Source organism: Aulonocara sp. 'chitande type north' Nkhata Bay, linkage group LG19, assembly GCF_057382095.1.
Source record: "Aulonocara sp. 'chitande type north' Nkhata Bay isolate Kocher_YH1m ecotype deep benthic linkage group LG19, A_spYH_male_GT1.1, whole genome shotgun sequence".
NCBI classification, from domain to species: domain Eukaryota; kingdom Metazoa; phylum Chordata; class Actinopteri; order Cichliformes; family Cichlidae; genus Aulonocara; species Aulonocara sp. 'chitande type north' Nkhata Bay.
The window spans coordinates 17,977,093-18,121,271 of record NC_141362.1 but is presented as its reverse complement, the minus strand read 5'-3'; the positions used below and the strand labels follow the sequence as shown (position 1 = coordinate 18,121,271).

At 40.1% G+C, this 144,179-nt stretch overlaps 7 protein-coding genes, 1 long non-coding RNA gene and 1 pseudogene across 14 annotated transcripts in view; 1 reads left to right on the top strand and 8 right to left on the bottom strand.

Annotated features, from left to right (window-relative positions):
* Positions 1 to 14,026: 14,026 nt before the first annotated feature.
* On the bottom strand, positions 14,027 to 15,436 carry LOC147306783 (uncharacterized). The gene is made up of 6 exons (XM_086275900.1): positions 15,110 to 15,436; positions 14,900 to 14,988; positions 14,717 to 14,825; positions 14,532 to 14,640; positions 14,247 to 14,317; positions 14,027 to 14,128 (listed from the first exon to the last, which is right to left on the bottom strand). Exons 1-6 carry the CDS (start codon positions 15,434 to 15,436, stop codon positions 14,027 to 14,029), a joined length of 807 nt encoding a protein of 268 aa, XP_086132026.1.
* Positions 15,437 to 26,108: 10,672 nt separating this feature from the next.
* Positions 26,109 to 34,129, bottom strand: LOC147306782 (G protein-coupled receptor family C group 6 member A-like). 2 transcript variants are annotated; one of them, XM_086275416.1, is made up of 7 exons: positions 33,793 to 34,129; positions 33,180 to 33,757; positions 32,803 to 33,097; positions 31,869 to 32,630; positions 29,843 to 30,055; positions 29,649 to 29,763; positions 26,109 to 28,582 (listed from the first exon to the last, which is right to left on the bottom strand). In XM_086275416.1, the coding sequence occupies exons 2-7, from the start codon at positions 33,365 to 33,367 to the stop codon at positions 27,645 to 27,647; spliced, it is 2,511 nt and encodes an 836-aa protein (XP_086131542.1). In that variant the 5' UTR covers positions 33,368 to 33,757; positions 33,793 to 34,129; the 3' UTR covers positions 26,109 to 27,644. The 2 variants fall into 2 exon arrangements, with proteins under 2 accessions (XP_086131542.1, XP_086131541.1); XM_086275415.1 differs by having other exon boundaries at positions 33,180 to 34,129.
* A 10,255-nt stretch (positions 34,130 to 44,384) lies between these two features.
* On the bottom strand, positions 44,385 to 48,839 carry kcns3a (potassium voltage-gated channel, delayed-rectifier, subfamily S, member 3a). Its single transcript, XM_086273997.1, has 2 exons — positions 48,799 to 48,839; positions 44,385 to 45,871 (listed from the first exon to the last, which is right to left on the bottom strand). The coding sequence occupies exon 2, from the start codon at positions 45,819 to 45,821 to the stop codon at positions 44,508 to 44,510; it is 1,314 nt and encodes a 437-aa protein (XP_086130123.1). The 5' UTR covers positions 45,822 to 45,871; positions 48,799 to 48,839; the 3' UTR covers positions 44,385 to 44,507.
* A 3,162-nt stretch (positions 48,840 to 52,001) lies between these two features.
* Positions 52,002 to 76,093, bottom strand: wdr35 (WD repeat domain 35). Of its 2 annotated transcripts, XM_086273995.1 has the most exons (28): positions 75,743 to 76,093; positions 75,534 to 75,651; positions 74,273 to 74,344; positions 74,061 to 74,153; positions 72,308 to 72,436; positions 72,078 to 72,211; positions 71,526 to 71,691; positions 71,283 to 71,425; positions 70,015 to 70,140; positions 69,640 to 69,825; positions 68,070 to 68,105; positions 67,900 to 67,960; positions 67,235 to 67,379; positions 66,791 to 66,860; positions 66,461 to 66,514; positions 65,927 to 66,036; positions 65,586 to 65,805; positions 65,405 to 65,485; positions 64,761 to 64,897; positions 64,350 to 64,553; positions 64,049 to 64,195; positions 62,944 to 63,076; positions 59,712 to 59,822; positions 56,820 to 56,984; positions 55,824 to 55,964; positions 55,472 to 55,628; positions 52,965 to 53,205; positions 52,002 to 52,392 (listed from the first exon to the last, which is right to left on the bottom strand). In XM_086273995.1, the coding sequence occupies exons 1-28, from the start codon at positions 75,764 to 75,766 to the stop codon at positions 52,242 to 52,244; spliced, it is 3,555 nt and encodes a 1,184-aa protein (XP_086130121.1). In that variant the 5' UTR covers positions 75,767 to 76,093; the 3' UTR covers positions 52,002 to 52,241. The 2 variants fall into 2 exon arrangements, with proteins under 2 accessions (XP_086130121.1, XP_086130122.1); XM_086273996.1 differs by lacking the exon at positions 68,070 to 68,105.
* A 290-nt stretch (positions 76,094 to 76,383) lies between these two features.
* LOC147306779 (uncharacterized) lies at positions 76,384 to 88,321 on the bottom strand. 4 transcript variants are annotated; one of them, XM_086274859.1, is made up of 12 exons: positions 87,974 to 88,319; positions 86,909 to 87,043; positions 86,102 to 86,809; positions 85,002 to 85,121; positions 83,415 to 83,534; positions 82,245 to 82,364; positions 82,016 to 82,135; positions 81,773 to 81,892; positions 80,665 to 80,790; positions 79,548 to 79,667; positions 77,889 to 77,989; positions 76,384 to 77,330 (listed from the first exon to the last, which is right to left on the bottom strand). In XM_086274859.1, exons 1-12 carry the CDS (start codon positions 88,242 to 88,244, stop codon positions 77,277 to 77,279), a joined length of 2,115 nt encoding a protein of 704 aa, XP_086130985.1. In that variant the 5' UTR covers positions 88,245 to 88,319; the 3' UTR covers positions 76,384 to 77,276. The 4 variants fall into 4 exon arrangements, with proteins under 4 accessions (XP_086130985.1, XP_086130986.1, XP_086130987.1 ...); XM_086274860.1 differs by having other exon boundaries at positions 86,234 to 86,809; positions 87,974 to 88,315; XM_086274861.1 differs by lacking the exon at positions 79,548 to 79,667 and having other exon boundaries at positions 86,234 to 86,809; positions 87,974 to 88,317.
* Positions 88,322 to 89,245: 924 nt separating this feature from the next.
* Positions 89,246 to 93,309, top strand: LOC147306778 (G protein-coupled receptor family C group 6 member A-like; annotated as a pseudogene).
* A 4,363-nt stretch (positions 93,310 to 97,672) lies between these two features.
* On the bottom strand, positions 97,673 to 105,451 carry fosl2 (FOS like 2, AP-1 transcription factor subunit). 2 transcript variants are annotated; one of them, XM_086275878.1, is made up of 5 exons: positions 105,343 to 105,451; positions 104,657 to 104,776; positions 102,039 to 102,293; positions 101,759 to 101,866; positions 97,673 to 100,340 (listed from the first exon to the last, which is right to left on the bottom strand). In XM_086275878.1, exons 3-5 carry the CDS (start codon positions 102,276 to 102,278, stop codon positions 99,798 to 99,800), a joined length of 891 nt encoding a protein of 296 aa, XP_086132004.1. In that variant the 5' UTR covers positions 102,279 to 102,293; positions 104,657 to 104,776; positions 105,343 to 105,451; the 3' UTR covers positions 97,673 to 99,797. The 2 variants fall into 2 exon arrangements, with proteins under 2 accessions (XP_086132004.1, XP_086132003.1); XM_086275877.1 differs by lacking the exon at positions 105,343 to 105,451 and having other exon boundaries at positions 104,657 to 105,336.
* A 3,323-nt stretch (positions 105,452 to 108,774) lies between these two features.
* LOC147306776 (uncharacterized) lies at positions 108,775 to 122,403 on the bottom strand. Its single transcript, XR_015126508.1, has 3 exons — positions 118,334 to 122,403; positions 115,933 to 116,053; positions 108,775 to 115,851 (listed from the first exon to the last, which is right to left on the bottom strand). It is a non-coding gene; the product is annotated as an uncharacterized LOC147306776 (long non-coding RNA).
* A 7,153-nt stretch (positions 122,404 to 129,556) lies between these two features.
* Positions 129,557 to 144,179, bottom strand: part of babam2 (BRISC and BRCA1 A complex member 2) — a 123,071-nt gene continuing 108,448 nt past the window's right edge. The window contains exons 8-12 of the mRNA XM_086275533.1: positions 142,760 to 142,859; positions 133,271 to 133,341; positions 133,100 to 133,182; positions 132,801 to 132,954; positions 129,557 to 130,099 (exon numbers count right to left, since the gene is read on the bottom strand). Coding sequence (XP_086131659.1) covers positions 130,036 to 130,099; positions 132,801 to 132,954; positions 133,100 to 133,182; positions 133,271 to 133,341; positions 142,760 to 142,859 — 472 coding nt within the window. The 3' untranslated portion in view covers positions 129,557 to 130,035. The remainder of the gene's footprint in view (positions 130,100 to 132,800; positions 132,955 to 133,099; positions 133,183 to 133,270; positions 133,342 to 142,759; positions 142,860 to 144,179) is intronic.

Here is a 144,179-nt window from a genome sequence, read left to right as displayed (position 1 = left end):
GAATTCACTCTTACTTTTACTGTTTTGCTTCCATCGTGATGCGCAGCTCTCTCTCTCTCTCTCTCTCTCTCCCTCTCTCTCTCTCTCTCTCTCTGTACTTCAAGAACAGTTTCCCTTTCTTCATTATTCGCTTGCTTGTTACGCACTACAACAGTCTACTGTTGCTTACAGCGCTGTCGGCCGCTGTTTTTTTCCCTTTTTACATTCTTCCGAAAAGAAAACCTCATTTCTGCTGTTCAATACTGAACAAATTTAAACTTTTTAAAATTATTCAAAATGCAAAATGCTTAGCCGTGTCTCTAATAAAACCGCTGTAACGTCAGAGGTAATGTTCATTAATTAATGGTTTTCTTTCGTTTTTGATGTACTGCTGAATATTTTTATAAAATCCCAGGCCAGGAAAATCACCTTCATGTTTTTATGTGTTTTATCCTCAGCTACTTTGACACAAAGGCATCTGCTGTGACGCTCACACCTGTGATAAAGTCTTGCGTGTGTCAGCTTCCTTTTTATTGATACAAAAATATGTAAATATACTGAATTATAATATTTCTGACTGTCAAAATTTCCCAGATTTAAATCGAATCGAATCGAATCGAATTAAATCGAATTGTGGATCGAATCGATTCGGGACCTTGTGAATCGGAATTGAATCGATTCTAGAAATCAGTGACGATACCCAGCCCTACCTACTACACCCCCACCATTTGTCTTCAGTATGGGTGTCAGACATGTTAAAATCCAGTGGCACCAAGGCATTATACAATAAAATAATGTGATTAATACATAAATAAAAGAAATTCCTATACAATCGCATATTCACCTATTAACATTTTCCTTTTGTTTGCTTTGTTCATTTGTCTCTTTTAATTCTATTTTTTTTTATACTTTTTCAACATGTTCAAAATAAAGATTCAATCAATCAATCAAACATTCCAATGTAGCACTTAATCTTTGATGCCAGTAACTCTAATGTGTTAAAAGATGACACGCCTAAAAAGCAAAACAGTTAAACCTGTTTTTTCAGGTGCAATTACTGTTGTGTCATTACTAAATTATTGACAGTGTTACTGTTCTTCACCCCTGTGACACCCACGCAGCAGGATTCCCATTCAAACACATTTTCACATATTGTCTAAAAAGAAGTAGGGAAAAGGGATAGTATAATCTTTGGAACCCAGAATTGTAAACGTCTTATTGTGACGTTGTTGTTGATCAATGGTCATGACAATTTGCATATTAATGATCAAGAATCTGACCTCACTGCCCATGTTTCATTCAGTGGTGCTAGTTTCAGTCATTTTGCAAAGGTACTGTTTATAAGGTTGGGGAAACCTCCAGTCAGCTGAGACTCAAGAAGTCACTTGGAGGAGTGACAAACCGTTTCTCCTGCTGAAAACGTTACGTCTAGATGAACAGAATTAATGTTTTTGGGATTTCCTCACCTGGATGATTGAGCATGCATCAAGACGTTGAAAATTTGGTACATTCTAGAAAAACTAATTTTCACTTTCTTATGTGCATTGCCATCACTTATTAATATCGTATAGTTATCAGATGTTCAGTGATAACGTTTGTTGCCCAGGAGATGCAAAGAGTTGTGAAAATTTTGAGAGGGTTTTGATGTTTATGTTATATCTATTGTGCAAAACCTTCAGGAATAGCGTTACAAAAGACTACATTTTTCAAATGCTCACTGAAATGCACATTGAAAGACTGCACAAAGCTAAGGAGAAGCTATCACAATCTTCAAAGCACAAGCCGGTCATTGGTAAGGTAAGATAAGATAATATCTATGGCCAATGTTGGGAAATTACTGTTTTGTGTGTTGTGTATATATTATGTGTTGTGAAAAATATGAAAAACAAAATTGCTCAGTAAAAGAAATACAATATAGTATGGAACATTACAAAATACACTTAAGAAAAAGTGAAGAGCTCAGTAAACCAAAGTCAAAATATGATACAATAAGGAGCTTAAATCGAAAGTTACTGCTGGTGCTATGAGAGGTTAAAGATTTCCTGTATTTTTCCATCTTTCTGGCAGTGGCACTCAACTGTGTTCAAGTGCTCAGCTACATGAGCATGCATCAGAGTAGGTCAAGGATTTAGATGAATTTTCAATTAAATTCAATTCAATTTTATTTATATAGCGCCAAATCACAACAAAAGTTGCCTCAAGGCGCTTTATATTGTACAGTAGATACAGAGAAAAACCCAACAATCAACAATGACCCCCTATGCGCAAGCACTTTGGTGACAGTGGGAAGGAAAAACTCCCTTTTAACAGGAAGAAACCTCCGACAGAACCAGGCTCAGGGAGGGGCGGCCAGAGATTAATAACAGATATGATTCAATGCAGAGAGGTCTATTAACACATAGTGAGTGAGAAAGGTGACTGGAAAGGAAAATTTTAAAAAACATCTATTTAAAACAATCTATTTAAAATAAGAGCAAGCCTTTCACTATAGATACCTAAATAATATCCTGCGTGAACTCTACCCAGATTTCATATAATAACTTCTATAAGTTCTAGAAAAAGGTACGTCTTTACCAGTTAGTTGTAATCTGCAGTGGACTGTTTTAGTCAGTAAACTCTCGATGGATAATAACTGACACCTATTCATACTTACAGCATGAAGGTGCAAGCATCTTCCATCTTTTGCTTTCTTGAAAGCATGTCATATAAACTCCAAATGGGATTATGTGCATGCTCATATGACTGACTGATGTGAGTATTTGCTACATATGTGAGATATTTTTTTCATCACTGATTCATTAGTTTGGGAAAACAAAGCAGCTCCATGAAACTAATCATTGGCTTTAATGCTGGGTGAGGGAATGAGGTTTGCGGCTAAAACGTAAGAAAGTCATGAACTGATTAAAGCAGAACTACAGCTTTATTAAGGCTAGAGATCTCATTGGCCACTGCACACTGTTCTGTATTCAGTGTTAAGCAACAATGATGCATTGTGGGTAATGTGACAAAACCAGTTGTGTCATGCAGAAAAGTGAGACGGCTGCAAGGAGTTTTTGTAATACTGCCTACTGGAGCAGTGTTATACTCTAGCTACAGTCATATGAATAAATTGAATGGATATCATTGACTTTCCCAGCATACTTGTACAAGTAAAAACTTGTTTGTCTTTGAAATACTTTATATATATAACCCAACAAGAATAATTTCATCAAGAGTGGACTAAGCTATCCTGCAACTGTCTACCATCTACAAATAGACAGTTGCAGGATAGCTTAGTCCACTCTTACATCATATCAGTCACACAATTCTAGAGAATAGTCAACAACTTCCTGTTAAAGTTTTTGGTTTTCAGAGAAACAGCCCATGCAGCTTTGTGAACAGTTTCCCACCTGTGAATGCCAGCAACCTCCTGCAACCATTTACCAACCAGTCAGGAAATATATTCTATAGACTAATAAAGGATAGAGGGTCGCTGACTGGTCTCTAGGCCTGTGTAACTGAGGCCTGCCATGACTGGACCAAAGAGTATGAATATTTTCTCTCTCACCTGCCGGGGCGGTGCTCATTATGGGCTCCCACCCCTGGCCCACGCACCTGCTGCCTATCGGGATGATCACTAGGCCGATTTAAGACAGCAGCACTGTGTCACTCGTCGCTGGATCGTTGAGCTATCAGCGTCAGTCGCTCAGTAGTTTGAGAATCAGAATCTGTGAGTTCTTTCCGTCTGTTCGCCTCTAACTAAAGTTTCTGTGTACAGATCTTTCCCGGACCTTTCCCTGCCTGCCTGTCATCCCGTGGATGAGTGAGTGGATTTCTGTTTCCCCAGTGTGGTGAGTGAAGAGAGAGAGCCTTTGGAAGGCGTTTGATTCGCGTCTTTCCCCTCACATACCCCGGAACCCTGGACCCCCCTCCCCTCCCTCCAGCACGTTGTAAATAGCATCACCTGGTGTCGTTGTGTAAATAAACTGATTGTTAACTCTGTAAAGATTCCCGGTCTGCGCCTGAGTCCGTTAACTAAAACGTGACATTAACTAGCTGGTCATTTACTTTTTCACACAGTGCCTGGTAGGTTTGGACAGCCTTTTTTCTCCCCATCAGTGAAGTCAACATTTAAATCATTTTGTATTTACTCGCATTAGCATTGTCTGATATAAAAATTTATTTGATGATCTGAAACATTTAAATGCGACATATACAAAAGAAAACTAATAAATGAGAAACAGGAAAAGTACTTTTATTTAGTGTTAGGAGAGAAACTGTACGCTTAAAACATAGTCTTGTAAAAATTAGCAGATAGCAACTGGTTAACTTAACACAAGTACAGGGTTCACAGTGTGAAATTGAAACAGCCAATCTATTAATGATTGACACAGCCATTGGGATGTTCTCCATTACTTTGTGGAGTCCTGTTTTAAAGGTTCAAGTTTAGCACTAAGTCATTATAGCCACCAATTTAGTTTGGTTTTGTTTGTAATCTGAAGTCACCTTATTTGAATTAGAGAACCGAAATGTAGCCCAACATATTGTGAAAAACGTTGTTGGGCTACATTAATGAGCTGCTGACCTCGGATTCACTAAATATAAAAATGAGAAGTATAAGTTTAAATCACAAAAACCCTGTTTGCGTTTTGGGTTCTGTCACTTATCCTACAGTTTTCCTTTAACTCAGATTTTCCTAATCAGTCTGACTTTATGTAAATGAGAATGTTTTATGCTGTTTACATGCATAATAATAAGTATGTATATTTTTAATGGTCTATATTGATATACTTATAAGGGATCAGGCAAAATTCTACTATTATACATCTGTTCACAGGTTGGTTTTATTTGAAAGAGTCATTGGAGCCAAGTTTATTTGATATCAGCTGTTGCCAACTTAAGAGGAAACCAACCTGAAACCATTCATCATTTTTTATGTCTATAATAACAGCTTAATAAGAATGAGCTAAGCGAGAACAACCTGAATGTTTAAGATTGCTGACATAACAGTGAGAGACCCACCTACATTTTGACACTGACAATCTATCAGTGTAAACCTCCAATCAAATTAATCCTTTTGATCATTAAGGTTTAATGTTGACGGAGTTCTCGTAATGGTATCTTATTGCGTATTTTATAGTAAGAACATCTTCTGAGAAACACAAACATTTTCCCAGCATTAAACGAATGTGTTCATAGAAAAAACATACAAATATTTTAATTGTCTTCCTAGAATTACGAACTGCACAGACAAGATTTCAGAACAGAAAAATGCTTTAGTGAGTGCAACGTGATTGCCAAGTTTTGATTAGTGGTGAGTATTCCCACAAATACCTGAAAACATGAAGGCGTGTAAGACTGCAACTCTGCTTCCTAGTCCCAACTCTGGATAGTCATATTTTGGGGGGTTTAATAAATTTGTCCATATTTCTAGAAATGAGAGCTGCTCCATCCAAAGTCAATCAAAACGCACACACCCCTGCTAGCATAACTTTAAGACAGACAAGTGTTGTTTTACTGTGCACACCCAACTTACCAGAGTAAACTGAAACTCTTGACAGTTATGAAAAATGTGACAGGCAATATTTCTTTCAGTAGATCGACAGACTCTCAAGTACCGACAAACACAATATGAAATTTTGTCCAGGAACTTGTGCATTAAGACGCTCACTATTACTGCTTTGGAGAAGTTCTGTACTTTATTATTTTGCATCTTGTGTTTTAAATCTCGTCATGTTAATCAATTTAATCATATCAAATCAAATTCACATTGCCTTGATTAGAGTAAAGCTAGCTTAAGATTAAATTGAGATGATGTTTATTGTACTTGACCTAAGCCCACCCGTAACCACTTTAGTTAAAGCATTTGTTTAACATGAAAGGCAATACAGCGCAGTGACAAAGTATCCTTCTGTACTGATTTCTTACTTTATATTTGTTTGGAAGTTTTTAATATTAGATAAAAGTAACTCAAATAAAAATAAAATGCAGCTTTTAAATGAAGATGTAATTTATTAAGTGAAAAATGTTTCCAAATGTACCTGGTCATATGTGAAAAAGTAATTGCCCCCTAAACTTATTACCTGGTTCTGCTCATGGATGCCATTTTTGACAAGTCTCTTTTTTATTTTGTTGTATCAGGAACACTGAAATTAACTAAGATAAGTGAGCCTGCAGTTCTTTAGATGTTTTTCTGGGTTCTTTTGGGACCTTATGGATAAGTTATCAATGCACTCTTGGAGTAATAAGTCTTGTAACTTAAATACACATGTCTGAAGTCATAGTTAATGATTCTTGATCATGTGAAGGATAAACTAAAGCTAAATTCTTAAATTCTTAAATGTTTATCAATCTCCCCTCAGCAGGCTTTTTGATACATAAAAAAAAAAAATTATATATATATATATATAGTAAATGTGTATATATATATAGTAAATGTGTATATATATATAGTAAATGTATATAGAGTCGTACGTAGTAAGGAGGTAAAATTATTAACAAAATAATCGACCTCTGTTGGAGTAGCGTTCAGATAGCTGCTCTGCTCTATGTTGGTACAGGGCATTGAAGATGATAACAGTGGGTGGATTATATTCTTAAACTTAGTTACAGCACTTTCAGAAAGACATCTACTGTGATAAAGTCTGCTCTCCACTGCTGTGTAATCAATTATTGTAAATGTAAATGTTATCAGGAAATGATCAGACAGGAGAGGGTTTTCAGGAAACACTGTTAAATGTTCAGTTTCTATGCCATATGTTAAAACAAGATCTAGAGTGTGATTAAAGTGGTGGGTGGGTTCTTTTACATTTTGAGAGAAGCCAATTGAGTCTAATAACAGATTAAATGCCATGTTGAGGCTGTCATTTTTAGCATCTACATGGATGTTAAAATCACCCACAATAATTATTTTATCTGAGCTCAGAACTAAATCAGATATAAAGTCTGAGAAATCAGACAGAAACTCTGTGTAAGGCCCAGGTGGACGATAGATGATAACAAGCAAGACTGGTTTCTGAGTTTGAAAGCTGAGGTGAACAAGGCTAAGCATCAGGCTTTCAAATGAATTAAAAGTCTGTCTTGGTCTTTCATTAATTAATAGGCTGGTGTGAAAAATTGCTGCCACACCGCCCCCTCGGCCTGTGCTTCAAGATTTCTGGTAGTTAGAATGACTCGGAGGTGTTGATTCATTTAAACTAACATAATCATCCTGCTGCAACCAGGTTTCTGTAAGGCAGAGTAAATCAATTTGTTGATCAATTATTAAGTCATGTACTAACAGAGACTTGGAGGAGAGAGACCTAATATTTAATAATCCACATTTCACTGTTTTACTCTTTGGTTCAGATGTGGATACTGTATTGTTCTTTCTTTGTAATTGGTTATGTTTAAGTTGTTTGTTGCTGGTTTTTAGTTTGTTCTTTGTCTTTTTGGGAGCTGACACAGTCTCTATGGAGATGGTTTTTTTTTTGGGGGGGGGGGGGGGGGGGGTAGCAGGAGGAGAGAAGCTGCAGAGAGGCGTGTAAGACTGCAACTTTGCTTCCTAGTCCCAACTCTGGATAGTCATATTTTGGGGGGTTTAATAAATTTGTCCATATTTCTAGAAATGAGAGCTGCTCCATCCAAAGTCAATCAAAACGCACACACCCCTGCTAGCATAACTTTAAGACAGACAAGTGTTGTTTTACTGTGCACACCCAACTTACCAGAGTAAACTGAAACTCTTGACAGTTATGAAAAATGTGACAGGCAATCTTTCTTTCAGTAGATCGACAGACTCTCAAGTACCGACAAACACAATATGAAATTTTGTCCAGGAACTTGTGCATTAAGACGCTCACTATTACTGCTTTGGAGAAGTTCTGTACTTTATTATTTTGCATCTTGTGTTTTAAATCTCGTCATGTTAATCAATTTAATCATATCAAATCAAATTCACATTGCCTTGATTAGAGTAAAGCTAGCTTAAGATTAAATTGAGATGATGTTTATTGTACTTGACCTAAGCCCACCCGTAACCACTTTAGTTAAAGCATTTGTTTAACATGAAAGGCAATACAGCGCAGTGACAAAGTATCCTTCTGTACTGATTTCTTACTTTATATTTGTTTGGAAGTTTTTAATATTAGATAAAAGTAACTCAAATAAAAATAAAATGCAGCTTTTAAATGAAGATGTAATTTATTAAGTGAAAAATGTTTCCAAATGTACCTGGTCATATGTGAAAAAGTAATTGCCCCCTAAACTTATTACCTGGTTCTGCTCATGGATGCCATTTTTGACAAGTCTCTTTTTTATTTTGTTGTATCAGGAACACTGAAATTAACTAAGATAAGTGAGCCTGCAGTTCTTTAGATGTTTTTCTGGGTTCTTTTGGGACCTTATGGATAAGTTATCAATGCACTCTTGGAGTAATAAGTCTTGTAACACCCAGGGGGCGATCGTGGCTCAAGAGTTGGGAGTTCGCCTTGTAATCGGAAGGTTGCCGGTTCGAGCCCCGGCTCGGACAGTCTCGGTCGTTGTGTCCTTGGGCAAGACACTTCACCCGTTGCCTACTGGTGGTGGTCAGAGGGCCCGGTGGCGCCAGTGTCCAGCAGCCTCGCCTCTGTCAGTGCGCCCCAGGGCGGCTGTGGCTACAATGTAGCTTGCCATCACCAGTGTGTGAATGGGTGGATGACTGGATATGTAAAGCGCTTTGGGGTCCTTAGGGACTAGTAAAGCGCTATATAAATACAGGCCATTTACCATTTACCATTCCAGACTGATAGATGTCAGTGGTTTTATTTCTCACCTGTTTTTAAGTTTCTTCAAATCATGGAATGATGTATTGCATTTTGTTCTATTTAAAAGATTTCTTGGTTTACCAGGTCTGGCAGTTGTCAGGTGTAGGTGTGGCAAGTGAAACTTAATGCAGCTTTATAAAAAAACATTGTTAATCACAGTTGATTCGTGATTTAACTGTCATGGTCCCTGTGCCTCACCAGCTGATCCTGTATTAGGCAACATGTTTTTTCTCTCTCTCTCTCTCACCTGCCGGGGCGGTGCTCATTATGGGCTCCCGCCCCTGGCCCACGCACCTGCTGCCTATCGGGATGATCACTAGGCCGATTTAAGACAGCAGCACTGTGTCACTCGTCGCTGGATCGTTGAGCTATCAGCGTCAGTCGCTCAGTAGTTTGAGAATCAGAATCTGTGAGTTCTTTCCGTCTGTTCGCCTCTAACTAAAGTTTCTGTGTACAGATCTTTCCCGGACCTTTCCCTGCCTGCCTGTCATCCCGTGGATGAGTGAGTGGATTTCTGTTTCCCCAGTGTGGGGAGTGAAGAGAGAGAGCCTTTGGAAGGCGTCTGATTCGCGTCTTTCCCCTCACATACCCCGGAACCCTGGACCCCCCTCCCCTCCCTCCAGCACGTTGTAAATAGCATCACCTGGTGTCGTTGTGTAAATAAACTGATTGTTAACTCTGTAAAGATTCCCGGTCTGCGCCTGAGTCCGTTAACTAAAACATGACATTAACTAGCTGGTCATTTACTTTTTCACACAGTGCCTGGTAGGTTTGGACAGCCTTTTTTCTCCCCATCAGTGAAGTCAACATTTAAATCATTTTGTATTTACTCGCATTAGCATTGTCTGATATAAAAATTTATTTGATGATCTGAAACATTTAAATGCGACATATACAAAAGAAAACTAATAAATGAGAAACAGGAAAAGTACTTTTATTTAGTGTTAGGAGAGAAACTGTACGCTTAAAACATAGTCTTGTAAAAATTAGCAGATAGCAACTGGTTAACTTAACACAAGTACAGGGTTCACAGTGTGAAATTGAAACAGCCAATCTATTAATGATTGACACAGCCATTGGGATGTTCTCCATTACTTTGTGGAGTCCTGTTTTAAAGGTTCAAGTTTAGCACTAAGTCATTATAGCCACCAATTTAGTTTGGTTTTGTTTGTAATCTGAAGTCACCTTATTTGAATTAGAGAACCGAAATGTAGCCCAACATATTGTGAAAAACGTTGTTGGGCTACATTAATGAGCTGCTGACCTCGGATTCACTAAATATAAAAATGAGAAGTATAAGTTTAAATCACAAAAACCCTGTTTGCGTTTTGGGTTCTGTCACTTATCCTACAGTTTTCCTTTAACTCAGATTTTCCTAATCAGTCTGACTTTATGTAAATGAGAATGTTTTATGCTGTTTACATGCATAATAATAAGTATGTATATTTTTAATGGTCTATATTGATATACTTATAAGGGATCAGGCAAAATTCTACTATTATACATCTGTTCACAGGTTGGTTTTATTTGAAAGAGTCATTGGAGCCAAGTTTATTTGATATCAGCTGTTGCCAACTTAAGAGGAAACCAACCTGAAACCATTCATCATTTTTTATGTCTATAATGACAGCTTAATAAGAATGAGCTAAGCGAGAACAACCTGAATGTTTAAGATTGCTGACATAACAGTGAGAGACCCACCTACATTTTGACACTGACAATCTATCAGTGTAAACCTCCAATCAAATTAATCCTTTTGATCATTAAGGTTTAATGTTGACGGAGTTCTCGTAATGGTATCTTATTGCGTATTTTATAGTAAGAACATCTTCTGAGAAACACAAACATTTTCCCAGCATTAAACGAATGTGTTCATAGAAAAAACATACAAATATTTTAATTGTCTTCCTAGAATTACGAACTGCACAGACAAGATTTCAGAACAGAAAAATGCTTTAGTGAGTGCAACGTGATTGCCAAGTTTTGATTAGTGGTGAGGAATTCTCTTATAGCCAAATCACACTATTAAAACATGCTTCCTGCATGGTTTTATTTGGGTAGCATGTTCAGATGGCCAAATCACACTATTAAAACATGCTTCCTGCATAGTTTTATTTAGGTAGCATGTTCAGATGGCCAAATCACACTATTAAAACATGCTTCCTGCATAGTTTTATTTGTGTAGCATGTTCAGATGGCCAAATCACACTATTAAAACATGCTTCCTGCATAGTTTTATTTGGGTAGCATGTTCAGATGGCCAAATCACACTATTAAAACATGCTTCCTGCATGGTTTTATTTGGGTAGCATGTTCAGATGGCCAAATCACACTATCAAAACGTGCTTCCTGCATAGTTTTATTTAGGTAGCATGTTCAGATGGCCAAATCACACTATTAAAACATGCTTCCTGCATGGTTTTATTTGGGTAGCATGTTCAGATGGCCAAATCACACTATTAAAACATGCTTCCTGCATAGTTTTATTTGGGTAGCATGTTCAGATGGCCAAATCACACTATTAAAACATGCTTCCTGCATGGTTTTATTTGGGTAGCATGTTCAGATGGCCAAATCACACTATCAAAACATGCTTCCTGCATAGTTTTATTTGGGTAGCATGTTCAGATGGCCAAATCACACTATCAAAACATGCTTCCTGCATAGTTTTATTTGGGTAGCATGTTCAGATGGCCAAATCACACTATCAAAACATGCTTCCTGCATAGTTTTATTTAGGTAGCATGTTCAGATGGCCAAATCACACTATCAAAACATGCTTCCTGCACACAATCATCTAATGTTGACAAAGAATGCAAAGAGACATGGAGGGGGAAAGACAGCTGTTTTTACAGTTTTACTCAAATGCTAAAACACATGTCACAAACGTTACCACCAGGTCCCCCAATGTCCAAACACAACACCCTTCTCTAAAGCTACATAAACACAACCACACCTTCCCACTGCAAAACTCAAACTCCCACACCAAGAGAGCAGCTCGAAGCTGTCAAAACTGTAAACACTATACACAGCATTACACACTACAGCAAAACAATTGAAAACACAATGCTCAATTTGTGAGAAGGTTCTTTGGTTCATAACTGCCAATGCATATTTTCATAAACTGTACAGTAACGGATCGTCATAGAACCCTGCAGAGGATTAGGCATTTAGATTTGTGAGTTTCACATGAAGACTATAAATCTATAAAAACACCCTGCATGTACGTACACTACTGTAACACAACTCAATGCAAAAACAGAATCTATCGCACACAACAGTACTCTCGGAAACATGATCAGGGTGTGAAGTCTTTTTTACTGTCTACACGGTCATTTGACAGTATTACACACAGTCACTGTGCGGCATCATGTCGCCGAGCTGCATTGGGCCACATTACCTCATCCACATCACAGGCTATATTGTCCCTTGCTAGGCACCGCGGGAAAAACGCCCTGGAATGGCGAATCCATCCCTGGAAGGCCTCCACTGGGATGTCAGCACAGGCCAGCTCCATTGCCCGTACGAGGTTCTCTCTTGTGTATGGCTGTCTGTCATACACCTTCCATCTCCATGATGAGAAGAACTCCTCTATAGGGTTCAGGAAAGGGGAGTAGGGTGGCAGACAGACGTTTAAAAAGTGGTCACTGTTGGTGGTGAACCACTCTCTGATTTGGTGTGTCTTGTGGAAGCGGACGTTGTCCCAAATGATCACATACATGTGATGTGCTAGCCTAGGATGGTGTTGTTGACGGTCCAGGAGGATGTCTTTTAGCTCCTCTAGGAAGGTGAGGAGACGTTGGGTGTTGTAAGACCCAAGGACAGCATGCCAGTGGACAAGCCCCTCCGTACCCATAGCTGCACAAAGAGTAATATTACCCCCCCGTTGGCCAGGAACCTCAGTGATGGCTCTCTGGCCAATGATGTTACGGCCCCTTTGCCTTCGTTTCTGGAGGTTGAAGCCAGCCTCATCCAGGAAGAGGTACTCATGGGGTCTGGCCATCGCGTCCAACTGCATTATCCTCTGTGAACATGGAAAAGCGTACAGGTGTTCAGAACGGTCAATCAGGTAGCACAGTATTGTCCAGAAGTAATGTAGGCCACTAAGCAACACAGTATGTCCACTAACTGTACTGTGGACATGGATGTATACGTACTTGCACATACTCGTAACGTTGTCCTATGTGTCGCGCAGAGTTGCGCTCAAAGGGAACCCTGTAGACCTGTTTCATCCTCATCTGTTGGCGCCGGAGAACTCAGTCTATTGTGGACACGTATCAATGTTCTCAAAGTTTACATTATCTGCAATGACTCTGATCTCTCGGAGTCTAATGCAGTTGTTCTCACGGACCATATCTGCAATGAGGGTTTCTTGTGCCGCTGTGAATATGGCAACCCTCCCACCTCTATGTGGCATTCTTTCAGCTCTAAAGAAAGAAACATGTGTTGTCAATTGACTGATTTATATGTAAAACTACATGTAAGGTAACAGACCACTTTCACAGGCCTGTAAAACTGTAGTGTGACAAAGAAAGCAATAGCCTACTATACCTGTTGTGTTGTCTAAATGCCTTGATAATGGTGGCCACGGTGGACCTACTCAGGTTTGGATGTACTCTTCGTCCCGCTTCAGCCATTGTCATGCCATGGACAATGACATGGTCAATTACTGTTGCTCGCATATCATCTGTTATGATGGTGCGAGGTTGTCTTCTTCTCCCACCTGGACCTTCTCCTCTCTCTTGTTGGCCTCCTTGTCTTCCTCCTCTACTCCGAACTCCTCTTCTTCTTAGGCCTTCACCTCTTCCTCCTCTGATCTCAACCCCTCTTCCTCTTTGGCCTGCAGCTCTTCTCCTTCTGCACGCTCGAATGCCTTCATCCATTCTGATTGTTTGGCATCTTCACCAAACTATGCTTTCATAGGTGGGGTCACATCATTAGCAACAGGTGTCTTCAATTTTGAGTCGTTGTGTGTAGTGACTGACGCCAGGTGTGTTCCCTGTGTTCACAGATTGGTGACTGTGGCAAGCATTTTGCATCACATGGGCTTTCATTTGAGAATATGAGCAGAGTTGTTTTGCAACATGTGTTTTGGCAAGGAAAAATGTGTTTAGATTTATGAGTACGGAGGGTTGTGTTTTGTGAATTGTGTCTTCATGTGACATGTGTTTATGGTACTGGAATATGGTGGCTACATTTAGTAAATGTGTTTAGACTACTGGTCATTTGGGTTTCAGGATTGGCTTTTGTGTTTTAACATTTGAGAAAAACTGTATTAGAAGTTGTTATGTGTTTTCCTTACATTTTTTGCATTTATATTCTTGGTTGCTCTCTTTATATTTTGCACATGCAAAATGTGCCCATCTTTGGCAAGATTCACACTGCACCTGGAAAGGAAAAATAAATAGCTCATATTATGTTTGGTGAATACTATTAGTCAACATTTTAAACATGATTAGCAAGTAATGATACTAAGACTTATGTGTTTCTTTTGTTTTGTTTTACCATTTCAATCATGCTGCGGTCAGCGTCAGCATCTAACATAGAGCAAACAATGCAGTAATCCTCAGCGTTCCCTGAAACACATTCATGGTTAGGTTTTAATCAAACATTATTTATTGATTAATTAAAAAATAATAGTAAATTTGTTCCACAAATACTTCATGGCAAATTAGTCCCTTGAATTTTTTTAATTAGACTTAAAGAAGGGTCTTATCTGAAAGTGTTTGAAAAGCAGTATTTAAATTGGAAATACACACTCTAACGTGATAAGGACTTTACTGGACTTACCTCGATGTTCAAGTAGGGTGCAAGCTATCTGCATTCGCTCCAGCACAACTGCTTCTGTAGTGGTTAATACTTCACTGACCTCTCCAAAAGCAAGGTAGTGTTCTGCAAACTGAGATTTCTCATTATTATAATGTAAAGTCCTAATTGTAGCTAACAATAAATGGAATCATTTGAATAAGGGTTACCTTTAACAGCAAAACTCCGCAACTGCTGGAATCCTGTTGCTTGTTGTGTTGCATAGTCTGTAACTGCCACTCCATGGTGTCTTCATGCCCTCTCATCCTCAGAAAATTCCTATTTGAACAAAAATGTTTGTAATGAAACAAGAAATGTTTTATCTAAGAATAATACCTCAGTATCATGCATACCTCCAGTTGCGCAGAATTTTCCTGTCATAAACACCTTCATTCCCCATGGGGTCTATGAGCAGTATTCTCTGTGCAGAAATGTTGACAATCTAAAGAAAAAGTTAATAAATTAAAAATTACTATAGTTTTTGCCACTGAAAACCTATTTAAGAATAACACTTTCAGCAAGAAACTGCTTCACAACAAATTAATAACTAAATGGACACATACCACAAGAATCCAGTGCATACCAAAGTTCACAGGGCACAACCACATGACATTTACATGGTGGCTTCTTCTGTACGGCTTGATATGGTCAATGCTGTAGTGATTTTTTAAAGTTGCTCCTTCCGTGTTTTTTAATCTCACACATTTGCCAGCGATGTCTTGAATGGTGTAGGGTCCTGAAAAATCTGGATCAAACCTTCCTCCCTTCCTTCCACGTTTCCTCATGTTCAAGAGAAGAACTTCATCTCCAACGCTGTACACAAGGTTTCTGTACTTCTTCTGGACTCGTCTGGCATAGGCTTCCTTTTGTAAGTCTTGGGACTTTGCCATATTTTCCTCTACAGTTTTTTTTAACTTGCCCTTGTGTGTCTCTTGTAGAAGATACAAAGTCACCGTAACTCGACTCCTCAGGGAGAATGATGGAGGACAGCTAAAATTTTCACATTTTAAATTACAATTAAAATCATAAAGACAAATAATGCATGTGAAACATGAACTGAAAAATCTAACTATAATAACTCATGTTTAAAAGTAAATATACTATTATAAAGCTTTGAGCACAGAAAGCCACAAAGATAGACTCATATCATTTTTTGTATAGTCATTTTTACTCTTGATACACTTCCATAGGTGAACACATTATACTTAACGGTCTCCTCAAGATGTATTACTTTACATAAAGATACAAATATAAAGAAGTAACTAGTCACTTTCTTTATCTTTTAAATGTATCTTGCATATAGAAGTTAAGCAGAGAAGATTAAAGCTGCAGCCAATATCAATATGCACAATTTCCAATTAAGATTACATTTAATTTATGCATTATCATAGTTGTTGCATAAATAGAATTCCTTAATAACACTTTCTGGGACTTCAACAGGAACTTCAGAAGGATATGTAGCTTCTCTCCCATACATTAAACGGAATGGTGTGTATTTGGTTGTGGTGTGGACCTTGGACCTCAAAGAAAACAGTGTAGCATCCAGATACACATCCCAGTCATTCTGTTGACTGTTGACTAATTTTCTCAGGGCTCTACATGTGGACATAAAAAAAACACAATAGTGACAGTGTCTTAAAAGCAAATGAAATGTTACATACAAATAAAACATACCTTTTTATGTTGTCATTTGTCTTTTCGTCTAGGCCATTTGTCTGAGGGTGATATGCTGCTGTGACACTTCTTTCTATTTTCATTAAGCTGCAAAGTCTTGAGTTGAGCTTCAAAGAAAAAAGAAAATTGTTTTTTAAAAACAACCACACAAAACCTTTGGCCTGGCAGCTACTTGGCACACTGTGACCAAGTATTTACCTAAAGAGGTATGGAAAAGTAAACTTAACACTTACCTCGTTAACAAATTCTCTTCCTTGGTCGGATAAAATTCGTTTTGGGCAGCCATGTCTATATATGAGTGAGCACAACTGATGAGCTACCTCAGCAGCACTTTTGCTTTTTAATGGAAAAGCCTCAACCCATTTTGAAAAATAGTCTGTTGCAGTCATAATGTACTGGAAGCCACTAGACGTTTTTGGAAGAGGTCCAGTTAGATCTATTCCGATTAGCTCCCAGACATGTGACACCTGTCAATGATAAAAGAATCACATTAATATGTAATGTACATTATAACATTACTATTTTCTACTAAAATGCTACTGATATTTACCTTTATACACTGCAGTGGTTGCACAGCAGCCAATGGTTTTCCCATTTTTTGACACTGGTCACAAGCCAGGACCTTAAACATATTGAACGATCTTTATATTACCCAACAATCGCAATTAATTAAACAACAAAATTGCAAATGTTCTATAAAAATACTCGATCAAGTGGTGAAACAGTGTTAATTACTGTACATCATCCTGAAATCTGGTACGTGTCTTCAGGATAACTATGCATTCTGTTGGTGCACTATTAACATACTATATATAAATAACAACTTTAAAAATACATACCCAATTCCCAATGTCAACCGACATGCCATACCAGTAAAATCTGGAACAAATTGCAGTTCGAGTCTTGAGTACACCAGTGTGTCCACCGATGGGACTTGAATGAAACTCTTGGAATAGTCCCATGGCTTCTTCTTTTGTTTTTATCACTCTCCTGTTTCCAAACAAGAGCACTCCGCCTATATTTAAAAAAATGTAAATTAATTATAACATGTATTTAACCAATAATTACATTTAGTTGTTTATTTACATTACAATACTGACCCTTCAGTCTGAATTTTGCGGCGTATCTCCTAAGGGTTTGCCTCTGGGACTTATCGTATTCCGATGGGTGGGACCCAGCAGACAGAAACATGAGCAGTTCCTCGTATTTGTTCTCCATAACTAAGGAGAAAATCGGACAATTTCAACATGGCTTCGGAATCCATACAGTAAAATAAAACGACTACACGACGTTATCACGCAATTAACAAGTATGTGGTGCAGTAGTACTTTCTTCGACATAACAACGGAGCGTTTATTCACCATAACAACGGAGCGTGGTGTCCAGTAACTGCAGGAGGACTAAAATAAATTGAGAAGGTTTGCAGAAGTTGAAAAGCACAAAATAAACACTTGGAATATGACTTCAAGTGAGCAGCTTAAGGTAAACAATTATCATCTGTAATAAAGAAGTAAAACTTATAATACAAACCTTTTTTCGAAAGCAACGAGATCGGCACAAGATCGGGGTAGGATGAAATAATAGGCGTGTACTATTTACACCGGAAACATGGCCGTTTTGAATTGTGCGCATGCGCAGTAACAACAAGTAGGGCAGCTTGATGGGTAGGACGTTTTGTCAGAACACCGGCACTGTCCTACCCCAATATCTTCACGTATCTTGTTTAGAATAGAATAGAATTCAACTTTATTGTCATTGCACATGCACAGGTACAGGGCAACGAAATGCAGTTTGCATCCATCCAGAAGTGCTTTAGTGATATAGATATATTACAATATATATTAGCAATAATATAGATATGTGAGTATATTACAGAAATGGGTCTATTATGGTATGTTATAATGTACACGGTATGAAGTATGTTGTGAATATTCTATAACTATAAGTATGTACAGGCTGTAGTGAGTACAAGCTATGTACAGGATATGAACAGGATATAAATATGAAAAACTATACAGAATATGAAATAAATAACTTTACAGAATCTGGGATATACAGCTATACAGAAATGGGAACTATGCAAGTTGTAAACAGTTGTAGGATTAAAAATTATCGAATGTACAGAATGATTATTTACACAGAGCTATACAGTAGTGCAGTTAAGATAAGTGAGGGTGTAGATAGTTTCTACAGAGGCTATATAAAGTGCTTGTGGTTGTGAGTGGTGGTTCAGTCCATGTTATTATTGTGTTTGAGGGTACAGTTGTCCATTGTGGGTGTGTGTATGTTCAGTCCATGAGTTTAACGTGGGTCAGATGTCAGGAGGCAGAGTTCAGGAGTCTGACAGCTGTGGGGAAGAAGCTGTTCCGGTACCTGGTGGTCTTAGTCCGGAGGCTCCTGTGGCGCCTCCCAGAGGGCAGGAGGGTGAAGAGTCCATGTGATGGGTGACTGGGGTCTTTGATGATTTTCCCAGCCCTTTTCAGACACCGCTTCCTGTAGATGTCTTTTATGGCAGGAAGTGGTGCTCCGGCGATGCGCTGGGCAGTTTTCACGACCCTCTGCAACGCCTTCCGGTCCGAGGCAGAGCAGTTCCCGTACCAGACTGTTATACAGTTGGTCAGGATGCTCTCGATGGAGTAAGCGCTTACACAGCGAACCAGTTTCGTAATTACAAGTCACTGGAGGCGCACATCCAATTTACAAATGGCTGGGTGCAAGATTTGGCTATTTTCAAGCCGCCAAACTCTGAGTACGTCGTCAAAGTAAGTCAGCTGGAGTGCATCGAGTGAAATAGCCATTGTCCACCCCCCACCATAATTAATGTTATACATTTATCATTGACCTGCTAAAATAACGTTATCATATTATATGCCCGTAATTGTAAAGTACATGCAAATTAACACCTTGATAATCGGGCAAATTATTAACGCCAATTTGTGTCCTTCCTGTCTCATTTCATTTATTGTCTTTACATCAACCAATCAAGTCACTCCATTCGATGTTTGATCGCAATTTCTATAACTTCCGAGACCACCAACGATGATATTATTCAGCTATAAAGTGTGATGTGAACATATTTAGAACTTACCGGAATGAAAATGTCTTGAGCACACCAACTGATATCTGGAGACGTAACAGAACTTGATATCAGCTCGTCTCATGGCTGCTATCCAGGCTAGACGCCTTCGTTTGGTAATATCCGATACATGAGCTCCTTCATGTTGCTTCCAGGTTCGGAAAGCATAAAAAGACAATCCAAACTTATTCCCGTGCCGGTCGTAAGATCGAACATTGCAGCCGACAACACAGCAAGTACGAACCATGGCTATGCTTTCGCTCCTTACTTAGACCCCCAAAATGGCGGATCGGGCCAAAATCCTTTCCACGCCCACCCCCGTGACATCACGCTCCAAAGCCCTATTCACAGTTTATAACATGGGGTATTGTTGATTAAATCCCACAGGATGTGGGCTCCAGACCCTGGTGACTAGAACTAGACACCCCCTTGTGGCAATATTCAGCAATTGTGGTTGATTACGGAGATGAAGGTTGTATTAGCAAAAAACAAACAAACAAACAAGAACAAAATAATTAGTACATAATGAGCTTGGATTGGCAACATTATGAATGAAATGTAGCAGGGATTTATGCACCAGGGGGCCAAAGCTGTTTGAGAGTAGTGCCAGTTTGTATGGCGCAGGCCCCAGTTCCCTCTGTGGTTACTTAGTTTAAGGATATCACATGTAAGTAACATAAAAGAAATTTGTACATTAATATTAGCCTGATAACTGACACTAGCTAACTTGCAAACTATGTAAACTTGAAAGATGATGTAAAATGGGTTTCAATCAGGTTTAAATCAAACCACTCCACTGGATTTAGCTACATTTTGGACAGTGTTTCTGGAATGCAGTAGTAGCTAGACCAAAACAACCAATCAGAATTTTTGCATCCAAGTCTGCTTGGTTGTTTTTTGTGGCACATTTTTAATGGTGTATAATAAGAGTTGAGCTTGCAGGGAGCAGAGATGTTTAGAGCGAGAGCGACACACTGAGAGCAGATTCGCAGATGTCTCTCAGCACACAGAGCAGAGATCTGAGCAAGAGCAAATGCCAACAACTGAGCGAGAGGGGCTGCTATTGTGTGCGTGTGTGTGTATATGGATAATCGCAAACTCTGAAATACATTTCTTGCACACGGCAATTAATTTTGTTCACTCAAATTAAGATTTTCTTTGCTCCAAAAAAATTCTCCTCAAAATGCAACATTTGTACTTGCAAAGATTATTTACGTGCGTTCAGAATAGGGCTACAAAAATAACGCCATACGAGTGCCCTTGCGCTTACTTTTCACGTATATGTGTGTGATAGAATTTAGAAAACACATTGATGCAAATTATAAATCTATATCATAATTTCTGGTATTTTTGTTGTTTTGTTTTTATTTTGTTAAATGGTTATTTGCTGCCACTCCAGCCAGCCAGAGGATCCTCCACCGCTCCGCCCCACTCCTCCCTGTGCAGCAAGCAGTCAGCAAAGTCAAGTCAAAGTCAAAATCAGCTTTATTGTCAAAGACCATATGTACTGATCATACACAGGAATTTGAAATAGCAATGCTCCCATGGCCCTCAGTGTATAACGAATAACTTAAAGATAAAAATAAAATAAAAGTCTTATGTAGGGGAGACTGGGGATAGTTGCAATGTGGGTCAGTTGTAACACTTCCAATCTCTCCAATCAGGGCTTAGTTTCAAATGATGTGATTCATCCTGTACATGCCCAACTCAGTTCTTCTATCACATGTGAAAAATTTGCACATTTTGGCAAACACAGACAATTTAAGAAGAAAAAAAGTCATTTGTATGCCAAAAAGTGTTTGTTTGGGGTTTTATTTTAAAATTTATTTTTACTCTATTTCAATTTCTAATAGCATTATCTGCTTTGCAGTTGAACTCATCAAACTTAAATTATGTTATTTGTATGTCTATGGGGATATAATCTGTGTAGGTCTTTAGTGCAAATGTTTTAGCTGTTGTCTGTAATGTTAGCTAGTTCATGGCTATAGGAGTCTGGGTTAGTTGTAACAGCAACAGCCTGAGCTAGTTGTAACATTCACGCAAATATTACAACTTACCACACTATTACTTTAACTTATATTAAAAAAGTTGGGGCAATGACATCAGCAGAGGGAGGTTCACTGGTCACCTTTGTACATGCGGTTAATGCCATTGGCAACACAATTCCTCCAATGTTTGTGTTCCCACGCATACTATATGCAGACCACTTTGTCAGAGATGGGCCAGTAGGAAGTACTGGTAATGGAAATAAATCAGGATGGGTACAAGAAACAGATTTCCTCATCTTTCTGAAGCACTTTGCAAACCACACCAAGGTAAGCCATGAAAAAAAGTAGTTCTTCTTAATGTAATCAACCACATTTTTTCAGCTTCATTGTTATGTTCAAAAGTTGGTGCAAGAGTTGTAGGTTACAATGCCCACTCAGCCAATGAGGCCAAGCTCAAGGAAGACCAACCAAAATTAATGAAATATTCAGTTGGAAATTCCATAATTTGTCTTTTTTGGGGGATTCAAAAGCTAGATTTCTGCTTTCTCTCTCACACACTGTTACGGCCCTGGGCCTTGGAGGGAGTGAGACTGCTTTTTTTTCTTCTCATGCAAATCCAAGTGTGCTATGACTCGTGAGTGATTGGTTACTGGGAGATCCGTGCCAGCCTTCTTTTATGCAGAATGAAGTGTGTCAGACCACACGGACGATTGGCTCCCTGGAGATCCCACAACACTCCCGGACCAACTGACTGGCTGATTGTCTGCACCTGGGAGTATAAATGGCTGAAGAGTGGCTCACCTTAGTTAACCTTTAGCTTTTATTCTTGCCTGTTCTTTTCTTTGTGTATTAATTATTTGCACAGTGGTCTGTTGAACAGCCCCGTCGGTTTTCAGTTTAACGTTTGCAATAAAACCCCTTATTTACTCTGATTTCGTGAGCGGGCTTGTGTATGTTTGCCCCCCCACCTGTCGCCTAGCAGAGGGGGTCGTAACACACACACACACAGCTACATAAATAGTTCTAGGTGCATTCAGGTGTTGAATAAAAAAGATTACATTTTAAGATTTTGTCAGTACCCTTATTTCATTGTGTTACATTTCACCCCAGGATATGTTACAACTAACCCAGACTATGAGGTGAATTGTAATATTTCACTCTTTGTTTTTGAGACCATACCATGCAATGAGTAATTGTGATGCAGAGAAAATAGCTGTACTATTTAGAGACATGTAAATACTATCCATTACATTATGAATCCACTACCTTAAAAGAGCTCCAAGCTACAGACAGAAATGTCAAAAATAATTACAACTGTTCCCGGTCTCCCCTACAACACAATACAAGACAATACAATCTTACATAAACAACAGTGTCCAACAGAGTCAGAGTCCTTGTGGGCAAGAGTTTGTGGTGTGCAAATGGGGGTGGAGCAGTCAGTGAAAGGGCGATGTTCAGATTTTTGTATGTCGGGGGTGTGAGGGGTTTCAGAGGGAAGAGGTGAATGCAGGTCTGGAGTTCATGTGAGAGTTGAGAGGCGGCAGCTTACTCTGCTTTCAATGTTCTGAGAGCACATGTGCTTTGTTATCCACAGAGGCCACAAGATGGCAGTATTCGAAAAGATGGATGCAACAGGCAAGAAGCTTACAACAGGCTAGAGAGATAATTTTCACTTTGGTAGGTTTTAGTTGATTTTCTTGTTTACTTGACAAGCACTGCTGCATTGCTTGCTCTGATGGGATAACATTAATTTACTGCTAGCCTAGCAGCCTAGCACAGGCCAATTTCTCCCTTTTCAGGGATGTGGCCTCATTGAGAGACAGGTGGGGGCTAGCTCAGGTTGCTCTATCTGCTGGCCTTCACTTCATTAGACCTCCAGGCCATGTTTTTGCTGTTTGTGCCCTCTGAAGCATTTAACCCAATTATCTGAATAATAATAGGAGTGGCTGTGCAGTTGATTGTACAAATACATGGCTGAAAAAGTCTGTGCCCCACTTTGCTGAGAGAATTTCTGTTTTAAATGACTCAAGAGGAAGATGATGCTCAGATAAAGATGTACTGACTTTCCAATGAAGGTAAGATGCAGCTGTTGTTTATCTCAGCAAATATTGACCTTTTTATTTGAAAGCTTTCCCAGGCTGGATTTAATTGACATCAAAGGTATCTTTTTCTGGGGGAATTGCACAAAATACACATAATTTTTATTTTATTTTTTAGTTTGAAAGGTGAAGCAATTGTGAAAGTGCCACCTTTATTTTTCTGTTGAGTGAAAATAGTTCATGTTTCCTTTAATTCAAAATCGAAATAAACATTGTTCTTATGAGTCTAAATTGTGAGCTTTATGAATACTCTCTGTGCATCTACATCATCCTGAGGAAAGTATTTGACTCCAGTGATGAAGAAATAAAGTGGCTCCATCCAAGAAATGGTTATTTGTATGTTACTTTATTTATGCACAGGTCACAGCCTGCCTAAATCTTCCTTAACTGGAGCCAGGCTATGAGAGCCTATTGGACTGCAACTAAACTACAACCAAAACATTTTCCAAAGCACTCTACAAACCCCAGTTTGTGCCTCTCATTATGAAAAAGTGAAATTATTCAAGGTAACAAATGGTCCATGTTTAACCGCTGATGCTGATGAATGTTTGGTTTTTACCCTGATTGATCTCCGTTCTTAGTTTCAGCTTTGGTTACTGGTGCTGGATTTAAATTGTAAAAACATTCTGCATAATCTGCGTGTTTGAACCAATATTCAACCCATTTCTTGAGTTATTTCAGAGCAGAGCAGAACGTGTTGTATAAAATGACGGCATGGTGAATTACATTTCAGAAAGACTGATGATCACCTCTCACTGAAACAGATGACACATTTTGGGGGGCAAAGTGTGAGGTTTGCTCTTATATTAATCATTCTGATATGGTTGTTTTTGACGAGTTATTTAATGCTAAAGAAAGGGCGTGTGTTACCAAGACTTACAGAAACATAAAGTCATCACAGAGGTATCTGGAGTCCTCGTTGCATACACACACTTATGGATGAAAATTCCATCATCCTATTCACGTAGCAGCTCGGTATTTTCGTCTCTGGTTCCGCAACACCTGACGTGGACCTTGTTAGAGTTCTCTCTCTGCGTTAAGCTTGGTTAGCGAGGACCTTTACTGGATACAAACACTGTAGGTGAGAATCAAACCTGCAACTCCTATTTCAAAGGCATGTAGTCTCACCACTACACTGTCCAGCTGCTTTTATTCCTGCTTTTATTTCTGTTTATTCATATATACATATATATATATATTGGGAAAACAGGGAGAGTGTATGAAATAAGATCTGCCTAAATAAAATGACATATGTTACATTAAAAATAGAAAAGATGTGTGATAAAGGTACGCCTAGCCTGCCTCCAAACAGCTGAGAAAGAGGGAAGGCAAAATTGACACAACACACAGACAAGAGAGTTTCGTAGTGTAGAGACTAGAGTAGTGGTTAGACCACACGTCTTTGGAGCAGAGGATCGCAAGTTTGATTCCCACCCGGAGAGTCTGTATCTTAGGCTATACTAGACTCGACTCCCCACCCCCCTGCTAATGCAGCACTGTGTACAATATCTATCAAGACTAACTAGATCACTACAATAGGGCAGCAGTAATCAGTGAGATGCTTGGCTGAAAGGGCAGGAGGCTAAGATCAGGGTAGCACAGAGGGAGGTTGCAGAAGTACAGGAACCATACCTGAGATATGCCAAGCAACAACTACGCCAGAGAGATTGATGGAACAATATGGCCAGTAACCATCACACTGGCCTTCTTTTTCCAGGGCACGGGCTAAAAGTCATGTTGGCTGTCTGCCACTGTGATGGTTACTGGATCCACTGGCCACATCGTTCTCCACAGAATACCTTGGTTCTGTGGAGAACAGCTGGTTTATTCTCCTGCCTTTGATCTCTCTGGTGTAGTTGTTGCTTGGCAGGTATGGACAGGTTCCTGTACTTCTGCAACCTCCCTCTGTGCTACCCTGATCTTAGCCTCCTGCCCTTTCAGCCAAGAATCTCACTGATTACTGCTGCCCTATTGTAGTTAGTCTCGATAATGGTGGGTGCAGATATTGTACACAGTGCTGCATTAACATCTAGCAGACCTAACATGGGGGTGGGGGTGATGATAACTCCCCCTGACCTGGCGTCCTGGCTCCCCCTTGCCATAGCACTTAATTTGTACCTTCCTTCTTGTCAAGGTGCCCTGGTTCCACAACACCTGACACAGACCTTGTTGATTGCTTAGCAGCGGGGTAGGGAGTCTAGTCTAGCCTAAGGACCCTTATTGGATACAGACACTCCGGGTGGGAATCAAACTTGTGATCCTCTGCTCCAAAGATGTGTAGTCTACCCACTACTCTAGTCTCTACACTACTATACTAGCTTGTCTGTGTGTTGTGTCAATTTTGCCTTCCCTCTTTCTCAGCTGTTTGGAGGCAGGCTAGGCGTACCTTTATCACACATCTTTTCTATTTTTAATGTAACATATGCCATTTTATTTAGGCAGATCTTATTTCATACATTCTCCCTGTTTTCCCGAGATTGGGCACCAAGCCCTGTACAAGATGAGCTTTGATATATACGCTGATTTGATATAAACCAAGATTCCTTCATTTTAGTTAGGGCAGGGGTCAGCAACCTTTAACACCCAAAGAGCCACTTGGACCCAGTTTCCACGCAAAAGAAAACACTGGGAGCCGCAAATACTTTTTGAAATCTAAAATGAAGATAACACTGTATATATTGTGTTTTTTACCTTTATGCTTGGTGTGAACAACTAAAGTAAGTAAGTAAAGTTTATTTATCAAGGGCTTTTCACAGACAGGCAGTCACAAAGCACTGTACACAAATATTAAAATAAACAATACAATCAATAGACATTATACACAATTTAAAAGATCAAATGTAAATAATGTAAAGAATATAAAATAGGTAGATCAACAAAAGGCTTGTTTGAACAGAAAAGTTTTTAACTGCTTTTTAAAAGAATCCACAGAGCAACTAAGGTGTGTTGCTTATGAAATCCATGAAGTGCTACAGAGAAAATTACATTTTATTTATGTAATTAACACATTTTGAACTCTTAAAGAAATATAACAAAAGGAAAGACACCCAGCTGAACTAAAATGATCCATGTAGCAAACAAAAACTGTTGTGAGCCGCCACCCTTTGGGCTTTTGGAGCCTTGACCTGACTTTTAAAAAATAATTTGAAAAAAAGCACTATGCTGCTAAAATATATATATATATATATATATATTTGCAAAATTCTCCCTAAATATGTATTTTACCTGGTTAATGTGTGTTGCGGGGCGTGGTCTGCAGCGCCGCTGCAGGGGAGGCGGACGCACCTGAGCGGCACCCACAATCACGCCTTGCCGCCTTAACGTCTGTGCTCTCTCTGCTGTTGTGTTGTCGGGCTGTGAGCTGAAAAGTTACAGCCGGCTGTATGCGTACAACAACCGTGTGTGAAAAGCGATCGATAAAGAGATGCTGAAAAGCATGTTCATGCAAACATCTTCGGGTCTGCCGTGATATCTTTATAATGGGACTTCTGCTCCTGAACCTCTGCGCACAGCGTCTGCAAATCGGGGCTGTACGAAGTCACTTTCATCTTCACGCAGGACTGTAAGCTGTCATCTGTGAGTCGTGAGCCCCGGTGTTTGTTTTTAACATAGTTCACGGTGGAGAACAGCTGCCGACATAATATGGATCCGAAGATCCATAATTGGCCTACCTGGGGTCGAAAGTCTCGATAAATGCACGACGTTTCGGCGGGTATACCGGCTTTCGCGAGTGTGACGCTTATTTTGAGCGATGAAAAAAAAAAAAGATATAATTTTATTTTTATATTTCAAAATCACAATAATCTTCCAATTTAGAACTACAAGTTAAAAAAAGAACTAAACACAAATAAAATACACTTCAGCTAAATACTTCTAATTTCATTTCCCAAACCACCCGGAGGTGCAAAATAAAGACTAAAGAGCCGCATGCGGCTCCGGAACCGCGGGTTACCGACCCCTGAGTTAGGGGGTTAGGGTTAAATTAGACTTGCTGATCACAATAATAGCTCATTTTGTAAATTACATTTAAAAAGGGATTAATCAGAAGGGTGCCAATGAGCCAAAGAGATACTGCCTTCCCAACGTAGTCCCTAACTCAGCTGGAGGCTTCACAACAGGAATTCACTAACCAATAGGTAATGTGGCAGTGGCTGCATTCATCCTTTATATACAGCCTATGGAAAAATCACATATTAAATTGCTAGAAAGACATATTGATTAAAACGTCATCACAGGAAGAGTCATTCCTTTGCAGAACAATTTAAGTGTGACACTGCGAGTGGACCACAGAAATACCCTTTTGCTCATAAAACTTCCTAATGTATTCAGCAATGGCGCGCTCATGATTAAGCTCTTTCCTGAACAACATAATATAACATTTCGGGGCCAAATGACAACCAAGGATGCTGAAGCAGGAAGTGAGGATGGCTGCACTTTGTACTGCTGGTTGGTATTTCCCTGTCAAGGTCAAATAAATGGGGAGGAAGATGATCCAGATGACTACAAACAGCAGCATACTGATGGTGATCAAAGAAGCATTTTTGTACAAATCTGGCAGCTGTCTACCTTTGAATGCAAACAGGAAACAAATAAGGCCCAAGAAAGTGTTGTAGACTAACATGGCTATAAAGTATGTATGGGGCTCAATCTTACAGTTGTATAGGATAGTGTAATCTAAAGATTTATTGTCAGGATGTGGTGGTTCTTTGGTCAGCCATGAGACAGATAGGCCCAACTGAATCCCAGAGATGATGGTCACCACCACCAATGGCTTATTCAGCTTCTTTATCCAAGACTCTGCCTTAAGGTCAAACTTGAAGCCCAAGAAGATCTGAAGCAAGTTTGCCAGAATGCAAGAGATGCAGAGAGTAAAGGCTATGCCGAAGAGAGGAACACCTACACAGTGAATCTTCTCAGTAGGCTTGCCTATGAAGGTGAATGTAAGACAGAAGCCAGCCAGCAATGCAAAAAGCTCCAGAAAACACAAATAACCTCCAACTGCTTTCACAATGGGAGTTTTAAGATATACTGCAAACAGAACAGCAAACACAACGGTAGCAATGATCCCAACAACTGCAAGGGAGCTGAGAATGACTGAGAAGGGATCTTCCCAATCGAGATAGTCATCACTTTTTTTCAAACATGTATTCTCTTCAGGATGAGAATATGCCCCATCTTCACAATGCTTGCATGTTGAATCTGCAGAAGGAAACAAAAACACAAGTAGCACAAGTAAAGAAGACAATATTTTCCTATCCTATAATCATTTGGAAAGAAAAAGAAGCTGCAATCATAAATTAATATTAAACAGGCAAGTATAATGAATGCATAATGCACTTTGCACATTTAGGAAGACAAGATAGGCAATAAAATTACATCTGGACTCAGGACTCGAAATGCAGGACTCGCAACACGGGAATGAACTCAAAAGGACAGTTTATTGTAGACGCAGGAAAATGATACAACTAATAATGAAATAAACTAGACTGGGAAAATATAATCTAACGTTCCACAGAGTGGCACACAAAGGATCACATAGCATGAGGAACGACGCAACACGGAACAGAGGGGGACTCTGACATAAATACACAGAGGGTAATGAGGGAAGTGGAAGCACACAAGGAACACAGCTGAGGACAATTACACTTGACAGGAATGGGAGGACACGAAACTGAAAACGCTGACACCAAGACATGGACCTTAAACGTAACACAGGAAGTACAGAGAGAGAGAGAGAGAGAGAGAGAGAGAGAGAGAGAGAGAATGAAGAAATATACGAAGGGAAGACGAAAACACAGAACACAAGGGGTGGGAGCAAAGCACAATAACGCACATCATGATATAGACAGTCACACAGAGGGAGACACAGAAGGCAACGACACAGGGGGAACAAACAGACAGAGAAGACTTAAACACAGAAGACTAAAGTAATCGTTACATTCACCAAATGCTGGAGGGCACAGAGAAACAAGAGGGGATCAAAACCCAGGAAGCATAAAATAAATCACAAATGAACCAGACATAACACAAAAATCACAAAGAACTGAAAACACTAGGTCAGGAGACCCAGGACCCTGAGTGTGACTCCAAATCCAGACCTCCATGGGTTGCTACATTTGATTTCTATTGATAATTTTTGTGTGATTTTGTTGTAAGCACATTCAACTATGTAAAGAACAAAGTTTTTGAATATTTCATTCATTCAGATCTGCGTTACCTTTGTTTTTTTGAGCAGTGTAATTTAGATTTGGAATAAAAGACTTACGATTTCCATCAGAAATCTCTCCACTTGCACACGGAGCACAAACTCCGCAACACTTTCCTTTTAATGTAAATCCTTGTCCTGCTTCACATTTTTTTGAGCAATTGTAAACAGAGACCTGCAAAAGAAACAGTAGCATGAGTACATGATTCATAAACCTTAATGGGACATAAATGAATGTTAAAAACTCATCTCACCATGTCATTTATGAGGTGTCTGAAAAGGTCTGTTGGGACTGTAATTTTTCCATCTGGACTGTATTCTCCAATAGTTTGTATTATCATACTCTTGTTGCAATCAGACCTGTTCCAGTATACAATATCATATCCCAAACTGGGATCTCCATCACTATCGAAGTATATTTGTGTGTTGTTCTCAGTAAAGTTTACTTTCTGGATTTCCGATAGAAGCTGTGAAAAAACCAAAACATCATAAAGGAAGAAAGACATTTTTATGAAATAAAATCATCACAAACTGCAATATATTTGAAATTTTAATGTTTAACCTTTTCTAAGAAAAACTTACATATCTACCAATAAACAAGACAAATGTCGATAGTTTAGCAGTGGGTGCTGTGGAATGTGTAACATCTCTGCCCAGAAAAAGGGCAACATTGTGTAAAAGAAAATTGGAAAATTTGCAAATCATTTAAAATTTAAGAAGTTAATATTAATCATTGTTGTTGTTGTTGTTGTTTTTAAATTGTTAGCTGTTTGGAGGTTATTGAAATGGTTTGTTTGGACTTTCAGCTGAGATTTTGACATTTTTGTAGGGACCACACATGTCTATATTTAAGTAACAGAATAATAATGAATAATAATGATAATGAAGTTATCTTGCAGGCCGGATATAATTGTATCTGGCTCGGTGTATGTTTGACACCCCTGGTTTAAATGATTGAACATTTGGACTGCAGGCAAGACAGCTTAGGGTGTTTTTAGTAAAGTGCCATGCTGCTGAAATATGTGCAGTTTCGCTGAAAGAGGAAGTGAAAATCAAAACGTCCAAGGTTTGGAAGCCTATCTCCCCCCACCACCACTTCCCCTGCTGGTAGCGGACTCCCTCATACATCGGTGCGTTGGTGGTTCTTTGTGTCCCGGGATGGGCGTCCAGGTACACGCCGGCTCACTCCTTGGTGGCCGCTTATCGGGGCCTGGAGCCTGGGGCTCGCTCGGGCCACTTCGGAGGTGGGGTGCCCCCGGCCTCTCGGCCTGGGGCTCGGTCACTCAGGCACAGCTGGCTGCCGACCGAGCTCACGGGCACGTCACTGCAACCCGCGGTTGCTGAGTGACCCCTCATCTGGGACTCTCCTCAGCTCTTTCTGGGACAGTGGCGCGGCTGCCCCTCTGTTGGTCTTCCTTGGTCTCTTGTGTTCTGGGGGCCTCTGGATGTCTGGAGTTTTGATCTCCTCCATACCTGCTTCATGCCCTGGGGGACGGGGCCATGGCCCCCCCACACCCTCTAGCAGATCATTACATGAAGGAACCTTTTAAATACAAGCACATCCATGGTCACAGGTGTACACACGGGTGCTCACACACACAAACTACACCCCTTTTGGCTCCTACCTCAAAGCACACTGTGTTCTGTTGATCTATGTGCTGCACAATAATGTTTAATATTTAGTATTTACTGTCATATTCCCATATATCATTGTGATGTTGTTTATTCTATTACTCTTGTTTTCTTCTGCTTGTTTTCTTTTTTCTTTCTCAACAGGTGATCCAGGTGATCGATATATGTATTTTTTTTTCGCTGCTTATTCTGTTGGTTTTTGTTTTTTGCCCTCTATCCCCGTCCCTCTTCTCGGCTGTTTTTCTTTCCCCCAGTCAAGTCTGTCCCGTATTCAGCAAGTGAAAATAAAATAAACAATAAAAGGTGACTCAAATGGACCATTATGGCAAGGCTGGGATGGTCAATTTTGTAAAGTAAATCCGTTGGGCATCTTTCTTTGCCTTTAGACAATAATTCTGATGGCAAAAGAGCCAAACGGGACAGGCAAAAGAAAAAAAAGAAAAAAAAAGAAAAGAAAAAGTATGTTGTTTGTACCATTCAGCATAAATGATTTCCTGGCAATATTATGGTTGATTTTTCTCCAAGAATATCAATTTCTGGTTAAGTTTCATGTTTTAAAGACAGACAAAATTTCACAAACTTCTTATGTAACTGAAAATATTTGTTAAAGACAAATAATTAATAATTGGCAAGCTATCTTTATTGTACCTCTAAGGCTGTGAAACTGGAGCTTCGTTCACACAGATGGTCGTTACACTTCAGCAAGCGTCTGAGCCCTTCAGCAATGACTCGAACTGCTATATAGATACCATAAGATTCATCCTGGTCGATGTAAGAAGCCAGATATTGGTTTCTTTCTTCTTCAGACTTATTTAAAGAAAGTAGATGCTGCGTCTGGTAATCTCTAAGAATTGTGTTATTAGTTCCATTAAACATCGACATGACATGGTCTTTAAAGCCAGGCACCTCTTTCTGCTTATATATGAACCCAAAAACTTCTCCTGCCAGTTTGATGTCTGACATTGCAGAGATCTTTGAAGAGCTGGACCATGCATCACTTGCAATCCACGTTCTGTTGACTCTGTGTTTAATAGCTGCTTCCAGGATGATTTCTGCATTAGTGTCCTTTGTGAAGATGATGATGGCCTCAGCAGAAGAGTTTTGAATTTTTTCCAGTAGTTCATTCAGCTCAGTTTGGTCCATGCTATTATTGTTTGTCGTAAAATCAGCGGACAAGATGTGAACAAATTCAATGCAGATGCTCTTTTTGTTGAAGTTGTCTTGAAGGCTATCACTGCCATATTTCCCATACTCATCATCACTTCCCACAATAATCACTGTTTTCCAATGGAATATCTTCACCAGCTCAACAATACCTCTTGTCTGATATTTGTCACTAGGCACGGTTCGCAGAAAAGTGGGAAACTTGAACTTGCTGCTCAGCAGCTCACTTGTGGATGCATAACTAATCTGTTAAACAGACATAGAGCATATATGAAAACAGTTCATTAAAGATTTTTCAACACATAAGCATGGAAATCTAAAGACAGATTATGTATTTGCTGATATTATTGATTTTCATCAAATTTAGATTCTTATATTTCTAACTGAGCTTTGTAGGACAGAAAAAGAGAAAACAAACCTGGGCAACTGAAGACAGAGCAACAAGTCGTGCAACAGCTATTGATACTTCTGAGTACCTTTCCCCGATCACCACCTTGGTTTTGGGTTCAAGTAACTTGAACTGAGCATCTGCTGGCACTAAACAGCTTTCTGGGTCTGACTGATTCTTCAGCAGCTGGAGAGTTGCTCTCAAGGCGAGGCCGACATCTCCACAAGTGTCATAGATGTCGTATCCTATCGTGATGTTAGGTAGGTTGATTTTGTTGATGGCGTATATCATCACTTGACTGTGCAGGAATGTTTTTAAACCATAGCTGCAAGATTGACAGAAGACAGATTAAATTCACAAATCATCTATTTGACACTAATGAGCTGATGAACTCAGCCTGTACTTACTCACTACAGGAGAGAGGTGCAGAAGTGTTAGTCCTATTAGTTTTTAAATGAATGGGGAAAAGTCCACCAATGATGATATTCCCAGGAGAGTATGCACGGAGAAAACTATTCTGTCCTAAAGAGGAGTGAAACACACTCATGACAAATAACCACATTAAAAACATCATGGATACGCACAGGTAGAACATTTACATGTGTCTATCTTCTCTTTTCAGTATGACCAGGTTCCTGTACAGCAGCTATATAAAAAACTTCTACTCGTTTATCATTTGCATCATCAGATTGTTTCTGTAACGCAATCCAAATGAGTTCCTCTTTAATCTTCCAAACACGAAAAGACCAAGATGATTTGAATTTGTCACAGACAATGATGTCTAGGTTTTAGTTTCAACATGTTAAAATAAATTAAAAACATTTTTTCCAAGTTTTTCTAAATGATAATACATAACATATTCAAACAGGAGTAGAAATAGGCATAAATACGGTGGCCCTGAGAGGCCAAACAGACTGCAACTTCAGAAAACACTTGCAAAAAGAAAAATGCTGCAAAAAGAAAAATGTTGCAAAAAGAAAAATACCTGCAAAAAGAAAAATGCTGCTGAAAGAAAAATACCTGCAAAAAGAAAAATGCTTCAAAAAGAAAAATACCTGGAAAAAGAAAAACACTTGCAAAAAAAAAAACACCTGCAAAAAGAAAAACGCTGCTCTTGCTCTTGACGAAGGCGGTCGCACTTTTCTCCTCTCCTCCTCTCCCTTAGCTTCCCTGCTTAGCCTCTTAGTCTCGTGTTTTTTGTATTACTTTTCCCTGGAACATTCTCTCACAGTCTGTTCTCTAAAACCTAAAAGAGGAATTATGGATTGGATCAACTGGTCTCTGGGCTTGGGTGAGCCTGAGTGCTGAAGATATCTACCTATTTGGAACCATGGTAACAGGGTTCTGGCTGATCGGAGCTGGCGATGGGAGAGGCGTGAGTTTCTCAAAATGGGCTCATTGAGTGCAGCACGGATAAGATCTTGGAGAGGCTACAGCTGCTGTGAATACTCAGAATAAGATCTCTGACTGCAGACTGGATACATCTCGAAGGGCTAGCTCGGAATAACATCTCTGGGCGCAAATTGGATGACATCTCGGGGAGGCACACTGCCGTTCTCAGAATTGGCTCCTTGAGCACAAGAAATGACAACATCACAGAACGCAAGTATGGCTCTCCACGGCTCTCCAACGGGAGATTGAGAGACCAGTGTTGGACTGTAGAACTGCTTTGAAATTCATATGAGCTGTTCGCACTAAAGTAAAAAGCACCATCACTTCATGCGGATACCCCTTTGGCGCCAGCTGCGGTCTCAAGGCTGGAGCTGAACAACAACACCCTGATAACGACTGTGTTTAGTCTGTTCCTTCCCATTCCATGCAAGGCCACCTGGGTTGGCTGGAAGACTGTTTACTTAGCCTAGCAGGGCGAAGGACACTGTCTCAGCTGAACTCTGGACACGCACACACATACATATACACTGATATGCACACACTCATCCCCCCTCCCTTTCCAAACGCCTTCGACGCTTATTCCCTTCCGATGCTGACGGTGGATCAAGGAGACCAGCGTACGCAGGCCCGCATGTACTGTCTAATTCGGCGGTCTCTCACCCTTTACCCACCCCTGTTGCTTGTCATGTGTTTCTTTGGTGTATTAAGAGTTTTTTTCATGTGCTATGTGCAGAGGTGTTTTTTTTCTGTTCTCAAACTGATCTCCCTGTTGGAGCTCAGTCTGGGGGGAGTTATTTTTTTTCTCCTTATCTTTCCTCATGTGGTGCATTTTCCATTGTTATACCTCTCTGACCTGTCTTCCCCATGTGATGTTTTGTGTAACGTATGTATGGTCGGAGGGTAAGATGGTGCCGCCATTGCGTGCAATAGGTCGGCAGCCTTATGAAATTTCCCCTTGTGGGACTAATAAAGATATATCAATTCAATTCAATTCTTACAGAAAACCAGTTTTGCAATGAAAGCACCAGTTAGAATAAGGAGGTTAAATTTAAAAGTTGTTCTGAAAAGCTAACATTAGTAAGTACTTTATTCATGGACCACCTCACCCACCCACTAACCCATACAGAATCCTCAAACTGTTTCACTGAGGTAAGTGACAAACTGTTCTCCATAAACAATAACTGCACTTCATTTAAACTCTCAACGATGAAATAACTATCGCCACCAGGGACAATACTTATAAAAAAGAAACAACCATACTCAGTCAAAAATCACACTCAGTGAGAGATAATCTAGCCTTTTCTTATATCCCTTAATTCTTAATAAATTTAAAAAAAAAAAAAAAACATTAAATGACTTTCTGAAGAAAAAATTAAGATCTCATCAGACACCGTCACTACCTGTAATAGTGTCTGGGACAAAAAAAATGTTAAAGGCAATGTCTAATACCCAGTACAAAAAGCCCAATAAACAAGGATTGTTTTCAGTTGACAACATTGTTATACCTTTCTGACCTGTCTTCCCCATGTGATGTTTTTGTGTAATGTATGTATGGTCGGAGGGTAAGATGGTGTTACACCCCGGCCTAGGCAACCGGGGTGCAACGTAGAAAAACAAAGATAAGGAAAATAAAACCACGAAGGCTCTCCACCAAAATCCCAAAACGAAAATATCCCATGACGAAAGTATTAACAAAAACATTCACAACTATTTACAACAGACTATTTATTTACAACAAAACACCAAACTATTTACAACACGGGGGAGATCGCGACCATGACACACTGAAACACAGGGTTTAAATACATAGAAGGAGCAATCAGGGAATGGACCACAGGAGGGAAACACAGCTGGGGCAAATTAGAACTGACGAGACAGGGAAAATGTAAACTGAACACACTAAGATAACACAGACTTTCAAAGTAAAGCAGGAAATACATAAGTCATGCAAAAACAAAACACTGACACACCGAAACGTAACAGATGGCGCTGCCATTGCGTGCAATAGGTCGGCAGCCTTAACATGAAATTTCCCCTTATGGGACTAATAAAGGTATATCAAATCAAATCAAATCAAATAATCATTCAATAATAATCATTACTCAGTCAAATATTATGAACGCAAAGAACTGGTTTAAAAAACTAAAGGAAGAAACAGCAATTAGTTCTGATCTAATCTGCTCAACAAATCCAGAAACGATGGGGAAAAAGAGAAGAAATACTCCACAATAAACTTAGTTTTAAATGGTTGCTGTTAGCATTTGCACGCATTTAATAAAATAAATCATGTGAATTTAAATTAATGGTATATTTATGGTTTTGGAAAGTAAACTTGAACATGACAAGAACCGCAACAAATATTTCCTTGGTGAATTTGTGCAATTAAGTATTGAGGCAGTAAGGGAGGATTCAGGCTGACCTGGTCCAGCCCTAACTATATGCTTTAAGAAATAACCATGTTCATCTCTCCAGTGGTGACATAGAGGCCAAGTGTCAGAAATCACCTGCCTGATTCAGTTCCCTTTTTATAAAGGGATATTTTTATCAACTGTATTTGAATAATATGCAAAATGCATTTTATTTGCATTGTAAATATTTTTGCTGTATTGAGGCAGGTCTGAAAGAAGTCCAACCAGTATTAGCAAGCTGTACTCAGAGAGCATATTGTACATTTATTTTATAACATTTATAATGTGCTTAAATGGTTGTAAATGAGAACACTTGGTTTTAGTTGTTTTTTCCGATTTTAAAAAAGCATCTATCTATGTCATTAAGCTGATAAAAGAAAAAAAATGGAATTTTGTCCGAGGCCTTTTTCTTCTTTAGCATTTTGTCCCTTACAGAAAGAGTTCATGCAAAACATTGAAAAGTACTTCTGGGTATTTGTTCCACTTTAATCATGCATTTCCATCCAGGAATTAATTTCCATCTAGGGAGTGGTCCAGGGTGACAATGTCTCGATTCACAGGGCACGGTGTTTACAATGTCCACGAATGCTTCATTCACTGAGTTCGGGGACTAGTGCCAAGTTAAGTAACAAGGACACCTGCTATACCTTCTCCCTTTCATGCAAGCTCAGCATGCTGTGACTGAATGACACACGCACATTGCCTTTTTTTATTTTACAGATTGCACATCCTTGATTCCTCTTTTTGACCCCTCTCCTTGCATTTCAGAGCCTCCTGCAGAGATGGAAGCAGAGGAGGTGAGGAAGATATCCTACAAGAGGACTTGAGGAAACAGGCATTTAACAAAATGAGGCATCTTTGCTTTGTAGCTTCATTTCTAAGTGTTGTCAGTTCAATATGACGTTTGGCACAGCTGTACCATAAACTGTGTTCTTATAACCCAACAACACCTATAGTTGGCATTTGCTGTTAAAGAAGTAACAGTTCTCCAAACTTAAAGTCACAATGTATGTATAAACATATGGAAAGTGACCACAATTAGAATCATAATCAAAACACCAAATTATTGAATATATTTAATTCAATTCAATTCAATTTATATAGCACCAAATCAGAACAACAGTCATCTCAAAGTGCTTTATATTGTAAGGTAGGCCCTACAATAATACATACAGAGAAAAACCCAACAATCAAATGACCCCCTACGAGCGAGCACTTTGTTTTTGTTTTGTTTTTGTGTTGGTTTTTTTTTTTTTTTTTTTTTTGCCTGTCCCGTTTGGTTCTTTTGCCATCAGAATTATTGTCTAAAGGCGAAGAAAGATGCCCAACGGATTTACTTTACCAAATGGACCCTCCCAGCCGTGCTGTAATGGTCTATTTGATTCACCTTTTATTGTTTATTTTATTTTTTATTTTCACTTGCTAGATAAGGGACAGACTTGAATGATGAAAAGAGAGGGGAGAAAGAAAGAGGGAAAGAAAAACAGCGGAGAAGAGGGACGGGGATAAAGGGCAAAAAACAAAAACCAACAAAATAAGCAGACAAAAAATACATATATCAATCACCTGGATCACCTGTTGAGAATGAAAAAAGAAAACATGAGCAGAAGAAAACGAGAGCAATAGAATAAACAACATCACGATGATTTATGTGAATATAACAGTAAATACTAAATATTGAATATTATTGTGCAGCACGTAAGATCGACAGCGCACTGTGTGCTTTGAGGTAGGAGCCAAAAAGGGTGTAGTTTGTGTGTGTGAGCACCCGTGTGTACACCTGTGAGTATGGACGCGCTTGTATTTAAAAGGTTCCTTCATGTAATGATCTGCTAGAGGGTGTGGGGGAGCCACAGCCCCGTCCTCCAGGGCATGAAGCAGGTATAGAGGAGATCAAGACTCCAGACATCCAGAGGCCCCCAGAACACAAGAGACCAAGGAAGACCAACAGAGGGGCAGCCGTGTCACTGTCCCAGAAAGAGCTGATGAGAGTCCCAGATGAGGGGTCACTCAGCAACCGCGGAGCAGGAGCCGGGGGGGTTGCAGTGACGTGCCCGTGAGCTCCGCCGGCAGCCAGCTGTGCCTGAGTGACCGAGCACCAGGCCGGGGGCACTCCACCCCCGAAGTGGCCCGAGCGAGCCCCAGGCTCCAGGCCCCGATAAGCAGCCACCAAGGAGTGAGCCGGTGTGTACCTGGACGCCCATCCCCAGACACAAAGAACCACCAACGCACCGATGTCTGAGGGAGTCCGCCACTGGCAGGGGAAGTGGTGGTGGGTGGAGATAGGCCTCCATACCTTGGAGGGCCTGAGATGTCCCCAGAGAGGTGGCGTCTGACACCCAACCTGACATATAGACACAGACATACAGGCACACACAGACACAAACATCCATTCCCACCCTCATGCTCTCATATGCACTTACTCAACACTCACCCCACGTGGAGACAGACATAAAGAGACACTTTACACACAATCACACTCCCCAAGTGTACTCTAAGCCTCGGGTCTAGGTACCCTTGTCCCTGGAGGGGGAAACTGCACCCAGACCCAGGTGTTGTTACCCTTTTCCCTGGGGTGGGGAGAAGCAGACCACCCGGACTCCGCAGCAGGGAGGCCCCACACTCCAGACCCCAGTCGGACGGCCAACTTCTCCTCCTAGCCCCCCCGCTCCAGCAGGCCGCAGAGAACGGGGGGGTGTGAAGACTCCAAACCTCCCTCCACCCGCTCATATGTAGTGTTGATGCATGTGTGTTCTAAGGTGCATTTAAAACCCAGGAGGGCATGGAGCTACCTGCCAGAGAGCAGCAGGTAAGCGCATAGCCCCTCCCGATAGCCCTCAATATCTACGTGATGGGGAGGGAAGGAAGGGAGGGGCAAGTGACCCCTCCCTGGGGCCAGCTCCCTCGCTGATCCCAGTAGGCACCCCCATACTCTGCAACCCGCCAGGGAAAGGGGGCCCAGGCCCATCCGGACCGGGGCCCAGTACAGCAGCGCCACCCGGCTCCACAGAGCCCGGGACAGCCCACCCGACCCCACCTCAGAGAAAACTGCACCCACCCCGTCTTCCACTCATCTTCCAGACTACACAAGACAATAGACACCCAGGCTGAGATCTTCCTCCACCTCTCCTGTATCTCCCCCTCCTGCAGAGTGAGTTCCTGAAGAGAGGAGAGCTCCTGCAAGATGTAACAACCTCCCCCACCAGTTGAAGTGCCCCCCAGGTGGCTCGATGCACCGGCGGAACCCTGCGCCAGGACTGGGCCCCCATACACCCACCCGCCCACAACCCCGGCAACACACCAACCAGGACCCAAGCCCCGAGCAAGCACTTTGGCAACAGTGGGAAGGAAAAACTCCCTTTTAACAGGAAGAAACCTCCGGCAGAACCAGGCCCAGGGAGGGGCGGCCATCTGCTGCGACCGGTTGAGGTGAGAGAAGGAAGACGGGATAAAAGACATGCTGTGGAAGAGAGACAGAGATTTATAACAAATATGATTCAGTGCAGAGAGGTCTATTAACACATAGTGAGTGAAAAAGGTGACTGAAAAGGAAAAACCCAATGCATCATGGGAGTCCCCCAGGAGCCTATGCCTATTGCAGCATAACTAAGGGAGGATTCAGGCTCACCTGGTCCAGCCCTAACTATATGCTTTAAGAAATAACCATGTTCATCTCTCCAGTGGTGACATAGATAGAGGCCAAGTGTCAGAGATCACCTGCCTGATTCAGTTCCCTTTTTATAAAGGGATATTTTTATCAACTGTATTTGAATAATATGCAAAATGCATTTTATTTGCATTGTAAATATTTGAGGAAAAAATATATTAATTGGATCAGAATATTTAAATAAATAAATAAATAATCCAGAAATAGATGTGACCGTCCCCTCTTTCACCAGTCTCTGCTCTCCTAAATACAAGCCAATGTTGTGTGTCACTTTTTTTTTTAGCTCCTTTTCTCATTACTTTATATGTTATATATATTTCAATGTCATTCTGCTTCTTTTTCATCTTTCCAGGCAGAGCTAAAAAAAACTAAAAATCAATTTTCATGTGGTAAAGAAAATCTGATCCTAGTTTCTGAGACAATGGAATTTTTCGCAGTCCTTCACATCCGGCAGCATCAGATTGTTGCTTAATCCTCGCAGTACTCACACGTCAGAGTGCACATGATTGTATTTGTGGACCCTTCAAATATCAATAGCTGAAATCCAAGCACGGGCACTTTTGTTGAAATCAAACACCGAGTTTGGGCTGAGTCAGGGAGTTGGCAGAGACACTGTGTAATTTAATCATTGCAAATTAATTTGCTTTGTCTGCAAAGAAAGCTACAACTTAATTTGTGACAGACTCAATTGTGCAAGTCAGATGTGTCTGAAAAAGACTTGTCGTTCTGATGCATATTTTTTGAACATGTGGCAGCCCATTTTATCTGGTTTCTGTCTTTCCTGCTGCTATTATATGTATTTGGATTAAATCAAGTTCCACGCCAAGATTGGATTACAGCTCACAGCGAATTCAAAACAGTATCTTCAGTCAGAGAGAGTGTGTCCTTTTATCCTCTGCTCTTCCATTTCAAGAGCACAGCACATCCTTCTTTGGCGTGAATGTGCTGAGTTAGCAGTGATTAAGAGGGAGATTAAATGGGATGGATTTAAATCTTGTGAAGGTAAATTAGAAAGTAGCAAAGATCTAAAAACCTAACAACAGAGATAATAAACATAGATATGGAGATACTGAAATGTTGTGACTCCCTACTTTTAGACATCTAAACACTGTCAGTTCAGAAATTTATAGACAGAAATGTTTTCATGCTTTTTAGATTTCTGTGGAAAGGCAATCTATTTTAAGGGAACTTTGGAGTCACCTTTCCCCTTTAATTTTTAAATAAAACATGCCTATATGACTGCCTCTTTTCACCTCTAAAATATTTTCAAACTAGAAATAATCTGTTTAAGTGATGCTGAAAAAAGAAATTAAGACCTTTAGTATTTTGTTTGTTCCTCTATCTACAGGAATTATATTTTGCCAGAGTAGTGAAAAGCCTTCATCTTCTTTTGGAAGTAGTCAAATACTGTCTTCTTAAGCTCATTAGAACCATTTAAACTCTGTTTTTTGCCTTATAAGCTGTATTTCCATATATGTTTGTACATTTTCCAACAGATCACTGCACCCATTTTCAATTTTTCCAGCAAAGTTTTAACAAAATGAGGGGTGACTCAAGATTTTTGCACAGCACTACAGAAAAGGTAGAAGAAGGCATAAAGCTTTCCTATTAATAAAGCTTATAGTTATTGGTGCTCCAGGCTCGGGCTGCATGCCATAAACTTTGTCTTCTCTTGCTTGCAGCTTTGTCCTTTCTCTGCACCTTTCTGCAGCTATTTCAAAGCTGTGCTTACTGAACACTTTGTGTAAATTCACTGTAATTACTCGATACGCATGAATACAAATACAGTTTGTATTTGTTTAACTGTTTTAACTGTTGGCTTTGTCTGTCTTTGCATCTTTGCATCATTGTGTTATCAGTCTCCCAGCATGTATTGACTTTCAGAGTTTGAATACCATGACAGGACAAAAAGCACCCCTCTGTTCCTGTTCCCAGCTGACCTTTATTACTGAGGTAACCACAGATATTGCTGACGGTGGTTTCCAGTTAGAACAACCTACGCAGTGAAGTGAATTAGATTGCAATACTGCGTGACTTTTAGCGGAAAGGAAAGGCGCAGGAGAAAGAAATCAAGCAGAAAAGGTGACCGTGCTCCTGAGTGCTGATGCAAACATTTATTTAAGTGCTGAAGTCACAGGCTGCTGAGCAATTCTCTGACAGCTGACGGCTGCAGTATGACTGTTTTCAGCAGTCTGTGAGACTAATCTGACTACAGAGCACCACTTCACCACAGGCACTCAGTGATTTGTATTTAAATCAGTCATCTGTATAGTATTGGCAGCATTTGGAGGGCAGCTAGGACGTTTGGCCTGTTTTCATTGATCTTATCTGTGGAAGATTAGGACACACATACATACTGATGATGAAGGTGACTGCGGCGAGAGGAGGATTCAATGTTTGCTCTCACACACAGTCAACTTTGAGCTGTGTGGACGTAATATAAATCCTGCTAATGATAATAAACCTCGACACAGTCATTATACTGTCTCCGTTTACAGGCTATCAATACTCATCATAGCATGTACTGTTAATTCAGCACCCTCCAAGTTCTTTTTATTGACTCTTAGCCCAGGGACATTGATTAAGAGCTCATTACACTGATAACCCAGCAAACAACAAGAGGCATCTCACTGGATTAAGCAATTAACTGCATTTGAAAGGAAGATACAAGCAAGAGAAGGGGAAATGAGGCACAGATCAATAGCAGGTCTGCGGCAGCATGATAGCAATAGGTAAAGACAAAGGACATTACTAGAATTCTGTGCTATATTTCACACTTGTTGGTAAAAATCACAGATTGGGTCTGAACAATGAACACAGCCTCTGAAATGTCATTCACTTGTTTGTAGACTCTATTTTGAAGCCTCAACTTTGGCTTGGTGGCCGTCGCCATCTTGTTGTTGTTGTTTTTTTGTTTTGTTTTTTTAGAGACAGTAGTGATGATAACAAGTAAGTTTGAACGATAAAAGCAAGAGAGAAAAGATGGGTATACAAGGTTGTAGAGATACCTGTTGTAATGTATGCTTTGGAGACAGTTGAACTGACAAAAAGATGGGAGGCTGAGCTGGAGGTTGCAGAGCGAAAGATGTTAAGTTTAGACGCAAAGTTAGAGAGGCAAGGCTAAAATGGTTTGGACATGTTAAGAGGAGGGATAGGGCTGATAATCTGCTGTAGTGACCCCTTAAAAAAATGAAGAAGAAGAGGCAGAAGAGGTGACCATATTTGGTCAAAAGAGAAGTGTACTAAACTAGATTTGGTTTCCAAGTTGCATCTGTAGACTGTAGTAGTTCATTGCCCACACTGAGATATTTGCTACTAAATGCTAAGTAACAGACTAAATAAATACTACAGCTGCATTCATCAAAGCTAGAACCTAGACCTTTTGGACAATCAACTGCTCAGCAGGTCATGTTATTATTCCAAAATGTACCAATAGCACAAACACAGTCAAGAGTTCCAGTCTATAGACTAAAAAAAAGCTGAGATCACTGCTAGCAGCTACAGCTAACCCTGCAAACTTTAAACCTTAATGCAATTTAAAAGGATGAGATTTACTCAACATTACTCAATATTTGCATTAACTCAGTTTTTTTTGTTTTTGTTTTGATGGCTTTGTTTCCGTCTCCATGTTTGTTCCCACTTATGCAGACATTAACCCATTTCCTGTTTTAATTCATTTCTAATAGGACACTACATAAATTTTTCCAATAAAGTCTCAAAACAATTGGCGAGGATCTGATGACAATCTACATTTATTTTAGCTTTTCATTCATACACTACTGGCACATGGAACTGGAAACCTTGAAGCTGGTATTTGTTATCTTCTATCTGGCTAATTGCTGGTAATCCTGAAGCTGTGACAAAGTGGCAGCTGTGTTCAAAGACTGGGGTTGGTAATTTTAGTATGCAACACTGTGTCAGTTCTCTGTAAAAAGCCCACTAACTGCCATTTGTAAAAACTACAGTGTCTTCTTTGTCCTCAGTAATGCTAAACTGCGTATCTTTGAAATTTACACTAACGTCCTCCTGTGTTTTGTGTTTAATATTTAGCTATCCCGTGACCTTTTACAGAGCACAGAAACATTTAAATAATTCAAAACTACAAAAAACAAGACCATGACTCAGAACTTTCATGCAGTCTATTTATTTAACCCTTTTATCTTGCTCATGGAAGACGATGAAGAAATCTTAAACCTGCCGATGTAATCTCTTGTAAAGTTAAATCATGAATGAGACTGTAGGGGTAGGACTTCTTTAGATGCTGTTCTTTAGTTGTGCATGCTGGTGCAGTTATTGCTTGGCTTGAGCTCTAAGTGTCTTTGCTTCTGATAGAACTTGGAGAACTTGTTAAAGATGTTAGTAATGGGCAGAGCCACGATCAGCAGCCCGCAGATGATGCACAGAGTTCCTATGAGCTTCCCAGCCAAAGTAACAGGTAAAGTGTCTCCATAGCCGACTGTCGTCATGCTAATGGTGGCCCACCACCAGCCAATAGGGATAGTCTGCAACTCAGACTCTTGAGAGTCTTTCTCCACACAGTAAATGAGGGAGGAAAACACGGAAATGCCCACAGACAGGAAAAGCACCAGCAGCCCCACTTCACGGGAGCTGTGCCGTAAGGTGGCACCAAGAGAGCGAAGGCCAGCTGAGTGACGAGCCAGTTTTAAAACACGAAACACTCGCATCAGCCTCAAGATCTGCACAACTTTGCCAACGTTCTCCAGGTCTGTGCTCTCACCCTCATTCATTAGGTCACACAGGATAGTGACATAGAAGGGCATGACTGACAATAGATCGATAATGTTGAGAGGGCTGCACATGAACTTCCTGGCTGATGGTGAAACAACCAAGCGAAGAATAAACTCTGCAGAGAAAAACACGACGCACAGGCTCTCAAAAAACGTCAGCACTGGATTTTCTATTTTTTTTTCAGCAGGATCCACCTGATGGAAGTCTGGCATGCTGTGAACACACATGGCCACGATGGAGGTGATGACTACAGCGAGGGATGCTACAGCCATAACTTTGGCTGATGTGGAGAAACCTGGATTCTCAAGTCGAATCCAAACACTCCGGCGGACATTTGCACACCAGGAGCCTTCAAACATTTGTTCGTCATCCTCCAAAACAGACAGATCAGTAATAGAAGAACCAGAGCTATTGAGCTGCATCTCGTCGCTCCTCTGATCCCAGATTCCATCCTCAGCAAGATCCATCAGGTCGTGGAACTTGGTGCTGCAGCAGAAGTCCAGGTGACGCTCCTTGATTCCCCAATATTCAATTTCTTGGAAGAATGAGACCACACATAGCCCGTCGACCAGGTGGATTTTCCCTGTAAGATAAAAGTTGAGAACGTAACAGAAAAAACTTGGGTTGCGGTCAAAGTAGTATTCCATTTCAGAGGGACTGAAATCATCACAGAGCTCCAGGATAGCTTCTTTGGATCTGCAGCACAGAAGACGAGCCAGTCGTGTCTGCGGGAATCGTTTCAGGACGGTGAGGTCCATTCGCTGCTTGAAACCTCCAACGTTGACATTAATGAAGCAACCCTCAGGCTGGTGAAGAATCTTGCCATATGTCATGATGAAGCTCCTCCAGTCCCTGGAGTCAGTGCCTGCAAAGGAGTCAGTGCCTGCAAACAAACACAGAAATGAGGACACCTCGTACTAACGCTTGCTTTAGTCTTTTTTAGTTCTTTTTATCTTTATTGAATTACAGTGTCCGGCTCTTTATGAACGCCCTGACTGCCATTGTACTTTATATTTCATTACTGGCTTTTAAATCAATTTTAAATCCATCCATCGATCCCAAGATCTCAATGCCAAAAGCACCCCCTTCACAGTTGTGCAGGTGTCATAGGTGCCCAGGAAGCATCCTGTTCACACGGTCGAACCACGTCAACTGTACACATATATGTGTGAAACTCTTAATCAATATCAATAATTTTAAAATTTTTCTAATGTTAGCTTTCATAGTCAGGATAGAGTTAGATTTAAAAAGTTAAAATTCACTTACTTTTTATGCAATAATGTGCAGAAGGACCTGAAATCATCAGAGCTGCCTGCTGCGGAGGAGTTTAATTAAATTTTAAGCCTTAAGTAACTAATTCCCCTGCAATGTTTTGAGAATAAGTCAGTGTCATATGTGAGAACATTATTCCAAATAAAACTCCAACAGAACCAAAGTTATTTTGACTGGATTCCAGAAGAATGCACAAGAAGTTAAAATGAACAGAGAATAAGAAAAAGAAATATATTAAAGAGCAAACGAGGGAGATTTAAAAAGGGTTGAGGACCTTTTAAAAAAGTTTTATGGAGACACTGATTGGTGTAATCGGTGGAAACTAGGTCTAAGTATCCCCCCTTGTAGGCAGGGTTGGCTTGTTTCCCTGTGGGTGATGTTTACAACGACAGATTGGGTTTTGTAGCCCCCTGCTAAAGAGGTAGGTCATAGGAAAATAATGCTTTGATTGAGTCCATGGAGCGCTTTGTGTTAAAGATTGTGTTTAACCGTTAGGAAAAGGCTCTATGTTTTAATTCCGGTCAGAAGCCCTTAAATGACCCAGTCACGTCTTCCTGTGATACCTGTGAGAGTGGAAACCTAATGTTAAAACACATCATCTAAAATTGAGTTTGATAAAGAAGGTGGGGTCCCCTGTCCCCTCCGAGGTGTTATGTTTGCTCGTCGTGCTTTTTTTCTTTCTACAATCTAAAGATTTTCAGGCCAGTGTGGATACCACGCTGCAAGACCTAGGTTATTACACACCTGCTGTGGCTTTAACCCACTTCAAATGGGTTTTATTAATCTGTCAACCCAGATATGAAGACTTTAGTAGTGATATAGAAGCATCGAAGATTGAGACCATAGAGATCAACTAGATGTTTTTTTCTTCTTGTTAAAGGTGGTGTAAACTTGTTTCCTTTTGGTTCCAGACAGTGAAAATGCTGCGTTTGGATATAATATGGTGGACCTAACAATGGTGGACTTTGGAGAATTTTCACTACAACACTGCAGGACTTTTAAAAATTTTGAAAGTCCTGCAGTGTTGTAGTGAAATTAGCATGTGCACACATGATATATTATTTTTTTGTTTTTAATCTATTCTAAACACGAAGTCATCTGTTTAAATCATTATGTCACTCACAGTTTTTACCACTTATCCAGATATTTAAATTATTTAATAAAGAACTTATTTTTGTATTTGTGGGTTTTTTAGTAGCCACAACTGAGGAGTAAATCTGAGAAAGTGAGAGGTATGGCATGTTCATTATCTATTGACATGTGAGTGATTAACCAATGAGGATACAGTGGTTTATTCTCCTGCCTGATTTAAACAATGACCTTAATGTACATAATGAACTTCATGTGTGATTTAGTATTATCTGAAACGGGAAGTAAGGTAATCTAGAAAATGTTGGAATGAGGGAACTCAGGTTCTCATTGACTTCTTTACAGCCACAAGTATTTGATTGTTTCCCCCTGCTGGCCAGTATGTGGCGTATCGTCACGAAACGTTCTTGTTTAATATCTAGATTAAGAACATTTCTTTAGAATTGTGAGTTTTCAGAAACCTTATGTTTTACTGTAGTTGATGTATAATTTTAATTCCATATGTAATAACTGCCCAACAGGAAAAGTGTAGGCTAGTAAAATAAATGTGTTCACTCTGCTCTAAAAGAGATGTGTTGTGAAAGGAAAACAGCACATAAATTAAAACATTTTTTATCAGCATATGAAAAAAATAAATAAACGGCAAGAACTTGAGCTGATTGTGACTATCATTTGTCAGAATTATAATTTACGCATATTCATGATTATTCAGTTTTTTCGTTTTCATTTTCAGAACTTCACTCGAGAAATTGTCACGTCACATACTACTCTTTCAAAGTGCACATCCTTTTAAATTTATTATAATTACACGAAAAAAGGAATTTAATTTTAATGATGAATTTTTAATTCAAAAATTTAAAAACAAATCACCCAAACCCATCCTTATGCAAATACATCCTCCTCCTTATTTTTGTGTGACCTTTTGGTGTAATTTCCGTCGGTATGATACGCCAGAAGTGAGAACGGGCTGGTACTTCCATAGCATTTATAAGTTTATACATTAGACATTTATACGTTTCGTGTAAAGACCATACGCGCGCACTGTAAGCATGTATAGGATACGCTGCATAAAATAATGAAATGTAACACTTTTTCTCAAATTGTAGTACTTGTGTTTTTCCAACCACTTATGTACTTTTACACACCCATGTCACTGGGCAGCGTTTTTCATCCAAGCGGTAATCAATACCGGCTTTCATGGAGCAGTGCAGCTCTTGTGCGTAACACAAGTCCGTGTGTGCGGACTTGTGTTACGCACGCGGTGAATCAAACTATTTTAGACTCTGAAAAGATGCAGCGAAACAACAAAGTACTATTTTTATAAGTAAATATTCTGCACTAACACCGCTTGAACTCAACTCCAAAACCCTAAAAAATTTAATTAAACACCCAGTAAGATCATATTTCCTGTTCAGACATCTCGTTGACCCCCAAAGCCCAGCAGCTTACCTGCTCATGTGCCGATGTGTCCTGCGGATCTTCTGACTTTGTTCAGAGGGGAGTGTGCCGTTCAAGGCGCTCTGCGGTGAGAGAGGTGGAGACGCAACTTCACACAGGATGGCTGGCACGGCACGTCTGCCCCGCTAACAGGCTCTGAGTGGGTATTTAAACTTTGATGTGTAAACTGCGTCCAGGTCGCACCAGGTCCTTTAAGGTGTGTTAAATCGATCCGCGTAAATATTTTATCACTCTGTAATCAGTCTTCGCCGTGCTGTGTACAATTTTCTGCGATTACATTAGTGCTGAAAACGATGATGGGATACTGAACAGAAAATAAATGTAGCAAATGTCGTGAAATAAAAATAAAAGTGGATAAAACTAACACACTAACAGTAAGAAGAGAGGTGGAATAGACACCCCTGTTTTTACACAAATTGGTCCAGGTATGGAAAAATAAAGGAACATTTTTGTATATACTGTATATGCAATATGTGTATCTTTTAAGCTTTATAGGCTGTAATGTGAGTATAATTTTATGCAATCTCCAGTTTTGCAGTAAATCATGGCCAGAACACTCAAAGTGCTTTGAGTGGTCATGTAAAGTAGGAAAGCAAACCAGTCCATATAACATTTACTATCAAGAGCAAAATCTCGAGATATCCTGAAGGGCATATAGTGTTATAACTGAGCAAGCAGGGCAGACAGTGGACAAAACTTGTTCTCCCTGGTCTATTTGGAAACCCAAATACTCCATTGAACTGATCTCTGTATGGATGGACAGTTGGTACATTTCAGAAGTGGGTGCGGTTTCAGATAAGACATCACTACTAAAACAAAAGCCAAGAAACAATCTGTTGGAATGCCTGAAAACTATAATTATATTAAATTTTAGAATATTGGTCACAAAGTTATCAGTATAGGTAAGATACAAACACAAATGCAGTCATTAAAGAATGATTCCTGCATAAAATATTAATTCAAAGTTTGTAGCATCTAATGATAGGGCAGCTTGAAAATGAGTAAATAGTGAACAGAAGCCTTGATGACATGTGGAAAATGAACAAGGATATCTTTAATGATCCTTTGAGGGAAACGCCTTCTCAGCATTTAACCCAGCGTATAAATCAGAAGCAGTGGCCAGCTCCCTGTGCTTTGACCCAAGTGCACCACGAGAACCCCAACAATTGGATAATCCGCTGTGAGTAGCAATTGGTGATGCTGAGGAGGAAAAGCTCCTTTTTAATGAGAAATGACTTGACACCTGGTGATCAGCATCATCTGATCCAGCAGTAACCAAAAAGGAAAGTTTGAAACCTGATCTTCAAAGTTGAGAGCGTCTGTCTCCTGCATGCAAAAGACGGCCCTGAAAGCTGAAGGATCTGCCTCTGATTCTACTTTTAAAAACTCTGTGATCCACGAATAAGCCTGTATCCCAGTGAGGTGCTCCGTTGGGATAATATGATTCTATGAGGTCTTTACTATAAAGCCTGGCCATTCAGGATTTTATATCTGAGAAGAAGGATTTTAAATTCAGTTCTAGGTTAAAAGGGCGAAGACAAACTAATAAGGGAGAAATAATATCTCACTAGTACTGTGGCTGCAACATTTTAGGTAATAATTTTAACCTAACTAAAGAAGCAAGCAAGAAGATGAAAGTGAGGATGGTTGTTTTTCTTTGTGTTGGTCCGGTGCCCACACATGGGCAAAATACAGCTTGGCTTAGGCATGTGCTACAAAGAAAACATTCCCAAAACAGACAAAAGGCAGCTTTACTTACTGGAGTCTTCCCAGCTGCAACAGAGCGAGAGGCAGGGTACAGCCTGGTCAGGCCGCCAGTCTGTCACAGCTATTTTATTTATTTTGAAATGAAAATCATTCTTTTATAGCATCACAATTTTTTGCACTAGTTAGCACCTTTATATTTCTCAGTGTAATAAAATGTCTTAACTTCTGCAAGTGAACCCATGAGTATTGTGTATCCCAAAATACCCAGAAGAGCTGATGGTGTTTTAGCTGCAAAGGGTGGGTGGGCTGGCCGACATCATATTCAATAATATGGATTAAGTTCATATGCACGTGAAGCCAGATGAACAAATACTTGTGGCAATATAGTGTAATTACCTACACAGCTCACTGATGCAGTTTCCGACCAGCAGGGGGCAGAATAAGATATGAAACAAAAGAACTAGTCTGCCTACAGTCAACAGTGATGGAGGCATTTCACATCATTAATGTGGATTTTTTTTTTAAAGTTCAAAAGCTTCTCAATTTTCTAATGCTGCATTACAAACATTATTAATAAAATACAGAAATAAATAACGATATAATGACATCTTGAGAAGGGGTAATATTCATGACAAGCCGTAAAATTATGACAAAAATACCCTCAAAGCTTATGAGTTTAAAGTCAAAATTAGTAAAAACGATAATCAGAGAAAAACATAAAATTTTCTACTATTATGAAGTCATACATATTCAAGAAATCAGAAAGAAATGTAATCAAATTAAAGGCTATATGAAGGAAATTATAACCTCCATATATTCAATATACAGCCACAGACATGTGCAGGCTGAGGAGATTGAACCAGCCTTGTGCAATGAAACCCCAAAATTTCATCGTTTATTCTTGTATATTTTTGTTTTAACATCTGAGCCTAAACTCACACATTTTGAGTTTTATTTCTTAAAAATTGATCCCTCTCCTCTTGCTCTGTAGTTTTTCTTTTTATGTGAAATTACAGACCTCGAAAATTTCGTCCTTCTTCCATGTACTAAAAATAAAATGGATAACAGAAGCTGTGCCCTGGCGACCACACAAAGAGAGATTTCATGTGGCTGGATGCACTTAGTCTTGAGGAGTACTGAGACACTTCATTTCTTGCATTCTGGTGACTTTTTTTTTGCACCACTTTGCACGTTTTCTGCTCCAATTTATGTTAGAAATGTCTTCTTTAAAAGGTCTTGGTGCTAACCTTGTCTCTCTCTTTTCCAGCTCTTCCAGGTCATGAAGTCAGCAGTTTAACACAGGAGATGCCCACACTTCCCATTCCCCGGCCACCTTCTCCTGCTCTCCTGTGAAGACACCGGCCCAGCTAAGAGAGTGGACTTAACTTAACTCAATTGGCGTCTCTGCCAATGCTGAACCATGTTGAAGAGATCTTCAACATGGTTCAGCATTGGCGTCTCCTCCCGGTTGAACAAAGAAACAGTTTAAGCTGTTTTATTAACAGAATTATTTATTTATGTGAAAATAGATACAAAGAACCAAAGTATTTTACACTGCTTATAGTAAAAGTCAAAGATTAGGGTGAATCTTGTTTTGGTAGCTCCTCTGTAGCTGCCTGTTCAGGAACTTTAACTTTAAACTTTAAGCCTGAAAGTAGTTAAAATGATTTAACATTTCTCTTTTTTCTATGAAAATAACTTATATTTTCTCATCTTTTGTTCTCCTTTTACAGTATAGGAGTGTGGCACAGCGGGCAGCAGTTATATTTGCTGATTTCTTGATCATGAGCACAGTGTTTGCACACACTGCAAATCCAACAACTGTACTCCTGGACAGGCAGACCAGTTACGATGCAAGTGCGAAATCTTTCCTCCATCCTGACAAAATAAGGACAAAAAAACACAAAAGACAGAAAGCTGCTTCAGGTCATACTGTCATCAAAACAATGCACCAGTAAAAGGGCTACAAAAGAAAGACCAGAAGTTTTGCAGAGGCCACTGATTCCTGCTTTCGGTGCTCCATTTTAAATGTGTTTAACTTCGGTTCTGGTTTTGAGTCGTGGCTGTTTTCTCGTTTTGTAGTTCTAGATTTAGTTTATTTCATAAACCTAAGGAGATGAATCACAACACAACATTTGGGGCTAATAGCTGCAGTTTCTCTAATGACCACTAGTCCTCACAGACTTCCCTTGTTGGTTACTTTGCAGTAATTACAAGGTAACTGTATCTGTTCATTGCACTGCACTGCTTAGAGATGAAGCTTGCTAATCAACTAACCAGCTACAAACTTTATACTCCACCATGTCTTTCAACTATCATCGCCAAAATCAACATAACAGTAAAATAAAATAAAAAAAGTTTACATCTAGACATAATTTTCACAACTTTGGGAGATGACGCTGCTCTCAGTTTGATGATAGAGTTTGAAGTTAATTAGCGATAAATCTCACCCCTCTGATGATGCGTTCCACTCGATCATGCGACTGTCCTTTGGGCTGTGCTTTGTAAAGATCTCCAAGGCCAGATCCTCATAGGCCTGCCGCTGTTCAGGATCAAGACTCTCCAGGGATTCCAGCTTAATAAAGGCCTGTGAGCAGGTGCCAAAGGCGCGGTTGGCTGCAGAGCAGACAGCAAGCAGAGAATAGATGTCCACAGGAGGGATCACGTCCTCATACTCACGCAGGTGAAGAGCTTAAAAAAACAAAACAAAAACCAACAAAATCAATTAATAATAAATAGTGAAAAGTCAGGCTTATGCTGAGTATAGGACAAGTGAAATTACAAAACCGCCAAAGACCAAAAGATATGTAAATGAAAAAATAAAATTGATCATTTCCCAAGGCACTAATCTGCGATCGTTCCTTCATAAATCGAGGCTAAGTGGCTTCACTGCAGCTGATGATTAATGTTAAATTTAGAAGAAGGATTACGGTTAACCAAAAGAACTTTTTGCATATCTGGTAAAAATATGCTTATCTATGCAAAGAATGTTTACACTGTAGACATACGACCATTCAGCTCCATGTCAAGATCTATGAAAGGCCAGCAGACGTGACCAGGAAAATGATTTGCTTCTCACAAACGACAGTGTTTCAAAAGAGAATCGAAAAACGACATAAACACATGAAATTGAACATATGCCACAGCAATATAAAAAAAAGAAAAAGCAACAACCCATTTTTAACTTGTGCTTATGACTGAAGAGTTCTTCCTTCAGTCTCTCCACCATCTGCCCTTTGCTATGCACGTTTGTGAAAAATCCATTGTTAGCTGGCACTTATTTTTCAGCTGCATCTCTTTCCTTACTTTCTCCCTGTTGCTTACACCTTTCCTTTAAGTAAGTAAGTAAAGTTTATTTATTAAGCGCTTTTCATAGACAGGTAGTCACAAAGCGCTGCACACAGAGATTAAAATAAACAGTGCGATAAATAGCAAAATGCACAATATACACAATATAGAGTTTAAATGTAAATTAAAAATATAAAAATGTAAAAAGCATTGGTCAACAGAAAGCTTGTTTAAACAGTAAAGTTTTTAACTGTTTTTTAAAGGATTCCACAGAGTCAACCAAACATAGTTGTAGAGGTAGACTGTTCCACAGCCTTGGTGCCACAGACTGAAAGGCTCCGCCCCCTTTCGTCTTCAGACGTGTTCTGGGAGCAACCAACAAACTGAGTCTGTGAGCGGAGACGGCGAGCAGTAGTGTATTTTGTGAGAAGCTTGGATAAATAATCTGGGGCTTGGCCATTTAGTGCTCTGTACGTTAAAACAATAATTTTAAAACGAATTCTAAAATCTATTGGGAGCCAATGTAAAGAACATAAAATAGGAGTGATGTGAGCTCGCTTGCTAGAGCGAGTTAGTAGTCTGGCTGCTGCGTTTTGTATAGCTTGGAGGCGAGAAAGAGATGATTTATCCAAGCTGGTAAACGGGGAATTACAATAATCTAAACGCGATGACACAAATGCATGGACAATTTTTTCCAGTTCAGCTAAGGAGACCATATGTCGCAATTTAGAAATATTCCTTAAATGAAAGAAACAGGAACGAACTTTGACAATCCATTACACCTGATGACTTGTCCAAACTTATTTGTAGAGAAGCACGCACTGTAGACACTCCATGTCTTGCTTAGAGAGAGAAGGGCAAGCCTTTGTGCACCTTTAGGGACACTGTGGCGAGAGCATAAAGGTCTATAGGTAAGGGTGACAGAGAGAAGGTGAGTTCTGTAAACTCATTCCTGTTTTTATAATATTGCTGCTTTTGATGGCTGTTCCTCATGCCAACTGGGAATCTCCTGGCAACGCCCCATTGGCTATAATGAGATTTAGATTAACAGGGCAACATTTTAGCCTAATAAGCAGTCTTGAAATATGTTACACTAAATGAGAGAGTTTCTCAATTATGACCATTATTAAATAAGCAAATAATAACTACAGTAATTTTGGGCCACACTGCTGGTCCAAAAAAGATCCAACAGAGGTAAAGGAAATGAGCTGTAAAGAAAAAAGCTGAAAGGGAAAATGGGAAAAATTTATCACAGTGATTTTTTCATCACACCGCTGGAGCATATGGAAATGATAAAATAGACATTTGGTTAATTGCTCAGCCCTAACACACTGTTTAAAAGACACAAAGAACAGTACAAAACATGCAAAAATGCTCGTGTAGTCAAAAAAAAATATTTTCACTGTCTCTCAATTTCGTACAGTTTAAGAATTCAGCAGATTAAAACAGCAGAAACAGAACAGCAGAAAGGTTTCTTGTTGGTATTTTGTATTCGACTTAAAGTACAAAACCAAGTTCATCTGCATCAGTTTTTTAAAAAGAGAAGCAGAAAATTCTCACATTTTAGAGAGAAAAACAAAAAAGGTAAATCAATGTGTATATATTAGAATATAAAGTATGATTATATAATGTAAGTAATATAATAAGTACTACAGGAGTGATTTGGCACCTGTGCGCATGGCATTCTCCAAGTAGCCATCGTACAGCTGCCTCTGAGCGAGCAGGAAGAAGTGATATGCCTCCGCTCCTCGCCAGGCATTGTCCACAATGCGATTGTCTGCAGATGTTGCATCTTCCTCCAGCAGGCTAGCAAGTGCATGCGTTGCCTAATTACAGACAAAGATACACACAATGATATGAACACAAACCTCTGTACACAAACAGATGACGTCTTTCCACATAAGCACAAGAATGACTCTTTTCTCTGAAACACATCACAAATAATTTATTCAAACAGTTACAGCAGAAAAATGTCTAATGCACTGGAAAGATTTGGAATAGTACGTGTGTACATGGTTTACCTCCGTCTTCTTTCCTTTGCCTTTGCTCTGCTGTGACATCTTCACCTGCTTGTGGTAATTTTCCACTAGATGTGCTGCCAGCACGTAGAGCTTCTTCACCCTCAGAGGTCGTGTCCTTTTCTTTGCCTCCTCATCTGCTATCTGCAAACATAAGCCACACTTTCACAAATGTAAAATGGTAAATGGTAAATGGCCTGTATTTATATAGCGCTTTACTAGTCCCTAAGGACCCCAAAGCGCTTTACATATCCAGTCATCCACCCATTCACACACACACACACACACACTGGTGATGGCAAGCTACATTGTAGCCACAGCCACCCTGGGGCGCACTGACAGAGGCGTATTTTTCTTTCTCAGCAACCTACACTCAGTTGCGTAAAGTGACAAAGTGAAAACATGTTTTCAGAACTTTTGCAAATGTATTACATCAACAAGTATTATTTATTTGCTTTATTTCAAGTTTATACCAGGCCTATCTTCCCGATGTGATTTGTTCTGTGTCAACATAATTTGCAAAGCACTGACTAATCTTTCATGGAACAAACCAGAATCTTTATTTGTTAACTCTTTTCCCAAAAAGATAATATTTGATGACCTCAATAAAAACGTGATCTGACGACCTTTAGTTTCTCTTTTTTTCCCCCAAACGTAGCTGCACAAGCAGAGACCACCCTCACTGACATCTCATGCAAACCCAGTCATTTTGTTTTATAAAAAAAGCCTGAAATATGACAGGAACCATTCAGGAAATATCGTTAAGGGATGCTCCTAGTAGGCTTTCAAGGCGTAAAGAGTTAATACACTTTGGCAAACTTGAGGCAAAGTGTGAGTAAAGGCATGGTACATTTAACTTTTTAAGGACTTTCTAATTTAAGTCCATATTAAATGTAGGACCTAACTTGACTAATGAAAACATACAGCAAAATAAAAATTATATATGTGTTTAAAATTAATCTATAAAGCTGGTTTACATGAAAAAGAATGTTGACTTACCTTAAACATGAGTTTGGCTGCATCAAGAAAATGGTGAGCTTTTCGATACAGCTCCACTGCTTCCAGAGTTTTATTTTTCTCCAAAAGATGTGACGCATATTTTGAAAGGAGAGATTTAATCTCCTTCATATTGTGTGTCCTGGCAAGTTCCACTGCTTTGTTCCACTGCAGGAAAAACATTCAATACAAATTTAAAAAAAAAGTAAATATGTCTTTTTATCATCTTTTTCATGTGGGTGCGAGCTTCCTCCAGGTACTTCCTACCAGAGGTGTGGACTCGAGTCACATGACTTGGACTTGAGTCAGACTCGAGTCATTAATTTTATGACTTTAGACTTGACTTGAAAAAATGTTGTAAGACTTGTGACTTCACTTGGACTTTTACACCAATGACTTGGGACTTGAATTGGACTTGAACCGGTTTACTTGAAAAGACTTGATATTTTACCCCAAATATAAAATTTAACATGCATATTATATAGAGATTGAAAATGTGACGTCATTCACGGGTAGAACCGCAAAGGATTCTGGGAACTCGTGGCAAGCGGTACTAGCGCACGCAGGCTTTCAATTGAAATCAGTTATACAGCGATAAAAAGAAACACAAAAATGTCAAGAAGCTGTTGTATTATTAACTGCAATAGCCGGTCGCATGACAGCCACGGGAAGCCGACGGGTAAAGAGATCGGTTGTTATCGGATTACGTCGTTGAAGAGAAATTGTTCAAACCATGTTTCCGAAGTAACAAAGAGGCGACTGGATTGCAGCCATTCAAAGATCAAATATAACGTCCTAGAACACTCCAGCTCACAGGTTAGTCTGCTCCAAGCATTTCCACAAAGGTCAGTCTGCTGTTGTAGTTAATGCGTCATTTTTCTTAACATAATTAGTGATATAGGTTACAAGCAAGTCTAGCGCTGAACAGAAATTGTCGCGCTATGCTCCTTTGCTTGTTGTGCATAAATAGTAAATTGTCCTGACACAATATTGCGTTTCGCTTCTGTTATTATGGTACATTGACAAAAACACATACTATTATTCACAGGATAAAACAGTTGTTTTGTATCACTAATTGTCCAGTACGATTACAGCATACAGTATTGTTGTCACTGCTACATTTCTGTGATGGGTACCAGAAATTATTTCTACTACTAATTAATTACCGTTGAGCTCAAAGGTCCTATTTATAAACGGTTAACGAATGTGTATTTATGAAGACGATTTGTGAGACTGGTAAACTTATGATAGGTACGATGGTCTTTACTTTCTACACGGTGCATTTCAAGGTCCTGCACCCATCCGTCGGTAAACTGTACCTGGGCTTGTTGCAGTGACCTGAAGTTACTAAACTTCATGAGTGTATGCACTCACTCCAAGAACCGTATGATTATAAATATGCATATAAATATGCTAAGATGAGATAGCTGACTTCATCTAACTAGCAAATGTTGTCCAGGCTACGTTGGTGATACAGTTTTTTTTAATGTGTATGATATTTTTGTCATGCGATTTTAAAGCCGGTCCTACAACCGCATCCAAGAATAACATGCAGCTTATCTCAGAACTGTCGGTGAAAATTATTCTTGGAGCTAGGTTTAATTGAGCTGCATTTTAAAGAGGTGCAATTTCACAATTTGTGTATATTTTCTAAGTTCACTATTTTGTCATGTGTTGAGAAAAACACAGATTTAAAAATTACATGGTCTAATATTTACATTTAGCATAACTGCAACATGCTTTTTTTCGGGGTTTTTTTAAAGACTCGAAAGGACTTGAAATTCAAAGTTTCAGACTTGTGACTTGACTCGGACTTTTACACCAGTGACTTGAGACTCGACTCTGACTTGCCTGACATTACTTGAGACTTGACTTGAGACTTGAGGATAAAGACTTGAGACTTACTTGAGACTTGCAAAACAATGACTTGGTCCCACCTCTGCTTCCTACTACTGTCAAACGTTGTTCATGTTCATCAAGATAAGTAAATTAGTGTTTCCAAATTGCCTGTAAGTGTGAAAATGACTATTGGTTGTTTGTCTCTCTGTGTTGTCCCTCTGTGTACAATGCCTCCCAGCAGGGAGATTACAATAAGCTATTATTTCTGGGAAGTGCTGAGATTTTCAGTATGTATACCTATAGAATCTGTCACAAAAAGAATGATCAGAACTGAATCTCTCATGGGCAAAAGTTTTTTGTTTTTGTAAATTTATGATTAAACCATAAAATAAAAAACTTTCGAGAGAAAATGGTCATTTAAAAATAATGTATTTCTATAATTATTATGAGAAATCACAGTTTTTAACATGAATCCATGTAAGAACTGCAATTAATATCCCGAATCCAATGGGCATTACTCGGATGTAACACTGCTGTTCTTAATTATCTCGTCACAAAAGCAACAGCAGTGTGTCGTGACGGGTTTGGAGAGCAGATCTGGACAATTTAGGCACAAACACTGTTTTTCAGAGATCTGGGATCTAAGACAACAAGATGGTTACAGGCAAAGTAGCTGACAGCTTGCCTGTTTTTTTGTCAAATGTGCAGTATTAACACAGCAGGAGAAACCGCCCTTAAGGAAGGAAGCTGGGGCTCCTAATGACATATTCTTTTAGAAGAGGAGACCGCCAATAAAGCACAGATTTAACATCCTTTAAACTAAATCTACCTGTAAGACAGCTCCATCCTTGGTTTTTCAGGTGTCGTTCCTATTTTCCTGGGCCAACATTTACACTGGAAGAGTCCAGTGACTTTGAGATAAGCATTCACACCCCGGAGCTAAATATCACTCAGGCATAGGTTGGGAGTGGGAGGACAGCAGGAGGCTCACTGACTGTAAATCACTCAGCGTTGCTCAGAAATTGTGGCGCCAAAGTTTTTCTTTCCACCTCTCACCTGGTTCAGATGGACACACGTATCGACGGCAGCTTTGGGCTGGTTGCACTTCAGGTAGGCGTTCACAGCCTGTTCGCACATGCCAACTGTAGCAAACATCTGACCGATCTCCTACAGCATAAATATAGAAAAGATGTTGAAGAGTGATTGTGATTTAAGGTAACATATTTAAAGAAACTGGCACTGTACATATCTATCTATCTATCTATATATATATTAGGGGTGCAACAATACACAAAATTCACTGTTCGGTTCGATACTTTGGTGTCACGGTTCGATATTTTTTCGATACAAAAAAAATGTTCATGCCTTTTTAATTTTTCATTTATTAAATTTTCACGGCACATTCCGCAACACATCTCTCTGCGTTCATCATTTGTTTGAAGCCAGCTCACCTCCTGCAACTACTTTTCCGAGAATACATGCTTCTTTTGTGGTTCGGACTCCTTCTGACATTACTTTGGAGGTGGAGGAACATCACAGTAATTGCTTAAAGGAGCTTGCTTCTTCGACATCTTTAAGAGTTCTAAACAAATGTCTGTCCTCCTCCTGAAAATCTTATGTATGTAAACACGTGTTGCAACTTCTTATCTTGTGCCCGTTTTTTATTTTGACAGCGAATGCGCACCTGCGGACCACTTATGTGCAGCCCTGGTTATTTCACTTGTCATATTGCAGCCACAGAAATTCTTTTGTCCATGAAACCATAAAGCTGCACTTTCTTTTTGCCTTATAGTCTGATTTGTCATAACTTTTCCGTTTTGTGGTAAGCTTTTCTTTGGCTGTCACTTCTTCACCCTGACCTGTCTTATTTGGCTCAGCAGAACTAAAATATTGTGGCGAGCTCAGACAAGGAGGAGACGGAGGTATCGTTTGGTCTTGCTTCCCGTGAGCTAGCCAGGGAGCACAGCCGTTTATTGACATCTGCAGAAGAACACTGCCGCTAGCTAACTGCTCAGCGCGGCAACAGCACAGCAACAACAACAACAACACACAGGGCGCCCTCTGACCCCGGAAGGACACACCGTCGCAGCGAGAGGGCGTCACCCGTCACTATGGCAACATAAACAAAACATAACTGTACAAACAGAACCCCGAACAGCCCTGACCCGCTACATAGCCCCCACCTAAGGGGTCAGTCGTCCCCGACGACCCCATTACCCCACACAAAGTCCTGCAAATGTCCAAGTGCCTTCTTTTGGCGCACCGGCCGGTCACGACCGGAGGGGGGAAAATTCACTTGGGTCAGAACATGGGGTGCCATCATCATCCCACTTCTGACACCAATGTGGCGAGCTCAGACAAGGAGGAGACGGAGGTATCGTTTGGTCTTGCTTCCCGTGAGCTAGCCAGGGAGCACAGCCGTTTATTGACATCTGCAGAAGAACACTGCCGCTAGCTAACTGCTCAGCGCGGCAACAGCACAGCAGCAACAACAACAGCACACAGGGCGCCCTCTGACCCCGGAAGGACACTCCGTCGTAGCGAGAGGGCGTCACCCGTCACTATGGCAACATAAACAAAACATAACTGTACAAACAGAACCCCGAACAGCCCTGACCCGCTACATAGCCCCCACCTAAGGGGTCAGTCGTCCCCGACGACCCCATTACCCCACACAAAGTCCTGCAAATGTCCAAGTGCCTTCTTTTGGCGCACCGGCCGGTCACGACCGGAGGGGGGAAAAGTCACTCGGGTCAGAACATGGGGTGCCACCATCATCCCACTTCTGACACCAATGTGGCGAGCTCAGACAAGGAGGAGACTGAGGTATCGTTTGGTCTTGCTTCCCGTGAGCTAGCCAGGGAGCACAGCCGTTTATTGACATCTGCAGAAGAACACTGCCGCTAGCTAACTGCTCAGCGCGGCAACAGCACAGCAACAACAACAACAACACACAGGGCGCCCTCTGACCCCGGAAGGACACACCGTCGCAGCGAGAGGGCGTCACCCGTCACTATGGCAACATAAACAAAACATAACTGTACAAACAGAACCCCGAACAGCCCTGACCCGCTACAATATATATCCTGCTGCTTTTACACACGCACTCACATAACGCTCAGCGATTCTCTGCGCGATCAACCTCTCACATGTTTAAGCTTGCTGCAGGAGATTTCACTTGTCATGTTTGCATAGTAAGCTAACGATTGATAAGACGATGTCAGAGGAATTGGTGCACAAATTATCATCACTCACCAATACACAGTTCGCGCAATTGCAAAGTGAAAGCAAAAAACAAGCGCAAATTCAAACGCGATTTCAATATGTCACATATTGGCAGTGGCTCACCGATGCCAATGACATAATTACCCAGCTACATTTCCGAAAGAATGCAAAACCATTGACATATATTTTTCCTTCCTACGATAGCCCGACGGGCAGGGCAGAGATAGATTTTGGTAGCCCGACTGGAAGAATCGCTAGCCCCGGGTCGGGCAGGCGATTTTGTGAGCCCTGTATCTGATTGAGGAATCACTCATCTTTGGAAAAGAGAGTTTATTACAGAGAAATGGCTCTTTCCAAAATAAAAGCTATACTATATGCTTCTTCTGGGCTATATTCTCAGCAGCATATTAAACATATCAGGTCCCCATAAGAAGAATCATGTGCTAACGGCTGTCTAAATAACTCGGGTAAAGTTTGTAGCATGCGTGCTTGTTGTTTTTGTCTGCTTCCACTTGTCTTTGCACTAGGATGATGTCGGTGTAAATGTGCAGTCATATTTGTTGTGTTCCCACTAGTGCTGTCAGCGTAAATCTCTTTGAAATGACGTTGGCAAATCTCCGTTAACGAGCTACCACAGATGGCCCGTGCATGGGGCTGGACAGCCAACACGTTAATGAGCTAACTGCGCTAACACACTAGCTCCCACCCATGTAATTGAGCTTTGCGTGGCACATCCAACATACTGTTTTACTTTAGTCCATGACGCTTACCTTCAGGGTCAGAGCTTAACTTCTGTCTCGCTAGCTTGCCCTGCGCTCAGTGAATCTGCGTTCCACTACTCCGCCTAGGCTGCACTGTCGAGCGCAGATCCACTGAGCGCTCAGCACAGACAGCATCGTCAGAAAGAAAGTTGATAAAACAATTTAAAAATTTATTTTGTATTGTTCGATACATATGGGTACCGAACCGAAAGCACTGTATCGAACGGTTCAATATCGATACGAGTATCGTTGCACCCCTAATATATATATATATACATTTGATCCAAGAGCATCTGATTCACCTGTAACAGCTTATGATTCTCTGGCAGAGCGGCGGTCAAACGTTCAAGGCCATCATAGTCCTCTAGCATGTAGTAGCATTCGGCGAGTCTCTCCTGGTTACGACCCTTAATATAGTACTGCACAGCACTGACCCTTGAAAAGAAATCATATTTAAAGTTTTTTTTTTTTTAAAAAAGGGGGAAAAAAAGCTGCGGCTGTTCTCTGCACTTCTCTCCCAATCCAGCTGATCCATTTTGCCAACCAAGAGTTCGAGTGCTTCAGATTAAATCAAATGTTTTCCCAACAATTTTCTCCAACAAGGAGTGTACTTGGATAACGAGTTAAAAATGGTTTACGAAATATAAAAGATGTGAAAATATTAGACAGTCTCCTGCACAGCAGTAAACAATCAGCTGACAATCAATCTGAAAGTGAAACAATAGTCACTACATGCCAGTTCAGTCAGCTCTTAAATCCAGTGTTCTCCGAGTGAGACTGAGCCAGCTGTTCAGACTGACAGACACATCTGATGACTGTATGACAGGAGCACATAATCTCTAAAATGAATAATCACAAACAACAGAGGTCAGAGCCACAATTTGAGGTCTAACAACTGATGACCAGATATACACCTCTCCTCATGGCTGGCATACAGGAGCAGTCGACGCAGACCCTCTCATCTCGTTGCCTCCATGATTGTCTCCATTTTTATTTCGAGTAATGTCTTCCTCAATTACATTCTGCTCAGGATCAGATTGAAAAGGCCTAACATAACATCTTAGCAGCCACTTCATTATTAACATGAAGTGGTTGCATATGTGTTAAAAGTTGTCTGCAGGTATCCAGAGGCACTCGGTTACACAGGACACCTCTAGTTTGCATAAAGTAGCCTGAAGTTCAACTTTATTCAACTGAGAACTGGCCACCTCATCCCATCCGCACAAATGAATGCACTGCAGATCTGATTTGATAGACTATAAAGGATGAAGGATGAAAATGACAGATTCTGTGGGCATGTATCATAAAGTTTAAAAAATGAAAAAATGAAACCAGTAACACTTGAAGATTAGATTGTAAGAGAGAATCAACAACCTCAGAAAAAAGGGGTGAATAAAACTTCAATACCACTTCTGTCTGTCAGCATAGTAGTCTCCAATGGCATTGTTGGCTTGTTCAAGCAGAGCATCATCACTGTCCCCAGAACCACTTTTGAGCAGGGCCAACACTTTGAACCAGTCTCCAAGCTTGATTCTGAGACTGATAGCGAGATCCCTGCAGTGACAGACATGGTCATTTTGCACCATATTTCACAGGATGGGGGAAGAAATATGTACTGGAGCAACATTAATAATTCACTTCACTACAGGAAATTTAAATGGGAGGTAGTAGGGAGATTTTTTTGGGATACCAGAAAAAGCCACTGTACCTGCGATCCATATCCAGGTACATGCGTTCAGCTTCCTCAAACCTGCTAAAGTAAGCCGCCACTTCAGCCTGCTTCATTGGCTCGCTCTGCAAGTTTCCCAGGCGCTTGACAAACTCAATGCCCTGATAGTCTTTGCAACGGACAAAAGCCTGCTCAGCCGTCTTAAGGTCCAGTTTCTGGAGGGCTGCCTCAGCAAGCAGACGCCTGGCAGATTTAGAAAGGAGAGTGTTCTTTGGCTTACAGAAATAATGTAGCACCAAAACATGCAAAGAAAATTTAATCACTGCAAAAGGAAATTGTAGCAGAACACTGAAAGAATGAAAAGGATAAAATAAAGACTTGATTACTACATATATATATTAAAAAAAACAATATTGAATTAAGAACAGAGGTGGAAAGTTTTTTAATTACCAAAGTCTTGGATGAGGATTGTCTTCAATGAACTGCGAAGCTTCTTCAATGCCCACTTTTTCAATCAGTGCCCGACTGTCTCTCAGGGAGCGGATTTCAAAGTTGATGAGGTTGTCTTTGTTTGGTCTCTCTGGATCCTGTAATGGAATATTCCTTATTTAAATGATAATTAAGAATAGCAGTGTCAAATATTTTATTTTGAAATTTCAGTCGCTGGGGCCATGGCATAGTCAATAATTTAGGTGATTGCCAAGGTCACAGTGTCAAACTGCTGTTGGTCAGTCTGACCAGAACCTGTAGCAGTTAAGAGTAATGGTCTGTGCAGTTTGCAGAGCAAGTGAAAACTACTGTCACAGCTCCTATGCAGGGCGATTGAACTGTAGACTGAGTGCAGGATGAGGAACTCGCTGGAAAAGCAGCTGAATGATGTGGATACGTGTTAAAACCGACCTGTCCGAGTCGGCTGAGCTGAGTCAAGATTAGCTAGCTAGCACTGAACTTTCCAAATAAAATGCCTACATATTCACCCTTAACATCTTATAGTCTTTCAAAAACAGACATACTTGTGTAAACATAGTTAAAAATAAATATGACTGCATTACATATTATATTTGGGCTTCATGCAACTTGTTTCAGACATTTACCTTCATGATTTCATCAAGTAGGACAGATTTGATTTCCAGATCTTCAAAGTTGCAGATGTATCCAGATGTTTGGATGGGTTCCTGTTTTTTAAATAAACAAATTACCCTCACTAAGAATAACATTAATGTTAGTGCAGTCTAAGTTGGAGCTGTACATCAGGCATACTACTTAAGGACTCACCTCTGGGTCTAAGTTTCTAAATACATACATCCTGGTCTTCTCCATCATAGCAAACAGATCAGGGTTATCATTTGCCCACTTCATGTCCCAAACATCTTTGCGCTCAAACTTAGATGGATCTCCTGTGGATGGCTGGTTTCCAGTCCCATTATCTGTGGAAGTGTGAACTTCCAGATCCAACAGAGTCATAATACCCGCGATGTCGATTATGGCCAGACGACTGAAGAAAAATAAGCATTATACACGACGACATTAGACTCAAAAATACAACCTAAAATTACTCAGTAAAGCACACCTGTTACTGGTGCTAACCTGTAACACCATAAAACACCAACACTTACCTTGAGTTGCAGTTTAGGGAGAGATAATGGGCTCTGTTGTTCAAAGTGTACTTCTGGACGAGAACAACATTTGGGAGACTGTATCTGTGGAGGGTGCCAGACTCACGACCCTGTGAAGACGTACACACAGTTATTTTACTCTTGATTCCATTATATGGTTCATTGCCAGACTGACGTGGATACAGCAAGCAAAGAAAACATGAATATTCACATATACAAATTATATAAAAAAACATATAAAAACAACATATTCATATGAATCAACTCCAGTTATAGCTAGCTTAATCATGTCACAGACCAGCCTCTCAGACTGAAGAAAACTCTGGTTAATATTTGTTTAACTATGAAGAAATGTTTTCACATTCAGACTTTACTTGGGGAGGCTGAGCACAAGACAGAGAGAAAGGAGGCACACAATTCACATGCAATAGTTACAGCTTTAATCAGCTGTATTTGGGGGTGTGAGGTTGTTAAGTTTCTGCGGTCTGTATTTTTGTTCATGTGCATCTTTTATAAATTCAGGTTTGTACATACCACAATCAGGGTCTTATCTGTAGCTGTAATGCAACAGATGGGATCTCGAGTTGCCTGAAATAAAACATAAGTGCACATACACAACGTGAGAATCACAATAATCCATCTTACTTTAAATTATAAAAAATATCCTTTTCTCACCAGTCAGTAGTTAAATAAGTACTTTTAAAGCCATATATCTGTATATTTTAATTGCATTAACAGAAACACTTGAGAGTTCAGAGATAAGAGTGTTTAATTTGAATGTAATCAGATAATAAGTGTTAAGTTTAGAACAGAAGAAGTGTCACTTTATTGAAATGTAAGACAGGAGATACACAACGTTCTTACTGTGAAGGCCTTTGTGAAATCTGGGCTGGTGTCACTAGCTCCAGATGGAGTGCTGTCGATGTGATAGACCCTGGAGGTGCAGGAAGTCAGAACACATGAGAAGGAGCCACAGAGACAGACAGCCAGACAGGCAAACAGCTTCTAGTTCACCTGACGTGACTTGTAATCCAGGTGTTAGGATAGATCTGGCAGAACATTAGTTCACACCAAGCCGCTGGTCTGGAAACTCACATGAATGAAGCCTTTTTATTGCACCGTCATTATCAAGTCTCACACAGCAACAGTGAGACAGTAAACCTGTGGTTTCATCCACTGGCTCACAGATTCTAACACTGTGGTGACCTGGCCTTCCCGTATCTTTCCATGATTTACTCTCTGGCTAATACCTGGCTTTGTTCTATACCCGTCCAGTCCCCGTGACCAGTTTGCAACATGTGAGCTCACCTTTCCCTTCCCTCCTTCTTTGTTCTTGTCACTTGGTTGATCTCCAGGGCAGTCAGTTTTTTTGCCACTCTATACTGCCACATGTAGAAAGCTTCTTTGGATGCAGCGATAACGTGGGTTTTAGTCATGGTAACAAACATTGGATCTGAAGAAATAAAAAAGTGAGCATCACATGAGGGAGAAGATTAAAATATATAACAGCATGGGACTGTGTGAATCTAACAGTGCCAGCTCTGAAAAGATCAAAGCTTCTCCGTGGTTAAAACATCAGGGTCTCAATATGTAAAAGCATGCTGTGCCCTTGAGAGGACCCTCATTTCATACAGATGCTCAAGATTATTGTGGGTGACAGCAGTAATCTCACAGCACACCTTGAACATTTTCTGCAAATTAAATTTTGTGGAGAAATTCTCAAACAGTCTCCAGACCTACTGTTTGACACACACTTCATTTAACGCTGTTTATCAAGTTGGGATATGCAAAGCCCACTGAGCAACATAAAGGCAGCCAGTGTTCAGTGCTAAAGGAAGCTGGGTGGCTGGAGGTAGGATGTAAGCTATGTCTCTATGAATGTGGTGTGATCTCTCACACTGACTTAAAGACAAACAGTGGCCTTAATCATACCAATGCTGCACCACAAGTATTTCTCATCATATGAAACTCACCGATGTCTATGTATTTTGAGTCAAGTGGTGTCCCGATGGAGTTGAACAAAATCAGGACATACTGAAAAACACAAAATGGAGTGACATTATCCTGCAGGTCAATTTAAAACTTTATGTCATAACAAATTGTCCTCTTTTTTGGGGGTGTGAGCTTTTAAATTGTACATTACCCTCCCATGACTCGCAGATTCTACCTCAGCATCCTCCTGTGTGGCGACGGATTAGAAAAAACAGGAGGCAAAACAGCAGAGAAACATTTGTGATCCTCACACTAGTCCAAATCCACTGTTTTTATTACCTCTGTTGCTGGATTTCTCTAACTCTACAACTATGGCTGGGCGATATATTGATTTTTAAAAGATATAGCAACATAATTTCATAGCAATGTAAAGAATCACCAGTGCTTGTATCCAACTCTCAGAACCTGAAGTTCTGGTCCAACAACAAATAATAACTTAAAATTTTAGCAAACAAGGTTTTGCAGTTGGAGCACACTGAGAAGGAAATTACTCTTCAAAGCCAAGGAATTAAAAACAATCATTTTTATCACTCAGAAAATGGCATGTGCCTTATTCATGTTTAAACCCTGGCCACATTTGCAGACTATAAAGTTGGTAACTTTATGCACCAATACTCTACACAACACATTTTAATTATCTTTATCTTAGTTACACTGCATAAAAACTTAAAAACAACAATTAATAAATAAAAACAGAAATAACAAAGTAACAAAAGAAAATTTTTGTTTTCATACATTCTCATTACATCTGACATTTATTGAATCTACATGAGTTCTATTAGAGAAGTTAACTTAATGTTAACCTGTCTATGTTCAGAACTTAATTTACTTTAACTCATTCAGTATTCCTTATAGGGAATGCAATGTGGAATGTGTAGTGTAAAAATGATTTATGCTGTTTAGTTATATTTAAGTTTTTGTTAACATTTTTCTCATGTCATTTTTAATTTTGTTAAAATAACTTAACTCTGGGTATAAATTAACTCTTTGTTTTGCAGCTCTTATAGTTAGCTAATTTGTTAGCATTTGTTTCCCCCGTGTCTCTAAGTCGGTCTGATGGAATGTAAAGCCATCTAAATAAACCCTCTCTGTCTCTGTCTCTCTTTCTCGCTATCCAACCATCCATCTAATTTTGGTCCATATCGCCCAGCCCTTCAGTATGAACCTTAAAGATACTTTTTGTAAATTCTTGTGTTTAAGAATTATTTTTAAACTTTCAAAAATAACAAAAATAAAAATTATCAGCACAATTTAAAGAAATAATATCATATAGTAAAGTCATAGATCTATGACTTTACTTCCAAAATGTGCATGCTGTGTTGAAGAGAAAAACTAGTTAAATTAGTGCTCTATTTTCCAAATAGCACCAGTAGAAGACTAGCACTGTAAGTCTGTGGAACCTTTATTTAACATATTCTTATTTGCAGTGGTGGCCAAGGAAGAGGCAACGCCTGGTGAGAAGCTAAAACATAATATCAAAAGTTACACTGTAGCACACATCAGAGAGCAGAACACACCCACTTGTAAATGGCTTCCCCCTGGTGGCAAATTTTTCAGTAAAATTCTGCAGAGGGTAATTACAAAAAGTACCTTTAAAGTCATACAGAGTAGTAATTTGTGTATTAAAGTAGTCTGTAGTGTTTGAAAACAGCAGAGATCTGTCAGTATTTTGGTTGCTTCTACTATCACTTTAAGGTCATGTAATCTATAGGCGCTCATACCTGAGGCTGGGTGTCATCTGCCTTGCTAGCCAGGATGCAGAAGTCCCCAGAGGTGGTGATGGACATCAAGCTTTTGACATACTTGACAAACTTCTCATTGTTTTTAGTGTCCCAGAATACCACGCAGTACTCTTGGCGTTCTGGCTTTGTGTAGGCGTACACCACCGTGCTGCAGCAGTAGCCCCACTGTTACAAGACAGAAAAAGGATGGATAGATACAGCTAAACCCAGACATATGATCATAGACTGCTTAGCTCTACTGTTTTAGCTATCAAAGCAGATTAAACCTTCCAAACAATGATAAACCTAGAGATTTACCATCATGTTCACCAGGGCAAAAGACATTTTTCATGAATCACATGTGTTGGCATGCACCTTATAATCTGGTCTAATGTTGGCAAAGTAGATAAAGGACTCCACAGCCAGGGCAATGCGCAGCCCTCCTCCCTCCCAGGCAACTCCTGACATCTGCTTCCCAGGCACTTTGAGAGTTCTAAGATGCTGCACAGACAAAGAAGATCATTAACGAAAAAAATGTCACACAACTTTTTAATATCACTTCAACTAACCAAACCTGTGAAGTACAAACATCCAAAGAGTTCTTCTCAGTAATCACAATGGTTTCAGTCCAAAATGTGCACAAAGTTAAAAGACAGTGTTTGGCTGTCTTTAAGAACACTGTCTATCCATTTTCTGACACTTATTTCAAAGATATCCAGACTTTATTCTTTAGTAACTACCAACAGTGGTCAAAGGTGACAGCAGAAGTACATTTTAACTCTCCTCACCAAAACAGACTGATACAGCATCCACATCCACAATACTGATGCTGCACCGATCCATCTCTCAAGCTCTTGCTGGCTTGTACTTGTGGGTGGAGTCCAACACCCACTGGGACTGACTAATAGACTGCACTACTGCTTCCCTGGAATCGTCCCTGTACATCTATATCCAGAGCTTGGTTTGCATTGCTGACAAGCAAGTGAAAACAAACAAAACAAAACAAAAAACAACAACAACAATAAAAAGAAAATTGCTGTTCTAATTCCACTGTCTAGAGACTTGCAGGAAGACTGTTATCTTTATAAACTGACTCTTTCATCAGACCTGTGGAATATGAAATGCCCATTTTTGTATATGAATAAGAGTGGTTTTTCATCTTTTTCAGGTTTTTTAAGTTTCAGTGTTTCAACTGTAAACTTATTTTCTTGAAATGACCCATCGGTCCCCTACACAAAGCTAGCTTAAAAGAAAAAAGTGTGCATTTGTAGGAGAGATGGTTGAAGACAAACTAATTTGGTGTAGTGGGTTTGTTTGCTTGTTGCTGCAGAGTAAAATCTTCTTTATCGATTAAATCCGTTCTATGGTACAGACTCTCCTCAGTACTGAGATCATGCTGATATTGTTGCCCTTTCGTAGATTACTGAGGATTACTGATTATTGTACTAAGCAGTACAAAATGTGTTGAAAGTCTAGATAAAATTATGTAAGTCAAAAATCAGGCTCCTCTGATCAGTGAACTTTGAGCCAAGATTTCCAACAATATCAGCTCCCCATGCATGCTTAACCTGGATCCAAATGACAGTACCAGATGGTATATAGAACAGCAAAATCCCATCTTATATCAAAGCCATAATGCTCACCTCTCCAAACGGAGTGTAGAACTGCACCACATTGAACTCTTTCTCCATTGCACCTCGAAGGGAACCGGCCACTGCCAGCACACTGCCACAGTGGTTCCACTGGATACTGACCACATTCATCAGAGTATCAATGCACACTGGGTCTGAAGAAAAGGGGTATGAGCACCAAAAAAAGAACTGTAAAAAGGTTTAATTTAACACGAGTGACGAAATTTGAAATTAAATTTTGTTTTTGTGGCTTACTTTCATCGCTTTCATAACGCATGATCTGACACCTTCCATTGTCAAAACAGATGGCGAGACATGGACAGTCCGGCTCGACGTAACCCCCGCTTCCTGCATACCAGTGGATACCTGCTATACTGACAGCTCCAGTCACATTGACAAGACAGCTGATGGTCATTTTCATCTGAAAGCCAACACGAGTCAATAAGAGTTAGCATATATCCTTCCTCTGCTTGAGTCACAGTGAAGTAAAATAAAAAAAATAAATATTATAGTTGCATTATTTAATACTTTTATATGCACTTGTTTTATATCGAGTCTCAGCTGGTTTTCATGTTTATTTATGGTCATGCTAGTTTCTGTCATACTTTATCACAGTGGAATAGAGGCAGAGATGGGGATGGAAACAATTAAGGTAGCTAGAAAACTAGAGTTTATGACAATTCATTAACTTGCTCAACTATAAGGAACTATAACTATAAGAAAAAACAGCATTATGTTCAACTCTGAATCATGCAAAGCTATTCTAGTAGCATACAGAATTAACTGTTTTTAAGCTTACAAACTTACTATGAAGTTTCCTTGATTGTCATAGATGTGTACTTCACCATTTGCCATGCCGAAGAGGAGTATCTTGCTGTCCGGCGACCATGCCACATGAGCAAGCTGGCTTCCCTTTAGCTCCTTACCCCAAATCCGATTTCCTTAAGAGATGAGGATATATAATAAAGGATATATTCATATTTACATACCCAGAAAATTCCACAAATATTATTTTTGTTAAGTAAGCAGCAGTTTACCATCTACAGATCCAACGATGACAGCCCCATCTTCATACACAATACAGATCTTTTGACCATCTGCATTCCAGCTCATGCTCCTCACTACTGACTTGTTCCTGTTGTTGATCATCTCTTCATACCATGCACCTTAATAGACCAAAAAAAAAATGTTAAAGACATGTTTTTTTGTTTTTTTTTTACCTGTTTCTGTATTTTGCCTGCATGCAGTAATGATCAAATAATGCTAATAAAGAAAAGAACTAAGGACATACTTACTCTGTCCGGCATGTGGTTACCATTGGGTCACGCTGTACCCAGACAGAGTGAAAGTATGTAATTGAGCGTGACTGCCTGACAACTTGGGCTTGGCTCAGCGCAAAAGACGGACGACCTCATTCTCCTGTGGATCCACCACCCATAAGAGGGGGCATAGGTATCTGATGCCATGTCGACTGGGTCACACCCAAGGTCAATGTCAGGGTCAGAGGCTCTAATGGCTCGCTCCCCAATTACTAAAACTGCTTATAAGGACATTAAATCTCACCTATCTGATGAGGAAGGAACCTGAGCTACTGTATGAGTTCGAAACCAAGTGTGAACCAGATTGTGGAAGGAGCCCTATGAAGCTTGGCGAGCTTGTGGGATTCTGAAGGAAGTAACCTGGAAGACACTGGCAGGATGTGGGCTGTGAGATCAACTTTCAACGCATACGGATCAGTATTTAAAGTTTTACTCTCATCATCCACTGGAGCACAAACTGGGTGTCATCAGGACACTACAACACAGATACAGCGGCCAGAGAAGCAGAAGAACATCATATCAAGAGGGCCCTGAGTAAATGTGCTTATCCCAGCTGGATATTTGTCAAAGCTGGGAAGGAACCTAAAGAAAGCTCCGAGCAATCCAGGAGAGAAAAAAGACAACCGCTGCCCAATCGAAAACCTTTAGTGATCTCTTATGTGTCTGGAGTATCGGAACAGCTGAGACACGTTTTCTCTAAACACCGTGTCTCTGTGGCTGTCAAAGCCCAAAACATGCTGTGCCAAAAACTGGTCCACCCCAAAGATCGGGTTCCCCGGCACAAACAGAGTAATTCAGTGTGCGCTGTAAAGTCCCAGGAGGATTGTCATGATTTAAACATCGGGGAAGCCAGACAATCTCTGGCTAAGTGGATGGCACAACACAGACGAGCTAACTCCTCAGGCCAGGACAATGATGAGGATGTACACATCCTGGACAGGGAGGAACGCTGGTTTGAGCGGGTAGTCAAGGAGACCATTTACATAAAAAGGGAAAGACCATTTCTGAATTGATGGGAGGCCCTGAGGGTGCGTCTTTCACCATCTTACAATGCTTTAATCGAAGGTACTACCCAACTCTCTGTGAATGGTACTCATGGCCACTGATCAATTGCCATTGATCAGTAGTTCATGAACGGTCATGACAATTTGCATATTAATGATCAAGAAACGGACCTCACAGTCCTTTGTATGTCAGTGGTGCTAGTTTCATAATGCAAATGTACTGTTTACAAGCCTGGTGAAACCTGCAGCCAGCTGAGACTGAAGAAGTCACTTAGATGAGTGATAAAACGTTTCTCCTACTGAAGACGCTACATCAACATGAACAGAATCAACACTTGGCTAGCTTGGGAACGCCTGAGTCTTCTCCTGGAAGAGCTTTAGCATGTGGTCAGGGAAAGGGAGGTCTGGGTGTCTCTGCTTATACTGCTGCACCAGGAGCAGCAGTACAAGCTGGATGGAATAATCACCTCTATAAAGCATCCACACAATGATGAGTCCATTCTGATCACTGGTCGTCAGCTTTTCATGCTGTTCATTCCACGTGACCACTTGCACTGCACCTGCATGGGAGGCAGTTATTGAATATTAGATCATTTTCTGATGTCTCATTTTAGAATTGTGAATACTAATATCCTATAACTAAAACTGGCCAAAAAATACTTAATACAAAATAACTCACCACTGTGTCCCTCTAAAGTCTGGTTCATTGAAAGATTACTGGGTGCAGCAAGACCTTTAAGTTTAGCATCATCTGTTTACAAAGGACGGTAAAAGAGATCAGATCATCACCAAGTAACTGTAGTTCCAGAGGTGTTTATAATGGTTAGCAAATATACAATCATGTTTCCCAAAATAGGTTTGGACAAGTAAATATGAAAGTAATGATTTAAAAATCATGCAAAAAGATCTACAAAGACAATAAGACATAAGATGCTGAAACTGATCAAATTTTGTTTGTTTTTTCTCTTTTTTTTTTTTTTTACTTGCAACCTGTTTAGGATATACCTAGTCTCTTGCCCTGTGAAAGTTGGTGTAGGTACACCAACTGACCCTGAATTGGATAATAAAATCACAATATTATGCAATAAATGTCCAAATGTATAAATTAATAAAGAAAAATAAAACATAATTTAATAAAAGGGCTTATAAAATGCAGCAGACAAAAAAAACACTAATTTCATCAATCATTTCACACATTTTCTCAAACATTAAGAAACAGTGGCCCTAACTAACAACAGCAGGTTGACTGAACATAGCGGCACAAGAGCTGAGCCAACAGTATTATGAAAGTGTAAAACGATTTCCAAGACGCTTTAAGAGCATTTCAAAATACCTTAAATCCGAATCACATTTGCATTACATAACAACTTGGACTGTAACAAATGCACACAGCTGAATGTATGGGGTGTTATTCGTCATTGCGACAATGTGACATCAATATACTGTAATGCTACCAGTGACAAGCAGGTTGTTTATGCAAAATAGCTCTTAGGTACACCCATTAGGTAAACCTATTCAACTATCATTTAACATAAACATATCATCAACCAATTAGACGGCAGCATCAATTAGTCAATTTAGTCACGTAGACATGGTCAAGACAAACTGATGAAGGATGAATGGAACACTAAAAATGGAAAAGAAAGATGATTAAAGCTCCTTTGAGTGTGCCATGTTTTACTGAGACCCTGTAAAGCCAATCAAAAGGTGGGATGCTGTTTAAATTTTTAGTTTTGGAGGATAATCTTACATTAATTACCTTGCAGTCGCACATTAAAAAAAGAGGACACCTGGTCATCCTAGTTGCACGTGTTTATAGTTGTTAACGTTAACGCAAATCATTGTTTACTTTCTCTAACCATCAAAGGGTTTCTCTGAGGTGCAGGAAATCCTTCTGTGTGCATGCCTCTGTTAGTCGTGCACCTTTTTAACTATCTTACCTGTCTGAGTCTCCAGCTTCAGTACTCTCAGAAGACCATCGTCTCCTCCGCAAGCGATGAAGCCTTGATCTTTGTTCCAAGACACACATTTTAGATGGATATTATTGGGAATAGCGATCTACAAGACACGGGAGATAACTGTTACCCAACACTACGTCCTCCTGGCGTACTTGTGGCCAGTGAGCTGTGTCAGATAACTGCGAACTTACCTTTTTGCTGAGGTATATAAACATGGTTGTGGCGATAATGTTACATTACACAAATAACAGGCACATTGAAATTTCCAGGCTCCAGCATTTGGTGAATGTGACGATTACTTTAGCATAGATTGCTGACTTAGCTAGTTAGCGGCTAGTGTTAAGTGGCCAATGGTAAACTGTTACCGTCAGCTAGAGACGTTCATAAAATCATGACTCACAAATTTAAAGATTCCCTGCAGATAAAGTACGTTAAATCAGCAAATATATTGGAAAACAGTTCAAAATCGATGTTTCGTAGCTAATGGTGGCTGCCTTGGGTGCTCAGAGCCTGTAGCTTCCCTCGGTCTCCCGTGGTAACGGTAAATCGGAAACTGGGAGACTCGGTGCTCCCTGGTAGTTGTAGTTTTTTTATTAGCTGAGGCGAAAGGCATTGGACAGCGCTTCCAGTCATGTTTGGTAATGTATTTTCTCATGTGCCCAAAAGATTATTCAAATACATTTAAATATTTAAGTTATTACATATTAAAAGACAAAAATATAACATTTCCTGATCATAGACTGTCTGATAAAGATTATTATCAGACAGTTAAAGTGTTAAAATGAATGATAAATTTGTAAATAACACAATATAAGAAATTTTAAATCCTTTGTTTCAGAAAATTTATTTTTCATTTGCCACTAAATACCCTTTACAAAATCAATATACAGACAGTTAAGTACGAATATACATTATGTCATGCACATGGTCGTCTATTTAAACAGCACATGTATATAGAGTAAGTCAGGTTTTTAAAACTTTTCACGAAAACAGACTTTCATGGCCAAGTGTGCAAAGTACTGGAAGAGTTGGTAATACTTAAACTCTTTGAACTACTTTCCATCTCCTTCAAACAAAATAGTAATTACTAATCACATTTGTGCAAGCAAAACAATAATTATAATCATAATAAAAAGGTTATCAAACAATCCAGGTATCAAAGGGAGGGGTATAATAAATCGTTGTGATGTAACATGCCATAAGCCTGTTGAATCAGCCTTCATTTTTGGTCTTTTTTAGAATGCTGCAATCTGACGGACAACTATAAAACTCTTGTTACATAAGAGATTAGCTTATATTTTTCTGCTATGGAGGCTTAGTGTTCTGCCAAGAGCTACACTGCACGGACATAGAAAAGCTCTCAAAGTAGCGTATGCACAATAGGAAAGTAATAGGCTGTCTACTCAATAAACAACAATTATAGAAGCAGAGATGTTTAGTTGACTACATGTTGATAAACAAGTTGTCATCCATATTTGAATAGGAACCCAGGTATATGTAAACATGTACACCAGTTTTACCTGACTTTACAGCAAGAAGTAAAAACAGATTGGGCAGCAAATTAAAAAAAATAATCATATTTAATATGACAAAAATCAAAACCACGCACACTTTCACTGAAATGTTAACATTCCAGTTTACAGATGTTTACAGGTTGACTCCCATGGGTCGTGAAGCTGGATGTAATGCATGCCCTGCACTTGTCCTCTGATGGTATTGATGCTCTTAATATTGCTGGTGGCTTTCAATCTGATTCACTTTGTCTGAGAGTTCATCGAGTGAGACACAGAGTCAAAGAAAAAGCAAGTTTTGACTTAACCTTGAAGTGACTGAGTGGGCTCTTTTGCATGGAAACATAATCCGTTTACATGAGAAGACAAAGTTTGTCCTGTTTTTATGAATTAACAACAAATCTTGTTCGAGATTTGAATACTCAGTTTCATGGGAGCAACATTAGCCTCCCTACTTTGTTTAGATTTGAAACACCGGGAGATCCTTGTGTCTTTGAGTAGAACCTTTGAGTAGAACTGATGGTACTGTTTTTTATCATTTCTGGAAGAACATCAAGATATGGTACCAATCACCAGTTAGTGGAACAAGGATATGGGACAGGTGTGTGAAATATATAAATGCTTTTTTAAAATTTATTCATTTGTGTTACTGAAACAATGAAATTTTGATTTAAAATGACGTATTTCTATAAAAAAATATATCAGGATATTTAATGCCCCTGCTCAGTTTTTTCAGTTGCTAAGATAGTTTGGCTCGGGCTGAGACACAAAGTAAAGACAGATATTTCTTTCATGCAGTTATCACATTTTTAAGAAAAAGGATATGCTTTCTGCTCAGCTCCTGAATGGTTGACTGTACTTTTTTCTGGAACACAATCTGAGCTTCACACATGCAGGCATCCTCGGTTATTTCACTCCTCATTTCCTCTGAAAGAGTAAAATAAAATTATTGAGACAGTCAAATAATATCACAGGTGTTTTTTCATGTCTTCTCAGCTCTCCACTTGTTTAAGGATCAACAGCAGCAACCAACATGTTTTAAACCTTTCAAAGAATCAGTGCTCAATAAGTAAACTGTTTTAAAGATTAATAAATCTTATGAATCTTAGATGTTATTTTTAATAAAAAGAGTTGGTGGTTATTGATAAGATGATATGCATCAGAAGAACCAACATGATTTGTCCTTTGTGAGGGAGATCAGATCATAAACATGGATTTCATGACATATAATCAATGCTTAAAGAAATACTATTCACATGTACAACATATATGTACTACAAATAGCAATGAAAAAAAAAAAAAAAAAACAAGAAACAGTAATAACAGGTAATAACTCCAGTCAAAGATTTTTCTTTAGTTGGGCCAGAGTTCTCCATCACAAAATTTCCACTCCAGTTCCAGCATCTCATGTCATAATCTTTGCTGGACCAGCACATGTAATGCTTGCCACTGATCTTCGTTAGCTGTAGACTTTTCCACAAAATGAAGGATGCAAAATGAAAAACACAAAACATTAATACATAGATATCATTGCAAAAAAATGTAAACTTAAATGGGAAGATTCAGTATTATAGGCTTGACCATGTTCCCAAGCAGATACAATGGAATTTATTATATCTGTATTATAGACTGTATATAAAGGATGGCATGACATGTGCTGTTACTCATGGGTTTTGACTGCTGATGTTTGATTGTTTGTTTGCTTAGGGGGTTGAGTTTTTTCTTTTTTGTTTTTTGACAAATAAAGAAGGAGGGCTGAGTTATTGGCTAATGCCATTAAGCTTGGTTAGTAGTCTACATCCATAAACTGTACAGGTCTGTACATTTCAGATTTTTCTTTATTCGTTTGGTCTGCATCACAAAGCAAGTTATATCCTTTGTAGGTTAATTCAATTAAAATGCTCCAAAAGGCACCAACAGAACAAATACAGTCAACATGTTCAGTTCTATGACTCCAATTTGCCAGAGGTGAGCCTATCAAACACCAATAGGCCATTGCTATGACCAACAAATATGAACAGCATCAATGACCAGAATTAACTGTTAGTCAGATGGAGTCTATGTTGCCACTGCATTAGGTAAATTATCCATAAGGCATATAACAAATATCACTCATGTCAATGCTTATGTTAAATAGCAATGTCCTCCCTACCCTCAGGTAAAGTGGGTGCTCAGATAGATGTGGTAGAACCTGTGGGATTTCCAATCACTCAGACACCAGGGATCACATAATAGGTATAAATCTTTGAGCTCATCCAGATTTTTACATACAAATTCCATTTAGGAAAATAGTGAAGCCTATAGACACTGTCAGAGAATATGACTGTAAATACAAATATAATACTGGCATCTCACCTTTGAGGGCTTATCGAAACCATGTGCCACATCTCTTAGTAAAACAATATTGCATATCCACCATATCAGTTGCACATTACAGAAAACCTAGGCTTGAAGATTTATGCTGACAAAAAGGTAAAATTCTTACGGGAACATGTTTTCTGGTCTGTATTCAACACATATCCTTCTCGACACTTGCATGTGTAAGAAACACCGTTGTTGATACAAATATGCTGGCAGTCATGTCCCTGAGCGCAAGCATCTGAACCTGCAATAATATTAATTGACTTGGTTATTCTGTCAACCGCAGCTTTGTTCTCATTCTCATAATACGAGGCATGGCTTAAAAAGTTATCCACTCCCACTCAGTTGGAGAGAAATCCATTTAAATTTGGCTGACCTCCCCTGAAGATTATCTTCTTATGCACCTCTTGTCAAATGCCACTGTTAAGTTTCGGTCACTCCCGTTCTGACGACGTGCCAGATTGAATTTGCACTTTCAAAACGAACCTCAAGTATGCACAGAGAGCAAACATCCAATTCTTTGTTAAACTGACCAGACTTTCATTTTGGGAATCATTACTGTTGATAAGAGCTGGCGCCTCTAAAACCTAGCTCTTATTAACAACAGCGGAGGGTCTGAAGTATCAAAACCTACAGGCTTCAGGTTAATAGTACAACCATAAGGACTTTTGTTATTTTTCTGGCATTCACAGGGACATTCACAATGCCTGCCATTGTGCCAGCATGTACCCATGCACATTGGATTAAGAAGAAGGAGCCAATTCTTGATCACCAAACAATTCTGCCAAATTAGTTCTCTGCAAATTTGTCCACTTCCTTAAAATGTTATTCGAGTTAAAGCATCTCATGCTGCTTCTAGGTGTGTTTTACAGGCACCATCCAACCAAGAGGTGATACTAGTGAAGGCCCTTACAGCCTCTTGGTTGGCTTGAAACCTAACATATGTCACAGATGGGCTGGAGGCAGACCTGAGGTGCACAAGAAGATTACTTTAAAGCAGAAACTGTACAAATGTACATTCTTATGAGCTTTTTATGAGAGGTGTCACAGAACTTTTTGATGACACATTAACATTAGGTCCCCCTGAATCATTTTTCTAGCATTATATATCATGCATAATACTTTTGTTTTGTACCTTTCTTTCCAAGCTCCTTAGACTATAATACATTTGCTCCACAATTTCTTGAATCTTTATGGCATAACAAAATATTCTAAGAAATTTAAAAACAAATCTTTCTTACGTGAGCAAGTTTTCTGATCCACGTTCAGCACATATCCCACTCGACATTTGCAGATGTATGAATTCCCACTATTAACACATATGTTCTGGCAGTCATGTCCCTGGGCACACGCATCTGAACTGGAACCTGAAAAGAAACACTCATCCCCTCAGCACCTCATGATAAAACAAATAATCAGTTGTCTGTATAAAGAATACTTGGTTAGGCCTCAATCACAAAGGCTTAGATACCAGTCAGTAGCCCACTGCCAACCACCAGTTACTATGGAAAAATGTGTGTTATCCGGCCAATTGGCAAATATTTCCTGACTGTTGCCAGATGAAATAAGAAAAAAAGATTGTGCTGCACCAAAAACCTCTTTGTGATTTGCTAGCCAACTGCCATGGTTGCCCACAGTCTGCATGAAAGATTTTGACCTGTCTGCAAACACTCCCTGTTTACTCTCCAAATTGCAGTGAAATTAGAAAATGTTAAAATCTTACTTTGAAGGAAAACAGTCTTTATTTCAAGTTTGCATCAAATCACACATCTCTATCACTTGGTGAGCAGTTTAAGATTATTTGCAGACAAGTCAATTCAATTCAGTTTTATTTATACAGCATCAAATCACAACAGGAGTCACCTCAAGTCTACTGGTGGTCACGGCAACTTGTAAGAAACTAGAGCAATCACTAAGAGGTTTTTGGTACAGCACCATATAACTCTTTGCAGCCTATTTAATACTAGAGACTACCAGCAACCTTCAGAAACCCCTCACCAACTCCTCACACGACACAGTTATCTCTAGCGAGTGGCATGTAGCAATCAGTTTCACAGTGACTGACAATCACTTGCAACTGATCAGGAATACACATTTTTTCACTTCTAACTGATGGTGTTCAGTCAGGGAAGCGCAGAGAGCTGTGTAACTCAAATCTCTTAAATCTTTCACTGAAAGAATAGAAGTAATTTCAGATCAGAACAATAGACCATGTGTACAAGAGATGATGAGTTTTGCTACACTAAAGATGAAAAACTACACTCTGGTGAAGTACAGCAGTTTTGTGGGCATGCTTTGAAATGCTGGATCACACCACTGATACCAAACAGACATACTGAAAAGTCTTACGTGAGCATGTTTTCTGGTCTGCATTCAAAACATATCCCACGTGACATTCACAGAGATACGAATCGTCACTGTGGACACAAATGTGCTGGCAATCATGTCCTTTTGCACAAAAGTCCAACCCTGTAAAGAAACAGCTCCACATCTGACTGACTTATACTGATGACACGATCCAATCCACTTCTATTGTTAAAAACTCTCCTTTAGTTTATGAAAAACAAACATATTGAGATTTAAGTTTCTTACGTGAGCATGTTTTCTGGTCTGGATTCAATGTGTATCCCATTTTACATTTGCACATGTATGAATCACCAGTGCTGAAACAAATGTGCTGGCAGTCATGTCCCTGGGGACATGTATCTGAACCTGGAAGAAAAAAACTTTAACATCTACCTGGTTCAGTCACAGAGTTCAACAAAGCAGACTCTGAGGCAAAACCAAGACACATCTGAATTGTAAGGATCCAGGTTCTCACGTGAGCATGTTTTCTTATCTGGATTCAATACATATCCCACTCGACATTTGCAGATGTATGAGTCATCACTGTTAACACAAGTGTGCTGGCAATCATGACCGTGGGCACATGGATCAGAACCTGAAAAGAGATCACACGTGATGTGATGTTTTATATAATCAGAGCTAAGCTTTGGCCTTTTGGTGACTGGCAATTTTGCCTTTTAGAGTTAATGTTAAAAGACCAAAACAGAATAGTTCAGTAAACAATACATGAGAATATTAGCTTTATGCAGTCCTTGCCAAAGTGAGTTAAAAATATTTTACCCTTTGGTCTGTCAGTTCCTGTCTACCAAACTTGCTGCCATTAAAAATAATAACAACAAACAACCTCATCCTTATTCTGGGAGCATGAAAAACAAAATTTCTTGATCACAAAGGCCCATTATATAAAATTTATTCTTACGTAAACATGTTTTTGATCTGAATTTAACATATATTCCTCATGACATGTGCAGAGGTATGGATCATTATCACTGGCACAAATATGTTTGCACTCATTTTTCTGGTCACATATCACAAATCTGAAAAGAGTCACTTGTACAGTTGCTTGTATCTTTAGCCCCTGAACGTTATTATGGGTCAGTATTTTATAAATAAATGTTAAATTAAGCTGGCACTCCCAGCTTAATGTCCTCATCTGGCCATCCCTACATAAACTGAGCGACGTGCATATGGAGAATTGCGATTCACGATTCACGCACTCACGCATTCAACATTAACCCATCTTGATACATACCAAGGTAAGAATCTCTATTGACAGCAGCAGTTCCTGAACTTGTGGCGCTTATTACAGGCGCTGTCATGTGCTCGATGCCTTAGCTTGAAGTCTCCCTTAAACTGTTTGCTCTGTGATTTGACCACAGATCTCAATCAAATGAGAGGAAACATCAGTTCTTATGTGTGCTTCTTCTTAGTACTGGTTTCTAATATTCACCTGACAGGCCAAAGTCTGAAGGTCGGGATAGATTTTACTTACTTCCAGACCATGGGAAATACAATGTGCTGAAAGGTTAAGGTGAGTTTTTTTAATGTCCAAACCCAAAAATCAAACTCAGCACAATTAACAACATTATTAATAAATATGAATTCTCAAAAGCAAATCAATTGATAAAAAAAATCATATACTTACGTGAGCATGTTTTCTGGTCCGCATTCAGTACATATCCAACTCGACACTTGCAGGTGTACGAGTCATCACTGTTGATACAAATGTGTTGGCAGTCATTTCCCCGGGCACATGGATCTGAACCTGGAAAGAAACACGCATTCACGTTTGAGTGAAAGAGTTTTCAGTTTACAAATAACAGCTAAGAAGGCTTTTCTGCACTATTAGAGTTTGTGCCGCTCATTAATGCAGGCTTTCACCATGCCCTGCTTATTTAATTTGTGCTGAATAGTGTTTGTCCTAATCTATTTAGAGCAACCCAAAACATTAGTAACAAGAGTTGGTATGCAGTGTGTGTGTCTTCAGAACAAAGTGCCCAAACCAGCTAATGTTCAAAAGGAGTTTCACAACATGTGAAATTTTGAAATAAGTTTTCCTTTCTTATCCAGATTACAGTTAAAAAATATAAGTTTTAGTTGTGTCTACTACTGTGGTAGATGGGACGCATACAGCCAAAATCCAAATTTCATATGGTTAAAAAAAATTATTTCATACATCTATCCATTTTGCTTGCTACTTATCCGCCTTAGTGTAGATGGGTGGGCTTTAACCTGGGAAGTATACCTGGGACGGATCAGCTTTAATGAACCATCCATTTACAAAACAGATGAACAGCTCAAGATATTTTCGAAAAGTATTTCCACAATCATCCAAAATTAATGCAATAAAGCATATAAATCCATCTACTTTGTCAGTAACAAAGCTCTAAAACCGACCTCTTGACTTGGATAAAATTAACAGTTCCTTAAAATGATCCATTCTTAATGACTGTTAGCACAACACAAATGCTTCCTGCACCTCCTTCTCTGCAATTTTCAGTTTTAATATCATTCAATATAAAATAAATCAAATCTGAAATAAAGTTTCAACCTACCCCCCTTAGAATCATCTTATTTTATAGGAACTTTTTTCCAAATTCCTTGTAATGTGAGCACCCAGATGGGCCTGGATCAAAGAGAGTCTCGGGATCAGTGGATGATCCAAGTATGAGCCAGCAGATGAGTTCACTGTACTAAGCACAATAGTCATGGATGTTCTGCTCTCAAGTTTAGTAAATATGAGTTTATATATACTCCCAATGCCTCTGTTCATGCACAGGAAGAATATGAAAGTGAGGCAGATAAAATGCTTAAAGTATATAAGGTATAATTCACATTGTCACTGCAGATGACTTTTGTTTGGTATGTTCTTCAAATATCATCATATTTGAGGCAGTTGGATTTATTGTGATTATATTTAAAGGTTATACAAAGAAACTACAGCTAGACAATAAGCCTGGTAAATATAGAAAAATAGGAAAGAATATAGGTAAAAAATTAGATCTTTCATATACTATAACGTGGTTTGACCAGTTAGTTACCCATACCACATGGTTATAATGCCCTTGAAAGTTTACAAAAAATGCCTTTTATTAAATCTTTCCCAGTGGATTATAAGAAAACAAATCAAACATCCAGGACACCAATGCATGTTTCTGTTGGGGGGATGGTAAAAAAAGAAAAAAGGTTAAACAATGGATATAAATGTGAAGAAAAACATAAAGACTCTTACGTGAGCATGTTTTCATGTCCAGGTTAAGGATGTAGCCCGGGCGACACTTACAGTTGTAAGAGTCGCCACTGTTGACACAAATATGCTGGCAGTTGTGTCCCTGAGCACATGGCTCCAAACCTGAAAAGAAACACTCCAGTGTCTGATTGGCTTAGGTCTAGTGATTCATTGAAATCAATTATTTTGTGTTGCGCATCTATGTTAGTATGCTGCAAGTATGCTTCTAGCAATCTGCATCATGCAAATTAGATTCATCTCTGTGCTTCAGCTACAGTGATGTTATAGCAAAGAGTTATTTGTGAAGAAAGAGGTGTTTTTAAATTCAAGTTTCCAGAACTTAAAAAAAGACAATTCCATGAAGTACAAGTCAAACAGATAAAATCCAAACACAAATATTTGCATATTAAAAGCATGTTAAAAGTCTTGCAAAGTTTGACATAATGTATAATGGTGCATGGCTAGCATAAGAAATAGACTTTGTTAGTTTGTGTGGAACCACAATTTGGAAGGAGAAACTAAGCTTGGCATTTTTATATCAACTGTTTTTTTAACTGAAAAACCTTGAAATTTCCACTTAAAATGATTTTACTCAAATAAAATAATTATTTTACTTTTTATGATACGTGGCTATTAATTTCATGTGAGAGGCTGCGAAGGCCATAATTGGAGAGCACCTGAGCAGGCCTGCAGGTAACTAAGCAAGGCACATGTCATGAGGCGCAAACTGCAATGCTGCACGTGAAGCGGAGCACGCTCTCTGTGAAAATAAAGACAGCATCATATCAGGTTTCAACCATTTTAAGGTATCAAAGTACTTCGAGTTTCCTCCAAGTCAGCAGATCAACCAGTGACAGGAGGTTGGTCTTCTCTTTTAAGTTGGTTAGTATAACTTGTGCGTGTTTAATTCCGGCAACATCAACACCATTCTTACTTTCTCTCCATCTGAATGGCTATAGTTAATGATGCCCTTTTTGGAGGTAAATCACTAGTTACCTTGTCCTTGTTCTAAAGAAGAGGACTGTAACTTTAGAATGGAGATTCCCTCTATGGTGCTGCCCATACAATCACAGCTGAATAAAAGAAGGATGGCTCTGACGTACCGTTGTTTCCTTTATCATCATGCTCATTTATTCTGTTACCCTCCTTCCTGCTATCTAGGCTGTAATCATCACTTCCAGGATCTACACGTTTATCCTCACTCCCATCATCATCATCATCATCTTCATCCTTACCACACAAAGTTTCCCTAAATTTGGAAGTGAGCTTCTCTATGACACCATAAGTCTCCACATAGAAGACATGGTCATCATAAGGTTGGCTGGCCATGAGTCGGAGGGACGCCACATCAGCTCTGTCTACTCCCACAGCGTAGATCTCGATTCCTGCTGCTCGTGCTGATGCTGACACTTCCTCCACCTTGTCCTGGGGCCTCCCATCTGTCACTATGATGGCCACCTTGGCGATGCTTGCAGAGCCAGCTCGGGCTCCTGCCTCCATGGTGAAAGCTTTGTCCATGGCCGTCTTAATGGCCATCCCTGTCATGGTGCCTGAAGCAAGGGGCTCAACACGGGCCAGTGCCTGCTTCACATGGGACTTGTCAGAATATGTGTTCAGCAGAAACTCGATTTGCACGGTGCTGGCATAATTGACGAGGCCTACTCGAGTGGCATCAGAGCCAATGGCCAAACTGTCCACCATGTCCACCAGGAACTCCTTGGCTTTTTCAAACTCAGCAGGACGTACACTGCGGGAGCTGTCAATGATGAAAACCAGATCTATTGGTCGATTTCTGCAGTTGGTTCTTGTTGCTTTAAGAAAAAAAATAGCATGTTTTTGTGGTTTTTAATGAAAATCAGTTTATCTTAAGACAGAAATTAAACAGATTTATTAATGTTTCAGTTTAGTACCTGCATTAGTTCTGATGGATCCTCTGGAGTCTCCAGCAGGCTTCCAGGATCCAAGCGGTGCAGCTTTGTCTTGCAGCGGTGAAAGCAGCTTTGGACTTTTTTGTAGTGGCTGAGACGTGGAATATGTGCCAGCATCTTTGCCAAGCAACAAAGAAAAGTTAAGAGGGAAAAGAATTAAAGCTCTGGCTGCTTTAATTTAGTGCAAAAAGAGAAGAAAAAGCAACAAAACACCAGTCATGCTAAAAATAATTTTCGATGACCTTTTTCTATAAATGATTCTAGAAATGTACAATTTAAGTAGGTAATGAATCTGAGCAAGTCTGAGCAGTTAACCAGTAAGTGAAGGGATAAGCAGAATTATAAATTAGTACAATAGATAAGTGATGATTAATTGGTTAAAACAACTCAGTAAATATATGCCAAAGAGATTAAACCGTTAGCTAATAGTATGTAATAAAAATAAGCGAGTGACAAACAGTGCAGCTAACTGAAACTATGACTGAAGTGAAATTGTGAGTAGAAAAAAAGGTATGGCAGTACAGGTAGACACTTACAAACTAGTTACAAACGAGTTAAACAGTAGATTACCATTTAATAGAAGAAAGGCGTGTTAACCGATAAACTGTTAAACTATACAGAAAAAAAGTTGTTAAACATAAAAGATAAACAAAACAAAGTCGTTTCTTGAACGTAAAATTATTTATTATTATCAAAATATAATGGATAAGCAAAGAAACTGTTAGTTTGTCTAGATAATTAGACAAACAACAGATTGTTAGTAGTAACAAAAAGATTGCTTGCTTTAAAAAAGGTTTTTGGACATATATTTTAAGCACTATTTAAATTCACTTTAGTTTCAAAAGTCACCTACATAAAAAGTAGAATAAAGAAACTATTAAGTTTCAAAAAGTAATCAGTTACAACAAAGTTAAGAAATTATCTACTGTTATTGTGAATTTATATTATAAAGAAATATATACAAAGTGAGAGCAAAGGACCATTGCACACTGCGTCCACAGCAGGTGGATGGATATCACGTCCTTCCTGTCAGGTAGTTGTTGGTACCTGCTCGCGCCTTCCGCTGCTCCTGGACTCCTTGGACGGTAAAATCATCCGCCTGGTGCTGGTGAAATTTTTCGTCATTTAGTGCTTCGTCGGAGGTTTGGACAGTAGATCTGTTATCGTCGAGGCGCCCATAGAACTTCGGGGGGACCTGCGGGGACACTCGTGGAATTGGGGGCGTAATGTGCGACCGGGGCTGTGAGAAAGTGCCTAAAGATCCCGGTGCCAGGACAACGCCGATAACGCAGACCAGTCCCCACATTAATGAAGCCATGTCTGTTTTCTGCGGTCCTCCTCAGGGTGCCCTCTGGGTGTCCGCTGCTACAGCTGGATGTAACGTCTTTATATGATCTGCTCCACGGCCCATAGGGCGTGGGAACCGGAGGCCCAATCCATATAGGAGGGCGGTTTCAAAGCAAAAGCTGCTCTTAGTTTCCTGTAACAGTGCAGTGCGACATAACGTGACAAAATAAAATAATCCTACTAATTAATTAATTACATATAAATGTGGGAAATATATGAAAATGCATAGAATATTATAAATATTATTTTGAGAAATACCAAAGAAGAAAATAAAAAAATACAGATTAGGCATTTGTATAATGTATAATATCATTCTTACTTCTTTTGACTTAAGGAATTTGATTTGAGTTCGATAGCTTAATCCTCACATCTTTCACCGAGTTGATCAGGTCCCATGATCCTCACTTTCAATACTGAATGTAACAGAAACAGTTTTTGCAACATCATTGAAACAGCGCTCTAGCTATAGTGAATGATAGCATTTCTAGTGATTGATTTCATTAAAGTAAAACGGATTGTACTATTAGGCATATAATTCTCAATGAAGGTTGTTAAATGAAACATGCTGCCCTCTCATGGGTTGCTGTGAAAACTGCACCACATGTTTGGATCAGTAATGTCTTTCAATTAAAAAAAACTTGAAACCTAGTCTTAATACCTTTGGATTACTTAGAATTTGAGCTCTGCATATGTTTTTTCCTCTTCTCAAAATATCTTGGATGGAAATCAAATGCATTTTGCATCTCCAGCATTTATAGACACAAAAATCTAATGGAGGAATGAAAACCATTCTTCTGAGCAATATTCCCCTGTTTTTAGTGCTTTTGTGATGGTGATGGTGGAAAGAAATGTCTAACACATCAATCTGCATTGTCATCCTGAAGAAACCAATCCCATAACAGTGATCACTCAGATATACTGTGTCATCCTTTGCATAAACCTTTTTGATTGGAGAACAGGTGGATGCAAACCATGCAAACAAAAGATCTCTCACAGGGAAACAACAACCCCTCACTGTGCAAAGTAACAGGTTAGGCTTTTCCTTTAAATCGTCATGCACCAGCTTAGTCATACATATAGATCCCACATAGATATTTAAAGTAAATAAAAAAAATAATACAATGTAAGTGTTACAATCATAATATTGCACTGTTTCATGGACAGGATGTACAAATGTTCCTCCGCAGTCAGGTAATGATATACGCCATCAGAAAAATCAAGCTACCTAACATCACCATAGGATACGACATCTATGACACCTGTGGAGATGTCGGCCTCGCTGTGAGAGCGACTCTTGAGCTGCTGAAGAGTCAGTCAGACCCACGAAGCTGTTTATTACCATCAGAGCCCCAAATGAAGGTGGTGATTGGAGAAAGGTACTCGGAAGTATCGATAGCTGTAGCAAGAATTGTTGCTCTGTCATCAGTTGCCCAGGTTTGTTTTCTATTCATTTGATACTGTCCTACAAAGCTCAGTTAGAAACACAAAGAGACATTAATAATAATAAGGACCAGTAGAAATGTAATGATTTTGGCAACTAAATCTTTAGATTGTATATCTGTTGAAACTGATGTATTGTAATATCTCCTTATGTCTGTTTAACAGATTGGTTATGCATCAACTAGTGAGTTTCTCAGCGACAGATTCAAGCTTCTGCGAACAGTGCAGAGCGATAAATATCAGGCAAGAGGTATTGTTGAGCTGGTGAAGAAGTTTCTTTGTTCACCTCTTGTCAGCTGATTTTATGACAAACAACTCCCAGACCCAAACTGAGCTGAATGAACTACTGGAAAAAATAAAAAACTCCTCTGCTGAGGCCATCATTCTCTTCACAAAGGAGACTAATGCAGAAATCATCCTGGAAGCAGCTATTAAACACAAAGTTAACAGAACGTGGATTGCAAGTGATGCATGGTCCAGCTCTCCAAAGATCTCTGCAATGTCAGGCATCGAGCTGGCAGGAGAAGTTTTTGGGTTCATATTTAAGCAGAAAGAGGTGCCTGGCTTTAAAGACTGTGTCATCTCAATGTTTAATTGAACTGAAAACGCCCTTCTCGAAGATTACCTGACGCAGAATCCACTTTGTTCAAATCAGTCTGAAGAAGAAAGACAATGTCTGGAACCGAGTTTCTTGGCTTCTTACATCGACCAGGATGAATCTTATAGGATCTATTTAGCTGTTCAAGTCATTGGTGAGGGGCTCAGATGCTTGCTGAAGTGGGACAACCACCAGTGTGAACATAGCCCCAAATTCACAGCCTCAGAGGTACAGTAAAGATAGCTTGTTGATTATCAATTGTTTGTCTTTGACAAATAATTTTTATACATTTGTCCCTAAAAAGGATTATATAATAAATTTGCTTGATTTTCAAGAGTATCTGGTATCTGCAAAAAAATAAGGATAAATAAAATCAGTCTCCCGCTTGTTGGGGAGAAGAGAGTGAGAAGTTTAGCAGCAAACCTCTATAAAGTACAATTAACCAACTGCTAACAGGTGTGTTGCCTCCTGAGCCCCACCTCCACTCTCCCTATCACATACACAAAACCAGGAAGAGAACTACACAAGCATATCCCTGTATAGAAACTTGTGCAATATATTTTTCAAAGAGCACCCTTAAATTTGTCATCACATTCATGGCTTTAAATGGTTTGAAACTCGCTGCTGATCATTTTTTAATGTCCTGAGATTTTGGGAACTTAACTTCTTGCCACAAGTTACCAATATTTCTGTTATTGTTGCAGAGCCTTTTCCTACTAACAGTAAAACAAAAAAATGTTTTAAACTTTATATTTTAGTTTGTAGAAAAGTTTGGTTGATTTACAATGTTTTATCTCTACAGTTTCTCTCAGAAATCCAAAGAGTCAACTTTAACATGAGCACCACACACATATCCTTCAATAGTGATGGAGATCCTAGGATGGGATATGATATCGTATACTGGAACATGTCTGAATTCAAACAGGGTGCAAAAATAGAAACTATTGGGAAATACAGTCCAGATGGAAAAATTAAAATCCCATTATATCTTTTCAAAGACCTGATAAATGACACGGTGAGAGGACAACTAACATGAATTTATTTCCCAACATAATTTATATCATGTAGTAATGCAATTGTTTCCTTTTAAGGTGTCCGCTTACAACTGCTCAAACCTGTGGAGCAGGATACGAGTTTCAGAGGGGAAGTGTTGTCAACGTTGTGTTGCATGTGTGATTGGAGAGTTTTCCCCTGGAAAAGGTAAGATGATGATTATCTAAATTATGCTGTGCTTAATAATCCTATATAGTCACATCAATGCAAATTTATGATACTTATTTGCAAGAATTACTCACATCATACTCACAGTAAAGTAATAACGTCTACTGACTTTTGAATAGTTTATTACCATTTGGACACTGGTTTTATTAATACCTGAGCAATAAACCTTTAAAATTCAGTTTTGCCACATAAACCAGCTCAAACACAAGACACAGAAACTTAAACAAAGATAAAGGTACTTCTAAGAAAACAGATTCGCATGTAAACATTGTTATTACTCTTTAAAAAAAAATCAAATAACAATTATAAAGTTGATTATTACCATAAAGTACTATAGTGCTTTTATTAAAGCGATCGTAGCTCAAGAGTTGGCAGTTCGTCTTGTAATTGGAAGGTTGCCGTTTCGAGCCCCGGCTCGGACAGTCTCGGTCGTTGTGTCCTTGGGCAAGACACTTCACCCTACTGCATACTGGTGTTGGCCAGAGGAGCTGATGGTGCAATATGGCAGCCTCGCTTCTGTCAGTCTGCCCCAGGGCAGCTCCGGCTACAACTGTAGCTTGCCTCCACAAGTGTGTGAATGTGAGAGTGAATGTATAGTGGAATTGTAAAGCGCTTTGAGGGTCTCGAAAAGCACTATATAAATGCAATCCATATTTGTTAAAAACGTGACCTCATTTCCATAATTATCCTATATCAGTTTTTACATTAATTTGCAAATATTTTCAAATATTACTCTCACACTTCTGCTCTGTAATCAGATATTACAGTTAAACTTCCATGTTTAAAACCAAGTTGTCTACATTTAGGCTTTTGCATGTTGAATAAGAAAATATTTTCTCTTTCTTCATGTTTTTAAATATTATTTGTCTTTCTCTGTGCAGGTTCAAGGTGTAAACCCTGCAGTGAAAGGCAATATTCGTCTAAAAAGTTGCATCGGTGTTTGAACAAAACAGTTGAGTTTCTCCCGTGGTCTGATCCTTTCTCGATCATCCTCTGTTCTCTGGCAGCCACTGGGATCATTGTTACTGTTGTGTTTGCTGTTCTGTTTGCAATCAATCTTAGAACTCCCGCTGTCCCTGCTGGCTGGCTTCTGCCTTACGTTCACTTTCATTGACAAACCTACTCAGAACTTAAACTGCGTAGGTTTGCCGCTCTTTGGTATAGTCTTTACCCTCTGCATCTCTTGCATTCTGGCCAACTTGTTTCAAATCTTGTTGGGCTTCAACTTTGATCTGACGATTGGGCCCTGGATAAAGAAGCTAAATCAACCACTGGTGCTTGTGACTGTTGTCTCTGGGATCCAGGTGGCCGTATCAGTGTCATGGCTGATCTTCAACCCACCCACTCCTCAAGAGATCCAAGTGGGCAAAACTATCCTGCACCAGTGTGAGATGACGTCCTTTGGGTACTTTTGGGTTCAGCCATGTTAGTCTACAATGGTTGCTTGGGCCTTACTTGTTTCCTTTTTGCATTCAAGGGTAGACAGCTGCCAGATTTGTATAAAAATGCTTCTTTAATCACTGTCAGTATGATGCTGTTCATGGTTATCTGGATTATCTTCCTCCCACTTTATCTCACCATGTCAGGGAAGTACAAACCAGCAATAGAAGGTGCAGCCATCCTTACTTCCTGCTTCAGCATCCTCTTCAGTCACTTGGCTCCCAAGTGTTTTATTATCTTGTTCAGGAAAGAGCTTAACCAAGAGAGCGCCATCACTGAGTACATTTGGAAGCATTATGAGCGGAAGGGTTTACCTGTGATTGGCACACAACACTGATTTGCAAAGAAATAAATCTTGGGTTCATGTGAGATTCCCTGGCAGTTTATGGGAAGACTGTCTGTTCACCTCATTGGCTAATGAGTTGCCGCAAGGGCAATATACCCTGTTTTAACCTTTCTGACTCTAACCGTTTCCATTTTCTTGACGGCTCATCCAATTCATGGTCACGGATGGGCTGAAGCGTATCTCATCTCTAAGTAGGCAAAGAGGCTGAGTACACCCAGAACAACCAGACTCTAAGGGTAATTATACAACTTGAAGTCTCTTTGCAAGTATGAGTCACCCCCCGTGGTGAACCGTCTTTCACTCAAAGAGCCCACCTCACAATGCAAACTTTAAGCCCTAATAAGAAGAAACAGGTGATGTGCAAATTATCTTTGGTTATCATAACTAAATCCAATTTTTTTTCACATCTTGTAAAGATGTAAAGAGCCTCTGTCAATATATTCACTATTCCTTCTTCTTTGTTCAAACCATCTCAGCCTTGCCTTTCTTACTTTGTTTCAATGTGAGCTGTCCCACTGATGTAGTCAATTCTAAGTGGTACAAGCAGAAAGAGATGCAGTTTATGTAGCTTACTGTTTGGGTAGGTGAGGATTCTTTCATGTCTTGAACATCCAGCTTTTTCTTGTTTTCTTCTGCTGTTGTCTACATCCAAGCAGTGCTCACCTGTGAAGAAATGATAGTTGTTTTAAAATTTTTGGTTAACGCATTAGTGCGGTTAGCTTGTTAACACGTTAGCGTTAGCACCGTGCAGCCCCACGCACGGGGCGTTCCGTGTTAACTCGCTAACGGAGATTTGCCGCGTTAATGCGGTTATGGCGTTAACGTCATTTTATCGAGATTAACGCTGACAGCACTAATTTTGTTTGTTTTTTCAGAAATAGTTTACTGCAATATTTCACTAAATGCCTGTAAACTGTAAATTAAGAAAACTAAGAATTCTTTTGTTAAATTAAGCTCTAGCTAATAAGAGAATGAAAATCCAACAGGAATATGTTGATGTAAGTCAAGTTAGGAGACATCTGGGTGGAAGGCTGTGAAAGCTACCTCAGATGATCTCAGTGCTTTATCGCCATTTCTATCTGGTGTGATCTATTTTATGGTTTGTGTTTTAGTGGTTGATGTTTATTAAACTGTATTTTATTCAAATATACCTCTTTTTTTAGACTGGTCCTTTCACATAATCCAATTATCAAGTCACTGTTTGTAATCCTGAATTCTTTGTTTAAAGACACTCATTGCACGATGCCCATGACTAGTAATATCTTAAAATATTCCAATTTAACTAAAGCTTTTAAGAGAGTATGAAGAAAGAAATACTTTGACTTCATTTCGAAAACACACCAACATTCGCTATTGCAACAGCAGTTTTCTTTGTGTACAGGCTGTGACCAGCTAACCTGCTGCTGCTGATCTGAGGTTTACTGCACAACTGAATTCAACAATATAATACATTGACCGTGTACTGATGATACTGTCTTTATACTTAACAATTTAAAGTTAGTATACCGGTAGAATTTAGTGAATGAATCTAAGCATCATCAGCTAAAATTCATATTGTCTGTTACTCTTAATATAACTCTAATGTACTCTGGTGTGGTCCCACGGGCTAAGGACTGACCACTAGGCATTTGAAATAAGCCCCTCCCCAGGCCTTGGTCCAAGGTGGGGCCACAGTATCCCTGCTCTGATTGAGGTTGCTTAGTTGGGTGTGTCTGGCGCCTCACTCAGGACTGAGTTGAGTTCATTTGCGTCACGGCTGTGTGAAGGCAGGCGGGAATGGTGGACCCAAGAGCAGGATTCACAGAGGCAAACATAACTCAAAAACACTCGGCTTTATTCCTGGATTGCAGAAAAAACAGAAAACTAGCTAAACTGAGAATACAAATAAACTAAACAGGCAGGTAAGCTGGCAGACGTAACACAGAGTGTAGAATGAGGGACGACGGAATGATGAGCAGGGGAAGATGCAGACGCTAAATACAAGAGGTGAAATGGACCAAGAAGAAATAGCTGGGAGACATGGCTGACACTGATCACACAGACGAGATGGGGAGCACGCAAAACTGAATACACTGAAATAAGACAAAGACCTTCAAAGTAAAACAGGAAATGCAACACACATGCAGAGACACAGACTCAGAGACACAGGCTTTACACAGAGACCCGACTGAACTGGAACAGAGGGAGTACAGAACCAAAACCTCACAAAACACTGAGTCATCAGACTCGGAACCATGACAATTTGCTAAAAAAAAAACAGGTGAAACAGGGAAAATGTCAAAAATACATTTAATTAAATTTCTTTTTAAATTTTCTATAGATATCACAATAACATCCTTACTAATAAAAAGAAGGAAAAAAGAAAAACTATTAAATTAGTACATTTATGAATGTGAAATGCTGGAATTAATCAGATTATGTTCACATGAAAGGTATAAATGTTAGAGTTTACAGTTAAATAAATATGTACATGTATCAACAAATTCTTTTAATCAGCTACCAGGCTACGTTTTAGGAATATATAAAGATGATAGTGTACATTCTACCTCTGTTGTGTGAAGTAAAACTGACTTCTGGGAACAGACAATGGTGATCCCAACTGATACCTGTGTAATCCATCCTATATCACTGTCATGCAAATATGAAAAAGTCATAAATGGTAAATGGTAAATGGCCTGTATTTATATAGTGCTTTACTAGTCCCTAAGGATCCCAACGCGCTTTACATATCCAGTCATCCACCCATTCACACACACATTCACACACTGGTGATGGCAAGCTACATTGATGCCAACTGAGGTTTTTCACGTGGCATCACATATGCACAATGCCTGCACGTGTCCCTCATGCAATCTCATCTCAGTTACGCCGTTAGTAACGCCGTTACTTGTAACGCCGTTACTTGTAACGCCGTTATTCGCATCACTGAACTCCACACAGAAAGGCCCCGTCCAGGTGGTGGAATCAAACTCGGGACCTTCTTGCTGTGAGGCAATCGCCACACCACCCATTGGGCCCACAAGTTTGTCCTCCTGAAGAAAACCATCAATATGACTGAATGACGATGATGATGCTGCCAATTTCATCTGTAATATTTTATGGTCTACAGATTTTAAACCCAACTTCTTCCACTTCCATGTCAACGTTTTGTTGTAATTCCCACATTTGACCACTTGGGGGCTGCAAATACTCATGTTTGGATTTAAAACACAGTTTTTCATAAAAGGACAAATATTTTAAGAGATGTTCAAAGTGCAGTGTGCCTGATATTCAAGGCAAACGAATTAAGAGGTGAATTTTAAATCATTATCATGCTATCATTATCCATGATAGCAAAGTCATTTTATATTATACCCATTTAGTGACTGTTGGCTTTAAAATATACATAAAAGATAAGATAACTCTTTATTGTCATTGCACAGTCATACATAGTACAACAGTACAATGAAATTGGCACTACGCAAAAAATAACACAACACAACAAAAGTAATAATAAATAAATAATATTGCATGTGTGCTTTACGGTAAAGCCTGCAGAATGTCAGTTTATCCTGTGCTTTGACAGATCTTAAGATGATTATGCACACTTTCACATGTTTTAAATTATTAAGTGAACACAGAATCAGCTGATGATTCTTTACACCTCATAGGCAAAATACCTGTCAGTGCATTTTGGAACATTTCTAATGCCATGTGTACTAAACCACCCTCTAAGTAGGCTGGGCTGTCATTTTGGTGAGTGAAGTTCTGGTATTTTATTGGGCTATTAGCACTAATTAGAAGATGTCTGTTTCTGTGCATTGCACCTATACAGTTTATGTATCCCAAACTAAGATGATGGCAAACTTGACCCTAGTCCAAAGCTGTCAGGGGTTTCTTTTGTACTGACTGGAAGGTTAGTTTAAGCTGAATGTGCAATAATTTCATTTGATGGATGTATTTTTCATTTGGATCTCTCAACCTTATGTTCACTCCCCAACGTGCCACTCAGTCACCAGACTTTGAGATCTTTTGCACTAGTAGATAATATGTTCTTTTAGCACAATGGGCCGCTTTCTGATGCCATACTCTGGTGAAGAGATGACACGAGAAGTTGTCTTCTTTATATATGACTCAAATATATTCTTAAAATATATTCTGTGAACAATTCTGAACATAACACCTTCACCGAAAATTTAATACCCATTTATATTTACGATGCTCTTGAATTCCTTTTGTGTTGCTTTTCACTTCATCCAAGTATAAATGTAAAAAAAATATTTTGGTTTAGTTCAAACAGAATTAATGCAGTAATATTAATTGTCTGAAATGCATTTTTTAAAAACCCAAAACAATAAAGGACAAAAACTCAAGGTGAAAATTATTATTTTTTTATTATCATCATTCTTTTAAATTAACAAACACTGCTATACATATTGCTGTTTTTTATTAATTTTGAATCATTTTAAACAGTTAAAGCATTTGGAAAAGAAGTAATAGTAAAACAGAGGACAGAGACAGTAGATGACATGTACAGTAGAAGATCTACAGTCAATGGCTTTCCTATGTGTGTCGAGGGGCTCCAGAATATTTCAACATACAGACATGGTGATGTTTTTGGTTATCATTCCACCTTCTCATGCAGGATAACAACCAGCCACAGTAAATCAACCATTACCGAGCCTTTCCAAACAAGTAGCAGCAGCTTGTATTGAATTGAAAAGTCTGTTTTCTGCAACCAGCGCAACAAAACTCTCCCAACCATATCCCTTATTCTTCTCATAGCAAAAAGGTTTGCGATGGCACCTTCCTTTTACCCCTGACGTTGATAGTCATTAGGAATGTCTGAAGTAAACGAAAAAAATAAAAGAAAAAAGTCTCAGATATCGCTGTTGTGTCCTTCTCAGTGCATTAAACCCTCAACCCTTTAAGTTACACACATAAAAATAAAGACAAAGAAGTGTCATAGGTGTCCACTCTTTCATGTCAGGCCAGCTGTTGAGAGAGTCTTCGTATCCCTTCCTTATTCTCGTAAAGTGAACCACATCTGGCCCTCGTTTTAAGCCACTACGTTTCTAACCGAGTACCTCGATGTTGTATTCATGCACCCATAAATCACCACATCTGAGTTGAATTTAAACATCATTTCTTTACTAAAAGTGACAGATTTACAAACACAGTATAAACAGGGTTGACATCATTGGCAGCTGGCGACAGTCTAGACCACAGTGGCTTTTTCAAATTTAAGCAAAATCCCTCCTTTTCAGACAAAGACGGACGAATTACAAGATTACACGCGTCATAAAAATCTTTTTTTTTTTTCCCCCCCGGCTTTTCTGAAACCTGACCAGAGTTGGAAAAAGGTAAGCGCTTTGTTTAGAGGATGAACGGCACAAAGAAGCCGAGGAGGGTTTCGTTCAAACTCTTCGACCGAAAAGACGAACCTCTCTTGAAGCGACGGAGTTTAGTAAAGTACCACCTCTACAACACTTTGGCTAGACCAATCAGCAGCCAGCAGTCCTGCAACGCTCTTCACAACTGGGTTCTACTACACATGAGAGATATCCCTGACATCAATGTAAATCACATACACTTTGTCAAAAACAGGTTGTAAAGTTCAGGTACAGAATCACTGAGGAAAAGCACACCAATACTACTGTAAAGTCAAGCCACTATGGCAAAATAGAAAGTAGAGAGTAGGAACTAGTCGTTGATTGAAAGTTGGCTCGTATCCTTTGCAACACTGAGGAGTGCTCGGGTCACCCTGCGGACGACCGCTTTGCTTTTCTACAGGCAGATTAAAGGAGAGGACAATGTCTTAACAAAACACTGTAAAATTTAATCAGCACAGGCCATAAATACAATTAAAGAGATGGAAAGAACATCAGGAATGTGCACACACTCTTTTCCTGAATCGAGTTCTGAAAGGACAAATCGAAGTGGGAAAAGAGATGAGAGGAAGTCTTTGCTCATTGTCTCTTTCTCCCCTTCCAGTAGAAAGCTGACCTCGTTTAGTGATTTATTTATTGATTCGTCTTGGCAGAGTGCAAGTGTCGGACACATGGCTTTTTGAACATTTTCAAAAATATATATATATATATATTAAGAACGCGCTCTCTTGCTGTAATCACATCAACCAACGGCTGCCAAATGCAGGCATGTCTTTCTTCAGAATTGTCTGCCCAGTAAACGTTGACACTCTGGAGTTGAAATGGTGAAGGGATGATGCTTTTCAGAGTCGGTGCACACACTTTGACGAATAAAAAAAAATTTTTTTTACACTGAAGCAGAACGAGAAGAAACACGCAGCGTAGCCCTTGTGGGTCTCCCTCTAAAGGGGGGAAACGGCTCACATGGTCAGCTTGGTCTGGACTTTTCAGTGTGCTCTTGCGTCTTTAAAGACACCGGAGGGAGGGTGGGGACGAGGGCGCGCAGTCGATCCTTGTGTTTGCTTTCAGCCACAGTGTTTGTTTCTCAGCCGCGCCGAGACGAGCCCTCGCTCAGAGGGCCAGGAGGGTCGGTGAGTTGAGGGAGTCTGAGGACTGGTCGCCGCTGCTGCTGCTGCGCCGGTGGGCCTTGGAGCAGGATTCAGAAGAGGGCGAGGGGCTTTCGGGCTCCACCATGTTGGGGTAGGTGAATATGAGGTTTGGAGCATTTGGTGTGGCAGCCGGAGTAGATGCTGCCACCACTGGAGTGTTCAGGCTGTCTCCATCTGGGCTGTACATCCCGCCACCGATGCTGCTGCTTCCCAGACAAATGGGCTTGATGATTGAGCGCTGAAGCTTGCCCATATTTTCGTCCCTGTCCTCGGGCTCCTGCTTCACCACCACTTGATTCATCTGAGCCCGTGTGCCCATGTTGGTGCGCATGGTGAGTGGGAGCGGATTACACTGCTGCCCGGATGGCTGGTGGCGCTCGTCGATGGGCAGCTTGCACACGGGATTGTGGGCAACAAGCATGAACTCCAGCTTGTCTTTCTCCTTCTGCAGGGTCTCGATCTCTTTCTGCAGGTCTGCCTTCTCCTCCTCCAGCTTCTCGGTTTCCTGTTGAATATGAAGTAAAGTTTAGAACTACCACTTGCATTTTGCCTTAATTGGACAGTGGAAATACAGAGACAATAAATACATAGGAACTTCATCCCTGTTATCACCAAGCCACCAAAGAGTGGTAGACGATTTGTTTAAACTTAATAAAAACATGATGCAACATCTTACTAATGAACATGAGGTGATAAAAATCATCTTCAGCACTTGTGAAGTATGTAATATGAAGTTTCCAGACTGTACGTGTGGTTCTCTGAGAAGCCAAAAGAGGGCACTGTCTGTTTGCTTCAGTTTTCCCAAGCGCCACAATTTTATTAAACCCAGAAATTTGTCATGAACCATTTGGACTAACAACATGTAATCTCGAAGCCTTCTGCTTGAATTTGAGCGCCACATAATGACTGTGCCTTGTTTGTGTCTCAGAGAAATGAGATCCGCATCAAACAGTGTGTCATTAACGTGAGACACAAAAGACACAAATCCACACCATAAAGGCTTTCATCGGCTGTGAGACATGAGACATAAAGATAAGCGGACATGCTGTCTGAGAACTTTGACTCATGGGCAAAGGTATGAGGAAGTGGTACGCGAAGAGCCAAGAGAGGAGGCGCACAGCGAGACTCTTAAAGTGATAGTATCAGTTATTCAGAGAGTTCAAACACTCCAACTTAATGTCACTGAAAAGCAACACTCCTAGGTTTCTATTTTTTAAAGCAGGTGTATGAATAATGCAGTTTAATTTTTGTTTTTCCTTGAAGCATTGGCTGTGACTGTATGACTGTGTGTGTGTGTGCGCGCGCATGCTGTATACCCCTATGTGGAATTGTGAGACAAGCAATTTGCCCCTTTTACAAAATGTCCTGCATTCATGGAGACAGCTGCCTGCAGCAAATTCCATTCCTGGGTTCTTTTTTTTAAGGCCTGACAAGCTCAACCTCACTGTAATTTGGGTAATTAGTCCATTTAGATGCCGTTACTGTCTGCCAGGCAGCACTGTGAGACAGCCCTACCTCTGTCTACAGCTGGCCGAGACAAAAAGCTTTTCATTGCCTGTCATCTCTTCACTCAGACCTTGCACTCAGAGACGCAGCGAGAGTCAAACCAGTAATGTGAGGTTGTAAATTTAGGTGTGGACTTCAATCACTCATCAAGAATCTGGAGTCCTGCCAGGCCTCTAAACAAGTGCACCGTGTTCTCTGTGTATGCAAATATGTTTCTGTTTCCTTTTTGTTTTTCTACAAAATATTAAAGATGAAAAAGTTTACAGAAAAAACAAAACAAAACAGGAAGCATGGGGCTTTACTGGCTAATGGTTCTCACCACAAGATGTTGCAGCACTTAGATTTGTGGTATTTTTCTATGAAGACAAAAACAAGAACATTTTGATGGTGATCTCCTGGCGCAGGTCTTCTACTCACCCCTTGCAGCATCTCGGTGAGCTCCCGCCGACGGTTACGGCACTTTGCCGCTGCTAACTTATTCCTCTCACGCCTCACCCTCCTCTTCTCCTCTTCCTCTGGGGTCAGCTAAGGGCGAGAAAAGAAAGAGCATGAAAGGTAGAATGAGGTATTTGACAGACACACACACAATCAATACGAAGCGAAGAGCATAAATAGGAGCTCTGTGTGAGCAGAAAAGCAATCAAAGAGATTTTTTTTGTTTGTTTGTTTTTTACAGTGGTTAGCTTTGGCTCGTTACCTGTTCATCCCTCTTGCGTCCTCTCCTGGTGTCCCCGATAGAGCGGATGACCCCAGGCCGAGCCAGTGGGTTGTGCGCAAGCAGACTGGGACCATTGGTCAGGTGATGGCCATATGGGTGGGAGCGGGAGTAAGGGTTGGACATAGAGGTGATGACAGTGGGCTGCACCATCCACTGCAGGTCTTGGCTTGTCGTGATTGCATTGATTGTGGGAATAAAGGCACTGTTGGAGCCGGGCATGTCAACCCTGTACTTCTGGAAAGAGAAGGGAAAAGATGGTGAAAAAGGATGCATGATGAAGATAAAAGTCTCCAGAAGAGGATAGATTTATTTCCTAATGTGCTGCTTCTGATCTATTCCAGAAGCATCTCTGCTGTGCTTAGAGTACCATCACAGAGATGCACGCACCACCACCCACCGTCATCAGAGTCACACATTTTTCCACATTTCAAGCTTATAGTGGTGATTCAGTCCACATAGGCGAAACACTGTATGTAACCCCTGGAGTGAAACAGTGACACATGCAGTGATTCATGTGGGAAAGCCCAAGGTGTCCACTGCATCTCATTTTTACTACAATGAGACATAACAGTGCACTAGAGAGCCATTTCACGTCTTCTTAAGTTCACTTTTGATTTGACGGGGCAGATGGGAAATGTAAAATTATATTTTTAATGGAATAAACTTTATTAAATTTATTTCACAGAAGATTTTTTTTTTTTTTAAAGAAACATGCAATCAGGGGGGAATAGTGGAAAAAAAAACAAAAACAAAACATGCAGTCACTGCTTTGTGAGAACATCTCAAGATATAATGTGTTCCAGAATGGTAGATTTTTGTTCAGACTGTCATACAGACAAACATTTTACATATCGTGCCTATATACATTTGTGCATCAAGGTCTTGTACAAACATTGTCAACACGAGAAGTGATGTTAGATCATTGTTTCTGGTATCAAAAAGGAGGACTGCCAGCCCGTGTGCGTAAATTACGCACGTCCCCACATCCCCGTTATTCCCGACTTTCCGTCGGATATCCCGGCAGTCTCTTGCAACTTTGTTTATCTGGTGAGTCATTGTGTATTGCATTTGTCGAGCACATGTGAAACGCGGTCAGTTCCAGTAAGGGGGGAAGCAGACAGCTGTAACAAGCCAGGCATATTATCCAGAATTATGCGAGTGGAATTTTTGGGCCAGATTAGCTTCAGAATAAGAGCACTGGAATTTACAATACATATAAACCAGGAAATGAATAACTGCCTACAAAGGACATTCAGTGGAATCATGACATTAGAGCCAAACAAGTCCGATTAAAATGATACTGGTCTTACAAAAACACGCGGGGGGAGGGGGTCGTTTACATATGTCTCCATAAACTAGCGAAGAGTTAATGTTCCAACCCTGTAATGGGAAACAGGCAGCCAGCGTGTGATTACAGGGAACCAGAGCAATGATACACGCTGTCCAAAAGTCTTTTACCGTAATGTTGCGTGAGCCCGAGGAGGCTTTTCCACAGAATTGCACGGCAGAGGGTGTGGGGGTAAACAACATGCCTGTTCCCGGATTTATATCCTCATATTTTTGAGATACCGCGTCTTCACGGCATTACACTGTCACACCTCTACTGTATCTAAAGTCTCACTCAGACTATGTAAAAACGTACCCTTATGAGATTTTGGTGTTTTAGATGCATCTCTACAATTACTACCGTGAACACAACGAGGAAGAACGGGCTTTTGATTGCCCTGCGCTCCCAGTCAGAGCGCGTTTCCAGCTGGAGAAAACGTGCCATGTGCAGCCCGAGACCCGCCTGATCGAATTAGACTCTGATTCCATGTGGAATAATAACATGTGGTCACTTAAACGGAACTTAGATAAATTCTGCAGCAATACATATGGAATATTGAAACACCTCACAGCCCAACACGAAATGCCTGTTGCATCCACTATGAGCTTCATCTCTAGCTAGTTTATCATTACCACAGCATGAAAAGTGTAAAAAGCTCAGGTGTGCATTTGCTTTACACGCATTCGTCTCTGTGAGACAATTCGCAAAGAACCCAGAAATGTTCGTTTTACAAACGCACAGGGAATTTGGCAGAAAGAAAGGCGAAATTAACATCTGTAAATCACAGACTCGGATTTATTCCAGTGTGCCAAATTTTCCTGCAACAGGGCACAAACCACGTATGTGTCTTTTTTTTTTTTTGTAAATTGTTGGCATAAGACAATTGTACCATAAATTTACGCAAACTCGCGCATTGTCGCCAGCTGCGGTGCGCACTAATGGAGAAATGTAACATTAGACAAAATAATCAGTGTCTAAATATTATAAAAGCAAAATCATTGTAATATTATTAGACTGCACTTATGCAACAGATTGACTACTGCCCCTGTTGAGTCACTGATTCGAACCGTGTTACTGGGTTCATTCGGATTTGTGTCTCCAGGCGACCCGGAAAATTCCTGTTTAAATTCAGTTAATGGCTGGAAGTAGCAACACGATGGAATAATTTTCTAAAAATCGGACTTTGCACAAGAACGAACTGACACTTTCATGTTATCCAGAATGCATTCATTAATAGATTAATCTGCAGCCAGTCCTTTCCTTCTGTTACCTGGTAGCTTGAGGTAGAGATCGGACTTCCGATCGTGCTGCTGCCGCTTGTGAAGGACTCTGGCTGGGCCGGAGAGGTGCTGCTGCCGCGGGACGAGGTGTCGTAGTTCCCGGAGTAGTCCTGGTACATGATCCAGGAAAGAGGAAGATTTCAGTGCACTGTTTGAGCTCTGAGAGCCTTTTTTTTTAAATCCCCGATGCAAAAAAGGCACCAACAGGAAAAAAAAAATCCTCTGATTCGAGAAGTCGTTAATTTCCAAAGCAGGAGAAAAAAACAAAAGTGCAATTTTGCTCCTGTAAACTGACCTAAAACATTTTACTGATAATACAAATCGTTTTTTTCTTGTGTATTATCCCTGCTTGTAGAGTCTATTTCTTGTTGTTTTTTTCCTGGAGCCGCAGGTAGACCTACACTACGCTGCAAAAGATCCTCTCAGGTGCGCAAACTTCAGCTTAAAGTCAGCAGCACACCTTCAGCAGTCAGATCCAGCAGCGACAATCAAACATGTAGTTAGAGTGACTCACACAGATTAACATTCGCTTTAAAGCCTATTGCCTCTCTACTCTTCTCAATATTTTCCGTCGCCTTGCCAGCTACACTCCTCTGAGCTCTCTTTGCTGCTCACGGAACACTTCGAACTTTTTTTTTTCTTTTCCTTTTTACCACACTTCCTAGAGATGACTCACTTCAATGGCACTATGAAGAACTGCAACGGCTTTTCAACACCAACGAAAGAGCCTACGTCACGCATGGGGCGTTGCGACTTCAGCAGGGAGGGGTTGTCTCTGCAAAAGGCAGTGAAAAAGAAAAGATCCGTTAGCACCATCCTGCGCTCTGCGGACAGCAGGGAGAAAACCGAAAAGCTGGGATTCGGTAAAAGTGGTCCAGAACATGTGTGGAGGGGTTTATTTTTTGTTACGGACGTCAGTGCTGCCGCGGAGTTCACTATTTGTCTGACTTGCTTGGGTCCATTGACGCATGTTTCCTAAAATGGGCAGTTGCGTCAGCGAGCGCGTGTGGGTTTCCTTGGTAAAGGAAGCGTCAGACACTGGAGGGATTCCCTCCCCTCGCGCGCTGTGGTCCGGACTCGGAGCTCACAGCTCGCCGGTCCAGGTTCGGCCACCCGGCAGTGATGAAAAACCAACACATTAAAGCTTAGAAACTTAGAACTAAAGCGACTCTGCACGGATACGCGTGCACCCGCACACACCGGGAGCGAGTGCTGCGCAGTAAAAGCATTTATTAAAAGTTTCTCAGCTTCAAAATGAAATCCATATCTGTAGCTGTGCACAGCCTGAAAATTCGATAAATCAAATAAAGACAGAGAGGAGGGGGGTGTCATGGTGGGTGTAACTATTTCATGTCCACCAGCTTTCATTTGCTGCTCATATACACACTCGGCGATTGGACACGCGGCGTTTCTGCACAATTAAACCTTTGTGCGCTTTGGCGCCGCCGTATTGTGCCTAATTTGGAGAGAGGTGGCACACAACACGGACGGTCAGATTAATGTGGCCCGCCGGTTAGTGCAGCACGGCGGCTTCAAAGGAATCTCGGTGAAATGTGGGCTAATTGTAATTCGGACGCACCTCATAAACAAGGGCGCAGCGCCCAGAATGTGACACGTTACACGATATAAAATGGCGCATTAAGTCTAATCCCATCTGCCACGGTTCCTATTTTAATCTGCATCACCATAACTGCTGGTGCCGCGCGCGTCTTTGCCAGAAAGCCTCGCTCCCATCAGAAAGTTTGAACCGGGGGAAGTTGCGCTGAGGGAAAAATAATCTGCGGGGGGTTTCTGGGGTGACCAGTCAGCCGCCCGTTGCCTCACTTTGTTCGCTTGCTCATAACGTGAATACGTCAGTTACACATACAGGTACTGCAGCTCTCCTATATGTCACCCTTTCCAGAGTTACTGGGTGTCATTCATTTTCGCCCCGTTACCTTTTGACCTGCGCACTGATCTGTGACGCCCTGCCTGTCGTGCGTTTTAGTTTCCCGAAGATGTTGAGTAATTCTGTATCTGAATGATACTAATTAATGGTTAATCTTTTGAACGCAGCGGTGTTGCTAAGCGACGCGTTTTCTGCTAAATAGCTAAAGGGTGGGTAATCTAATCTGCCATCCCATAATTAATGCCGTAATATCATTTGAGACGCACCCATGGGCGTCAATTTGGGAGAAGCACGATGTGGCACTGTGACAACCTTTATATGGGTCCAAGTTTGATCTTTGAGGATCATGACACACGCAACAGTCAGTCAGCCAGACGCTGCTGCTCCAGTTTGTCTTCAGTTTCTTGGAGTTAAATCGCAAACTCTCCGACTTCCGAAAAACTGCAGCTTCAAGGAGCTCAAGGTCAGGGGTCAGGTGACACAAGAGGGTGTATGTTCAATGTGCGCACTGAGATCATCTTATCTATCCATCACACATCAGAAGGAATTTGTTATACAGAACATCTCATTCAGCCTGACGTCCGCTGAATGTCCACTGAACGTCCGTGCGCAAGAGGCTTACCTGGCCGCGGCAGACGTGCTTCAGGTGCTCGTGACGCAGGAGAGTTGATGCCTAATGCTGCCTTCAGGTACCGCCGCATAAATCCGAATGAGGAGATTGTAAACAAAGGGCAGTCAATTCAGGTTCGGGGGGATACATACAGAATATATTAATAAGCGCTAACGTAGATAGTTATTATAACTTAACAACAAAACCCATTTCATGAAACCACCTAACATGGCCTATAGTAGGAAATGATCATCTAATCATGCATCATAGACATCAGTCACACAGCGTTTTCCGTTTGCAGGATCACAGTCCTTTGATGTTGGGTTGTTTTTTTTGATTTGCACTTTTTCTGTTGTGTAGCACATTATGAGTACTTTAAAGCTACTTTTGACTCCTTTTTCCCAACCACATTATTTTGCGCAACAAGATGTTAGATATAGGGCACGTTATGGATTATATTGCAGTCATCATAACATCAGAATCCCCAAGATTACTGGAAGTGTTTCGCAAGCATGATCGTAGGAATAATAACAAATCCATGACAAGACGTCCATTTAATTTTGGTCATTGCTGTCAATGATCCAGTAGAGTACTTTTTTTTCTTTAAGTGTGCTGTAAAATAATCGTTGTTAAATTACAATGCTGTACTTTCAGCTCTAAAATAAAGTGGTGTTTTTTACGTTGTAAAACATTTTGCAGTTTTGTTCTGTATAGAAATCTTTGCAACAAGTTTGCTGTGTGATTTTCATTGTACTGCTGTTTGAGTGTTCCTGGTGTCAGTGCCACAAACAATTTATTACCCTAAATAAGATACACCCTGGAGTCAGTTTCTAGTTGTTCTTCAACCATGACAAATACTGAATGCTTTGATTCTCCAATTTCCCACACCCAGGGACATTTCCAAGATATCCAAGAAGAGGAAACATTTTTTGGGGGTCACGTAGAACCAGAAGTTAGAACATCTGATTATAAATAAATACAGAGAATGGGTGTAAAAAACATTTCATTTGGTATAATTTTCCGGCTCATTTGCAGTCCCCCTCATAGAAATGTATTGCATGATAAGTGGCTGTACCACAGTTTAAATATTGTTTTTTATTTATTTGATTTATTGTTGAGTTTTTTAAAATAGGAATAGTATGCATACAGTATCATAATGTGCATATCATTATTGTGTATATTTTTATAGTACAGCTAGAGATTATTTTAATGACTTGAATACTGCTGAAAGCTTGGTCTATAGGCTTTATATATAGTAATACATCATACATGAATATATTTTAGTCACAAAAATATATATATATCCCAAGAACAAGGGTCTCATGCAGGGGCTTGTCCTTCCATGATGGTTTCTTGTCTTGCTCCCTTTCTTGGGTTTCTGCTGCCCGAGGTATTCACTGAGCACGCCGCCATCTTTCTGATGTACTCGTGGATGTTTGTTGTCTCATCCTGGATTGTGGTACCCCCACTCACTAGGAACAGCACAGTCCTAGGAAGAGCAACGATACTGCACAGGACCCTCAAGCTCCCAGGCCTCTCTCTGCTGGAGGACCTGAGCTTGAAAGATAAACTGCATTAGTGTGTGTGTGTGTGTGTGTGTGTGTATAAAATTTATGAAGTGGAGAAATATTTCTTACCATAAATTTGTTATTTTACAAACAGCAGGACATGTGTGTGTATGTGTATATGTATATATATCTATATACACACACGTGGGCGGGCGGGCGGATGGATGGATGGATAGATATGTATAGAAATAGATATATAGATATACATATACACAAACGTCCTGCTGTTTGTAAAATGACAAATTTATGGTAAGAAACATTTCTCCACTTCATAAATTCATAACAGGACATGTAAAAATATACAACTGGATGACTTGAAGGTTAAATGACATACAAACCTCCTGAAAAGTGCATTTACAGTCACACTGAGTCACTTCATTGCTACATAATTCTCTGGAAAACAGCTCAGTGTGCCAGAGAGGAGGAGACTGTTCAGAATTCACTACATATTTCCTTCACTTTTTCTTTTTTGCCCTTGCATCACTTTGTTTTCCTTTTCCTTTGCCGTCAGTCGCCTGTCATGTTGTCATGTTGTAATACCTTAACCTGGATAATAGCTCAACATGATCAGTGTGGCTAATCTCACAGCTCAGGTGCAGCCAGTAGGACACACGTAGGTTACAAAGTGCTGACTGTGAGCACACAGAGTGGGTTAAAGAACAATCAGAGTGACCGACAGTGGGACTGTGCTAGTGGTCTGTTAACACACTTCACGTGCTGTTTGATTACGCAACAACAGCAACACCGAGTTCACTGCATTTTTGAGTTAGCCGAGCAAAATCTAGCAGGGAGCTGATACCCTCCTTGCGCATGCACTGACAATGCTGTGGCAAACATGTGCTTCCTTTGTCACAGTGTTTTGTGCAAGTTGGAGGTTTTGAATGGAAATCTAATCAGCGGTTTCATCAGGAAGCCCAGTGTGCAGGAACACGGCTTTAAAAAGGCTGGATGCCAGACGGGCAGACAGCTCCTGTGAATTGAAGCAAGCATCCTTCAGTGATTTCATTTACTGGTTGCTGTGGTGACTCATGTAAAGCAGTCAAACACAGCAGCGCAGAGGGATAATTTGAACGTTCTTGACCTCCGGAGTGTGGGATTGCAGAGAGAAGAAGATGAATTCATTGGCCGCATACTCTCCAATAAGGCCGGTCACATCATTCAGGTATGCAAAAAGCTCAGCAGCTGCTCAACAACATCTTCACCCTGACTACGTCCATATGGACTGAATTCTAATCCACTCAGACAACTGGCCTGCTTTGGTGTAGTTTCAGCCTTAATGCCAGATCCCATTTAGCAAAACAATTAATTAAACACTTATGACAATCATTCAGGAACACCTGAGACTGACTTTGAAGGACTGCATTGGACAGACATGGCTCAAAACACTGCACAGAGAATCTCAAAAAGAGCTACTCATTTTACACAAGATTGGAGCTTTACTCAGAATCTGAGGATGTGGTTTTATCAGTTCTGATATCAAAATAAAGCAGCAAACCCTTCATTATGAACTAGGAGAAAAGTGACATCCAGTGTTTTAGGAAGTTGATATATTGAGTTAAATATGAGAGATTGTGTTCACAATAAATTTGAACCCTTTTAAATATTATTATTAAATTTAGCTTCCCAAATCAACTCTAAAGCCATTAACAGAAACAGTTTTCTGTAGCAAAATCTAAATTTAGTTTAAAAATCCTTTCACTATCACTTGGTATTTAAAACACATTGATTTTATCTCGAATGAAAGCTTTCACATTTTGGGAAAGAACCTTGCTTTCTTGCTAAGTGTTAAATGAGAAGATTGATATCACTTTTGGCTTACATGCAAATATGGTCGACAGTAGTTCATTTACACATGGAACTAAACGTTTGGTACACGATATGCTAATTTTCAACCTCTGCATTAAAAATGTAACACAAAACACCTGCAATACAAAAAGAAGGAAAAGTAATAAAGAAATTGTCTTTAAAAGAAGACTAGGACCTTAGGTTGCTATAAGGGTTAAAATTAGAGTAGGTGAAGTATGGTTTAAATTATAATTAGGATTATAGGAGGTAAAGTTGTGGTGCAATGGGAACTAAAAAGACTGTCATTTACTTAAATTACTGAGTAACTTTAATTATTATAGTAGTAGATTGCCCCGTGTGAGGGCTGCACGGCGTCAATGCATTAGCGCCGTGATCACCAATCACATGGGGCGAGCCGCCTTAACTTGCTAACGGAGATTTTCTGCATTAACGCAGTTATGGCGTTAACATCATTTTAACCAGATAAACCCTGACAGCACTACATCATAGCTAAGAAAAATAAGGAGAAACAGCAAAAGAAGCCATGTTTTTTTCTTGACAAATCAAGAAAGATATCATTGTTAATTAGTTAGCTTTACATTTGTTTGCTATTGGATTTTTTTTCTCCCGTGGACAGAATTGGGCTAGCTAGCTATGTTTCCCTGTTCCCAGGGAATATAGCTAGCTAGATTACTAGCTATAAGGTAACAGTAACTAGAATAACCATTTGTTACAACCAAGGTATGCAGAAGAGCATCTTTGAATGTACAACACTTTGAACCTTGCAGCAGATTGGCTACTGCAGCAGAAGACCACACCTCTCAGCTACAATTTACACAGGCTTATCAAAACTGGACAACAACAAATTGGAAAAATGTTTCCTGTTGTCTATTTCTACTGCAACATTCAGACGGTAGCACCAGAATTTGGAACATGAAAACATTTCCTCGGCAAAGTTTGGAGCCCGTAGTGCCAACTGAGCTTGGTTTAAGTTTCAAAGTCTGAGTATTAATGGTTTAAAATGTAAAAGTGACGAGATCTAAATCCAGTAAAGCGTGTTTGGGATGACGTGGAACAGGATATTCACATCTTGGAAGTAATGTGATGTTGATGCATTGACTGTGTGATGCTATAATGTCAATTTGAATCAAAATCTCAGAGGAATGTTTCCACCACCTTGTTGAATCAACCCTCTACTACCAAGGTGTACCTAATAAAGTGGTGAGTATCTATTATTACAGTGACCAATCATCTGTCCATTCTTTTTCGCTGATCCTTGACAGGGTCGATGGGGGGCGTGGTTAGTGCCTATCCCAACTACCATAGAGCGAGATGTGGTGTGCACCCTGGATATTACAATATTACAATAGTAAGCAAAGAGATGCAAAAATAAATCCCATGTTAATTCTACTTCCATGCTAATTCTACTAATTTGGCGATATTAACTGCTACCCCTCCTCAGCTTTTATAAACTGGCCAATCAGCTGAAACTGTGTTTATATTTGTTCATCTACCCGTTTTTTGCTCTCATCATATATGTACACACACACACACACACACACGCACACACACACACACACACACACACACACACACACACACATATATATATGAGTCATGTAAAGCAAATGTAGTGAAGCCCAAGAATAAAATATGCACCTGAAAATGAGAAGTAATTGGTTCCCTCTAAGTGATGGCTTATACAGATGAAGACAGAGGGAACGTCTGAATTCTTTTTTTATGGTAATTGTTAAGCTTGATGTGAAATGTGCAGTCTCGAAGAGTATTGATTATGTTAAGAGGCTCTTCTTCTATAAATATCAGTAGTTAAAAGAAAAGGTGCCAGGTGGGAGAAGCGCTTCCTGCAGGGCTGAAGTGTGGTTACAGTGCTGCAACCTGAAACCTGCCTACACATCACCGCTGCTGGATGTGGAGCTGACTCTCTCTCTTTACAGTAAACAAATGCATGTGAACCATTTGAATTTCTGTCATAACTTCCAGAAGGCAAACAAATCCTTTTCCATGACTGTTTGTCAACTCAAACGAAGAGAACAGCCCCACTTACTGGATTGAAATGCGACATATCAAAATATAACAAGGAATCTGTTTAAGCGGAAACAGCACTTGTTATAAACAAGATTGTGAAAAGTTCTGAGAAAATACTCATTATGATATCTTAAAGGGTTATTCTGAAAATTAAAGCACAAATCCTTGGGCCACTACCTCATGGGAGCTGAAGTTTTGAGATATTTATGTTATTTATGATATTTATATATTATGTGTGAGGATTTATGTGTCTGAAACAGATAAATTATAGTTTATCTGATCTTCTGCCGAGATTTAGATGAGAGGATGGACATGAGAAGTGTATGCATTATCTTACATTATCACTTCTGCTGGAAGCTGACTGTCTCTCTTTACAGTAAACAAATGCATTTCAGCATTTGCCATTTCTGTCATAACTTCCAGAGAACAAACCAAACAGCAAACCTTTTCCATAACAGTCATGTGCTTCAACTCTGACTGAAAAAAGAGCGAGAGCCTTCATGCTTGTTTGCTGCTGTGGTAGAGAAACAAACCAAATGACATCATCTAACCCGACTTCAGCCACCACTTGTTTTCATGTCACTGTGGGAAATCTAACATACATTTTGTTGCAGGAAATTGCAGACCAGCAAGAGGCTTTATTCTGTAATTTACCCAACAGCCCCATTTAATGGAGTGACCGCAGGCAAAGAGCCACGACAAGACACCCGTAATCACCCGTGCCTTCACAGATACATGCCCGAACGCACACTTGCTTCACGAGCATTAAGGTATCAGTTCCTGATACAATGGAAGGAAGTGCGTCACAGGCACGCTGCACTTCGACACAAAGAAGAATGGAACGCTGCCCAGGCACAAACAGAGTGAGAGACAGAGAGAGAAGGGGAAATGTTGGAGCATGTGGTGGAAGAAGTGAACAAATAACGGCGTCCGAGAGGAGAAAAGAACACGAGTGGTCGGGGGACTTCAGAGCAGGTCAACACAGCCACCTGCGATTTCGCAAATAAACACGACCCCGCCATTCCTTCCACTTTTACTGGACTGCTTATTCTCAGTGGAAGAAAACAACAGTCCGCCCCTCACCTCCCCACCTCATCTCGCCCAGTTCTAGAAAGAGAGGAAAGGAAAAATGCTGGGCGCCTGAGAAAAACAAGTTTTACGTGTTGTTTTGTTCCTCCTGCGAGTTGTTTTCCTCGTCCTGAGCCCAAAACAGTCCAATGAAATGGCATTTGTGGGCGCTTCTCACAATGGGCGAGTTTATCTCCCTCCGTCAACAAGGTTATCAGTGTAATTTATGAGGATGCTAGTCTGAGGTCCGCGCAGCCTGGAATGTTAATGGGTTTTGGTTGAATTGTACTTTTGCTGCTGCTTGACCTCAGTTGACTGAGCATCACACTACCTTCTGCTCCCGTTGAACATAAATGTCTCAGTCTTTAAGTTTAAAATGCTGCATTATTGTCTTCACTAGACTTCCCAGAAATCTCCTGTTAAACAACAAGTGTGGGCGGGACGGTGACATCATTTTACCTTTGGATTTTCACTTGCTGATGTTTGAGTTTCAGGGCTTTTGATCTGTTTTAGCTAACTCTCTGTTTCTTCTGGAAGTCTGGAAACACTAACACATCACTTCCTGTCCACTAGAACAATTTTCCCAGGAGGCGGTAAAAATGAGGTTGAATCAGTTACTGTAAAAGCAGCAGATTCACCTCTCTGGAACAAAAAAACGGGGGATTTCAGTTGAGCAGAACTGCATGTCTTGTCACAGCTTAAGGGAAGATCATTGCTGGCGTGTCTTTAGAGGCAATTTTGCATTTCTCTGTGTAAACATAAAGACTGCTTTGTTTTCATCGCTGTGTGTACCAGTAACTCGCTCGCTATTACTGCACTCTGAGGCGTATCTTCACCGCAGAATAATCCTCATTGTTGTGGCTCCGTGAATCCAGGTCCTCAAAGGAAAATCTTTTGTGGAATAAGATGAAGAGATATACAGCATCAGTGATCCGCTTTTAGAGCTCTCCCGCTGCTGCTTCTTTGATATCTTACTACGTGTCATAGAGTAAATTTGATGTTTTAATTACAGTTTTGAGCTGAACACACTGATGGCAAAGCAACAACCTTGAACACAGTTTTAACCATTTTGTTTTCATACAGAACAAAAGGAATTTTCTTTATACTTAGCTTCCAAGGAACTAGAGTTTCTGCATTTGTTTTAAAGGGGTCTTAAGCAGAAGTTCTCTAGGCTTTCTGAAAGTCTTTCAAATTATTTTTTGGACACCAGCTGCTTTTACCTGACCATTTTTAAAGGAATGATTTTTGCTTCTGTTTTAAGTCACTTAACACTGAACAACACATCATTCGGGTATAAAACAGGTGCATAACCCAATCAGGGTTGTGATTACACATAACCAAACAATGAGCCAATTAAAATTAAAATTTTAGGCACTTTATTCCTAGCAGACTGTCATAAAAAGACAATTTGTTAATGTTTCTTTATTTTAAAATGTAAAATGTCAATGATAACATACTTTGACAGACACAAAATAGTATTGTTGCACCAACAAGGTGATTTCCAAATAGCTATTAGCTGGAAACTTGGTTTATATCAGCATAGTGTGCATTGTGCTATTAAAAATTTTGAGGAAACTGGACAAGTGGAGGACAAAAGAAGAAGTAGCAGGACTAAAAACCTAACTGAACACTCTCTGAAAATCATGTGTTTAAGAAATAGGAAAAAAATCCAGCCATGCCCTGAAAAATGCACAATTCAACACCAACAGTCATGGATTGGCCTCCCCAGCCCCCAAACCACAACATTATTGAAGCAATATAGGATCTTTCTTACAGGGAGCCAACATCCAAAGAAGATCTCAAGAACTGTTTCTGATTAAATCACATCTGCCTTTTCAAACATCTCTGTGCTACTTCATTTGAACAAAATTCCTGGAAAGACCCTTTAAATTTCCTGCCATATTATCAGGTATCAAGAAATGGCATAAGTAAAAAACATCCTGCGTTTCATCAAACTTGCTATTTCAGACCTCCATGAACAACATCCTAATCCTGACTTGACCCTTTCCCTAACTGAAGCTACTTTGCGTGTCATTTAAAGTTGTAAATTGTCACACAAAAACAGTTTAAAAGGACAGGCAAAATATGCCTGAGGTGGAGGTCTATTTATACCTCGATATCACGTTGATTTGGTTCCCAAATCAAGGACGGATGGTAAGGATGGATGAAACGTGGACTGATCGTGATACATGGAGACACATGTCAGTCAAGAAAAACCCACTGGGGAAAGAAAAAGGAGCTCTTTAGGTTTTAATGTGTTCTTAATGAAACGAATAATATCCTCAGTTGGTACTTACACACCTTGTTTGTGATTGGTCAAACGGAAATGTGGAACTGCAAGAGGGAGGGGAGGCGGTGGTGGCGGGTGATCTTCCTGGGGTCGACTCCTCCGGTGCGTCCATTCCTTCCGGCTCGATGAAAGCTTAATGTGAGTGTGGAAAAGTGGAAAATTTAATTAGGCTGCCAAGGGGGTTTTGTCTCACTTGGCATCCCCCCCCCCCCCCGCCCCCTTCCTCCCACGACCACTACTGCCACCCCCACATCTTCCTTCCCTCATGTTTTGCTCTGATCACATTTGCTGTAACGGCACTATTTCTTATTCTTTTACCCATAATACTTCAGAATATGATTTTCTTGGCACCTTGTTCTTCACTTATGATTCCCCCGCCACCTCCTTTTTTTCTGCCATGGCTGGATTCATCTGTTATGCACTCCTTGAGCAAAGATTTTCTGTTAGGCCCCTCCAACCCCACCCCGAAAATCCCTGTCCTGCAAATATACAACCTGGCCCCAGTGCATTAGTTAGGTTTTGGTAATTTCACTAAACTTTACTCAACAGTCATGTTAGAAAATGTAAAGTGCTCAAAACTGGTGCTAACAAGTCTAAAACCAAGTGACTCACAATTGAAAGCTACCTTTCTCAGCACTGGATTGTGTGTAAATCCTTTTAAAGCTCCTGGGTTGTGTCAGACCAGACATTTACTAAGTTGGGTTGCAACATTAAAACTTAATAAATGTGTAATTTGTTAAGATTTATGTAAGGACGCATATAAAATCAGTGATGTTTAGCTCACAAGAAGCTGATGCATTTATTCTCTCCATGAAGTACCTAAACGTTTCACATACCATTTTAGGCCTACTGGGCATGTGCAGCTACATCATTATCAATCCTGTGGAGAACATACACGATGGAGACTCACAACAACTTCTTGTTGGCTCCAGTTTTGGCTAAGTAATATAATAAGTTTGCAGATCCAAAACACTAGGAAAAGTGTATTTGTTGTATTTTAGGCATTTACTTCCTAAAATGTGTCTATTTCATGTGTCAATAAAAATGTTTTTTTATTGCCCGGTAAAGCGATTTTCTCTTATGGAAGCCATTTAAGTAACATTAACTTGATAAACCATTTTTTTCTACAGGTCTTTTTGGAAGTGGGAATGTTCAAATAGCAACAAAAATGCCCATTTAGAAGCTGAAGGGGTGGTAGAGGCTTAATCCACCCAATCCAACTGTGTCTCACAAATTTGAGTTTTTTCCTTTGACCTGACTTTTTTTGGTGTTACTGTGTTTTGCTTTAGTTCTAGGCACCAAATGCAATTACTAGTTATAAAAGAGTTACAAAAAGATCATGGTTTAGGTTAAAATAAAGAGTGTATTTGGCAAAAGATATGTCAAATACAGTAGCTTAATGCAGATTTTACACAACCTTTACATGTGACCTACATCTATCACAATGATCGTAACAGGCTACTAAGCCTTAAAGAAGGTAGAAGAATGGGCCTTCTGGCTTTGTGCATGTGACTGATAACAGTTGATAATGGCCATTTAAAGGGCTGATAATATCTGGATCTGGTGTTGGTTGTAGCACAACTTCAAACTATTCCACCAAATACAGCTTAAAAAAACACTAACAAAAAACATGTTGGTGAAATGTTTCCCCGTCAGGAAACAGTTGAAGCTCAGGTCATTCAAAATGAGTCCTCTGTGGACTTGCTTGTTTGATGTTTTTCAAAGAAGTCTCTTGCCTGGAACTTGTTTTCTTAATATGGTTGACATTTGTGATATTACAGCTCTTAGTGAAAGCACGAATTGTTCCTATGGGTCTTTGTACCATCTTACAAGGTAAGCTTGTAAGAGCTCAAAAAGACACCAACATTTAAAAAAAGCAGAAAAGTCGTACATTTAACAAGCTGGAAGCATAAAATGTTGGTATTTACAAGCATCTGAACCCTATCTTCAACAAAGTATTACAGCTTTGGTTGGCCACTCATGAGGAACATATTCCAGAAATCCTGTTAACATACAGCACAGTGTACAGGGTATTTAAGCATTTTCAGCTAGCAACTGTGCACCAGATGGCCGAGCAAGTGTGTCGAAACAGCTAACAAAGTTATGACCAGAGATGGGCAGTAACGCGTTACTTGTAACGCGTTACTGTAATCTGATTACTTTTTTCAAGTAACGAGTAAAGTAAGGGATTACTATTGCAAAATCGGTAATTAGATTACCGTTACTTTCCCGTAGGAACGCTGCGTTACTGCGTTACTAAAACCGTGATTTTTTTTGCGAGAATGTCTCATGACAGTGACGTAAGCAAGTGCGACGTTGGTGACAGCAGCTGTGTGCAGATCAACAATGGATAATATATCGAGTGCGGGAGAGAGTATGAGCGTGCAGCGTTTAAAGTGTGGAAGTACTGACCTTACTTTGAGTTTGATTCCATAAAAAGTGACAAAAACATTAGCGTCCATCGTGCGTGGGAAGAAAACTTCTTTTTACAGCGAAAAAAACCCCTAAACTTCCGAGCAAGCACCGAGTAGCTACGACGTGATGGGAAACTCACAGAGACACTCGCGCGGATTCTTCAACTGACCGCAGCACACCTACACCAGGGTAACCCTCCGCCTACCCTGCTCCTGCTTTACAGGTGAAAATAGAGCAAAAGGACCGCTGAGTCTTTGACTTTATTTATTTTCTGCTGTGTTTTACTTGCATCTGTTTGAAAGAGTGAGTGAAAACACAAAAAATATTTTATTTTATGTGCTGTAATGTGTAGAAAATAGGTTTAAATGTTAAACTAATTTATTCAAGTCAGAGAATGTTGCATATAATTAAATGTTTTGCTTGATGCATAAAGTTAAAAGATTAAAACTGATAAAACAAGTTAAAAAAAGAGACTTTTCCATTTGATTACATTTTGTATGATGGATTATGTAGAAAAAGTAGAATTGGGCTGAAAGATCTATCACTTTATCACCTCTTCAGGTTGTAAATCGTGTTTTTAAAAAGTAACTAAGTAACTAAGTAATTAATTACTTTTGAAAATAAGTAATCAGTAAAGTAACGGGATTACTTTTTTGGGGGGGTAATCAGTAATTAGTTACTGATTACTTTTTTCAAGTAACTTGACCAACACTGGTTATGACCAATCCCAACTGATCACCCTGTCTGATCCATCTATTAATTTCCCAATGTTTCTCCACCACTGAAATATTTAGCTTTACTTCTAAGGAAATCTGTGGTAATACCCAGGAGTTAGTGGGAGTGACCTTTATGTGATAAATTCTTCAGTAAGAACTACCGTAATTGTCGGGCTATACGCCGCTACTTTTTGCACAAGCTTTGAACCCTGCGGCTTTTAGTCAGGTGCGGCTTTTCTATGGATTGTTCATGATTTTTGTGATATCGTAAGACGATTTGTTTTGTTTGTTCCGCTGTTGTACGGCACTACGTTGCCTGGCGGAAGGATCGGGGTTCAAGAGTGGTATGTTGGTCACATGTCCATCCGCCAGGCAACATAGTGCCGTACAAGTAGCGCGAAAAACAAACTTCAAAGTAGCGCTACACGTTCAGCGGGAGTCGTGGATGATGAGCGGCGATAAACTTGCGAAAAGCAAGTTGTGCTCAACTCTACCGGTGGATTCTGACAGCGTGGAAAAGTGTGCAAACATCCACGATCACCAACGGATTTCGAAGGGCTGGACTGCTGCATGATGAAGAGGAGGACACCGCCACGGCCCTTCAGAGGGTGTTCGACTCCGACAATGACAATGAGGATTATCTTTGGTTTTGAAAGTGACAACGAAGGAAAGAAGCTGAGAGTGGATGACGAAGCCATCCTGAGCCTGTTCGTTTCCGACACTGGAGAAGAGGACTTTGGTGGTTTTAGTGCGCAGGAAGATGGTGGTGAATGACTGACTTTTCTTCTTGTTAAAGCCGTGTCACTGCACCTGAGCCTAAAAGGTAGTCCGAATCTATTTTTCTGGTGTGCTGTAGGTTACTGTTATGTACTACATTTGTTACTCATTTATGAAGCACAGCACATGTGCAAATATGTACCCATAACTTGTTTTTCAAAATATTAATAAAAGGGGTGTGTCTCCAAACAGCCATCTCTTTCCTGACAATTCGCTTTGTGCATATTCTCTTACATATGATAAGTCAATATTGAAACACCTGCGGCTTTTAGTCAGGTGCGGCTAATGTATGTACAAAACAGGATTTTCCCCTGATTTTAGCTTGTGCGGCTAATATTCAGGTGCGCTTTGTAGTCCGGGAAATACGGTAATTTATGTGATGAAACCAAGTGAAAAACAAAAAAGCCAAAGGAGATCTACCAAAAAAAAAAAAAAAAAACTGCAGTTCCTCTAATAGCCACTTAAGGCTGACTCTAAAATTTTGAATTTTAAAGCGCCTCATTTTAATAACCACCAGAAGGCGATAACCATGGTTGCAGAAAGAGTCCTTGTTCTATCACATTTTATGGGGAAATAGCTTTCTGTAGGTTCAGTCACTCATTTTGAGTCATACTGAATTACGTGTTAGACATATTGTGTTTCAGAAGGCAGGATTATCCAAGAGCAACCACTCACCAACCAATGGATCAATACAGGCTTTTCCCTAGCAACTGGTGGCTAGCAGGAGCTTCTTACCAGTCTCTAGGCTTTTTTAAGGGGGCTTTTGCAAACTGTCAGCAACCTTCAACAACCCTTGAGGAGCCACCTAAGGTTGCCAAATGGATGCTGACAGGTCTCCAAATATGGGAAGGTCAGGCTATCTGATAACCCAGGCTTCAAAATGTCCATAACCATAGCTATGTCAGTCTTTTGAGCTATATAGGTGAAACCTGCAGTAGTTTTGAGAGCTGTAAATCTCCACTTTTTTAAAAATTTAAAGCTCTGGTTGAATACTGTCGATGTGTCAACCATATGACTTTGTAACTGGAGCTAAAAATGATGTCAAACACAGGCTGCAAACAAATGGCTCTCATGTGAAGTTTAAACCAAACAGCGAATGTGGCATTTCTGAGGTCTCAGTGCTATAGAAGTGCATTATGTTCAGGGGTATCATTTATCTTTATTAATAGATGTTAAGAAGATGAAGAAAAATCTTTTACATTTTATGCAAATCATAAGCAGAAACTGCAGCTGACATGACACCAAACTTCATCACGTGGCTGCATCACATCAGCTCAGGCTCAAAAGAAAACTTTCCCCCAACTCGTCAAGAAACATGCTCATCCCGTGTGCACTCTTCCAACTTATGGATATTTATTTTTCCGAGGGAGGGGAAGTGAAGGGAAGTGGGAGCGGGTGGCGGCTGTAGTTGTGGCGGTGGAGGAGGGATGAAGGAGCGTTGTCACATTACATGTACCTGTCTGTACGCGTCTTCACTCGTGGCTGTCATCTCACCTGACAGGTCTATCAGTGTCCACGGCTGATCAGGACGCGTCCCTCAGCCTGACAGGATGAACAGACAGCGCGGCAATCCAGACTGACAGCTCCTCAGGTAGCTGCTGGAGGAAGGGAGGTTTAAGATAGGAGGGAGATGGAGGAATCTGGGGGGTGAGGGGCAAGAGAAAAGCTGCAGAGCAAGAGGACTAAATAAAGAGTGTAAATAACCCGCCAGATGATGTCCACAAGAACATCAGCAGTGAAGCCTAACCCTAGATGGCATCAAAGAGGTTCAATCATCTTTCTTTACCTTTCTTTTTTCGGAATCTGATAATGAAGTGATTGAGGCTTTTAAATAAGAGGCTGCTGCCAAACGCTACCTTTAAAAACTCCATTAAGCCACAAAAATCCTCTCTCTGGGTGCCAGTTTGAGTATTTTTAAGCAAATTGAGTTTCATCTTTTACGACAATCATGCACGTTGAACCGAAGCCAAACAGCTCGCTGGGTAACGAGAGCTGCCTTCCAGAGAAAAAACACCTGCGGGATGTGCTTTGGTTAACCCATGAAAGCTTTAAATCAAATGCTTGTGATCACACCCAAGGGGAAATAAGGCCTCCCTCCTCTCTCCAGCACACCTCCCACTCTGTGCTTCCCACCCTTCTTGGGAAGAAAAAAAAATCAGTCTTTATCTTGTCAAAAGCCATCGAAAACAAGCCCTTCCAAACGCCCCAACAACACGGGGACGAGACAAAACGGGAAAACCTACAAGCTCCAGAGCGAAGACTCATTTGATCAGCTTAGCCACGCTCTCCTGGCTCCTCATGCACGAGGAGTAATTAGCAATTAACAATCAGGATTTAACTAGATCCAGTTATTATCTGTAACCAAAAAAAAGGTGGTGGGAAGGGGGGTATCTGCTGCTTTGACACGGGAGTGCATCAGAATTCCCCTGCTCCTCGAGTTTGATTAAAAAAAAAAGAAAAAAAAGAGAAGGAGAAGAAGAAGAGTGAGGGACCCGAACTGTAATTCTCTCATTTTCACGACATCTCTGGGCCATTTTTTTCCCAAATTCCCAGATCAAACAGGCTGTAACAAAAGGCCCCAAATCCCCCCCCCCCTCCGCTCTCCTCCTCCTCCTGCTCTCTCTTTCCAAAATTAGTTAAGCCTCTCAGCTCCATCATCCTCAACATGGCTCGCATCAACAACCCTACGCTGCTTCGCAAATGCTGCATAGCCTCTGAAATCCACCCCGCCTCCCCTCTCCCCATTTCCTTCCAAATATGCTGAAGAGTTGTTGTTTTTTTTGGGGGGGGGGGGGGAGAAAACTCCCCATATGTCACTCTGAATTTGGACTTACACACAAAACACAAAGTACCCCATAGTCACTACAGTTTTTTCACTGGGCTAACTGTGTGTCTTTTCTGGGGGTAAAATTTTAAGCCAAAAGTCTGCTGTTCAGAAAATGAAGGTGAACAACAAAGGCTGAGGCGAGGCTGACAGATTCCAGAAGAGGGGGGTAAACAGTCTCTCCTCTCCTGGTCTCTGACACACTCGGGCCTTTTGGACACTCCTCGCTTCCTTCTGATTACCTCAGCCCCGGCTGTTTACCATCGAGGGGATGATTCAGGGTTTTCAATCACTCTCGCACACTTTCCCTCCTCTTGTCTTATCACACTTTTGTCTGCCTCCGACGTACTTCTTCTGCTCTTCAAAAGTTTCTGGCGGCTCGCCCGACTTCTGAGGTGAAGCTGGGTGAGATACGCCGAGAGCAAAGGCTGGGTTGTTGCCCAAGAAGGTGCTCGTTGCTGAGCTTTAAGTGATCCTGTTTCACACACTTGTCAGTTCTCCAGGCTGGCAGGTCCTTAACTGCCTCCGAGCTAGCTGCTTATAGGGCTGCCACCAGTCCTGTTAATGTTAATCTAATGCTAATGTTTGCCAGCTCCCTCAAGCTGAGGACACCTGTTTCTGAACAGACAGGCCCCGCCCCCCTGCTTGATGCTCATTAACTTCCTCGCCACCATCAAGGCTGCAGTGCAGTCGGCGATTTATCTCACAAAATAGCATAAAAAATGACCGACCCGTCTTCAGTCATCGCCTTATATCAAAGTTTAGCCCGACAAAGCATGATCACAGCCAGACCACAAAAATAAATAAATAAAATGAAAACCAGCCTCATCAATTTAATCATCCCCCGTCCAAAGATTTCGAGCTAATTATTCCAGCCTTTAATTATTCCATCCGACTGCCATTGAGATCTCTTAAAGACGGCTGGATTAGTGGATTTGGAGCATTAGCTCGGAGGGTTGGCAGACCTCTGCACTGTGAATCAGGGGGCTGAGAAACACATCTTCAAAAGGTATGCCGAGCAGCACCTTTACAGGATCATTAACAGCGGATAAATCCACGTTAAGTTGCTTAAAAGCGTGTAAAGGTGAGCCATGTTTGGGAGCAGACACTTTTGAGGGAGGAGGCTAACTAAATGCGACTTAAGCACTGCGACAGTGACACAGTTTAAGCCACTTTGGAAGGAATTGTTTACTAGTTACTTAAAGGGCTTATGTCAGGTTGGGTCAACGTCAGCGGCTGAGGGGAAACTTCAAGAGTTGGGCGAGTTTACCTTTTGCACGGGCACGGTTGGGAATTGAGGGGAATGATGTAAGCTGCTAACGATTCAGCTAATTTTGTTTGAGCTAATGTAAGGCAGCAGGTTATTTGGCAGGGATGGGGTTCAAGCTCAGAGCCAAACCTGCACTGAGATTCAACACTATTGGAAAATCAATCGCTGCCTTTCGAGCTGTGACAGTCAAGTTAAACTAGCCTCCGCTCGTGCTCGTTAAAGATGCTCCCTGTCATGCTACTACCCCCCTCTGAACTCCATCTCAAACCCCCACCCATCAGCTCTCAGCTCTGCAAAACGAGAGCAGCTCCTCCCGCGGCTGAGATGTTCTGAAAGCTGGTCGGGAAAGGTTAGAGCAAGAAACATGGAGCGGGGCAGTGAAAAAGACAAAAAGAATCTTGCTTTTTAATTATTTTATTAAGAGCCTTGATGCTATTAAATGCCCCAGATACATTCACCCTATAGTTCTCAATTAGACTTGACAGTTGCTGCTTTACCAACAATAAATATAGCAAAGGGCTGCGCCTCAGGCCAGGAAGGACCCCTAACTATGACCCTCGTATTTAATGATGAAAACAAGCGAGCGCACACGCTGCCTCACTCAGGCACACACACACTCTCTCATCCTCTCTGTGCTGCGGCTCCATATTACACAAGCACACTGAGGGCCTGTAAAAAACAACAGCATCTGTGGGGGTTTGAAATGCACTGCAGATACCGAGGTGTACCACTGAACACATTTGGAGGGCAGAGAGTCATTTTGAACTAAAATAATGAACAACGCATTATTCAAGGTAGATTTTCTGTGCGCGTATTTGGACGCGAGGGGAAGAATGATGTCTCCGTGCCAGACCTGAAAATATCGATGATATTGTTGCTATGGGAAAGGCAAACACATGTGATGCATGTGCAACTGCATTTGATTAATTGGCTTTGATATGGACAGACACACTAAATCCTCTCCAGATTAGTACTGTGTTGTATATAAATTGTATTTGTGTGAGGCGAAAATAATGGTGAACTATTATTAAAGATAATATTGCTTTAGGTGATAATATTAATGTGCATACTCATTTGATTTGTACAGTGTTTCTTTTTATGGCATAGTTAAAATATGTAACAAATTTGCTCAGATGAACTTTTTCATCTAAAAAAAAGCCTGATCAATGTTATTAAATCCAAATGTAGCTACTTTTATATTAACAGTAGACTACTCCATATAAACTCAATCAAATCTAAATGAATTTCCCACGTGACCCCCTCAGAATCAACTTTAGTATATTTAATTAATGAAGCTATGTAAAATTACGCTGGGAAAATCTAGTGACCCTCAAAGGGTGGGTTGAATTTCTGTCACTTTTTAATACACACCTTTTATTCAAGCATTTTTGAGCCCACATAACTTCTTAAATCGACATGAAAACGCACAAATCCATTTTAGACCCACTGACAAAAGACACATTTAATGTCTGTGATATAGAGTAATAGAAACAAATGTCAGTTAACCTCTGAAAGTTCACTTGAAATGCACTTTAGTCAGGTGGATCATCAGAAATCAGAACATGCAGGCTACCGGTTTCTGTTACTGTGTGTCACAGATAATAAACTGGAGCAGTTTTAGTGTTAAAACTATCTATCCCATGTTAACAATGCTCAAAGTTGGTTATAGAAAAAAAAATCAAACCAAACAAAAATCAGATTTTGCTTTAGACGTTGAGCTGCTGTAAAATGGATATGGTTGCAGTTTTTGTGTGTTTTACAGCTCATGTGAACATCTCTTGCACTTAAGACATAATGATACAGTATCTATGTATATATATAAAAAAAAAAAAAACACCCAGCACGCCCCTGCGGGCGGTTTATCCTTCAAGCTCGGGTCCTCTACCAGAGGCCTGGGAGCTTGAGGGTCCTGTGCAGTATCTTAGCTGTTCCCAGGACTGCGCTCTTCTGGACAGAGATCTCCGATGTTGTTCCCGGGATCTGCTGGAGCCACTCGCCTAGCTTGGGAGTCACCGCACCTAGTGCTCCGATTACCACGGGGACCACCGTTACCTTCACCCTCCACATCCTCTCGAGCTCTTCTCTGAGCCCTTGGTATTTCTCCAGCTTCTCGTGTTCCTTCTTCCTGATATTGCTGTCATTCGGAACCGCTACATCGATCACTACGGCCGTCTTCTTCTGTTTGTCTACCACCACTATGTCCGGTTGGTTAGCCACCACCATTTTGTCCGTCTGTATCTGGAAGTCCCACAGGATCTTAGCTCGGTCATTCTCCACCACCCTTGGGGGCATCTCCCATTTTGACCTCGGGACTTCCAGGTTATACTCGGCACAGATGTTCCTGTACACTATGCCGGCCACTTGGTTATGGCGTTCCATGTATGCCTTGCCTGCTAGCATCTTGCACCCTGCTGTTATGTGCTGGATTGTCTCTGGGGCATCTTTACACAGCCTGCACCTGGGGTCTTGCCTGGTGTGATAGACCCCAGCCTCTATGGATCTTGTGCTCAGAGCTTGTTCTTGTGCTGCCATGATTAGTGCTTCTGTGCTGTCTTTCAGTCCAGCTTTGTCCAGCCACTGGTAGGATTTCTGGATATCAGCCACCTCCCCTATCTGCCGGTGGTACATACCGTGCAGGGGCCTGTCCTTCCATGATGGTTCCTCGTCTCCCTCCTCTTTCTTGGGTTTCTGCTGCCTGAGGTATTCACTGAGCACTCGGTCAGTTGGGGCCATCTTCCCAATGTATTCTTGGATGTTCGTTGTCTCATCCTGGACTGTGGTGCTGACACTCACCAGTCCCCGGCCCCCTTCCTTCCGCTTAGCGTACAGCCTCAGGGTGCTGGATTTGGGGTGAAACCCTCCATGCATGGTAAGGAGCTTTCTTGTCTTTATGTCAGTGGCTTCTATCTCCTCCTTTGGCCAGCCTATTACCCCAGCAGGGTACCTGATCACGGGCAGGGCGTACGTGTTGATGGCCCGGATCTTGTTCTTACCATTCAGCTGACTCGTCAGGACTTGCCTGACCCTCTGCAGGTACTTGGTGGTTGCAGCTTTTCTAGCGGCCTCTTCATGGTTCCCATTCGCCTGTGGGATCCCCAAGTACTTGTAACTGTCCTCTATGTCTGCAATGTTGCCTTCTGGTAGTTCAATCCCCTCAGTTCTGACTACCTTCCCTCTCTTTGTTACCATCCGACTACACTTCTCCAGTCCGAACGACATTCCAATGTCATTGCTTTATAGCCTGGTAGTGTGGATCAGTGAATCGATGTCTCGTTCACTCTTGGCATACAGCTTGATGTCATCCATGTACAGGAGGTGGCTGACAACTGCTCCGTTCTGTAGTCGGTATCCGTAGCCAGTCTTGTTAATGATCTCACTGAGGGGGTTCAGGCCTATGCAGAACAGCAGTGGGGACAGAGCATCTCCTTGGTGTATATATATATATATATATATATATATATATATATATGTATATATATATATATATATATATATGTGTGTATGTATGTATATATATGTGTGTATGTATGTATATGTATATATATATATATATATATTAGGGGTGCAACGATATTCGTATCGATATTGAACCGTTCGATACAGTGCTTTCGGTTCGGTACGCATATGTATCGAACAATACAACATTTGTAATTTATTTTATCAATTTTCCTTCTGACGATGCTGTCTGTGTTGAGCGCTCAGTGAATCTGTGTTCGACTACTCCGCCTACGCTGCACTGTCGAGCGCAGATCCACTGAGCGCTCAACACAGACAGCATAGTCAGAAGGAAGAGCGCAGGGCAAGCTAGCGAGACAGAAGTTAAGCTCTCCTTGCAACAGGCAAGTTGAACCTCATTCAGATCTGGCGTTTGGAATTATTTTGGTTTTCATGTGACGTATGACCCTGAAGGTAAGCGAGTCATGGACTAAAGTAAAACAGTATGTTGGATGTGCCATGCAATGCTCAATTACATTGGTGTGAACTAGTGTGTTAGCGCAGTTAGCTCGTTAACGTGTTGGCCGTCTAGCCCCATGCACGGAGCGATCGGCGGTAGCTCGTTAACGGAGATTTGCCGTGTTGTGGCGTTAAGGTCATTTCAACGAGATTAACCTGAAAGCACTAGTGGGAACACAACGAATATGACTGCACATTTATGCCGACATCATCCTAGTGCAAAGACAAGTGGAAGCAGACAAAAAAAAGCAAGCATGCTACTAACTTTAGCCGAGTCATTTAGTCAGCTGTTAGCACATGATTCTCCTTATGCTGCTGAGAATATAGCCCAGAAGAAGCGGATAGTATAGCTTTTATTTTGGAAAGAGCCATTTCTCTGTAATAAACTCTCTTTTCCAAAGATGAGTGATTCCTCAATCAGATACAGGGCTTGCAATATCGCTAGCCCGACGTCCCGGAGCTAGCGATCTTTCCAGTCGGGCTACAAAAATCTATCTCTTCCCTGCCCGTCGGGCTATTGTAGGAAAAATATATGTCAATGCTTTTGCATTCTTTCAGAAATGTAGCTGGGTAATTATGTCATTGGCATCGGTGAGCCACTGTCAATATGTGACATATTGAAATCGCGTTTGAATTTGCGCTTGTTTTTTGCTTTCACTTTGCAATCGTGCGAACTGTGTATAGAGAGCGACAGCACTGATCTGTGAGTGATGATAATTTGTGCACCAATTCCTCTGACATCGTCTTATTAATCGTTAGCTTACTATGCAAACTATGCAAATCGAATTTCCCAGAGGAACCCACCCGAGGGATTAATAAAGTTCTATCTAATCTAAAAAACATGACAAGTGAAATCTCCCGCAGCAAGCTTAAACATGTGAGAGGTTGATCGCGCAGAGAATCGCTGAGCTTATGTGAATGCGTGTGTAAAAGCATTTCAGTTCTGCTGAGCCAAATAAGACAGGTCAGGGTGAAGAAGTGACAGCCAAAGAAAAGCTTACCACAAAACGGAGACGTTATGATAAATCAGACTATAAGGCAAAAAGAAAGTGCAGCTTTATGGTTTCATGGACAAAAGAATTTCTGTGGCTACAATATGATGAGCTAAATAACCAGGGCTGCACATAAGTGGTCCGCAGGTGCGCATTCGCTGTCAGAATAAAAAACACGCACAAGGGTTAGGGTTAAATTTAAAAACTGTACTTTTGAGTTAAAATATATATTTATAATTTTAATAAATGACAAATTAAAAATGCATGAACAATTTTTTGTATCGAAAAAATATCGAACCATGACACCAAAGTATCGAACCGAACCGAATCGTGAATTTTGTGTATCGTTGCACCCCTAATATATATATATATATGCTTTAACCCATGCTTTTGTACACTGAGGGTCTTGAGCTCATAACAATAGTATAATCTTCTATAATAGTATTCATAGTATGAAGGTAAAAAATATGAAACAGACAAAAGTCACTGCATAAAAAGGAGCTGGGGTCAGATGAGATGAACATGGAATGACCCTGACACACAATACTGCTGTAATCACGCCGTCTTAATGTCTACAATGCTCCTTAGTCTATTTTCCAGTTCTTACGCTTTTGAATAAATAAAGTAAAAGGACAATTTCAAAGACGGGTGCTAATACTTTTCAAATGATAAAGCAATTACACACTGTCAGGAGGAACTTGTTTTATACTGCCAACATGTCAGACAAAGACTTTGTCACAGAAATCAAAAAGCATTTAAACAGTTAAAAGGCAAGTCACAGATCATTTAAACATCAATATTGGGGCCAAATTAGACAAACACGTGGCAAACGATCAGAAGACAAAGATACTCGTGTATACACATGTTCACATCTGGTGTCAGTGGCACAATGCAACAAGCTTGTCAGATTATTTCCAGTCAGTTTGGCATTTGTTTTCAAAATAAAGGCCTTTAATTGGATTGAATCATCAGCACAGCCAGTTTTTGGCCAACTAAACAGGAGATCGGCTACAATAAAAAGCGAAGGTACTGACTGAGAAGAATATTGTCATTATCACTCTGCTGCTGCAGCAAGTCTGTGCATACTACAGGTACACACTCACACACGCACGTGCACACACACTCCCACGGGCGACTCTCCAGGCATGTCATCAAGCCAGTCAGTGCTAGAGCTTCCCATTGGCAAAGGCTCCCTCCTGGAACTGAGGGATGAAGCTCTTGAAGTACGCCCTGGGAGACAGAGACATAATAAATTGTGACAATAATTATGTTTCAACTGCTTCAAAGCATCTGACAAATTCACTGGGTCAGTCCCAGCGTGCAGCAAAGTGCACATAAAAAGGAGAATGTTTTTATTGCCTGCAAACACAATTCAACATGAGAAACGACACTGTGCACCTCAAACTCTAAAGGGAAACACAGGAGCAGTTTAAGGAACAGATCTTCTCCTGAATGACTTTCTAAAAGGAAGTCTCTCGACTATCAGCTTGTTCATGTCACTGGGGATTTAAGTTTTAGCTTAATAAGACCAATTCCTTATTTAACGTAAAGGGCACAGAGACATAACTTTTATTTCATTGGTCACTGGCCAATCAATTTGGAAACCCATCGTCAACCTGACTCTGACGACAAAGGTCAATTTTTCAGAGCTTCCATAGTAGCCAGTGGATATGTAAGCCTCTCGTTGAACTACAGCCTTATCTGTTTCCATTAATATTTCTTTTACAGTTTATTTTACAGGAGGAATTGTACCTGCACACAACCATATCCTGTCCAAACATGACCAGAAGGCTTCTATTGCCAAAAATATTGTTCCTTGCCAACAGATTCCACATATTCATATGCAGAGATCAGTTTACAGGGGCATAAAAATTGTGGAATCAGCAGTCAAATCTGATTAAAATCGCTTCACATGTTTGCACACCATCCTCTGACCTCCTCTGCTGCAACACAATTATTATCACTCACCTTGATTATTGATTTCAGAAAGTGGGCAAAGTCTTGAGGCGGCAAACTGGTTAAATGTAAGTACGTGGTGAGTAAAGACAGTGTTCTTCATAGCACACCGCTGTGCAGCACAGTTGAGATCGCGTCATCTGAATGTCACATCCTAGCAGATGCAATCATGGTGCACAACCTGTTGAAACAACAGCGAGCGTGCTCCTGCTCCTGATCCAACGAGCTGCCTTCAGGCTTAAAAACTGTGAACTCTTCAACTGAAAACTGCTCAGTTGTAGCCTTGAGATGGAGCTTTCAAAAGAACTTCACATTAATTTGAAACTGAAGCTGATGGTTGTTGTCTGCACCAGTTTAACGTCTGTGGTGAAATCGCATCTCTGAGGGGCACTTTCAGAGAGCAGTGCAAAAATAGCAGCCACACCAGAAGCTGTCTGGACATGCCCAAGAAGATAATCTTGAACAGGAGATCGGCCTAACTTAAATCAGTCAAGGTTTTTGATTCCCATGTGCCTATTCCAGGAAACTTTTTTTGTACGTTTGCCAGTTAACCTGCCAAATAGCTTTTTGTCGATGGGGGCGGGACAACAGTCAAGTCTCACACAGATTTTTATTCAGGATTCTTTGAATGCCACGTCTCTCCATGCAGCAGTATTGCTAAAAGGAGATGTAACAGTTCAGCTGTTCAAACAATTTCTGTTTGAAAATGATAACTGGGTTTACGCAGGAGAGTCTGTCTGCTGTATCACTGCAGAGGAGGAGTACACAGAGGCCTTTCCATTAACATGGATCTGAATAACACCCATAACCACTGAAACTATGCACAAAGTGGCATTTAAAACTGCTTAGAGGATGAACTGCAACTGTAATGTCACCAACAAAAAACTACACTAAGACTAAATCAATAGTTTAGCTTCCTAAATCAAAACAAACACCTGCATTTTCGATATACCTGAAGATGTGTGTCTGGAATGTTTACTTAACGCTGTCGGTGACTCTTGAGGAAGGTCAAGCTGTCTGTCACAATGACACCATCATTCAACCGGGTATCCAAAGACAAAAAGCCCACAAATATGAGACTCAGTGTCACGTCGAGTAGTTTTCCTCTAAAGAACCTTTGCTCAGCCAAGAGATTATGCGTTGCCTTCTGTTTTCAATATTTACAGTAGTTATTAACCTTTACCATACAAAGAGCAAACACTGCATTTACTCAAACAAGGTCAGGCTAGTTTATGTGTACTGAGGGTTGGGTCAAATCTGTATATCAATAGATGGTCTATATGCTGCACAGTCCATATGACAATGCGTCATAATACCATAGTTAAAGCTTTAACAACACTTTTGATAAATGAATGAAACAAGCTGACAGGGACTTTGAAGATAATGAAATGTAGATAATGACAGGAATGAAAAAGGCTGGATTTCATTACAAGGTAGAATAATAGGAATAAAGGGTCACAGCAAGAAAAAAAAAACATCTTGGAAGGGTTTAAAATCCAGATTCAAGTTCAGATATTCTCTGAGATTAGTTTATATGACATGATAAGTCATACATTTCTGGGAACATTTTGAAACACTTTGAAATGAGAAAAAAAAAAATTTACTTACTTAATACATAAATTAATAATTAATTTTCAAGTCAGGGGACAATGTACCATGTTTAACTTTACAGTGTCAGAATATCCAATTGTGTCTTGTCTTCCTTTTAAATTAACTGACTTAATTTCACAGAATATTGCATTTTTTAGCTATTTGATATCTGAGAATATCTGAGAAATTGTGTTTTTTTTTCTTTTTAAGAGTATTACACTCCCTTCCAAAAGTAATTTTTATATGACTTTTTCTGACTGTAAAGGGTCTAATATATTATTGTACGTCCACTGAGTTTCACCCCAACAGTGTATGAAATGTTCAACATATTCGCATAACATATAATTACAATAATGTGTATTTTTACGAGGCAGGTGCTACATACTTTGCCCTCTTTGCCATCTCGTTGCCATCCCAGCGTGGGCTGTAAGGATATGACTTCTGCACCTGAGAGTAGAGCTGACCGCTGTTAGTGAAGTGGTACACAGACTGGAAGGTGAGGGTGGGCTGGTCTCTGGGGAAGTACAGCGGGAGGTCCACTACAAAGTGCAGACACAGAAAAGAATGAATACCTGACGCTCCTCTTCTCTCTTTATTATTATGATGCCTTTACCTTGCAGTATACATCGCCCCGAGACAGCTGTTATTGTGAACTGGTGCTATATATAAAAAAAATTTAATTACCGTGCACTAAGAAGCAGAAATCTTTCCACATGAGTAGAAGGGTGAGTTTCGTGAATCCCTCAGCATCATACTCCACCACCCCCCTGTAACACATACACACCGATTACATTCATGTCTCCAGTAACAAATTGATGAGCGCCAGACACGTGCTGTGATCGCTTCATGACTCACGTTCCAAAGTGGCTGAGAAAAGCAGCGATGTATTCTCGCCTCTTGTGATAGCCTTGGATGACATACTGCACCTAGACAGGCCAAAGTGAAGGTTTTAGTACAGGAAAATACAGAAACAGCAAACCGTGTTTGAACATGAGCAGCAACTTATGAAGAGAAATGTTCAGAAGGGATTCAGTGGGCTCAATCAAAGCAGATAACCCTTATCTGACTCATCCTCTGCACAAAGAAAGAAAAAGAGCCTTTTCAAGATATTTTTTTCCAGCTTCACTTATGACCAGGGATGGCTGGGAAAGATAATCACATAAAGGGAAAGTCATATATATGTTACTGACATGCTTTAATTTAATTAAAGATGCATAATCACACAATTACGTCCATATAAGGCTTCAACCAGTCAACAACAAGTCAAAAAAACCTTCTACGCCAGCATCATTGGGGCAAAAAAAAAAAAGATGTATTTTCACTTTAGACTCCATCTCAATGATGTTTTTTTAGCAGAGATTAAATGTGCTTTTCCACTCTGAAAATTTTTTGCAGCTATTTCCTCTACTTAAGTTGTTAGAGGGCCCTGGAAAAAACAAGGTGACCCAAAAAGTGCAGAATTCCAGACGCCTTTATGTATTTTGGGCCTGTGTGCTTACAAGCAGGAAAATTATTATTTAAGTTTAATGAACTGTCAATTTACCAAATGATTTTACATTATAGGTTTTCTTTAGGCAGTTTTGGGGTCATTCTTCCTTAGTTAACAGCAGTTCATGACGACATCAATCAAAATCTGTAATCATTTAAATTAGGTTGCAAAACTCCGATCTGGGACCTCCCCACCTTTTTACACGTATACGTGGAAAGCTGGAGGTGGAGAGAGGAACAAGACCCCAGTATAGAACAAAATAGTCAAGAGGAAAAAAAGATGTGACGCTAATTAAGTGAAAAGGAGGAGCTGGGGTGGATGTGGGCTACAAAGCGGTTTGTAGTAGTCAGCACTTGTAAGATGTCTAAGAAGGAACTTAAATTGTGTGTCCTTTGTGATATTTCTCAATAGCGTAGTAGAATGGTAGTGTCTTAAAAATGAAACCCTGATAATTCTCTGTTAACTCTGTTACACAGACAGTTGGAGACACAATGGCCAAGTAGTCATTCCAGTTATACTTCTTTAAAGTCTACTTGAATTCTGCAGCAGGTAGTTACACAGCTAGTGCATTGTTATGTAAAGTGTTGGCAGATGGATCTGCAAATTCACAAAAAATTGGCAGGCACACGGACGTCTGCACAGACTCCTTGTATTCGCAGGTTGAAATCTAGGGAATTTAGATCACTTGGACCCAAGCTGACCCACTGACAATGGAAAATATAATCAAGGCCTGTGTTGATATGGGCTGTCATTGAGATCAGCCGATCTATTGGGAGTGTTGTTGAGCTCGACTTAGTGGTCTGCCTGAATGACCTCTGGGAATGCACCAGGCATGACTGCGGTGCATCCTGTCTGCAGTGGGCCCACTCAAGACAATGAGTACAATTAACCAAACGTGCCGTTCCACATTTCAGAAGTATCCCAGAAGCATCTTTGTGCTTTGTGTCACTTGACATGGCATCTGGTTTATTTTTGACAGGGGCTGAAGTTGCACAAGGCAGGTGAAGACAACAGGAAACCAGACACTTGAGCAGCATGACCAGAATCTGGTCATTTTTTGAAATAAAAGATCCTGTGCAGGATAAATTCTGCTCCGGAAACACTCGTATTGTAATTTGAAGCTCTAATCGCTACGCCCAGCCGTAGCAGGATGTTCAAACCTTTCAGGCCGAAGCCCGAAAAAGCTTCAGAGCCATAAGCGTTAAAGGTTAGGAAAGAGAAAGTTGCTGCCATCAGTAGAAGATCAAAGTGAGATTTCTTTACTTCCTTCTAATCAGAGTTCTTAATCAGAGTGAATAACAGCCTAAACAACCAGTCAGCAGACTAGAAAATGAAGCCCCACAAATCTACATCCGTTTTAGTCACAGTAGCACTAGATGGCCTCTCAATTTTAGCCATCTGGGTAGCTCTGGAGAGCTTAGTGTGCCATGATGGGTGACCTTCTCAAAATAGCAGCGGCAGGTCGAGTTTTATTAACAGATACAGTCTGGTCCTGGCACCAAAACTGCGGTGTGGAAATGGCTCAAAAAATTCTCACATGCCCATATTTACACTGTAAGAGATTTTGTTGTAGTAATCACTCATCCTTTCCATACTGGGTGTGAAGAAATCCCTTCCCAAAGTGGGACAAAATCTACAGACCTCAATCTGTTAAAAATGCAACTGCTTAAGGCAGTTTAGACAACTATAAAATAACTTTTAAATCAATCTTCTAATCTGCTCAGTTTGCTTTCTGTTCGGTATGGACAGGAAGAATGATTAAAAGGATCATGGGTGTGTGACTACTGTTTTGAGATGATGCAAAAATGCATTTTAGGTGCTCTTTGGGATCCCAAAAGCAAAAATCATCCAGATTCTTTGATCTCTATGTGGCTGCTCTGCCAGGTGTTATTAGAAGTCAGGTAGGTTAAAACATGGGATATAAAGAAGATAATAATAATAATAATAATAATAATAATAATAATAATGATGATGATGATGATGATGATGATGATGATGATGATAATAATAATAATAATAATAATAATAATAATGATAAACTTTATTTATAAAGCCCACTAAAAAACCAAGGGCATACCAAGGTGCTTGACAAAAAATAAAATAAGATACACCAACAAAAAATAAAATACACCACCCTCTAACTGGAGTTTTTCTTAAAAAATAAACCAAAAAAGGTACAGTAATGCTTCAAGTCTGGATCTAAACAAAGTCAAAAAACTACTGTCAGCGATGTCTGGAGGGTTGGTGAAGCTGGACTTCAACAACTATGGTCAGGTGAATATTAAAAAAAAAAAGTGCCTAATAAAGAAATAAGAGGATAGCCATTAACATTTGGGTATATGTTTTGGATTCCCTGCTTCAAAAAAAGTCCTGATCTTGAGCTTAATGACCTCACTGATATCTTAGTTGGCCTAATAGTTTTTTGTGAAGCATTATTTGTTGAGTCTGTAGCTTGAGGTGCATAGAATGACCAATAGATTTTGGGGCTCATGTTTATTAAGATGCGCAGAAACCAACATAAGGCTGTTTCATCATCACTTGACTGGTAGATAAACATTCAACCTCAGCCATAACCTGTTTTCAACACTTATTAGCAACATCGTTTTTATTGCTTCCAGTCTTATCACTTGCATTAACTGCATTTGGCATTGGACTGTTCAGAGCAGCCAGAACATAAACAATGCCGTGGCAGAGAAAGACCAACATTAAGAAAAGCGAACGTGTTATTTGCTCTGAGCAAAAAAGTAATATTACACGCAGTCTTTGTACAAGAGTATTGAAATGTCACAGAAGTCTTCAGCTTACCACTTGAGAACTAAATAAGCCGTTGTTAACAGCTCTCTGCCATAGAGAGTTTTACATAGTCTGTCAAACGTAACAAGAAAAAACCCTCAACAATTTCCTCATTCTAGTCTCCATTTTTATATAATGTGACGTTCTTTTCCTGACTAAACAGCCTTTTCTGTTTTTCATATAAAATGCTGCAGTGCTCACTTTAAGGCTAATTGTGTGACATATTTCAGACTCTGTGCTGTGAAACAGTGCTTCTAGATAGTGAATGCTGTTATTTCTTCTGTGTTAATACTGCATTACTGAAAAAACGCTTTCAATATTTGTTTTAAATCCATTTCTTAGAACGTCACCTTAATCTCTCAGAAAAGCCCAAACATATTCTGTGAATCGTTTTCAGTTTTGGTTGACTGCTTTTAGTCAATAGAGGGATTGGCAATTTGTTTACTGAACATAAATGGACTCACTTGTACACCACAGGAGTGGTTTAATTTACCACATTCTCAAGCCAGTGATCTCAGAACACACAAACATTGTATGCACAAAATGCTGCAACTGACTGACGTTCACTGAGGGAGTGGTACTGGCATGCTGGATTCTGGCATGTGTGCCCGAGCTGTTGCTGCAGCCTTGCCCACGATAGCACCATCTCTTATCTGCTTCCACTTGGTGGAAACCTGATTGCACAGAGGTACTGAGACGAGATGCTCCAACTGTACTTGCGGCATCACTCCGCCTAGCAGCTGTTTCAGCTTGACAATGCCCACCCCCGCACTGCCAAAGTAGTGCTGGCCGTCCTGGAATCAGGACCAAATCCAGACACTTCCTTGGCTAGCATTTAGTCTCAAAATGTCTCCTACTGAACATGCCTGGGACATGTTAGGTCAATGTATTCATCAGAGGCAGCCACAATTAATGACCGTGGCACAGCTGCAGGCTGCACTCATCCAGGAATGGAGAGCAATTACTGTGGAGTCCATGCCTAAACAGGTGACAGGTGCTTCCAACATGGCCAGAGGAGGTCATACCTCATATTAAACATCTTGTCTGCACATTTATTGTAGTGTAGGTCGATAAATCTTGTTCAAACGTAAGTTTCTGTTTTTTTTAGCTAGTATATTTTTGAAGGGTGAACCAAAACAATTATTATTACGCGAGGTTGTATCGGTGTCAGTAAAATCTGACGACTAAAAAAAGTCAACCAATTACTCGTCTCAACCCTAAGCAGTCAAAAGCCTGTAGTAAAAGTGCATGGTTCCTTTGAGGACAGGATGTATCATGATTAAGCTGCTACTGAATATTTGTGATTACTCATCAACGTTGTATGAATGACAACGTTTTGTGAAAGTAGTAATCTTTCAAACACACAGTGGTATGTGTGTGATCTCTGTAAGAACTCATAAAGACAGGCACACATTGTGACTCAGCCTCCTGTTCGATTATGTTTACATGAAACGGTGGAGGCGGCAATTTAGCTTTCTCAAAAGCTGCAAGGCCACATACTCAATAAGCTGTTTATGTAGTTACACTGTGTGTGTGTGTGTTTTAAGGGAAGTGTGGATCACTGCACTTTCACACCCATACTGAGAAAGGATTTCCTGCCCCCACTCAATGTACGACTCGCAGCCAAGTCGTTCCATTGGCTGCCTGGAGGTTTGAGTGATGCAAGAAAGGTGATCTTGTTTTGCAGGTATTCAAACCTGCCCGCACCCATGACACCCGCACATCCATTTATTGTGTTTGTGCAGGTGTCTGTGGGGAGAGTGATGCAATAACGCCGGAAGTGCTTATTGCAGCATTATTAAGAAATCACTTCTCTGCCTGTCACACATTCACACCACCCCCAGCTTTCTTAAAGTGTGACTGATCTGATATTTGACTGCAAATTGATTTTGAACATCAATGACTTTTGATTCCCCAAGTTCCACAAGTAGATCTAAATATACACACACAAATACTTATTTACAAACCGCTGTTATTACAGCTAACATAAAACTAGATGTGAAAGCCTGTAAACTACACAAGAAATGCCAATTGGGTGAGCCAAATTTGCCAACATAGCCAGCCTGATAAGGCTCATTTTTAATCTTTGTTTTTACACTGTGATTCGGGTTTTTGTGGTTGTATTGCATTACATTAGGCTACTGTTCTGAACTTCTTAGGTCTTACCATCTGACAAATATCACCCATGGCCCAATAATAGAAATAAAAACTGAAACAGTTAAAACTAGACTAAATGTAATATTTTTATACAAAAACTAAATTAAAATGGGCTAAACCACAATAGGAAACGACATGAAACAGGAGAAAAACCCCACTACCAACCAACCTACAGCAAAATAGCTTAAAGATGAATAAATACACAGTTTGATAAAACAATATATAAAAATCTAAGAAAAATTTAATGAGCGCAAAAATGAAACACAAAGTATCCAAAACAGGTCTGGCAAACTGGAAATTGGGAAACCTTTTGTCCTGGGATTCACATGGATGTTACTTTGACTAGATTACCCTCCTACATATTGCTGTCGACCAAGCAATGCTACCCCCCACGGCAGTGGTCTCTCTCAGCAAGACTCTCCTCATTGTAAAAACTGCTAGAGAAGTCCATGAGAAACATGACAAGTGTTCATCCAGCCTTAAACTATCCACTGAGCATCCACAATTACCACTCCCAAACCATGGCGGCCTACCGCATAACCCCACAGGCCAACTACAACAATAAAAGGTGCACATAAAAAATGATCACTTGAAGGCAATACACCCATATGCATTAATTTCCACTTAGGAATAATTAAGATCTGATTATGATGTGTCAGTGACAGAAATAAGTGCACACAATTTATAAAAACGTGTCAACATATTAGAAATATCGTGACTCACTCTTGAATTTGCCGTCTACTCAAGCTGCTGGGAAATGTACTCGCACAGCTCATTTCTTTCTTCTTCGTATAAAGTGAAGAAGTCACTGTGTAGATTAATCAGCCTGATGATTCATGCGATGGGCACTCTCTGGGCTAGTGCTACCGCCACTGTTTCAGTGTTAATACAGTTTTATTGGGACTGAAGCACTGATGTTTACGTTCACATTCATCCTGTGCCTGAAAGTTACGCTTCGCCAATGTCTAAAATGTAAAAGTTTGTATATGAAACCTTTTCAAGTATCACTTACACGTTTTAGGACTATCAATCAATAAATGTGATTAAAAAAAATGGAATTTATTTATTTTTTTGTTACTTTTTTTTTTTTTTTTTGATACAGTCATAGTTGACTGAAAGAAATATTGACAGTTGCCAATATTTCCAGAGGGGGACATTCCAGACAATTCACCCGTTTCATTGTGGAATGCTAAGGAATCAGTAAAAAAAACCCCAAGAGCTACATATATTACTCATAGAATACATAAGCAAATGCCCACAAACCTAAACCAACTAAAGTGAAATTGTAAAGAACACCAAAATTGAACCTCAACACTATGAGAAACTGATAAAGTCATTAAGGAAACCGTTACCTCAAGTTTTTACTTCTAAAGTTAGTCATACAACCTACTGAACCATGGGGTGTACTTAGTTTTCCCACGCAATGCTTCTTTAGCTTATGTTACATAAACAATGATATAGTGTAAAATATCAATATGCTGCTGTCCATCTGAGGTTGTATTTAAATTATTTTAAGACTCGAGATTCTTTCTATTATGTCCTGATATGTAAAACCTAAGAAATGAAAGAAGGTGTATTTTTCTTTCATTTTTAATTCAAGAACATTGAAGATGACGAAGCACAGGGTGCAGTATGGTGTGGAGGCTGACAGTATATAGCAGCCATTAATGTGTGTTGTAATCATGACCCTGTTAACATATATGTTGAAACAGCATGCAATAGATGTGAACAGGCCCTTTTGCAGAAACACAAGTGCTCTCACAAGAGACGAACAATGATCTTTAACACGTAAAGAGACACCTGAAAAATGGGGAGTGGAGCTGAAGCAGACACTCGAAACATTTTATTACACATTTCCATAATTAGATACTCTGTGTCAGTCTCTCAATCTAATTATCACCATCGTGTCAAAAAATACGAACAGCAACTAAAGATTATCTTATTGAAATTGATTGAGTTAATCACACGTATACATTTCACAGAGCCTATTAGGCTCAGCAGTGGATTTTCATGAGCAATATTTTGAGCGGTGCAGACACCAGGTGCTGGCATCAACCAGCGGAATCAGCTGTCACACTCACAGCTGAGGTATGTGACAGTATAGCTCTGTCGATACAATCCTCACATCTGGAATAAGTGGGAGTAAATAAGTGATGTGTTAAAAACATAAAATGACTGCACAGCTTGCCCTTGAAAAGACTGTGAGAAGCTGAGATGTTAGAACAATGTATTTTTTTCCCTTTACCATGATTGTTGGCTTCAGTTGAAAAAAGTGGAAAACATTTACAGACAATATATATAAATTGTGCTTTGTGTCTCTGCTATCAACTTCAGCCCATTTTGAATAAGACACAGCTCTGTTTTCTAGTCACAAAGTGGTTGTTGGAAAAACAATGCTCGTATTGACTTGTGTTTTGGAATTGGGTGCTTTTTTCACCAATAACATTTTCTTATCTCTTATGCCTCTTTCCTCCACTGCTCCCGTGTTTTATGGCATTCCGCAGGGATCTATTCTGGGTCCCCCTTTACTTTTAATCCTTTCATTTATCTAAAATTGTTCACCTGATCCCTTCAGAATCAAGTGATTTTTAATGAAGCCATATAACATTTTATGTTCGTTTTATTTGATGTTTGAAGAAAATAACACTTACACACTGCATTTGAACAGATTTAAATGTGTTCAAATAATGAATAAAAAGTGATATCTGTGGAAGAGCTAACAAGATTCTTCTTTGCCGTAAAATAACAAACTAATAATAAAATATTAGATGTGAACTTATTAAAATTAGAACACAGCCTTCTTGGACAGTCTGTACAGTTAGCTGCATGGAAAGCCATATTATATTATTATTACATTATTGTACTTTATTGAGCCCCGTGGGGAAATTGCTCTCTGCATTTAGCCCATGTCAGATTATTCCATTAAAATGTTTCAAAATGCGGTGCTAGAATGAACAGGGTCAAGGTGTCAGTTCATTTACTCCAATTAACTGAAGCAGAGAGCTACCATCTACAGCTACCTGTGTCTGCAGCCTATATGTTGTATAATTATAGGATTTTAACATGTGAATAATTTAAATATTCAGTTGTTATGATGGGAAAATTAACTATACACTATACTAAAAGCGCTTTAGTACCAGGCTGTAAACTTGTTTACTGTTGTTCTTTAGTGTATTTTAGAGGAATTGCAGTTTCACACTGGCTTTATTTTTTGGCTTCAGAAGGTCGCTGCTTGGGTAAAGTAAAGCAGCAAATGTCTTGCCCTAAGTCCTTTTAAACTTGCTTTCTAAAAAAGGGATAATTACATTATGAATAAGACTCCATTTCCAAGCAAAGGCTGTGACCTCTTTCAGGGAAGTGGGATGGGCGGCCGTGACTTAAACAACTGAAGACATGGGGGTCATCAAAGGATGTAAACGTTCCAGATAGTATGCTGGTGAGATTCCAGGTGAACAGGAAGAGATAGAGGGTATGCCTGTGTGCATTATTTGTGCGCTTGTCTGAGAGGCTGTGGGGGGATGGGCATTTGCCTTGAGGGAAGTGGCATTACATCGCGTCCACGCTGCATATCTACTTGTCAACCTGCGGAGGCCAAGGAGCCCTCAGACAGCCTATGGAGGTTGGCCAGTACGCCCACGCTGGCAGATGCCAGACACACGTGCATGAACACACACACATGCACACACATGTACACACAGCTTGACATCAGTGGATGAATGCTTTGCTGCACTAAGCCTTACAAATATGCAATAAATGAGTCATATACCTATCACACACCCACGCGCAGAGTATAGAATTTTGATCTTAAAATACAAAGACATTAAGGGTTACAAATAATGTAAAACAATACATAAGCACAAAGAACATCTAGCAGCACTAATGGGGTGTGTGGTGAACACTTTTACCTTGTTGGTGAGTAACTGACACACTTGAGGGACGTAATCAATTAAGCATCCTCCACTGGGAAATGCTGGTATATGTAATGCTGAGGAGCCTCCCAGAGCACTGATGGGAAAAGAAAAAAAATAACAGTCAGTCTGGAAATTCACATTAAAGCTGCACATTATTTATCATGTTACATATTTTTCTTATTATTTTAAACCCCAAAACACATTTCAATTGAAGTTCAAATAAAGTGAAGACTTTGAAACAAGCTACATGTGACCACTTCACGTTACAGAAGGTTAACCAGTATGAAGCACAAAATTATTTGCTCCTGTGCACCTGAAATTGTCTCACACACACAAAAAAGAGCAAATCGAGCCTGTGGCATCCTCTTCATTCTCCTTCACTTGTTCAATCATTATTTTTGACGTCCTCCTGATTTAATCCTCCACCACAGCTCCATTAGTGATTAGCTCATGCTTGCTTAATCAGGAAATCTGCTGCTGCAGCTCTCCAGTGACTAACCAACTGGAGTAGTCACTCCCTCAGTTTTTTTTTCCTGATCTGGGGGAAAACAGAGGGAATACCCTGAGGATGGGTTAAAGGTCTTAAGAATCTGCTTATTGACTTTTAATGCTTTTTTAAAGATACATAGAGGGGGGATTTGTTGTCTATTTTTAGTTCATCCCTCATTATAGCAGAGCAGTCACAGGACATTTAGAAAGGTCGTTATGTCCTTTTAAAAGTGATGCAGAAGTGGTAGTTTATCAGGTTAAGCGTGACTGATGCAGACACCAACAAGCTGTTATTTCCAGGGCGTAACATAATGCCCTTTGTCTCGGTTGTACACAAGGTGTCCTTTGGTTTACAGCACTGATGAGACAGGGTTGCTACTCAGAGCTAGCCAGCTCAAATGTAAAGTGTAGCTGGTGTTAAGGGACATTTTTTGGGCATTTTCATCCTTTACTGGACAGTCAGTTGGGGATAGACAAGAAAGCGGGGATAACTAAGAAGTAGCTTTCCTTTCTTACTGACATTACTGTCATCTGCTCACAAATTATACGGCATTTGCTATACCTCATGTTAAAAATAAGATTGTAATGCCAAAAGAAAAAACAACAACCTGATGTTCTGCAGTGTGAATGTAGCCTATGGTAAATGTCAGTCACATATGCTCACATAGTCAAAAATGATGACCGCACCAATTCCGTTACATCATTCACATCTTCCCAGATGAGAAATCTTTTCCACATTCTCTCATTGTTACAAGCTGAAAAGCATCGACAAATACACAAGAATTGCAAAACTGTAGAATTTCCAGATACAACGAAAGCCTGTGGGAGTAGTAAGGAGGAAAGGTGGAGCACCTCATGATGCAGCTAACCTTACTGTCATGACCAAGACCTATAAATTTTTATGAGAAAAATGGTCTTAACAGAG

Coding starts and splice junctions, on each gene's coding strand:
- LOC147306783 (XM_086275900.1), bottom strand. CDS start 15,436: ATGGCAAAGTCCCAAGACTTACAAAAGGAAGCCTATGCCAGACGAGTC. Junction 14,826..14,899: donor AAAATTCTGCGCAACTGGAG/GTATGCATGATA, acceptor TTGTTCAAATAG/GAATTTTCTGAGGATGAGAG. Junction 14,641..14,716: donor GCGGAGTTTTGCTGTTAAAG/GTAACCCTTATT, acceptor GAGAAATCTCAG/TTTGCAGAACACTACCTTGC.
- LOC147306782 (XM_086275415.1), bottom strand. CDS start 33,367: ATGTTCTACCTGTGCGTATCCATGATGTTTTTAATGTGGTTATTTGTC. Junction 32,631..32,802: donor CTCTGTCTTCAGTTGCCCAG/GTTTGTTTTCTC, acceptor TCTGTTTAACAG/ATTAGTTATGCATCCACAAG. Junction 28,583..29,648: donor AGAGATTTCTGATGGAAATC/GTAAGTCTTTTA, acceptor TTCCTTCTGCAG/ATTCAACATGCAAGCATTGT.
- kcns3a (XM_086273997.1), bottom strand. CDS start 45,821: ATGACATATGGCAAGATTCTTCACCAGCCTGAGGGTTGCTTCATTAAT.
- wdr35 (XM_086273995.1), bottom strand. CDS start 75,766: ATGTTTATATACCTCAGCAAAAAG. Junction 70,141..71,282: donor TCTACACTCCGTTTGGAGAG/GTGAGCATTATG, acceptor TTGTCTGTGCAG/CATCTTAGAACTCTCAAAGT. Junction 53,206..55,471: donor GGAGAATGCCATGCGCACAG/GTGCCAAATCAC, acceptor TGTTTTTTTAAG/CTCTTCACCTGCGTGAGTAT.
- LOC147306779 (XM_086274859.1), bottom strand. CDS start 88,244: ATGGCTTCATTAATGTGGGGACTGGTCTGCGTTATCGGCGTTGTCCTG. Junction 83,535..85,001: donor GGACATGAAAACATGCTCAC/GTAAGAGTCTTT, acceptor GTTTCTTTCCAG/GTTCAGATCCATGTGCCCGG. Junction 81,893..82,015: donor AGACCAGAAAACATGCTCAC/GTAAGAAACTTA, acceptor GTTTCTTTACAG/GGTTGGACTTTTGTGCAAAA.
- fosl2 (XM_086275877.1), bottom strand. CDS start 104,785: ATGTACCAGGACTACTCCGGGAACTACGACACCTCGTCCCGCGGCAGC. Junction 102,294..104,656: donor TCTCTACCTCAAGCTACCAG/GTAACAGAAGGA, acceptor TTCTCTTTCCAG/AAGTACAGGGTTGACATGCC. Junction 100,341..101,758: donor TCACCGAGATGCTGCAAGGG/GTGAGTAGAAGA, acceptor CATATTCAACAG/GAAACCGAGAAGCTGGAGGA.